Source organism: Sceloporus occidentalis, unplaced genomic scaffold (genome assembly GCF_023333645.1).
Source record: "Sceloporus occidentalis isolate IW3139 unplaced genomic scaffold, rSceOcc1.0.p SCAF_8, whole genome shotgun sequence".
NCBI classification, from domain to species: Eukaryota; Metazoa; Chordata; class Lepidosauria; order Squamata; family Phrynosomatidae; genus Sceloporus; species Sceloporus occidentalis.
Genome location: NW_028316988.1, coordinates 41,720,218 through 41,830,579, shown reverse-complemented (window position 1 = coordinate 41,830,579; position 110,362 = coordinate 41,720,218). Strand labels below are relative to the sequence as shown.

At 46.1% G+C, this 110,362-nt stretch overlaps 3 protein-coding genes across 4 annotated transcripts; 1 reads left to right on the top strand and 2 right to left on the bottom strand.

Annotated features, from left to right (window-relative positions):
- The first annotated feature begins 8,137 nt into the window (after window positions 1-8,137).
- LOC149308744 (rho GTPase-activating protein 20-like) lies at window positions 8,138-44,305 on the top strand. Of its 2 annotated transcripts, none has more exons than XM_089536391.1 (15): window positions 8,138-8,272; window positions 23,579-23,661; window positions 26,874-27,047; window positions 28,757-28,894; window positions 29,424-29,465; window positions 30,191-30,275; window positions 31,087-31,164; window positions 31,682-31,748; window positions 32,542-32,730; window positions 34,423-34,598; window positions 35,363-35,524; window positions 38,307-38,416; window positions 38,643-38,832; window positions 39,361-39,478; window positions 39,796-44,305. In XM_089536391.1, the coding sequence occupies exons 1-15, from the start codon at window positions 8,219-8,221 to the stop codon at window positions 41,478-41,480; spliced, it is 3,351 nt and encodes a 1,116-aa protein (XP_089392517.1). In that variant the 5' UTR covers window positions 8,138-8,218; the 3' UTR covers window positions 41,481-44,305. The 2 variants fall into 2 exon arrangements, with proteins under 2 accessions (XP_089392517.1, XP_089392516.1); XM_089536390.1 differs by having other exon boundaries at window positions 28,745-28,894.
- On the bottom strand, window positions 44,288-53,825 carry LOC149308743 (adrenodoxin-like). The gene is made up of 4 exons (XM_089536395.1): window positions 50,333-53,825; window positions 47,685-47,836; window positions 46,307-46,436; window positions 44,288-45,687 (listed from the first exon to the last, which is right to left on the bottom strand). Exons 1-4 carry the CDS (start codon window positions 50,491-50,493, stop codon window positions 45,567-45,569), a joined length of 564 nt encoding a protein of 187 aa, XP_089392521.1. The 5' UTR covers window positions 50,494-53,825; the 3' UTR covers window positions 44,288-45,566.
- A 774-nt stretch (window positions 53,826-54,599) lies between these two features.
- MSN (moesin) lies at window positions 54,600-96,963 on the bottom strand. The gene is made up of 13 exons (XM_089536392.1): window positions 96,880-96,963; window positions 73,183-73,266; window positions 67,538-67,633; window positions 66,051-66,325; window positions 65,210-65,293; window positions 64,890-65,036; window positions 64,641-64,737; window positions 64,023-64,186; window positions 63,013-63,143; window positions 61,808-61,968; window positions 60,999-61,091; window positions 58,805-59,038; window positions 54,600-57,829 (listed from the first exon to the last, which is right to left on the bottom strand). Exons 1-13 carry the CDS (start codon window positions 96,889-96,891, stop codon window positions 57,665-57,667), a joined length of 1,743 nt encoding a protein of 580 aa, XP_089392518.1. The 5' UTR covers window positions 96,892-96,963; the 3' UTR covers window positions 54,600-57,664.
- Between the last annotated feature and the right edge of the window lie 13,399 nt (window positions 96,964-110,362).

Genomic DNA, 110,362 nt, shown 5'->3' with positions numbered 1-110,362 from the left:
GACAGATGTGACTCGCTGCTGCAGTTAAACTCCATAAAAACAAGGCTTTAGTAAATGATTAGGCTTTTACTATTTGCGTCTGCATTTATATGTTCAGTATCTTATAGTCTTTATGATTTATATTGACATTTATATTCATATTATATTGATGTCCGTAGGTGTATGTATCCTTACAAATGTTCATAGTATGTCTCTATTCTGATATCCATATTAGCATTCATATTCATAGTATTCATATGGATTTGGGGATACAGTCATTTAAGATGCTCACTGATCGATGGAAGGGCAAATGTTGCATCCATTTGAGCAGCAAAGGAGGCCTCAGTTTAAGGTCAGAAAAAGGGGTGACTAAATGATACCCCGAATTTTCAAGAGCTAGTTTCATTCTTAAACGGACCCCCGATAGGTTTGGTGATCCAGTGAGGAATTGGATTGGATCTAAAGTTCATAATATCTGCATGAGTCTTTACTGGAATCAAGGAGACTTCAGCAAGTAATTTAATTCTTATTGACTCCCAGTGTTTCCGCTTTAAAAGTCCACACTTCATAGATATAGCATTGTGGTTGCACTTGGCAACATCTTATGGAATCCTGGGATTTGCAGTGCAAAGAGGGGGCACTTAGAGAACTCTTTCCAAACTACAAATCCCAGGATTCCATAGCATGCAATCATGACAGTTGAAGTGGATCCGTAGTGCTATAATGGTGTTGTGTGTCAGAACAGTCCCGTTTTCAACTGGGTTGCATTTGTGAGTATATTTGCATTGTTGATAATGATGCCTGGATTACATCATGCAAAATAAATTGGTCCTCAGCTTACTTCCATTGCTGCAAACTAGGTTTAATGGGCAAACGTAGTTTCTACTGAATTAGCATCATAGAAAGAGAGGAAGGGGCGAAATCGTGGCCTTCTTCCCAGTTGGCGCAGGCAAAAGCAAACTGCGGCATCCTCTCCAAATTTGTGTGCTCTTCCTCATTAATAACTTTTGCCAGTTTGGTCATTTGGATTCCTTGGAGCTGGAAGTTCCCGATTCCTGCATTACAATTCCCACCTTGTTCCCCTTTGAACGTACAAATAGGTGTATGTCATGAAACAGGAACGGACCCCAGATTTGGAGAGCAAAGGGTCTTCCATGGAGCTGCCATCGAGTTGAATCAACAAACCCCAAGATTGAGGTGTGAAGGTTGCAGCGGAGACATCGCCGCCAAGACACTTCTCTTTTGACGAAACGCGGGGCGAAAGGAGCACAGTCGCCTCCCTTTAAATGGCCTTAGCAGGTAATTCCAATACGTAGCCCTCGCGTCTGACTTTTTCCCCGTACAGATGGAAAATGTTATTTTGCGCGATTTGCTGCCAATAGTTACTTAGAGGCCCAGGAATTTCCAAAGCGGAGGGAGACACCCATCATGTTAACTCACTCCTCCCAAGCGATGCCTCGGAGGAAGAATGGAGGCCTTCTTCTCGCTCCATGCTTTGGCTTTGGAAGCGTTGGGCTAAACCCAGCGATTACCTGACTTTTGAGATTAACGCTTGGGAAGCCTGAGATTGCATTTGGAAGGATTTCTTTTCTGGCAGGAGCAGCAAGAGGCGGTTGGTTGGAGGCTTTTCATGCCTTCTTTCCATCCTTTGGACATTCATATACTGCAGGGTTTGAATTTAAAGGTTCGTGCAGAATGCTCTGACCCTCTCCAAAACCTTCCTGGTGCTTGCATAGAGTAAATCTACTCTCCTGCTTACTTACAGAGCCACCTTTCTGCTGAGTACTAACATTGTACAATTGATAATGTACTTGCTTTTGGGGATTGCTTTTCATTCCCTTGAATAATACACAGGAGAGAAAAGGAGAACCCTAACTAAATACACAGAGAGTCTTTGTAAATTGCAGCAGCAAAGCAAATACGGTCCACATTTCCACATTTTCAGCTTTGACGTTTGTGGTTTTATTTGCGGATTTGATTAACATGTCCTCTCTAGGAATCCCTGGTTCCTCCGGCGCGACTCTGCCAGAAGTTGACCATAGAGTCACAATGGAGGACCTAGAGATTCCTAGACAAAACGCTTTCCTAGGCATTTGTAGGTCCTCCAACACTATTCTATGGCCAACCTCTGTTGACTACAGAGCTGCACCAGAGGACCTAGAGGTTCCTAGAGAGGTGTTCTCTCAGATAAGAAATAATGATAATATGGTTTTTTGGGTGGCGTTTCCACTTCCGTAGGGGTCTTGCACCCCTAACCCCAGTGAACGCGGAAGGCCCACTGCGGTCTTTGCAAACTGTAGCAAGAGATATCCACACATTCCTTTGCTATTTGAAACATTAAATAGGATAAATATACAGCAGGAAGATTCATAAGACCTGAAAGATCTTGACTGGAGTGTCTTGGTTTTGATTTCCAGCTGGAAATCAATGGAGATGCGGTTCCTTTCCGAAGTCTGAGGAAACCCAACCCAATTCCTGGGTGTGATGGTGGTTGTGGGTCACCGCTGTTGCATACTTCTCTCATAGAAACATTTCCTGAAGCCCTCCGCTGCCGTTGTGTGCTATCTCCATTGCATGCTATCTCCATTTCCGTCCCAGCGGGAGATACAAAAGGAAATGCCTGGAGGGAAGGGGCTCACAAAGCGCCATTGCTGTCGGATGGCCATACTTACTCTCTGACTCACATCGTGCAAGAAAAGGAGCAAGAGAGGAATAGTAGTTTCCCATAAGTGTGAGGAAAGCCATGCTTCCTGACCCTGGCTCTGTGCAAAGGTTTGTCACTATTTTAACACTGAGACGGTGGAACCGTTGTGACTCACGCTCTCCAAGTTCCCCATTTTGGCAGTTCTGATTCATTCATCCCTTTTTGTCCTCTTTTATTCATTTGCTTTTAAAATGTCCCGGTGCCTCTCCTCTCCTCCCACTTTCCCCATTTGTCCTCAGCTCACTTAAACTGGTGCAAACTGGAGTTGCATCTACACTGCACAGATGCAGCAGTTTTGTACCACTTTTACGACAAGTTTTACACTACTTCCTATGGGATTCTGGGGCTAGTAGGTTAATGGGACTCTAAGCATCCTTTTCTGTGCTTCCATTTTGAGAGGCACTGGAGCGAAAAACAGAAGGGATGCATGGTAATATAAGGTTCTGGTTTGCTTTTAAGGAATGGAGGTGGGGTATTTTCATGTATTTTGACACATTTTGGAAGCTTTGGAGTCAAAAATCATGCCAATCTCATTTTAAAAATGGGGTGTTGGAGGGTTTGGGACACACAAGATTTTGGGGTTCAAGGGCTACATGAGAACCATGGTCCACTCTATGTCCATCCTGGCCTTCTGACACTGGAGTGACCAGTCCTGTCTCAACATCAGGTCTTCCACCTTGACTGTGATGCTGACCATTGGCCCTCGGTGTGGATCCCATAAAATCCCCCTTTCTCTCCCCTAATTGAAACCGGCCCTTTTCCTCTGGCAAAGGAAATGGCAGATGCTCCCAAGATGTTCCCTGGCAAGATGGATGTTAACCAGCAGCACATGTGCGTCAAAAAAAGAGGGACAAAAAAGGAGGGATGAACAGGATGCAGTCCAACAACCCCTCAGCTTTGCACAAAATACCTATATGCAAAGAAATGTTTCAACATTGTACAATACACACCAGTGACCGGGAGCCTATATGCCACTCACAATGCAAAGCACAATGCACCAGAGCAATGCACAATATGCAACCGCATGGTGTTGCAGCATGCCCAACTCTGCTTTTGCTGCTGTTGTGTTATGGGGGAACCATTTGTCCCGCATGCACAATGTGACGTATACACTTCTATCGCACAGAAAGCCATCCATAATGTGATGAAGCCAAGATTTTAAAAATAATAACAACTTACTCAAGTGGCATGCATAGCAAAGAGGAATGTGCAATTCTCTCTGACTTGTTTTCCCTTCCACAAAGGGACTTCCTCAGAGATATGCGCCTGAGCAATCAGACTTGCAAAATCAAGCCTGCCTTTGCTTTCCAGTGACCAATCTCAGAATAAAGCCTGCTAAATGCAAGTTATACGGTTGAGGAAAAGCACCTGCTGTGATTATATGGGTTTACTATATTCCCTATGGTTACTCCATTTCTCTCCTACAATGCAATTTCCTCAGAGATGTATGACCCAGCGACCAGACTTGCAAACTGAGCCCATCTTTATTTTCCATGCTAAATGCAATATACGTAGGTGATGAAAGGCATGTGCTTAGGATTCAATAGGTTTATCCTGCATGAGGCTAGCAAGTAGATTTAAACTACGGCGTGCCCCTCAAGCCTGTCATCTCCTAATCCAAGGATCGCAAGGGGATGGAAAGGGGCTTGGTATTTTGGGAACTGTGCACCCTCCTTAACTGTTTTAAAAAAAACATCTGCATTGCATTAGGGATTGCTTGGAAACCTGAGCATGTTAGTTATTCTGGATCTGAGAAATACGTTGCATAAGTTTGAGGTCGTCTATGTGGCATTGAGGAATATGCATTGTGAGGTATGGATTAAGGATGACGCAGGGCTGGAGTAAAATCAATCTCGGCAACCCGGGGAGAAGGCGCTTGGCAGGCAAGCCTATAGGAAAGCAGGCACATTTCGGATGATCGAAAGCCTGGGTAATGCGAGGCAGATGTTAAATCCATCTTGCGTTGTGGGTGTGGGCAGGATGTGCTTCTTTGGAGTTATAAGCCTTTTGGGCTGGAGTCGCGGGTGGGGTCCTCCCCAAATCCTCCAAAACTGGATTTTAAAAATAAATGATTGGACATTGTAGCGTCTGGAAGCAGCAAAGGCATCGGAAAGGAGATCCAGAACTGTTTGGTGGCACCTCCCTGAACTGCGACCTTATTACCTTCCGGCTGGGTGCATCTGCACTGTAGAAATAATGCACTTTGACACCACTTTAACTACCAGGGTTCCTTAGTACAGAATCCAGTTGAGGCTAAAGATTTTATAAGACTACAAATCCCAGGATTCCATAGGACGGCGCTATAGCACTTAGTGGTATCAAACTGCGCTGTTTCTTTGGTGCAGACCAGTGGTTCCCAAACCTTCTTGTCTGCAGTCGCCGTTCTTATCAATGTTTGATCCAAAGCACAGGAACTCTTTTACTACTTCTATTTCCTCGTCGTCTAAGGACTTTATCACATGGGGTTTAAATAACAATCATCGCATGAAAAAACACGTAATCATGGATAACATTTTCACGCGACGTCGCAATTAAAGCGCCGTTATCCCAGGAACAAACAGGCAATAAACAGCAAGAAGTCATTCACGGGGAAATCATGTGAAAGATTTGTTGCTGTTTATTGCCTGTTTATTCCTGGGATAATGGCATCTTGTAATTGCAATGTGTGTGAAAATCTTTAACCATGGTTAAACATTTAACCAAATGTTTAACCATTAACCAATGTTAATTGCGCGATTTTCACGGGATAACCGCCATTTAAAGCCCCGACTTTCCTTGTGTGATAAATTTATGAATATCTTTTTGTTTTCTAACATTATTTTCTAACGCTGCAATAACTTAAAATTTCAACGGAGCGTTTGGAAATATATAGGAAAGGAAAAGGCAAGGGACCAAAAAGACGGCAAACACAGCAAAGGGAAGATTTCTAAATGGCAAATGCTTCCAGTGTTTTCCTTTTCTGCCATTTGGGAAATTTCCTTTTGGAGAGGCAGATTTTCTATTCTGGGTGGCAATGCCTTACTTTTCCTCTCTACTTTTAGTTTCAAGGGTCGGGATGAGTCCAAGTTTTGAGGACAAATCCTGGGTCGAAATGACCTCTCCGTCAAAGCACTGAAGGCCAAGGAGCCTCAAGGATGAGCGGGAACAATGTCTCCATTTATAACCACAACCTGTGGCTCAAATCCCCCCCAAAAACCAAGGGCTACCTTCCTCTTTCAAAAAGGAGAGCTATGCATGGAATGGAACAAGCCGAAAATAGTCACAGCCAACCATTTCTGAGTTATATCAGCTCTTCCCGGGGGAATCCAACCGGATTTCATAATGTGGAAATAAATCATATATGTATTTTTTCTTCTTCCCTTCTAAAAGGACTGCATAATATTTGGCACCGGCTGATAAAAGCGAAGCGAAGCAATGCAAAGGTGGTGAGAAAAGTTTCCTGGCGGGTGTCGCTTTGTGACTGTCTTTTTCCGATGTGACTTGTGCACCAAAATATTTACCAACAAACCATTGGTAAGAAAGGTTTTTCGGAGAGACATATGCCCTTCCCATCCGCAGTTGACCCTGATTCCTATGATGGGAACGGATGCAACAGACTTTGGTGATGTCTCAAGGACTTCCTCTGAGTCCATTTCTCCTTCTAATAATAATAATAATAATGATAATAATGGTATATTTTGGTAAGGTAATTTGGGTGTGAAGGCTACTCAGTGGCATTCCTAAAGTGGAGTCATCAACTGGGGCTGTTGTTAGGCACCTTGTCGTCTCAAAAGACTTAAAAGAGGAGAGGAAAAAGAAAGAGTAACTTCCAACTTGAAGGGGTCTTTGCTTCATATGCATTTCTTCTGACTATGTCCAGGGCCTTTTCCCTCTCGAATGCAAAGTCTTTTGAAGGAAAAGCCTGGAAAGGTTGCGTTTCTCCAAGTCTTTTGATTCTGTGAGATGAGGAAACGTTCCTGAAATCAAATTTTGGAATCTGGGACCCTCTCTTTTTGCAAGCCACAAGGCTGGGCTTTATGGGAATGGCTCTCCTATTGTAGGACTCCTTCCAGGAAGGGAGTTCATGCCACTCTCTCAGTCCTTTTTGCTTCCCATTTTCGGTGCATGCAGCAAAAGCCATAAATCACAGTCCTTAAGAGCAACCTTTCCAAAGTGGCATGCGCTTGAAGGGGTGCCATTCTCAGCATGGCATGGCTCTTGGTCTTAGATCATGCTTCAGAGGCTGAGCAGGAGACCTGAGAAGGAGAGGACCCAGGCCTCCAAAAGCACATACTTTCCCCATAAATGGCCACTCCTTGGGAAACATCTGAAGCGGATCGAGAGCCATGGAAGAGCTTCCCTGGCTGGACAAAAAAGAGAGGGCTGTGTGACCATCACAATTTGTGACCACAAAATTTGGGGATATTTTTATTGCTGCTCTGGGTTGCAAGAAGATGTGTCCTATGTGCCTTCAAGTCATTTCTGACTTATGGCAATTCCATCATGGGGTTTTCTTTCTCCTCTGAACAAATCTTACCAAGACTACCCCATAGGTTTTAGGGTGGCTTTAGGGCCTTCATAAGTTGGAAATGACTTGTAGGCACACAACAACAAAGACCCTGAAGAAGCGTGGAGATCGGAGGGCTCTGGAATGAGCAGCTCCATCGTCCACAGTGAGCAGCACTTGGGCAACAGGAGGCCTGGCCAGAAGTGGCTGCAGTCTTTCCCCAGATGGAGAGAGGCATTTCAACTCTCATGAAATCTATATCTGCCTACTCTGTCTAGCTATCTATCTTCTTAATCTGTCTCTATCTATTTAATTTGTCAATCTCTCTCTGTCTGTCCGTTTACTTAATCTGTCTGTCTATCTATTTATCTGCTTCATCTATCTGCTTCATCTATCTATCTATCTATCTATCTATCTATCTGCTTCATCTCTTCTGTGTCTGTCCTTTTAGGCTGACCCCTGCCCTCTCTTCTCCTTCTCCTTCTCCAGTCCTGTGCCACCATCAGTGGCCACCTTTTCTCTCTCTTTAGAGGAGACGTCTTTCCAGGAGCCCCCCCCCCCAAATGCAGAAGCTGGGCCATGGAAGCCCCCCTGGATGGGTGACCCTTGGGCGAGCCACACTCTCTCAGCCTCAGGGTGAAGAAGGCCATGGGCCAAACCTCCTCTGAACCAGTCTTGGCAAGAGAAGCCTAGCATTAGGGTTAGGGTCGACTTGAAGGCACCCCTCAGCATCCCCAAAGCCCTTCAAGAAGAGCATCAGAAGGGGAGCCCTAAAGTGGTCCTCTCCCTCAAAGCCCCCTGCATCCCTGCATCCCTGGAGGCTGGATGGAGGACCTGCTGCTTCCAGGCGGAGCCTCGGGTGCCTCGTTTTCCAGGAGGAGAAAGAGGAGGAGAGAGAGGCAGAGCAGCAGCAGCAGCAGGAGCAGGAGCAGCAGCAGCAGCAGCAGCAGGGCTCCGTCCGGAGTGACTCCGATCCTGGCTCCGGAGAGAAGCAGCCAGGGGAGCCTCCCTCCCGATGGTGGCCGGAGAGGAGCAGCAGGAAGAGGAGGATGACCCCCCAGCAGAAGGGGGCCTGGCCCCTGGCCTCCCCCGAGAGGAGCAAGGCAAGTCCCAGCTGGGGATGATGGGCCAGGCACTCCAAACCCAACCCAAACCCACCCTGGGGGCCCTGATAGTCCCCCCCCCCCAAACACCCCTCCTCCTTATGCTTGCAGAGGGCTTGCAACTAAGACTGGGGCAAGAGGGGCTCAGCAGCAGCCCTAGCCAGTACAGCCAGTGGCAAAGAGTGCTGCTGGGAGGGCCAGGGGCCTCTTCTCTCCTTGATCTGCTGCTGGGGATGGCATGTTGTTGTTGTTGTTGTTGTTGTCGTTGTTGTGTGCCTTCAAGCAAACTCCAGTTGGCGAGGAACCTCTCCTAGGGTTTCCTTGGCAAGGTTTGTTAAGCAGAAGCGGCCTGCTCCCATTGCCTTCTCCTGAGGCTGAGAGAGTGTGACTCAGCCCAAGGTCTCTCAGTGGGTTTCCATTGGCAGGGATTCGAACCCTGGTCTCCAGAGTTGTAGTCCGCTGCTCCAGTCATTGCACCACCAACAACAACTTCTTCTGCTGCTTGTTGTTGTTGTTGTGTTCCTACAGGTCATTTCTGACTTATGGCAACCCTAAGGTGGACTTAGCAGGAGTATTTTTATGGACAAGATTTGTTCAGAGAGGGTTTGCCTTCCTTTGAGGCTGAGAGAGTGTGTCCAAGGTCTGAGTGGGGATCCCTGGTCTCTGGGTTGCAATCCAATTCTCACTGAGCCTCTCAACTTGTTGTTGTGTTCCTTCGTTTCTGACTTACGCTGACCTTAACTTAAGGCAATCCTTTCATGGGGTTTTATCGAGAAGATTTGTGCAGAAGGGGTTTGCCATGGCCATCCTCTGAGGCTGAGAGAGTGTGACTTGGCCCAAGTCTCCCAGTGGGTTTTCAGGGCTGAGCAGGGATCCGAACCCTGGTCTTCAGAGTCATAGTCAATGCTCAGACCACTAGGCCATGACAGATGCAGCCTATCTCTATCCTGGCATGGGGATCTGGGGAGATGTAGTATAGAAACATATAAACTCTTCCAAACTGGTTCCCTCCCTAAGTTGACCACAGCCCCCAGAATGCTGGCAAGGGGATTCTGGAAGCTGCAGTACCCCAAAGAGTCCCTTTCCATGCTTCAATGACTTTTCCTTCCCTTCTGGTTTGTTACTCTGCTTCTCCTGAGTTGTTCAAACCCTTGTTTATTTTCATATGTACACAGCATATATATATATATATGTGTGTGTGTGTGTGTGTGTGTGTGTGTTTAATTGCTGAGTTTGCAGCTGCTTCCTGCCTTTCCTCGCCGTCTGATATTATTTTTTCCATTTGCCAGGTTTAACTTTCCGTGAGAGAGGCTGATTGCTGATAGTGGGACATTTCATTTCTAGGGACATATGGGCACCTCCGAGCATTTTCTATGTGCTCCCGGATCTAGTGTGTATCCTTCCAGATACCGTCAAACTGCAGCTCCCAGCGTTCCTTGCCATTGGCTGTACTGGGTTGGGGATGCTGGGAGTTGCAACCCAACAGCACTTGGTGCTAGATCTCACCAGCCAGCGCAGACAGGTCTTTGCTCTTCCATCTGTTGCATCTTCTTTGAGAGCTACTCAAAAGGAAGCATGTTTTTGCACGCTGGACATTGGGAGAGCAAGATACAAATCTCCATTGGACTTGGAAGGAGTCACACTCTCTCAGCCTCAGAGGAAGGCAATGGCCTCTGAAGAAATCTGGGAGAGGGTCACCATCAGTTGGGAGTGAGGCATACAAATGAAGCCAGTATGGTGCAATGTTTTGGGTTCTGGACTAGGATTCCTGGAGATCAGAGTCCAAATCCTTGCTCTGCCATCCCTAAGAAGGACCTATGAAAAGCAAAGCCTCCTATGAAGAAATCTCATTAATCCAATGTAGTCTGAGTGTCAGGCTCCAAAACAGACTGTAGAAATGCTGGATTGTTTCTGGAGTGTATTTTGGGCCCAGGATTCGAATGCTCCCTCGGTCTTGGGAACCCACCTTTTGGGCAAGTCACACTCTCTCTGCCTCTGAGGAGAGCAATGGCAAACCTCTGACTACTAAATCTTGCCCAGAAAACCCCATGAAAGATCATCATAGTTGACACAAAGGCCCATTGCACATGCCACATTTTGGTGCACTGATGAGCAATGGCGCTGAATAATGTGTCATCGTGGGTTGGTTCTTGATTTAAAATCTAAAGGCTTCTTCTCGCATTATCCAGGAATAAATCCAACGCTTTAGTTCAACCCACAGGCAAGGATCTATTCTGGGAAGATGTACATGTTACACATGTTCCCAAATGCCACTCTTTCTTTTTCTCTCCCTTCCCCCCCAAAAAAAAGAGTCACTTTTGAAAGTCTCACACCAACTCATCTCATTGTAAAGCATGCGCACGAAAGAGACCTTTACAACTGACAATAAACACACTTAAAGTGAGATTTTTGTGTGACTGAGTTGGATGGCAAGGCTGAGGAGTGCGACTGAGGCTGCGACACACAAACCAAGCATTTTGTGGCACTTTAAAGGCTTGCACATGTTTTATTTGGCTTCCGTTTTTCACTGTGGCATCTGTGCCAGAAAATGTTGTCGCTGTTGTGGTTGTGGTTGTTGCAAGGGGTTGAGCTAAATAAAATCTTACTATCCTAGATCCAGGATGAGGATTGGGTCACTCTCCAGATGTTGTCAGACTACTACTCCCAGCAGCCCTAGCCAATGGTACTGAATGCTGGGAGTTGCAGTCTGACAACATCTGGAGGGCCACACGGTTCTCTAATCTCAGTCCCAGAGAAGTGCGAAGCTGAGAACACAACTGTTTCGTGTCCATCTCTGGAGATCGTGTTCATATCCTGCATGGCATGGTGGTTGCGCTGCATGGCCCTTGCGGGGTCCCTTCCCATCCTATGATTCGGTTCAATAGGATTTTCTATGACGGCAAAAGGGGAAACCGGGTTCATGTTGGACTGTTGCACTTCGAACCCGCATCTCTAGGATGCAGAAAAGTCCCAAGCCCTTCCAGGAGAAACTTATCTTTGCAGATTTTCTCAGCTGTTTCTAGTAACAACGCCCAGTTTGTGTATAAATAAACCCTCTCCGCCGCTGGCAGCCGCTCGCAAGGCTTCCCTTTCGAAGGCCTCATGCGGGAAAGGTCTAGTTTGTCGGCATACAATTTTTGCAGGAAAGGGGCCTGATTTAAAACACGCCGCATTCATTCTTTCCTAAACCAAAGGCAGACAATGGTCTTGAAGGAAGCTGGAAGTGGGTTTCGGAGAGGGCTTCGCTTCCTATTTCCTTTCCTTTCTCTTCCTCCTGGTTCCTCTACTCCTCCAATGGGTTTCTCAGGAACCGGCACAGAAACCTACAGAACCTATTTGCAAAAGATTATAGGGTTCAGTGAGTGTTATTATTTTTTGCATAAGCAGAAATCTAGAAATTCAGCTGCTATACAAAGATCAGACAAGGCAAATATCATGCCAAGCGCAGTGTATAAATACAGAAGAGTTGCAATGGTTAACAAATCCTTATGTAATTAAATGACTAACAGGAAACTATAGATAAGAAGAGGGATTTATTATTGTAGAGGAATGACATGTCAGATTGGGAAATGAACAGGTAAGTAGAGGGAAGATATCGAGGACAGAAAAGAATACTTACAGGGATGAGTTAATATCAGCTCTCTGGAGGTTGGATGGACTGGATGTAAATTGAAACGTATTTTTTGTATTGTACATTTTTTAAAGTAAATAAAGATATATCAAGGAACCCATTTGCAAAAGAAAGATCAAGGTTGTTCCTGAGTACCAGTCACTCCTTAAAACCACTTTTAACTGATGCGGATCACCTCTCCCCAAACTTTGATTCAATATTGTTTCCCAAAAGGTGTAGATGCAAACTCTCCCGGTTCAGCAAGGAGTGAAGCATCATTTTGACATTGCCAAGAACCTGAACAGAAAATTCACTTGTGTCTCAGTAATTACCGCACTCCATCCCCAAAGCATCTCTTCCTTTCCTGCTGTTCCAAGTTGTGTTTGCACCAAATCCTGGTAAAATGCAAGATTGCCAAAGTGGCCATTCTGTTCTTAGCGGATGCTGCAGTGCGCTCCACAGAAACCAGCGCTTTCCACGCAGCTGTTATTTTGGGTACAACAAACCATCACCTTAGACCTCCATCTTAGAGCTTGACATACTTCTGTGTAGGATTCCTGACCTTTTTTCTTTATCCAGCTTTGCCTGTTAATCCAGTTTCTCTGTGCATTTGGCTCACAACCTGTGAAATCGCTGGACCAGTTTGTACTGCATGACGATAAACCAGAGCTCTGCAGGAACCTGGGCTTCTTATTGGCAACACCAGGACTTCTCAGACTCTCTGCCATGGTGGACCAGGAGGGCTTTCCCCCCAATGTGCCAAGCCCTGGCCCCATATGGCATATTATGGACATGTTGTCGTTTTGTGCCTTCAAGTCATTTCCAACCTATGGCAACCCTAAGGCGAAATGATCATGGTATCCGTGATTTCCTTCGTGCAAACGCACTGTGGACTGAAGTGAGCATGGCATAGTGGAGTGAGTGTTGGGCAAGGCCTCTGGGAGATGAGAATTCGAATCCGTTCCCAGCCATGGAAACCCACCGGGTTTGCCCAAACCCACTTGAGCAAGAACCAGGAAGGGTGATCTGTTTAAACCCGCCGATCTAGTTTAAAGTGAATGGAGGCAGGTAGGAGGTAGTGGGGCTTATTGCAAACTTTCAAGGGGTTATATCCAGGGGTAGCCATATTGGCCATACAGCAAAGTACAACAATGCCCCAAATCCCACAAACAGCAAATACCTTTATTGGCCAACCAAAATGCATGATGCAAGTTTTCGAAGCTGGCTTCTTCATCAGGCAGAAGTGTTAAAAATCAAACAGGAGAAAGGAAAGGAAAAAGACAGTGTTGGAGCCATAGGACTACATTTGGTCAAGATGTTGTTGTATTTGTTCTTCATTAAGAGGATAGGGAGGGCTATCTTGGATGCTTCAGGGTCAGACTGAATTTTACCATTGGGCAACTTGGTAGGCATTTGCAGATAGTGTGAATGGCCCACTCTTACTCTACTGAAGAATTGTGTTTCTTCTCAACTCAAGATGGGCGCATGGAGGTCTTTAGGGAATCTTAGAGTTGGGAAGGACCACAGGGACCTTCTAGTTCACCATCTAGCTAAAATACTCCTGAGAGATGGCCATCCAACCTTGGTTTGAAACCCTCCAAAGACAGAGAGTCTTTCACCCTCCAAGGTGGTCCAGTCCACAGTTGACCACTTCACACTGACCACACACTTCTCCCATCTGGATGTTCTTTTCCCTTGAAGGCCATTGATAGAATCATAGGATACTATGATGATATCCTCTTCCAGTTACAATTTTTGAATCCTGCAGTTATTTCCCCTCTTTTAAGCCTCTTTGTTGGAAATCATAAACAGGCTGGCAAGCTTCGGGGAAGTATCCGGGGAAGAAAAAAGATTTCCAAAACCAGCGGCCCCAAAATAAACAGTTCCTCCGAAAACAGAGCTCAGTGTCCCTCCAGAGACAAAATCCCAAGGAAAAAGAAAAGGATGTGATAAAATGTATTTTTGTGTTTTCCATTGAAGTCGGGCTGTTTTTGGGAGTTCCAGCAGCGTGATCAAAAAGAGGCAAACTGGGAAAATGGAGAATGTGGAGAGAAGCGAGAGGAGAAAACCTTTGGCTTCTTCCAACTCAATAAAGGGCTGTTTGTTTTAAGGATGATTATTTGGGGCTTCAGTTTGGGTTTTAGTTTAGAGGAGATGACTTTATGCCATTATTGGTATCCTTAAATGCCATCGGCTCTCCTTGAGTTGGAAATAACACAACGGCAGAATGGGGAAACCGGCCTAAGTTACCAAATAAAACAAACTCTGGACTGTTTATTTGCAGATGAGTGAGACACACGGAGGCCCCAAAAACCCATGAGATGAAGGCGTTGTAGGGTCTGCCTTCTGCCAAGCATTTATTGTCACCTTACATTGCAATACATATTTTGGGGGGGCAGGAACACAACTGATCATCCATTAAGCCAAATGGAAAATGCAAGGAAATAGACCTGATAGAAGTGGGTCAGGAGCGAAGGATTTCATGTATATCTAACGGATCACATATTTTACAAATCTCTCGCAATTGTTTCGTATAGAGGGGCTGGATCCCCTGGAAAATTTTGGACTCCAAAAGATTATTTGGGCATGCTCTCAATTGCTAGTTGAAACTGGAGTAACCTTTGAGTCAGTGGAACGTACCAAAGTGTGGATGTACCAAGTTCCCGTCTGTTCAGGAAATCGATCCTGGTTGGGACTAGCAACTGGATTTAGGTCATGCATCTCCATCTTTAAGGTCCCATTTTTGTCCAATCTGGCTTTTGCACAATTGTTAGACACTGAGAGACCTCCAAGTCCCTCTCTCCTGAAGCTCTTTGCTCAGGTCTTGCAGATCCAGGGCTTCCTTGACTGAGGCTGTGTCCACACTGGAGAGATAACCCGCTTTGGCACCGGTTTAACTGCCTTGTCTCCAGTCTATGAAATTCTGGGAGTTGGAGTTTGTTGTGGGCCCAGAGCAGAGCGGTTTCTTTTGGATGTGCAGCTCATGGAGAAGAGGCTCAGAGGGGGAAAGTAATGGCCACTGACCCCTCCTCATCCCTGTTTAAGGTGGCCATGCTGGTCCTGGGTACGAATGCTTGTAGTCTGTGATTGGATGTCACGAAAGAACCTTCCACTGTTGCTTTGGATGGATGTTCCAACTGAAATAGAAACATCTGTATATGTCTAGCAGCCTTACAAGGATTAGGCATGGCGTCCGGTGTACGCTACACAAGAAACCATAAATGTCAATAAACTCATAAAATCACATTAAAAATTCAACAGCACAAGACATTGATTTTAAGGTTTCCTGGACTTTTCCATATTGGGTCAAGAGTATTGTTATGGAAGGAAGGCAAGGGATCTGCATTTAGGAATCCATAGAAACAATACGTAAAAGAGATTTAGACCCCTGCACTCTTCATTAGCTGCGTAAATGCTATTGGCAGTGCCAACTAGAGTAGACCATTGAATCCATGGGATTTACTTGAGTGTTGACTCACCAACAATTGAATTCTGATCCATGAGTTGACTTCTATTAGTACCCTTCAACCAGAGTAGATCCATTGAAGCAATGGGTCAGGAGTCAACCCTGAAATTCAGGTTTGGAGCTTAGTAGACCCAAGAAGAGTAGACCTACTGTATCCATTGGGATTTAGCCAAGTGTTGACTGATCAATTGACCATTGATTCAGTGGGCCTAATGTATCTGGGACTAACCACTAGGCACCAAGCCTCCATCTTTCAGATTGGCATTTAGCAAATCGGAGCAGCGTCGGTTGTGTGATGCTGACGCTAGGCATAAAGGGATTCATGTTCTCCTCTAATGGAAAACAGATGTAGAAAGTTGTGCCTGGTCGAAAGCTCTTTTTCTCTTGCCAAGCTGTGAAGGAATGGTTTAATCGGGGCGAAGATGTTGCCAAATCGAAAACATTGACCTCGGGGGCTCTTTGGCCCAAAGACAGGAGGGCCACAGGCAGAGATGGGGGTCCGAGAGCAATCCCACCAAAAAGCATGGCTCCTAAAACCTTGACTTTGTCTCTCTGTTTGCTCTGTGGATTCTGCATGTTTGTGATTCATTCCTGAGATTTCTACTCAGAGAATGGATGGATGGCCTTAAAAAGCAAAATGTGGTCCATAGAAAATGCAGCGGTGGCAGTAAAAAGTTCCAAAATGAAAGGATCGCCATCATGAGAAAGCAACCCGAAGCATCCAGGAATGCTATGGCATCCTGGGATTTGTAGTTTGGTGAGGCACCAGAGCTTCTTTGACGGAGAAGGCTAAGCGTCCCACAAAACTACAAATCCCAGGATTCCATAGCATTCCTGGATGCTTGGGGTTGCTTTCTTGTGATTCTGATCCTTTCAGTTCAGTTTCAGGGAAGGTTTCTTTAATGCAGTTTGCAACCAGATAGACTTCTCTTGGTGCAACAGTTCCTCTTCTAGCAAATTGTCAAGACCTGATTGAAAGCTACGCAGTGCAACAATATAATGACAGCCAATTAGGACATATTTAACAGTATGAACACAATTCATGGCTGTAAAGAAACAGTTCACATGTAACTACAATTGCATTATAGTTACCAAATTCAGGGTATTCCTATATTTGTGTTCAGAGAAGGCTTCTTGTCAATGGCTCGATAGGCTAGACATTTCTCTACTCCATAAAGGAACTGCTTCTGGTCTCTGAAATTTCCTCGGTATCTTTTTCTTTTCAAGATGTTTTGGTGCCAAAGTGATAAGATGTAGGAGCTGTGTTTGGAAAAGGTTACTTTTTGGACTCCCAACACGATCCAGAAAAGGAACCTTTTTCCAAACCCTGGAAGAATGTTATCGGCTTAATCTGGTTATTGCACCCCTTTTGCAATAATAATGCAAAAGAGAACAAGTGCATACCCTTCAGCATTTCACAGATGAAAACCGGGACATGTCTAGCCAAATAATATCAGATTGAGGTCAAGAGGGCAAAAGTTATTTTTGGGGAAGGAAATGCTTGCAAGGAGAGTTTGCTTTTGCCTGAGCCTCCTGGAAAGAGCAGGATTCCACATCTTCCTATCCTTTCCTTCCTTCTTGCTTAGTTAATGGAGTGCAAACTCCTTTTGCACTTTGAATTCATTTTGCAGCTACTGAAGTAAGCTGAGGAAAATGGGAGGAAGAGAGAGAAACTCAGGAGATTTTAAAAGCAGCTGAGAAAGTGGGATGGCAGAGGAGTAATCCAGACTTTCCCTGCCACATTTGAAGGGTGAGCAAATGACCGGATCCAGTGCGGTTATCTTTTGGCATGGCTCCCCACTGGCCATGGTGAAAAAAGTTACTTTTCCAAGCTTGGAGCAGCATTTCCCTTCCATTCGCCTTGCTGCGTCCTGTGCCTTGTCCTTCCCAGTGGTCTGCCATTGCATGCAAGGCTTGGGCATGTTTTCCCAAAGCCTCTCCGGCTTTAAAGCCCAGCTTTAAAATGGCCGCCTTCGTGAAGGTTGTGCCGAAGAGGAAGGAACGGGGCTTACTCCAAAGGCCCCAAGGAATGCGCTACATTCTTCCATCCCTCAAGGTTGGCCGCTGCACAGAAATCTTCATTTTGCCAAATCTCCCTCCTACGAAATCCTTGTTTGCTTTCCTTTTTTTGAAACCCACCCACACACGCACCTCACATCACCATTTACCTTGGCTGGAAGAAGGGTTTTTATGCACAAAAATGCAGTTCATACACACAAAGTCTCCCTCGTTTTGCATTTCCTTCTGGGTCACTCATACGCTCGGCCTTACAGTGGTTACTTCTCTTCAATGTTAAATGGATGGTTTCTGTCTTGGGGAGGAACAGCCAGCTCCGCTCTTTCTTAACTCCTAACATAACTTCCTCACATTAAAGTACTTCAGCTAGTAAGGAAAAATGGTTAAAGCAGTCAAGTTAAAGCAGGTAACTTACTAAAAATTTACTTTTTGAGATCGCATGCCATGGGCAGGTTTTGTGTTGTTTTGATGCTCCTGTAAAGTGCCATGCAAAACGGCACTATATAAATACATATTAATAATATTAATAATAATATTAATAATACCCTCCTCCCTGCCTCATCTCAATTCTTAAAATTATGTACTTTCCTTGACTTAACCTACCTTCCTTAATGTACCATCCATAATATAATATTCTGAACTAAACGTAACTTGACTCTATCCTGCAAAACAGGATAAATGGTCTCAAACAGGATTATTTCTGTAGTGCGTTTTGGATCTATCTATCTATCTATCTATCTATCTATCTATCTATCTATCTATCTATCTAATTTCAAGGCCTTTGCCCTTTGGAAGGCATATCTTTGTAGCTCTTATCTGACTTCTTGTTTCTCCCAAACCCATTGACCCATAAGAAATCCAGAGGATAACCTTTCTGGCACAAATAGTTTTTGGGAAGCCAAGGGAAGAAACAGATCAGGATGGGTTAAAAACCCAACGTTGGCTGGGTTTCCCAGTAACTCCATCCCTTTACTGGAGTTCCCAGTAGGAAAGAAAAAAATAGTGGTCTTGTTGGTGGAGGAGAAGAACATGAAGAAAGAATAAAGGGAGACATTTGAAAAGAAACGATCCATCTCCCATTTCTTGGAAGGGAGAAGGAAGACTGTCTCTTAAAGCCATGTCTTTCCAAAATGATTTAGAGCTTTGGAACGCTGCATGTTTCCAGAAACATGGAGAAAAAGAATTAGCAAAAACGGCCAAGCGGAGAGGAATTAGTCTAAAGTAGCTGAGATAAATATTTACGGCTCCTCTCCTTCAGTTTAAGCTTCGGTTTGTGCCTCTGGATGAGAGTGCTCCTGCCATCCTCCTTTTGCAGCCAAGTTCCTTTTATAAGTGTTTTAGGGCTCAAAGAGAAGCCGAAGGAGGGCTTGAAATAAAACGAGTGCCTCTGCTTTTCTCACGGTTGCCAACTGGCCAGAAAGGACTGAGAGAAAGGAGTGCTTCTCCTCAGCAAGTCTTGGGAAGTGAGTTCTCAGGTTGGTGGTGATCAGATTTGCTAAAAGACAATTCTCAGCAATATTAAGGATAATACCAAAATGGAGGACCCATTGGTGTTGATGCTCTTGTCCCCTTGCACATTGGGGAAGCATGCACAGGGGATGTTCCTGCAACCTCAGGGGGTCAAGAGGTACATTGTAGGCATTGGTGCATCATTGTGCACCATCCAGACATGTGCGGCTGCAGGGCTGCAATCCTTGGGTTAACTCCAACTGGAGTAAACCCATTGGATCCATTGTTGAATGTTGAGTTGACACACTTAAGCAAATCCAATGGGTTCAGTGGCTAGTTGGGACTGAGGCCCATGTAAGACCATTACACTTCTGGAACTCCGCTTACAGACTATAATTAAATATCTTAAAGGCACGAGATCTCACCTGATCTTGGATGCTAAGGTGGGTGAGCCCTGGATAGAACTTGGGTGGGAGGCCAGGTGCTGGAGACTGTATTTCAGAGAAAGGCGAATGGCAAACCACCCCTGAATATTCCTGGTCTACGAAAACCTTATCAAATTCATGGGGCTGTCATACTTCAAGAGGCAACTTGAAGGGAATTGTGAGCTTAGATATTCCAAAGGTGGAAGATCCTGTTTGATCAAGCAAAACAAGGTCAGCCCTGGTTAGTATTTGGATGAGAGACCATCAGTGAATACCAGGTGCTGCCGGTTATATTTGAGAGGAAGGAAATGGCAAGTGAGGATTCCTTGCCTAAGAAAATGCTGTGAAAAAACCCATGGAGTCGCCATAAATTGCCATAAGAGAACTTGAAGATATGTACACATCATACACAAAGTTACACATTAGTCAGATTTTGGCCGTTGTAATGACCTATTTCAGTTGCTGTTGGATTTTTTTTCTTTAATGAAAAACATTTATTTTCTTGCCTTCAAATCCTGCCATGACTTCTTGGGAACTCTTTAAACAGAGACCTCAGTGATGGATGCAACCTCCTCCTCCTTGCAAACTCTGTGATCATTTTGCAAAGTTGCCTCAAACTACCCAGGAATGTGCTAATGCAACCCAGGTTTTGGGGAAGCCCTCATTTGACGTCTGTTTTGTCCCCATAATGTCCGAAAGGGAACACTTGTGCCGTCCTGAGCCGGCCAGGTGTGCTGGAGGCGTGGGTTTGTGTTTTGTGTATACAGTGTATGTGCTTGGGCTCTTTCCTTTTCAAGTGCTTGGTCTGGACAATAACAGAGGAGCGGGTGCCAAAGCCAGGGCAAAGAAGGAACCCTGCCCCCATTTTCTCGGGGCCGAGGGCCGATAGCGTCAGGCCATACATGGGTTTGGAATGAGGCCGTTTGGCTCTGGGTTTTCTCCCATGCCAAGAAACACAAAGCCCCGATTGGCAGCTTTAGGATGAGTAACGCACAAACACAGCGCAGGGTGTTGCAAGCCTTTGGAGGGCTTGGGAAGTCTGTTTGAGTAAACGTGGATCTGTCTCTGTGGCAACGGAGAAGGAAGGGGCACCGGCTCTCCATGTGAGAAGCTCCAGGGATGAGGAACAAGGGGAACTTTTCCCTACAGAACAGTTCCTTCGTGTCCCTGGGTCTGATGGGGATGGGAGCCATGAAGCGTGGAGATGCTTGGATGGATCGATGGATGGATGGATGGGCCTTGGAGTCCCCCTGGGTTCCCTTGACCTAAGCAGAGAGACAGGACGTTTCCGAGAAAGAGAGAGATAAACGCTTCCCAGATGGACAGCCATGCTTTCAGGGAACATTGCAGACCCTGGCGATGATTTATGATATTTTCTTAAACCAGGGCACGTCCTCCTCTTTGGTGCCAGTAGTGAGGCAAACAGGATGCTTTTGCACATATGACCCAAATAGGGGAAGAGGAGAAGGGAGCCTAGCCCTCTCCGGTTGCAAGCACCGGGCATCATTCAGAGAGCGAATATCCGAAGCCTGTGCTGAGCAACACAAGTGCACCAAGGGCCCTTTGCTTATTGACCACCTCCTGTACACATCTGAAGCTGAGCAGGGTCAGGGATGGAGAGTAGTTGGATGGGAGACCGCCAAGAGGGAAGACCAGGGATCTGCAGGTAAGGCTAGTAAGGGGTCCTGCATGAAACTCTGCACAGAGACTTGCTGCCAATAGTAACCTACAAGGTGACAATACTAACCCTACATAGAACAGTGATCTAACTCAGTATAAGTTTGCTTCTTCCTGTCTTCAATCTTGTCTGATTTTGGAAGCTAATTTATTTATTTACTGTGATCTATTCATGCTTGATTCGCAGGAGTTTAGGCTTTTTGTGCAGCCCCCCCAAAAACTCTTCAACTCCCTGGAAAAAGGCTTCCCAGTTTTTACCACTGTATCTGCAGAAATCCACACAAACGCACATTATCACACATGTGCTTTGCATGGATTTGCATGGCTGCACATTTTTGGCAGAGGGAGAGCAAACAGATACATATAGATGCAGTTTTGCACAGTAAAGTGAAGATCGTTGATGCAAATGTGCAAAAATGTGCACCAATCTGTATGATACACTTATGCGTTTATCTAGCCCCGAATCTGGAGTGTGTGACTTGCCCTAAGGTATCCATTGGGTTTACATGGCTGAGTCCTTTTCTCCCAGTGTCCTGGTCCAAACCCTCAAGCCACCATGCCATGCTGGTTTCTGACGCAGTTAGATCATTGGAAACAGGAGGAGGGGGAAATGGAAGAAAAGGGCATGGAAGAAGTCAGCATTTCCCTCTCAGTCCATGGGAGAATGACATCAGAACGGTTGACTCCCCCTATAAAGAAACCAGTGGTCAAAACGTGGCTCGGGGGTGTTTTAAAATGAGCTCCGCACCCAACTTGTTATTATAGGGAGGCAACCCAAAAAAGGTCCCATGATTTTATTGAACACATATGTAGAGAAATGTCTTTCCATGATCTTGCATGAGCAACCAGGCGGATGCATATTGAAAATGTGGGTGTTTTCGTCTGAGCGTAACCTGCCTTGTAGACTTTGCTTTTATGAATGCCTGCTGCACTTTATGATTCTCCACTTAAACGCTCGTCTTTCCCAGTGCAAATTGTTTCCCATGGGCTTGGACAGTGGTTGATTTCTCATCCTTTGGCACATAGGAGGGACGGGGACAAATCCCAGTCAGTGGAGAGCTATGGAAAGCCAGTGTTGGATTGCAAGGAGAGAGGATGGCACTTGGATGGGAAACACCCAGAAGGCCCTGGTGATCAGGTTTGGTCCTCAGGTTTGGAAGAGGTTCATGAAGCAAGCCTGATTTGTAGGCACAGGTCTCTGCAGATATACCCTTGTCGCTCCATATTCACTAGGGTTAAGGGCACAACACCCCTGTGAATATGGAAAAACTGACCATAGAGTTGCGCCAGAGGAGTTACAAATGTCTAGAGAAGTGTTCTCTCTGGGAATCTCTAGGTCTTTCAGTGCAACTTTTAGTTAAAGTTGACCATAGAGTTGCACTGGAGGACCTAGAGATTCCTAGAGAGAACATATTCATCAAATCCGCGAATAATCAAATCCAGAAATGGGTTCATTCAGGGAGACATGGTCCTTCAAAGAGTCTGAACACAAGCCATATAGGATTTTTATAGGTCAAAAACAACAGTTTGAACGGTGCTGGGAAATGGACCCTTTGGGCAATATTACAACAGCATATTCGTGCTTTCAAAGGACCTCTTATGATGTTTTTCCAATTCGGGGAGGGGGAATGTTTGCACACACAAACAAAATGGCACAACCAACGTTTTTGCACCATTTCTGTATAGAACCATGTTTGACGGTGGATCTGCTTCAGGTTTGAACTTTAAAGGAGACATCCAAGGTGTTGAGATAAGACCAGTACTTTGGATAGTTCCCCTAACGTTTATAGCTATCCAAGGTGTTCATTGCATAAGAAAATACTCTAAGATTCATAAGTCGACAGGTAACTTGAAGCCTCATACACAAACACACATATACACAGAAGGGTCAGATAAGTTCAGGACTTTGGATAGTTCTTCTAAAGTTTAGCGCTATCCAAGGATGCATTCCTACTTACAAATAAATCACTTTGCGATCCAAATCGATGGAGCGGTTTGGCAGCGGAAAACGTGGTTTACACTGCGTTCGCCCAGATTGCATTTTCTTGCTGCAAAATAAAATAAAGTAACCCATTTGTGGTTCACATTGACAAATGAATCGATTTAAAGTGGACCCGCTCCAGCTGGCCAAAGGGCAAATTTAAACTGATTCCGATCCGCATCTGGTTCACACTTGTGCAGAATCGATTTATCCAAAAAGATGCGGGAAAATATCAGCGTCAAAAAAGACGCACGTTAAATTGATCTAGCTTCAGCGATTTGGCTCAAGTGCAAACCAGGGTCATTTAAACCGGATCAAACCTATCCGGTTTAAAAGATAGTGGGAATGAGGCAGAAGATGTTCCTTGCCTAAGAAAACACCCTGAAATTCATGGGGTCGCCATAAGTCCGTAGGTGATTTGAAAGGACAAACACACACACAAAGGGTTCAGATAGGTTTGGCACCTTGGATGGTTCTTCTAAAGTTTAGTCCAAAGCCCAGAGCGGGTTCACCTTCCCATTGACATGGGAATCTCCATCAGCCACTGAATAGGACTTCTTACCAGCAGTCTTAGTCATAGTCTTAGCCCTGTGCCACATCCATCCCTTGCTAAGGTAACTTTGGCTCTGAGCAATGCGGAGGTGGATGTGTTGGTGACATATCTATCCCTTTTCTCATACAGAAAATGAAGCCCATCATCCAAAGGAGACGCTCCACTTCTGCCGCCATCAGTAGAGCCCTCAGCAAGTCCAAATATCATTCCAGGTAAGTGGGTTTCGGTCATAACCCTTGCTGCTTGCAGGGCAGGGGATGCATGGGTCAGAATAGGAAACGGGATTTATTTTTGGGTGGTGGGAACTTGAATTACTATCTTCCCTCCAAGTTTGGAGCTGAGAGGATGCCAGTGTTGAGTTTGGGGCCTGGCAACGAGAGTGTGGCAGTTACATTTCAAAAGCAACGTAATGCAGGGGAAGGAAATCAGTTTGTGAACACAATGATTGAGCCCTGCGCTATTCTTTTTATCACATTTTGAAAGTCTCATCTTGCCATTTCTGGGTTGCTATGCTGTAATCTTTAATATGGATTCAGATTTTGAATAGGAAACAACGTCCCCAATTAAACACACACACAAACACTGAGGGCAAATATCGGACCTCGTGTACGAGGCCAATTGCTTTTTATGGACGCAGAAGGATTGGAAATCATTTTTGTGTTGGCTTTTGAACCTCCAGGGAAGTGGGATTATGGGTCCTTATCGGAGAATGGGAGATGGGGAGAGTTTGTAGGATGCGCTGGAGAGGAAATTCAGTCGGAGGAGAGAAAGGAGGAAGTGTCAGGGGCTTCTCCTTCCTGTCCTGGAGACAACTTCTGGGTCCCAGGGAAGGAGGAAGAGGCCTTTCCTCTGTGGCAAAATGCCTTTCTCCTCAATCTGGGTCAGAGCGTCCGTCTGCTCCACCTTCCCCTATGGAGGCCTGCCAGAACCATGAATCATTTCCATGGCCTCTCTCACTGTCTTTAGTTGCAAAGTTCATCTGGTCCTACCTTTGCAAACTCCGCAGAAACAGCCCAGTTGTGGACAGTGGAAGCCCCCATATAAATGCGTGTGCCTTAACAAGAAAAAGAATCCACTCCGGGTTTTAGTCCAAACTTGAAAGAGCTGTCCAATGTGCTTGATCCCATTTGGGGGGGGATAGCTGTGGCACGTGATTCAGAGTGTATCTAACACCAAACAGTTGCAGCATTCATTCATCCCTTCCATTGTTCCATCATTTGTTCCTTTGTTCAGTGTAATCCCTGTTTTTTCTCTCTGCATTCATGCCACTTTGACTGCAAATGGTCCCATCCCAAGGGATCCTGGGATTTGTAGTTTGGTGCTTGGGATTCCCTAGGCTCTGCTTCAGGGGAAAGCATGCAATGCCTCTCTAGTGGGGAAGTCAAAGTCCCTCACCAAAACTCCAAATCCCAAGAGTTGATAAGGTGGAGCCGTGGCCTTTCAAGTGAAGTCAAACTGTTCTAACTGTGTACTGGAGGCTCATTCCAAACCTTAAGGCCTCACAATCAACGTAAATTTATAGTAGGGTTGCACCCTTAACTTACCTCTTTGCTGATTATGTTTGCACCACTTGGTTTTTCTCATACCATACCATTATAACACTTTGATACCACTTTAATTCTACAGAGTTAATGTTCAGTGCAGTTTGGGGAGGCATTAAATGCCCCTCCCTAAGTCCTAGGATTTCATAGGATGAAGCCAGGGAAGATGCCATCAAAGTGCTATAACCGCACCATGTGAAATTCAAAGATATAGCCATGTTAGTACATAGAATCATCTGCCCAAGTGCATCTGAGGAAGTAGGCTTAAGTCAAGGAAAGCTCATGCTTCTGACTTCTTTCTTTCAGTTAGTCTCAAAGGGGCTACAAGATCTCTTTGCACAGTGTATCATGTGAAAGCAGCCCTAGATTTTTCTGCCTTGGAATACCCTTCCAATGTCCCAGTTTGGCCAGGACAGTCCCCATTAACCCTCTGCCATCCCACTTTCCTGGCTGCTTTTGAAATGTCCTGGTTTCTCTCGTCTCCTCATCTCACTTTTTCCTTTGGGTCACAGCTTACTTCAGTTGCTGCAAACTGATTTCAAAGTGCAAACCTAGTTTGCACTCAGCATGAGAAGAAAAGAAGAAAGGAGAGGATACACAGTCTTGGCCATCCCAGGAAACTCCGGCAAAAGCAACCTGTTGCAGCCTCTCCAAATTTGTGTGTTCTTCCACATTAACAATTTTTTGCCACTTGGCCACACTCTGAAACATGTGTCCCAGTTTGAAATGTTGACACTGTGGTATCTTGGCTGGCATCTCATCGGTCTTTTGGATTTTGCATTAGAGCGTTACGTCCAACAACTTTGGCTCTTTCCTTTCCATCCCACTGTGAGATGATGCATAAAAGAAAGCCACACTCATACGCTCTTCGGGTCCAAAAAAACGTCCTCGTAAATAATATTTCTTGGCAGTTTGTTTAATTGAACTAAATATTTTGTGTGTTTCTTTAAAAAAATAATAATCCCAAGATAAAATTTAAATGATTTACACTTAGAACCAAACAAGTTTTTTTACAAGAGCACCGTTTTTCATTTATTGCTGTGTTTAATGGCTTTGCTTTTGGGGGAATGGTTTGAGCGGGTGCCAGGGATGTTAAATGGATGGAGAGATATTCTTGATGTTTAAAAAAGCCCCCCCCCCCCAAAAAAAAATCTCTTTCTTAGATTTACACTCTTTTTTCTCAAACAAGAGGAACAAATTCTTGGCTTTATTTGGATGCAGGGGAAAAATTGTTTGTCGGAGGGCGAGGAGGATCTTGAACATTTCCTATGTCAGAACAGCCCTTTGGGTTTGTTGTGGCATTGCTTGCGTTTCATTGTGGTGGTTTTTGCTTCCTCTTCTGTCAACTGAAGATCAAGAGCAAAACAGCATTAGAGAAGTCTGGGCTCCATCCGCACTGCAGAATAATCCAGTTTGACACCACTCTAACCGCCATGGCTCCATGCTAGGGAATCCTGGGATCTGTAGTTTGTTGTGGCACCAGAGCTCTCTGACAAGGAAGGCTAAATGTCTCTCAAAAACTACCATTCCAAAAATTGCATAACACTGAGCTATGGCTGTTGAAGCAGTGTCAAACTGGATTAATTCTGCAGTACAGATCAGACCAGTGGTTCCCAAACGTTGGCCCTCCACATGTTTTGGACTTCATCTCCCAGCATTCCTCAACGTGGGCCATGGTGGCTAGGACTTCTGGGAAATAAAGACCAAAAAGACCTGGAGGACCAAAGTTTGGGAACCACTGGATTAGAACCAAGGCTGTTCTGGAAGGACTGTTCAAAAACAACTGCTTAGAAGATGCTCTCCCACAAGTTTAGAGCAAAGTGATTAATTCAAAGACTTTCTTGGCCAAAGGAATTGATCTGACTGCTTCTCTTTTCCCGCAGCAGAGAGATTACTCTTTCCGCTTCCCAGCCTGACAATGGCTTATCCGCCGGTGCCTTTGGGAACCCAAACTCCGTCTTCATTTTGGACGAACGCGTCCAGCTCACCTTGGGACTGCAGACGCAAGAACGGCATTTGCTCCTCTTCAGCGACATGCTTGTTGTGGCCAAGTCCAAGTAAGTGCCTATGTGCCCATTTGTGCCCATAACTGTGCACCAGTGTGCAGCCCTTGCAATTCTCAACCCTCTATTTGGATTCAGAGAAAGAAGCATTGGGAAAGAAGCATTACTCATGTTCTTATGTGCCTTCAAGTCCAAATCTAGCGCTGGATTCTTGCACGGGGTTTGTCCGGTTCTTCCTTGGGGTCCCATTGAATTTTCTGATTCTCTGATCCCATGAATCTAGAAAGAGACAGCATGGTGCAGTGGTTTGAGTGTTGGAATAGGAGCCTAGGAGACCATGGTTCAAATCCTCGCTTAGCCCTTGAAACCTTAGGAGGCTCTTTCCTAAGAGGGAAGGCATGGCTAACCCCACCTGAATAAATCTTACCAGGAAAACCCTATAACAGCAGTGCTCTAAGCAGAGATTTATTCAAAGCCAGTGGAATATAGTGGTTTAAGTCCTGGACTAGGACTCTAGGAGACCAGGGTTCAAATCCCTGCTCAGTCCTGGGTTACTTTGGGCAAGTCACACTCTCTCAGCCTCAGAGGAAGGTGGTAGTAAACCCTCCCTGAATAAATCTCAAAAGCCAATCTGGTGTTTAATTGTTTGACTAGGACTCCAGGAGACTAGGAGGATAATGACAAACCTCCATTGAATCTGGCCAGGAAAACCTTAGGAGAGGGTCACCATTGGTCTGCGTCGGCTCGAAGGCACTTAACAACAACAACAATGATTCTCCGTTGTGTTTACTTTAGAAATGGTTTTCTAATGTCCTGTCATCTGCCCCAGGCTCTTCCCAAAGAGGAACGGAATGATTAACAACAACAAGAAGAAGTTACAATAAATAAATAGAAATGAATGAATTTGCACACATTCCAATTTCTTAATGAGAGATGTTTACAGTGCAGTAAACACTCCGATGGAACGAGAGCAAAAAGGACGCAAGAGAGAGCGGAGGGAAAGACGTCCACAATATTTATCTAAGTGAAATTTGCTGGTCTGGGATAAAACCATAGCAAGGTTGGCGCCTCTTTCGTAAAGCACCAGACCTCTCTGGGGGACTCTCATGTGTCACAATATCCCATGGTCCTTGTGCAAAATGCCAGGGCTGGCGTTCTGCTTGGGACTTTTGCCTTTGTTGTTGCATGCCTTCAAATCATTTCCAATTTATGACGACCCTAAGGCAAACCTATCATAGGTTTTTCTTGGCAAGTTTCTTTAGATGGTGTTTGCTATTGCCATCTGAGGCTGAGAGTGTGTGAATTGTCCAAGATCATCTAGTGATGACCCAGTGAGTTTACGTGGCTGAGCTGGGACTTGAACCCTGGACTCCCAGTGCCTTAGTCCAGCACCCAAACCATTGCACCACGCTGGCCTTCTAAATGGTCTTATGTATGTGCAAAATTGAACTGAGTAGGTTTGCAATGTCCGTATTCACTTAGGGGCTACTGAGACCTTACAATGTAGGGCACCTGTTGCACAATGGCGGCCAATGAAATGACCTATTTGCCATAGCCTGATGCTCAATGGGGCAACAATGTGCATTGGGGCTCTCTGGAGCACAACAGGTGTGCTGGATATGCATCAGATGCTGTGGCTGAGCGCACGAAAAGGATGGAATACGGAGGTGCAGAGTTGAACCCCTGATGCCTCATTTTCCTGCTCAAATGCCTGCCTTAAAACAAGCCATCTCTGGTTTATTGACCCCCAGGTCTTCTTCTAGCTTGAAACTCAAGAAGCAAGTCCCCCTGAGTGAGGTGTGGATCAGCTCCTGCCTCGGAGACGTTTCAGAGAAAAAGATGAACCCAGAGACGTCCTTTGTCATTGGCTGGCCCACCACCAACTACGTGGTCACTTGCAGGTAATGACCATTGGCTGTGAGCGGCCATTGGGCTACATCGAATTCAGCGCTGACCATTGTCCATCACACACTCCAGGATGCAAAGCATCCTAGCCACAGACCTTTGCCTTTCCAGCCGATGGCTGTTTATGCAAACCTTGGCGCGGGTACCGTTTCCTGGACATCGCATTTAGGTTACCCCCGGGCAAATGGTTTCTAGGAACCGTAAGGCCAGGAAAGTGCAGCGGAGGAAACGTTGCATAAAGGTCTGTCCCAGATGTAGAAAATATTCTTAGAATACCAAAACTTCAGAGCAGCGGGAGAACAGCTTATCGGAGCCTCTCTCAGCCTTTCCAGGAAACCTCAAGGCTCAGTGATGACGCTAAGAGCATTTCCCCTAAAATAGCACAGGAGCCAGGAAGGGGCTCTGCCTTTCATTCAAGGACTTGGCTGGAAGTAACCGTGATTGATAGTACAATAACTAGGCTATCTGTGATGGCGTTTCCATTTTATATTGCCCTACCTTTACTGTTGCATTTCTCATTTTCAGCTCTCCTGAAGTGAAGGAAAAATGGCTGTCAACTCTGCAATGGTAAGAGATGGTTTCTTTTGTCTGTCCGGTTTTCAAAGGGTCCGTTGCGTTACTCATTTCCCCCAAAGCAACAAATTTGTAGCATCCTTTTTGGGGAATGAAGGAATGTTAAGGGAGAACTTGAGCAGAAGATATCTGAACTGGGATGCATTGACAAATCCTGCTTAGGTTTTTACAGTCTGACTTACTCAAGATCACCAAGTAGATTTCCATGGCTAATCTTTTAAATGGGATTTTAGTATTGAATTTGTTTCAATTATTATAGCCATTTAATTCCAGCACAACACCAGGAGGGTTGTCTGGCTATGTGTGCCTTCTTTGAGTCTCCCATTGACTTATGGCGACCCCATTAAGTTCATGCTTTCTTAGGCAAGGAATCCTCAAAGGTGGTTTTGCCAGTTCCTTCCTCTGAAATATTGCCTACAACTCCTGGTATTCTTTGACAATCCCCAATTCAAGTATTAACCAGGCCTGACCTAGCTTAGCTTAAACAATCTGACAGATCTGGTGCCTTTAGGGTATCATATACTTATTAATAATAAGTTATATAGCTAATATTTATGTGTTATTGTGTCATGTGCCTCCAAGTCATTTCCAACTTACTGCAACCCTAAGGTGAAATATATAAGCGCTATTAAAATGCATCTCTTCAACTCATCCCAATGATATTTGCCACTCTCTATACTCCAGAATTTCTTATCCTAAAACAAGCTTCTCAATTGCAGGCACATTGAAGAAGCGAAGCAGACGGAGTATCCCAAAACTCTGCCCATGCAGGTCTTCTTGATGGACAGCGAAAACAGCTCCTCTGTGAGTAAAGGGTGCGGAGAACAGCTGGATAGGGACATTATGGTTATGGTTGTTTTATTTATTTATACCCCACCTTCCTTCCAAAAGTCAAAGCCACAAATGTGGAGGGCCAACTGCATATCTATCTACCCATCATTTATCTATCTAAACTATCTATAGTGGGCCCTTGGTATCCTCTGGGGCTTGGTTCCAGGTCCTTCCATGGATACTAAAATTTGTGGATGTCCCATTATATAGTAAAGTAAAATGGTGTCCCTTATATAAAATGGTAAAATCAAGGTTTGCTTTTTCGTTCTATATTTAAAAAACAACAACATTTTCAAGCTGTGGATGCTTGAATCTGTAGATAAAGAATCCATAGCTAAGGAGGGTTGACTGTATATATTCCACAAATTTTGCCTTATTTTATATAAGGGACACAATTTTACTAAGCTGTTATATATAATGGGACTTGAGCATCTGTGGATTTTGGAACCAAACCACAAAGGATACCTAGGACCCTCTGTAACATGCTCAGGTTTAACAAACTGAGGGCTGTGGCTTCCCTGACCGAACTCTCTCTCTCTCTCTCTCTCTCTCTCTCTCTCTGAATTAAGGAAAATAATTAAAAATAGAGTAAATTCATGGATGATCAGGCACTGTGTGTTACATTCTATGAACTCAACATACTCATAAGCAACCCTAGGGTTATCTTTTAAGAACCTTTATTGCATAAGTGTAATTTCTAAGGGGGACTGTTTGCAAGTTTTGCATGGTCAATGTCCATATCCCTCAGGCTTTAATACAAGTGTCTTGGACTCTTTGCGCCTAGAGTGCCCTCCTCAGTGTCTCCAACATGGAAGTCGCCGATGATGTCATCAAGAAGGCAGCGCAACAGCTGGGACTTCCTGTGAGTGGCTGCGCCAGATCAGCAGCAGTGCAACAAAACAAAAGAATGCGTCTGTGCATTTGCAAATTTTATGCAACATTTTTGTTTTCACATAAGAAGTGCTTGCTGAAAGCAAAAAGTTTGGGGTTCAGCTGAACAGAGGCTGTTGGTGAATAGCTGTTCTGTGTTAAAACAGATTGTGTGCCTTGAACGTGAGGGCTGTTGCTTGACCCAGATGCGTCTCTTCCCTTGGAGCCCTTTTCTGTGGCGGTTGTAAAGCTTTCGCTGTGATTTGTATCTCTCTAGCTTCCTTCCCTTCCCTTCTGCTGAACCTTTCCCCTTCCTCTGGATGCCAGAGAGGCCCGTCACTCCGTTGTTTTCGGGTGGATTTGCCGTCACCGGCTTCCTGAGCCCCGGTTCCCAACACGCGCACCCGCTTGCGCCGATGTCTTGCCATTGTTTTGCATGCTCCGTCCAGCTGTTTTGGCCTCTTTCCGCAATCTAATCTCCACCCGTCTTTGTGCTTCTCCATTCCCAGGGCAGAGCAAGTGACTACCATCTCTGGGTCCTCTCAGGGAGGGACAGCCCTGCCTACCCTCTTCTTGGTAAGAGCAATTCCTTCCTTGAAGAAATAGGAACAGTTCGGGATTAATCAACTTCAGGGGAAACGCTAGCAAAACCTATCAATGGATATTTGGGATGCTCTAGTTGGAGATCCCACTTTGAATTAGGAGTCGGATTCAATGGCCCATGTTGTTGTTGTTGTGTGCCTTCAAGGCATTTCTGACTTATGGCAACCCTAAGGCAAAACTATCATGGGGTTTTCTTGGTAGGATTTGTCCAAAGGGGGTTCGCCATTGCCTTCCCAAGAGGCCAAGAGAGTGTGACTTGGCCAAGGTCACCCAGTGGGTTTCATGGCTATGCTGGGAATCAAACCCTGGCCTCCAGGGTCATACTCCAACACTCAAGCCACAATGCCAATGGCGCATGAGACCCATTCCAACTCTATGGTTCTATGATTCGACTTAACATGGAATAGCTGTCGATTCAGGAGATCACAACATGAGGTGAAGTGGAATTACACCCCATGATTCCTCTTCTTGCACAACGTTGTCACTCATCTGTGGCTGATCCGTCGTTGTACCGTTATCATTGCACAATTTTGCATTGATGGGTATCTCTTGTTAATGCAAAAGTGCACGATAATAATGGCATAACAACAGATCTGCAATGGTTTGTGTGAGAAGAAGAGGAATCATAGACTGTAATGCCACTTCAATTCCATCACTAGGGCTTTGTGTGGTAATCTCCATAGATACTCGAGGCAGAGCATGCTTGATGAGTATTTTCAGGAGATGCATGCCCCAAACACGTTCTTCTTGTCTCTGGTTGCAACAGGCCATGAGTATCCCTTCAGCATTATCCTCGCTTGCCTCCGAGACTCCATGGACCAGCTCCAGGGAACCAACAACAACCTCCTTTTGGCTGCTGAATATGAAACCTTCCTCCTGGACCATCTCCCCAGGGACCGGCAATGCCAGTTCATCCTGAAGCCCAGGCCCTATGCTCCAGTCCAACTGCGGAGAGGTAAGCCCTGAGCGGATGGGTGGATTTGCAGGGATTTAAATTGGTGACCTCTTGCAAAACAGGGCTTCTTTCCTTGCTCTGCTAATAGTGGTGGCTGGCCAATGCACTGCTCATGCCAACTGAGTAGAGATGTTACGCCGTGGTCAAAAAAGCACAACCGCCTGTGCAAGGGAACCTAGGTGTGCATAAAACACAAAGAGGAAGTTAGCCATGTCTTTTTCTTAAATCATAAGTAGAACAGCAAGAGGAAATGTTTACACAAGGCCAAAACAGATGTGATGCAGGAGACCCACTTTGATCCTAGGGCTTTGTTTACTCAGGGCCAAAACAGGTCTCCCTAGGTTTGTTAAATCTTCCACTTTTAATGGAAAAGCAGCTGGGCAGGGATTTTATATTGGGATGATAATGATAGGGAAAGACATGTCCCCATTACAGAAAAAAAACCCAATTTTGCTGGCTGAAATAATGCCACTTCTGAAGTTTCTCGGGTTGGAGAAACACATTTCCAGTGAATGCAAATAACTGATTTGGAAGGAAGGAGTGGGGTGGAAGTGCGTCCCACTTTTCCAGTCTAAGATCTCTGTCACACCACACAATTAGAGATGTTTGATACCTCTTGAACTGCCATGGCTTCCTCCCGTGGAATCCTGGGACTTGTAGTTCCAGGAGGCATTTTAAATCCTCTGCCAGGGCACTCTCATGCCTCCCCAAACTGCAAATCCCAGGGTGCTATTGTGTGGTGTGATAGAGACCCAAGATGTCACCGCTTGCTTTGGCTGTGTTTTCGTTTGGTTGCAACTTGTGCATGACATCTGTTTTGCTTCATCTGTTTTTAATTTGCTTGAGGTCTTCTGGCACGCTTTTTTGGGGGGAGGGAGGACGCATGTCAAGGGCAGAAAGATGTAGATGGCTGGGTCAGGAACAACGGGGAGGACGAGGGCAAGGAGCCATGTGGAGGAGACCGAGAAGTTTGTAAGTGTTCGGAGGCCTTGCCTCCCAGTCACTTGGAGCACCTCCAAAGGCCTCCTTCCGTCTTCTGAAAGGCAGCAAGCTGAGGCTAGTGAGATAGTAGTGGATCTTTCAAGAAACTAATGCAACAGGCAGAACATGAACAACTCACCATTCCACCCCATCCCACCTCACACACACGATCCAGCAGAGAAAGTACTGTGGTATTGCAGCCACAAGTTGTGAGTTCAATTCCAGGGCTCCAAGCTTGACTCAGCCTTCCATCCTTTTGTGAGTTGGTAAAATGAGGACCCAGCTTGATGGGGGCAATTGGGTTACAGATTGTAAACCACTTCAAGAGTGCTGAGTTCATTAATAAGTGGTAATGTAAATGCTATGCTATGCTATGCTAAATATATTAAGGTCTTAGGCTGTGCCCACATGGCAGAACTAAACCAGTTTGGCACCACTTCAGCTTGCATGGCTCAGTGCTAGGGAGTTCTGGGAATTGTAGTTTGGTGTGGCACCAGAGCTCTCTGACAGAGAAGGCTAAATGGCTCCCCAAAACGACAATTCCCAGAATCCCATAGCATTCAGCCAATGGCAGTTAATAAATCCTTTGAAATGAATTTATATTTGTATGAGTGTTTTGAGCTTTTATTTGTCTGACATTTTTCTTGGATGGCCTACCTTTTGCGGTGCCTTGTCCTTTTTTGGGGTTCTGACATCCGCTCCCCATTTTAGAAACCCTGCAGAAGCACACCAAGAGGAAGAAGTCCCTGATCGACTGGGCTCTCCGGAGGAGTAGCAGCACTCCGACCAGCAGCCCAGCCTCCCAGTCCCCAACCAACCCCAGGAAGCTATTTGGCCTCTCCCTGACGTCTGTTTGTCCCGATGGAAGCCTTCCCAAACCAATTATGGTAAGACAGTCTTCTCGGCGAACAGATTTGGTGTCACATAGGCTTTCCTGTTTGCTTTCTGCCCTGATGCAGAGACTGATGGCTCACAAGGTTTCACATTGAAGTTGCACTGCATCTAACTCAGCGCATGGAGTTATGTGCTGCTGGTGCTTGTTTTGAATCAAGTCCTCTTTAACAAAAAATACATTCAGCCAGGGCACATGCAGTACATTTGTTTGGACAATTTTAATTCCTGATTTTGCATGGCAAGTAGATCCAATGTGGGACATTTGGCATGAATCCTACTGTTAGGTCCAACTAGATGTACCTAGACGTTGGCTTCCATTCTGCAACTGATTCATTCTGTTTCCTCTGCCTGGGAATAGTAGTAGATTCTGACTAATGTCTAAAATGGTGCTGCCACACTGCAGAAACAATACTGTTTGACATCACTAACTTCAGCAGCTCAATGCTATGGGATCCTGGGATTTGTAGTCTGGCAGGGAAGGTTTAAATATCACATAAAACTGCAAAAAGCCCAGAATTCCTTAGCATTGAGCCATGGAAGTTAAAGCTGTGTCAAAGGCTAAATTACAAATCCTAGGATTCCATAACATTGAGCCATGGAAGTTAAAGCGGTGTCAAATTGCATTATTTTTGCAGCGCGGCAGCAGCCATTGTTGTAAAGCGTCTCCTTTGCAGGTCTATGCGATGTTTATGCAACAGGTAGACACAAGGTGCGATTGACAGCATCTGAGAATTGTCTTTGCTTTCCCTCCTGGTAGGATATCCTGCAACTCCTGTACTACGAAGGCCCTTCGACGCGGGGGATCTTCAGGCGTTCAGCCAATGCCAAGATTTGCAAGGAACTGAAGGAGAAACTCAACTCTGGAGATGAAGTCCGGGTGGATGGCGAATCGGTCTTCGTGGCTGCGGCAGTCATCACGGTAAAGTAGTCCGTATGATAAGGACCCAATAAACTTTTCAATGGGAAAGACTAGGAGTATAAATTTGCAGTGCTTAAGGAACGGTGACCAGCGGGTCCCTTGTCTGAGTGCAACAAATCTGCATTTGGGTTTTTGGTCATTTTTCCTAGGGATGTTTCATGTTGTATGGCAACTTTCCCAGTGTTGAATCTCTGTTGGAAATAGAATTCAGTACCTGAATGACTCCCATACAACTAGAAGCATCTGCAGGAGCATCTGTTGTAAAGCTGAATGTGAATTCCCTTCTCCATAGCAGCCCTGGTTCAGAGTAGCAATGGATCCTGCCAAGACTGAGGAGTTTAGATGGCAGGCGACAGGGGATTTTGGAGCTAATGGAAAGATGGATCCTCTTGGTTGAGGGAGCTGAGTATGTTTAGCTTGCAGAAGACATGATAGCCATCTTTAAATATTTGAAGGGAGGCCATGTAGAAGATGGCGACAGCTTGTGTTCTGTTACTCCAGGGAGCAGAAAACAAACCAGTGGATTCAAATTCCAAGAAAAGAGATTCCACCTAAATATTAGGAAGAACCTCTTGACTTCAAGAGCCATTTGACAGTAGAATAAACTGCCCCGAAGGGTAGTGAACCCTCCATCTTTGGAGGTTTTTAAACAGAGGTTGGATGGACATCTCTCAAGAGTGCTTTGGTTTTCTGCTGCTCCAGAGACTAGAATACGTACAAGAAAAGATATTCCAACTAAACATTAGGAAGAACTTCTTGAGTTCAAGAGCTGTTTAAGAGTGGAATGAACTGCCTTGGAGGGCAAGGGACTCTCCATCTTTGGAGTTCTTTAAAAAAGAGGTTGGATGGCCATTTCTCAAGAGTACTTCAGTTGTCTATTCCTCCATGGCAGGGAGTTGTACTAGATGGGCCTTGGGTCCCTTCCAACGCTATGATTCTGAGAATACAAACTTAAATGTATAATAAATCTATCCTTATTCAAACAGTGTTTGTTTTCTGCTGCTCTGGTAGATAAGGACATGAACTGATGGGTCCATGTTACAAGAAAGGAGATCCCACTTAAACATTAGGAGGAACTTGTTGCGAGTAAGAGCTTTTTGACAGTGGCATGGCCTGGCTTGACCTCTCTTTTCTTGGGGAGAGAGTCAAGAAGGCCACCTCTTAAAGATGTTTTAGCTATGCATCTCTTGCATTGGTCCCAGAGAGTTACATTGGATGATCTTTGCCATCCCTCTCAACTCTGTGAGCTCCATAATGCTCTAGGCCTGTAACAACAGCAGTTCAGAGTCAGCCCACATTGACCTCCAGCTGTGTCAATTCATGGGAAGCTGATTCTGTGCAGAGTCAGTGAATTCTGATGAAAGCAAAATTTCAGGGCCACATTTGGACATGTTTCCCTGGGCAAAACATCTGGGGAATTTCAAGGAAAACAAGGAAAGAGCTGACTTGGCCCAAAGACAGTGAGGAAGGTGTTCCAAACATTCCTAGGTTGGCCACAGGCCTTCAGCTGAAAGGAAGAATTAAGGTGAATTTTTTAATGAGACCTCTGCAGAATTACTAGGAAGCAAAACACGTTTCCATATTATATGTGGGTTATCATGCAGCGCTCCAGAGGTTGTTGGCCAGTGACCCCCAGAAGTCTAAGCCAACATAGCCAGTGGTGAGTAGTGTTGGGAGGTGTAGTAAAGGGCTACATCATTCCTATTCCAATCTATGTGAATTTTTCATGGTTAGGGAGATACATTGCAATCCTGGATACCACCCTCTGAACTCAGCTCAGTCCAGCTTTTGGAAGGGGATACCTGAAATGCCACATTTGCACCAGTGTGCCAAAAGCAAGATGTACCGAGTTCAGTTCCTTCCAGCAGCTATTGTTTTGGCAGAGGAGGCTGGAAGAGCTGGAGATGATGCTGTGCGAGTTGCATACATCTTGTCTTGGCTTGGAAAGGGCAGAGAGAGGCTATGAAAATGGGGACGGGTGGATGGAGAGTCCCGGCAGGAGCCATGAAAAGATTTTGGAAGAGGTGAAGAAGCAGCGACAGGAAAGTGGGTGAGGAAGGGAGGAGAGAAGGGGAGAGATGCATTACCTCCCAGAATGACTGAAAATTATTCAGGCCAAGATAGTTGTGAGTCATCGGAGCCCACCCAACGTATATTTTATGTCGCCCACTCACTGTCTATTTTAGACTGATGGGCGCATGGAAAAACTTATTTGCTCCTTTCGGAGGTTAACAGGAAAGCAGCACAACAGATGGTTTATCACACTGCTGGTAGGCTGCCATGTGTGCCGTCCATGCTTTGATGCCTCACATGTTGCCCAGGCTTGAGATAGCTGGGCCTTTTATAGCAGCAAGGAAGTGTGAAAGAGGAGTGATTTTACATAGAAAGATTGGAGGCATTTGGCACGCCATTCCTGCAGAGGCTCTGCAAAAGTGTGACCTGTCCTTACAGAAGCATGCTGCTAAGTGTGCTTGGAAAGAGTCAGAGGCATCCCATACTTTGGAACACAACAACAACAACAACAACAACATCTCAAGGCTGACTGGCACACACAGTCCTGGAGAACAAAACTATAACTGATAAAGGTTGGGTCTCCCTTATCTGAAATGCTTGGGACCAGGATTGTTTGGGTATCATAAGTAACTGATGTAGAATACTGCCCAATGTTTTTAAAAGCACCCAGTGATGTATGCTTCATGATAAAAACAAGAACTCAGAATGGATTCTATTGCTTCTTTTCCCCGACTGACCAAATGACCGTGCCTATGTCTATTTAATTTAGGATTTCCTGCGAAATATACCCAACAGTGTCTTGTCCTCAGAGATGCATGGGCTCTGGATGGAAGCCATGGATAAGGAGAACCAAGCGCATAAGATCGAAGCCATCAAAAGGTTTGCGTCTGTCCCTCCTGGATTTTGCCTTGAGAGAGTGAGAAGCAGCTAATGCTGCTGGCTTTGCATTATAGGAAAGGATAAAAGGAAAGGATTTTTATAAAACCTTTAATAAATATTTAATGAAAACTTTCTAGGCATCTCATGGGTCGTTCTTGCATGAACCTTTGGGCAGAAGTGGAGCATTTCTGAGTGTTCACCTTTTGTTTCTCTTCTTTTCGGGCAGCCTAGTGAATCAGCTCCCAGAGGCCAACCGGATTTTGCTCCGACACCTCTTTGGTGTCTTACATCACATCGAGCAGAACGCCATCGAGAATCAGATGAATGCCTTCAACCTGGCCCTTTGCATCGCCCCCAACATGCTTTGGCTTCCCAGCCCAACGGGACCCGAAGAAGAGAGCAAGTCGACAAAGAAGGCAAGTCCTTTGGCTCCGGGGCCCATTCACACCATGCAATTGTGGCACCAGCATCCCACTTTAACTGCCATGGCTGCATCCTGTGGAATCCTGGGGTTTGTAGTTTGGTGAGACATTAGAGCTCCCTGCCTTCAAATGCCAAGCCCAAGATTCTTCAGGACATAACCATGGCGCCATCTGCCCAGCAGAAATAATCCAAATTGACCCCACTAGTTTGTCCTACAGTATCTGCAGATGTGAGACGGCACGACTCATTGGAAAAGACAGTAATGCCAGGGAATGCATTGTCACTGGAAAACACAACGATGCTAGGAAATGTAGCAGAAAGAGAGGATGACCACATATGAGATGGTTGGACTCTATCATGGAGGTCATGAGCATAAATTTGCAGGACCTGAGCAGAGAGTGGAGGACAGGGGGTCTTGGAGATGTCACCATGAATTGAGGCCCACTCAATGGCAACGAACATCTACAACATCCACAGATATGTTTTGAGTTCTAACATTGGCAACCTCTTCACTTCACTAGGTGGCCATGTTGGTACAATTCCTAATTGAGAATTCGGCTGAAATTTTCGGAGGGGACATTGCTTCGCTGTTCCAAAGGCCAGAAAGGAAGAAGTCCAAAAGTGTGGATGACATATTGGGTAAGGCCTCCACTGTGATTCCTTGAAATTATTTATAGGTTATTTTCCTAGGTTGCTCAAAACCAACTCAGAGGTTAAAGCAAGCAGCAAGCAGCAGTTCACTTGTTTCTAGTAAGCATAAACCAAACCAATGTATTTTTGCATGTGTTTCTCCCCAAACTGTGCATTTGATGTGCATTTAGTCCACTCTTGTCTTAAGGAGTTAGTTGGGTGAGGATTAGTTGTCTTAAGGCGTTAGTTACTTGAGGGTTTACTCCTCTGTAGAGTCAACATTATCTTCACTATCTTGACTTGGCTTTTCTCCTTCCCATACACAGTTCAACGCAATGATTCCTCGGATGAGATGGAATTTGCTGCTTCTTACGGGGAAAGACCAGAGCAGCATTACCTGCTTGAAGTGGAGGATGGCCTCTTCAGCCCTTCTGGGGAGTTGCTGCTGAGTGAGCACCGAGAGGACTGGGACTTGTTCAGCGAGATCGATGCTTGCTACCAAAGCAAGGCGAGGAAGAACGCCAGTGCGGATAGCTACGACCTCCTGGAGCAGGAGGAAGAGGGTGGCTCCTTCTGCTCCCTCGAATCCGCCTGTTCCCTGAGTCCGGCAAGGGACCGATGCTCTTCAGAGCCCAGCGTCTGCCTGAGCTCTCAGCTCCCCTCCCAGGACCATGAGCCGGTTGCACGGCAGTCCAGCTGTGATGCCACCATCATGCGCCATCATGGGGATTATATCCGCAGGCTCAAGCAGTTGCAGCTGGAGAGCCAGAAGCTCATAGACGAAGGCTTGAGCCCTGGGTTGAGCAGAGCCGCTCGGCCGAGCTTCTGGAGAGGCCCTCAGAGCAGTCATGTGGCCAAGACGTTCGGCCTTCAGAAGACCAGCCTCTCCAACCGGTCCAGTTTTTCTAGCCTTTCGTCAACCACCACCTCCCCTTCCGCCTCCTCCTTGAGCTCCCTGGACAGTGCTTTCTCCTATTGCTCCGAGTCGTCGGCCTTCAGCCCTGCAGATGTCTCCAGCTTGCCGTTCATGTTCGGCACGTCCACCAGGCTCCATGCTTTGTCCCCCAAAATGGCCAAGCAGTCCATGAAAGAGTGGCACAAGCCTTTAACTTCCCCGTTGCCTCTCAGCTTTTGCGACATGAACTTTTCCTTTGAGAAGCAGGAAGGTGACCAGGAGAGGAGCGGCAGAGAGGAAACGGCATTCTTTGTGCCCATCGTTGGCACTGGTGGAAGCCCACCTAACGGGATTGGTGAGAAGGAAGAGTGCCATGCCAAAAAACTTCCCCATCCTCTTGGAAGCTGTTCTGCTGTCAAGACAGAATATAGGACTCTCATCCCAAGCCCCGAAAGCAATTCTCTGACTGGAAGACAAGCACAGAAGGAGAAGTCGGTGAAGCACATTGAGATCAAATGTCCCAAAGATGCCCCTCACGCTCAAGGAAGCTTGAAGCGTACCAAGATAACTGTCTATATGGCCCCGAAAGAGAGGAGCCTGAGGGAGTCCTCAGAAGGACAAGAGGAGGGATATGTGGTCCCCAAGGAGAGTAATGCTATCTCCAGTGGTCTTTCCAAGAGCCTACAGACTGTAAGGGTTCACATCCCCCAGACAGTATTTTATGGGCAAAACACTCCTTTGGTTCTCCAGTCCGTTGCGCGGAGATACCACCACGAATCAATGAGCCACTTCTCCCAAGTGGCAGTGGCAGCTCCCCAAAGTAATCCCCTTGTAGAAGAACCAATCTCTCCAGCCCAGGAAGATGGGCACCATGGCAAGGTTGGCAGCAAGACCTTCAGCCACACGTTCCGCATTTTCCTCCCGGCATCCATCCGGAACACGGTCCGTGAATACTTCAGCCATGACGACGCCAAGGAGTGTTGTGCCGCAAGTGCAGAGACAGTGGAGAAGGAGCTCATCCGGAGCAGGGCAGAGTGGCTTAGGAGCCAGCCCTGCGCCGGAGCCAATGCTGACGAGCGCCAGGGCTTAATGATCGCCGAAGAGACTTTTGTCTAGGAGCACATGCCCTGTAATATATGAGATGTGAAGAATTTGACAGGCCTCCAATGGCGGCCAATGGCTTCGCTATCAAGGGAGTGCGGGATGGTGACTCCACTCTGGGTTTAAAAGGAGCTGTCTAAAGTGCTGCAGCTATTTTGGGGATTTGGGGTTCGAAGGCAAGCTAAAACCTGAAGTGGATTCACCATCCCAATGGCTGCCGCTGCTGCACAGGTGCAAAGCGACTTCCGCTGTCCTTTACAGCTTCTTAAAATTCATTTGTTTTACCTTCTGCTCAAAACAAAGAAGAGGAAGAGCTGTTTAAGAGGTTGAGGCTGACTTCTAGCCAGAGCTTCAAAACGTATTGCTTCTTGGAGCCTTTTCCCAGGTTCACCCATTGGAAGTTGCTCAGCCTACGGGAATGGCCAGCGTTTGTTCAGCTCCGTTCCAAAGTTATAACAAATACAAAAAACAAAGAAGCAGCTTAGCATTTTAAAAATCTTTGCTAATATTTTGCTTTCTTAACAGGCTTATTCTGAGGAATCTAAGACCTAAATCCAAAGGCTGATCCCTAGTAGAGGCCCTTTCTCGCTGCAGAGTTTTAGCACTAGGAATCCACTCGAAACTCCCTGGCTCCATCCCTAAATTATTTTGGGATTTTTAGTTTAGGGATTGGCATTGAGAAATCTCAGCCAGAGAGTTCTAGTGTCTCCCCCAGATTTCAAATCCCAGGATGCCATAGACATTGATGTTTAAAGTGGAATCATAGTGCTATAATAGTTTTGTAGTTTGGAAGGGCACCAGCGAACTCTGAATCAGTTCAATCAATGCATACATAAATCCCATGGACTCAGTGGATTTACTCTGGTTCTCGGTTAGGAATTGGATTTATTTAGGCTGATGATGGGCTTCTCTACAACTTGGCTTCAGGTTATTCTTCTTGACAATCAGCACCCCTTTTTCTTGTGTAGTTGTGTCTATTCACTGAAATGAGACATCCAGTTTTCTTCTCCCTTGGCTTTCCCCTCCTATAAATCCTAGTATTGGACTCAATGATAGAAAGTTGAAAAGAAGAACAGAGATGGGATGTTGGACCTTTCAGGGATGAGGTGAGGATTCGTATTAATTCTTCCTCACTTCTTTGGAGATGGAGATGGGCAGCGTTTTGGGTCTGCTGTGTTGCCCAAGTACAACAACATCCCAAATCCACAAAACAGTGATAAGTTTCCAACAAAAATGCATAAAAATACACATAATGCAAGCTTTCGAAGCTCCACTGGCTTCTTCACCAGGGAAAGGTGTCAAGAATCATACAGGGAAGGCAAAAGTCATGACAGTGTTATCACAGGCTTGCAATTTTTTCAAGGCATTGTTGAGAATGGAGAATTGAAATGTTATCTCCTGGACTTTGGAAAGCGTTGTCTTCCAGGGCCATATGGCCAGAAGGAAGAGGGACCGGTTTGCGTACATCTCCAAAGAACAACACACCAGCAACACCTTGAGTAGATGCAAGCCTGTGACTAACTTTGCCATTTTATAATGACGATGCAAGCATCTTGGCCAAATGAAGGTTAGCACTGTTTTGTGGGCTTTGGGTTGTTATTATACTTTGCTATATGGTCAACATGGCTACCCCTAGATAGGCTTCTTGTGTCGCATGTGGAAGTACTTTTGCAAAGTGGTTGGGAATGTGAGAAGGTAAGAGGTATGTTGGTGTGCCAACCTCAAAGCGGCCCATTTGTGGTGGCCATTTAGCAGCTTCCTAACAAGGGGAGGTCTGTGGAGGCTGTTTTGGGCACACTTGATCTGGTTGGCATCACTTGCTGAAGGATTTGTATAGTAGACACTGCAGCTCACCCTGAGATTGAGTTGCTTCATATGAATGTGCTAACCTTTATCACAATAAGTGTATCCACACTGCAGAATTAAAGCACTTTGACACCACTTTGGCTGGCATCACTCTATCCTATAGAATCCTGGGATTTGTAGTTTAGTGAAGCACCAGAGCTGACTGACAGACCAGGCTGAATACCTCACTAAACTACAAATCCCAGAGAATAGAGTGATGGCAGCTAGAGTGGCACCAAACTGCTTTCATTTTTCAGTGTGGATGCACCCAACGTTGGCTCATACCTACTTAGGGTGCGTCTATACTGTAGAAATAATGCATTTTGACACCACTTTTAAGTGCTGTGGCGCCATTCCATGGAATCTTGGGATTTGTAGTTTTATAGCCTTCTATGCCAAAGAGTGTCCATGTCTCATCAAATTGCAAATCCTAGGAGCCATGGCAGTTAAAGCGGTGTCAAACTGCATTAATTCTGCAGTGAGGCAGCAGCCTCAGTTTCGTTGAAAGAAAATGAAGGTGCTACAAACTGAGAAATGTGGAAAGGCAGAAAGGTTTAGAAGCAAGATTTTGTTCAATGGCTATGGAAGGTGTCTTTTATTTTTAGAGCTGGGCTATATATATAATAGAACAGGACCATTTTTTAAAAATCCTATTTATTTGATTTAATTATCCGCTTCGACAGCCATCTCTCAGCCTTGGGCCAAAATTCAAAGGGTAGATCTCTCTGTGCGTCAACCAAAAACACTCTATTTTTCTGTTTGATTTTAACTTGGAAGGAAAAAGACGATGCATGCCAAACGTCTTCTGTTCTTGGGTTTTTAAAAATGCAATCCCTGCTCCTTTTGATTTGGGGCTGTTTTGGGGCCAAGCACAAAGACCCCACAAAATCTTTTCTCTCTTGTAATTCTGTACATTGCTGAGGCAGCTTCTTCTCTCAAAGGTTTGTAAGCTTTTGGATGTAAATAATTCAATTAATAAAGAAAACACGGTTTTATTTCTCAGTGTGTTTCAGTTTGGGGGGGAATGAGTGGCTTGCAAGGTGGATTTGGGGGAGCTTTGGGACATTGGGGTGCAAAAGATTCCCAACCAATGTAATGGCCATACACCTTGCTGCCTCCTCAAAGGCACTATTCAAAGCATGCAAAACATTTTTTTATCCCATCGCCACTATCACAAATGACTGTAATTTGCACCATGCCAGCCATCCTCCTGTCTCGAAGGAGAGTTAGCAGGGCAGATATAGTCATGAATGGAATGGATCCCTGTGATCCTTCGAGAGGTTTAATCTCGGTTTCCACGCTCTGGACTGGTTTGCTTCAGGCGTTGACCAGTCGGCGTTGACAGTCCTTGGGGACGGATGGAGCTTTGAAGCTGCGAGGCAGAAATGCCAATTATGGAGCTGCGAGAAGCTCAATAGCCTAGTGACTATTCAAAGCGTGCAAAGGGTTTCGGAGAGCCTCGAGTTCCAGAATCGGAAACCGTTGCAGTCAGCCCTCTGCATTTGCAGCTTTAACTTTGGACTAGGAATCTTTAGGTCCTCCAGCGCAACTCTGCCAGACGTTGACCATAGAGTTGCACTGGAGGACCTGGAGATTCCTAGAGAGAACACTTCTCTAGGCATTTGTAGGTCCTCCAGCATGATTCTGCTCAATCTCTGGCAGATGTTTTCCACAGAGTTTCACTGGAGGACCTGGAGATTCCTAGAATCTAGTGAAAACAAGACTTACATGTGCACAACTGCAGATGACATCCAGGTTGTGTTATCAACAAGGTCTTGGCCTGGTTTTCCACCTTCCCTTGTTGATCCTTGTTTGGCCCTGAGTTGCTCTGAGGTCAGAAGAAGATGCCCAGCATCGGCAACATGGCTGCGCACCTTGTTGTGACCTCAGAGATGGCGCCATGCAAAGAAAGGGATTGTGTAGGAAGGCAGCCACCCGTCATCATTGCAGAGAGAGCACAGGTTATGGGGAGAATTTGGGGAGAATTCAGGACCCGAATCCTCCATAGGCAGCTTGGTGCATTCTGGCCAGTGAAGACAAACCCTCAGAGGAACAGAGGAGTAACAAGCCTGGTATTTCAAAGCCAGAGGTGAGCGTCACCGTTTGCAAAGAATTTCCTCCCAGATTTCAAATGGCTACAAGAATACAAGGTAAGATCTCAAACACAAAAGGGAGTCGCAAGAAAGATGACATGCAAGTTGGGAAAATCGCCACAGTAATGTCTGGATTCCAGGAACAGCATTCAGCAAAGGCCAGTTATTGCTTGTTTTGCTTCTCTACGTCCAGCTCTTTCCGGATGTCGGAGACCTCCCTGGGGACGTGGACAGTCAAGCCGTCCATCCACTTCTTCACGCTCACCTGGCAGCCGAGGCGGGACCTAAAAGCAGATCCAAAAGTTTGAATTAGTAGGGTAGGGTAGTCACACAAAGGGTTGTGCTGTTGCCGATTGTGACTATCGCACTTGTCTCCCCCAGCTTTTGCAATGGCCCCAATGGTGCATCTATGACAACGCTTGCCTCCTGGGAATACAAAGGATGTGCAATGCTGCAGGTCTGAACTCCACAATCAAAAGTTGGTTTATGACATTGTAAACCACCAACAACCTTTTCTGGGAATTGTAGTTTAAAACATTAAATAGACTTAAAAATTCGGAGCTCTTGATTAGGACTCAGAGAATATGCAAGGCCTAGACTGAATGAGATAGAGAGAGAGACGGAGGCCTCATCTGCAACGCAGAAATAATGCAGTTTGACACTGCTTTAACTTCCTTGGCTCAATGCTATGGAATTCTGTATTTTGTAGTTTTGAAATATATTTAAGCAAAAGGTTTATACGATCTGAAGAGAAACCAGAGTATCATTTATATTTAGAGCTCTGGTGCCGCAACAAACAACAAACCCTAGAATTCCATTAAGAGAAGTTAAAGCAGGGTTGAACTGCATTACTTTTGCAGTGCGGATGCGGCCTGAGAGGAGAAAACATCCCTGGACCCTTACGTATCTGTCAGTCCGAACGCCAGGTCCAGCATGTCCAGCTCTTCGTCGCTGACGGCCTCCAGTTTTCGGAAAGCGTCATCCTCAAAGATCAGGTGGCAGGTGGAGCAAGCCAGTGTGCCTTCGCACGCACCTTGGGGAGAAGAAGGGACACAACAGAGCTGAACGCATAAGCATTTGAAAGGAACAAAACTGCAAAGCAAAGCACATGGGAAAGTATTCAGTTATTTTTAAACCTCAAAATGTCCCTCCCAGAGAAACCAAAAGGGCTGTGAAAACTCCCCAAAGCAGTCAGCACACTTTGCTTTGCTGAACATGCGGAACATCCCCTGCAAAAATCACGAATTCATCTGCTGCCACCTTCTGGATCTGCAACACACTTGACTTTTGGGGCATCCCAGCAAAAGGCAAAAGGGCCGGACGCTCATTGATGAACTGCGTCCCAAAGGGCCAAAGCCTGGGAAAGTCTGTTTGAGGAACTACAGTTCCCAGAACCCACTGGATGTAGTTGCTGCTAATTGCCTTTATGCTGACTTCAACTTATAGCAACCCTTTGAATGAGAGACCTCCAAGTCCCACTATCCTCAAGTCTTGCAGACTCATTGTAGCTACAAGGTCCATGCCTCTGGAATGGGGTCTTCCTTTTCCTACTACCTTCTGCCTTACCAATCATTGTTGGTCTTTCTAGGGCATCTTTTCATGATATGTCCATATTATTATTATTATTATTATTATTATTATTATTATTATTATTATTTTATGACAGCCCTGGTTTAGTAATCTTGGCTTCTAGGGAGAGTTCAGGCTTGATCAGTCCAAGGACCCATTGGTTAGTCTTCTTGGCCATCCATCGTATCCTGAGAAATCTTCTCCAGTGTGACATCTTAAATGAATTTGTTTCCTTCTATCAGCTTTCTTCATTGTCCAGCTTTGACAAGTATACATAGAGATGGGGAATACTATGGCATGGACCATCCTAATTTTGGTATTCAATTATGTGTTTTTACGCTTTGGGATCTTGTCTGGTTCCTTCATAGCTTCCTTTCCAAGTCTTCTTCTGATTTCTTGACTGCAGTCTCCATTCCATTCTGAAAAATACTTGATCTTTTGACTATTTTAATGTTCTTGTTATCTAGGAGGAATTCTGGTAAATCTTCCGTGGTCATGATTTTTGTGTCCTTAATGTTCAGCTGTAAAACCTGCCTTTGCACTTTCTACGTTCACTTCCTTCAATAGTCCCATAGGATCCCAGGCATTGCAACTCCAAAGAGAGTTCGGAAACATCCCAAGACTAAGTGGCCAGACCCAAAACCTCCCCATCTTAAATCTGACCATTTAAATAAGGCCAAAGAAAGAGCAGAGGAAGGAGGACAACACTTACCAAAGCCATCAATGTTGAGGTTTTGATTCACCACCACCTCCAGCAAACTCTCTCCTTCTTTTGCTGCGACTGAGAATTTCTCTCCGTTCCGGTTGATAAAATGGAGCAGGACCTTATCTGGAGAACTGGAGGAGGAGGAGGAAGAGGAAGGTCTGGGGTGGCATCACAAGATACCAGGACAAGGGAGATACAAGAGGACCAGTCAAGTTCAATCTGAATGCAAGAAGAATACTAGAAAATACTTGAAAAAATGGACCAAAGCCATCTTTCCTTGAGCTTTGAGAAACTCTGGTGAAAATAATGCGAACTGATGTGAACTTTTGTAGTTTGACACTTTTTCTGCACAAAATCCTCACATTTTCTGCACCGAAAATACAGTATCTGGAATCCACTGTTTCCTTTCAACGCAGAGATGTAGCACAGTTTATGACAAACTAATCTACAGTATCTTCACAGTCCCTCCCTCTCTTCCATTTGCATTAAGGATATACAGATCCCAGGCTTTACATCTTCATCTGAGCTGTCATCATCTGCTGACTTTTTACATTCCTGGACTCTGTGTCTAAAATGATTTTACACTGCCATCTCTCTCGCCAGTCTTCTCTTTGCAAGGTTTACACTCAGTTTGCCTTGTTTACAGTTTGTGTTGCTCTTCGTTTTTTGCTTTTGCATTGACTGCCTCCCAGAGGCCTTGGCAGACAGGACCCAAAGGATGGAGTAACCAAAACAAAGAACAAGGAGGAAAATATCCAAGGCCTGCAATTAATTCAAGGTTCAGACATAAGGCACTCTCTCCAAGAGGGCAAGGAGGTTCAGTGGTTTCTACATCAATAGAGTTGGAAGGGACCCCAAGGGTCAACTAGTCCAACCCACTTCTGCCATGCAGGAATTCACAGCTAAAATACTCTGAAAGATGGCCATCCAGCCTCTGTTTAAAGACCTCCAAAGAAGGAGAGCCCACCATCCTCCAAGGATGTTTATTTCACTCTTGAACAGCAATTACAATTTTTAAATAGGTTCTTCCTAATATTTAGCTTGTGAAACTGTTCTCAGTTTAAATCAGGACTTTCTTGTCTTCTTCTTCTTCTTCTTCTTCTTCTTCTTCTTCTTCTTCTTCTTCTTCTTACTACTTTTTAAAGGATTTTTTTCTTTAAAACAATTATAAGCTGTGAGTAACCGTGAGACACAAACTCTTCCCAAACCCTGCTTCATGCCTTCTTTCCAAAGGAGATCCTGATGCCTCACTTTAAAGGGCAGCATTGCATTGCAAGGTTGGATTCATAATTAAAATCTGAACGTTTTCTTTCCTGGCTGCAAGTCACGGCCAAAACGGAGAGACTTTGGAGCAGGAGTCTTCCGAAACTTATCTTCTGTGTTGTCAAACATTGCAAAATTAAGCAAGAGCTAATCTTCTAGCCTTCCCGAAGATTGTGTTCTTCCAGATTTGGAAACAGCCTTGAGAGTGTTGCTGCAGAAATAGTCTGGTTTGACAGCCATGGCTCATTGCTATGGAATTCTGGGAACTGTGGTTTCCTCTGGTGCCACAGGAAATGACAATTCCCAGAATTTCATTGCTTTGAGCCATGGCAGTTAAAGCGGGGTCAAACTGGACTGTTTCTGCAATGTGGATGGACTCTAGATGTGGAAGAAGCATCCCATCTCCTGCTCACAAACCTTAATAGCATCGCCACCATCATCTCCATGCTATTCTTCTGTTTCTCTTCTCCTATAGCAGCCTTAATTTTAACTTATATTATATATAACTATATGGTGAAAGGCAGGAGTTTAATCTGCCCTGGAAGCACTGACCCCCTTCTACTCTCTCATCCATCCAGCCTTTAGTATATGCACTTATAGTTATACCTACTGGAATTTTGTAAGTTCTTTGGCACTGTTTTCCTTTGCTTCATCCTTTACATGCTTCATTACATGCGCCTAAGTTTTACCCTCGACGTACCCATGGGTCATATCCATAGCTTTGCCCCCCAAACCTGCCCTCAACTTACATATGAGGTCAACTTATAGTTGAATATATATTGTAATATATTTTCCCCTCATTGTGCCAGAGACTGGTGCTGTATTTGTGCTCACTGGCTGCAAAGGTTTCTTTCTAGGGATTGGCAGCCAATGGCTCAGGGACAACCACTTTGAGTAGATCTGGTGTAAAAAAGGCAAGGGCATCACTAAGGGGGTGCCAGGGGTGAGGAATGCATCAGGCGACACCTCCAAAATGGGTCTCACCTAGTGAACTGGTGGGACTGGGTCGCCTTCCAGGTCTGGCCAGGTTGCTGGCTGGTCAAGAAAGGGATTCCCCTCCATTTCCCACCCAGCCAGCATCTCCTCCAGACTCAGAAAAGGCTGTTGAAGAGACATAGGGGGGTATTAAAAAAATTATCCGCACCAGGTATCAAATATACTAGGTCCACCATTAGGAAGAGGGAATTTCAGTAGGTGCGGCTGGTCAGGTAATAAGGTTTCAAGCAAGCGCTTCTGAAATCCCCTCTGCTACCCAACTGCAAAAGGTACTGCCAAGTTGAAAACTCTCCAACAAGAAGTTGTAAAGCCGCACAGCTCCCAAAAGTAACTGATCCCTCCCTTTTCTCCTTGGCGAACCTCTAGACAACAAAGGAGTCCAATAAGATGCTTACTCTGTGTCTCCAGGGATGTCTTGAAGCGTCCTAGTGGAGCTGAAGCTTCTCCCCGAAGGAAGGCTGGATGGTATTCGGTGACCGATCCCAAAGGAGGAGAGGACTTGAACTCTGTGCACCGAGGGTGCCAGGCAGACCAGCCTGGCAAGGCGATGAGGCATTCTCGCTCTTCAAGGACTGCTGACTTGGAAGCAGCTGGCTTGGGAGATATAAGTACAGCTGGATGAGAGGAATGGGCTCGGAGGACAGCCCTCGGCCTTGGGAGGCTGGTGGGAGGGAGAGAGTGTCCATCCCAAGGAGGAAAGTTGTGGTTTGTGGGTTGGAAACACTGAAGGTCACTGGCAAGTGCAGGGCTCATGCTCCCTGGCATTTTCGAAGCATGCACCTCGGTTGGCTAGAGCATTTCTCCAGTAGGTAGCCTCTTTATGAAGACCTCCAGAGAAGAAGACCCCCACCAACTCTGTAGGTCATTGGATCCATTGCCTGAACACTCTTGTTGTGAACTTGAGTCAGTCCTGACGCATGGATAACCTATGGATGAGACTTCTCCCAAAACCCCTATCCCCCACTGCTCTGCTCAGGTCTTGTAGCACCCCAGACTGAGTCCATCGATCAAGTCTCTGGTCTTCCTCTCTTTCTACATCCCCCCGCCTTTACTAGCATTATTATCCTTTCCAGTGAGTCGTGCCTTCTCATGATGTGGTCAAAGTATGGCAACCTCAACTTTATCATCTTGGCTTCCGGGATGAGTGCAAGACCTGAGCAGGCATGGAAACCCACTCTCTCAGCCTCTGAGGAAGGCAATGGTAAAGTCTCCTGTGTAAAAGTCCTGTCCAGAGAACCCTCTAAGACGGTCACCATAATCCACACTCTTGCAAGGGCAAACCTCCTCTGAATACATCTTGCCAAGAAAAGTCTATGGTAGATTCATCTTGGGGTTGCCATAATTTGGAGGCACATGACACAAAACTGCAAATCCCAGAATTCCACAGGATGAGCCGTGGCAGTGGAAGTGGAAACAGTGCTAGAATTGAGTAGTGTAGGGCCTGTTGGATGTCTCTTTTGAAACTAAATTGATAACACAGAAGAACAACAGGGTCCCAAGTGTGGTATTGGTACACAAGTTTTTCTCGTGGACTTTTGCAAGTGATTAAGCAACTGGACCTGCATAGGCTGCATCTGCACTGCAGAAATAATGCAGTTTGACACCTCTTTAACTCCCATGGTCCGATGCTATGGCATTCTGAGATTTGTAGTTTTGTGAGATGTTTAGCCTTCTCTGGCAGAGCGCTCTGGTGCCACAAGAAACTACAAATCCCAGGATTTCATGGGACGGAACCATGGCAGTTAAAGCTGTGCCAAACTGTATTAATTCTGCAGTGCAGATGCCAACATAGATTTCACCGATGGGGTTTAAATAAATAGGCTTTCCCAAGTTTTACTGATGGAAAGTGGTTTCTGTGTCCATGAACGGAGCAATCGACCCGATTCTGAGTTTTAGTCCAAAGGAGCAATCCAAGATGCCAAACCATAATCCCCCCAAAATAGGTCCAGAGTATTGGCCAATTAAAGCACATTGTGGGCACCCCAGCTACCTTTCCTGGCTGGGTTTTTAGGGTCGCTTCCTACGTGAGGAGGCCTGGGAAATCCCAGCAGGGGATGCATCCTAGCAAGCATTTCCAAGAACATCTCCCAAGAGCCAAGAGGGCTTATCTCCCTGGAGAGCCTTGAACTGGCAGATCAGGGAGATGGATGTGCGCAGAGCAGGAATGCGGAGGCCAAGGGCACCCAGAGCGGGTCTGTCCCTGAAACTGGGAGGACGCTGACAGTGATGGATAGTCCCTCGGGAATGGTGGCCCCAGAGATGGAGGGTTTTGGCATGACCTGGCAAAGCAGAAGGACAGAGGACAAGGGGAGAGAAGGGGATGCGGGTGTTGCTGCCTTTCGTTTGTTGCATTTGCCTCGCTGTGGGAATTGGTGGAAATTTCCTGACTTAAGAGCCCTTGCAGCACCTTTGAGACTTTGAATGGCCAACTCCAGGGCACTCTCTAGTGGTTCAACCAAGCAAAGGAAACAGGTTTAATTCCTCCAGACAACACCATTTTACAATTCTCTGCCCAAAAGACATTGTGCTGTACCTAAAATCCCAGGAACAAAAACAACAGTTTAGGTTTTTTCCCCCCTCACACTCTGGAAACAAAAAATTCAGGCTGTATTTCAGAGGAAGGCAGTGGCAAACCACCTCCAAATATTCCTTGCTTAAGGAAAACCACTTGAAATCCATGGGGCTGCCATAAGTTGGCAGGAGACTCGAAGGAACACAAACACAACCAAGTAATGAGCAAGTCCTTTCCGGTGTTGCTGTATGATAAAGTGTGTGGTGCACAAAAGCCACTGTGGTTTGATTCTTGGACAACTCTGGGGACCAGGGTTTAATTCCCAGCTTGGCCATGTAAACCCATTGTGCAAGTCATACTCTCTCAGCCTCAAAGGAAGGCAATGGCAAACCTCCTCTGAACACATCTTGCCAAGGAAAACCCATGAGAGGTTCTCCTTGAGGTCTCCGTAAGTCAGAAATGACTTGAAGGCAAACAACGCACCACAACATGTATTCACAACTACGACTTTAAACATCCTCAATTGTGATGTAGTCCTGGACAGCAAGCCCATTCTACTTAACTAAAGTGGCCAAAATGGCCATTAAACCTTCATGTCCCAGGACTCAGTGACCTCAGTGTACTAACAAAGAGCTCTCTTTGTGAACTGCATGCAGATGGTTGCTTCCTAAATCTTTCTAACAACACTCCAGCCAAGTGTTTAGGAAAAGGTTGTGTTTTTGCTTTTAGAATTGCCGTGTAGTTTCCCCTTTATTTTCCTGAAAGCTTTTGACCATTATAGAAATAATAACCTTCATTATGAAAAAGTCACTTTCCAAGAATAGTAGCGGATATTTGCAGAGTTGAAGGTGAAATCCAGTTGAGGAATAAGAAGGAAATAACATTGGACTACTACTCTGGAGATCATGGTTCGAATGCAAGGAAACTGCTGTTTTAAAACTGGGTTCTAGGACTGTTTTTAGACTGCTTTTAGGAATTTTTAGAGAGTATTTTAATGCATTTTTTAAAAATGGTTTTATCTTCACATTGTTTTAAGTGGTCTTTATTTGTTCATCTTCATAGGAGCCCTTGTGGGCTGGAAGGCGATACAGAAATACTTTGGATAGCTAATAATAAATAGTGCTGGAGTGAGGCTCAAGCTGCTCTCCAGATGTTGGAACGCAACACCCAGCACTCCTCAACCCTTAAAACAGCCAATTCACTGCATTCGAACCATGATCTCCAGAGTTGGAATCCAATGCTCAAACCCCCACATCATGCTGGCTTTTCTTCTTGCATGATTTCCTGCTTATTCCTCTACCAAAATTCACCTTCAGCTTGGCCTCTTGCAAGTATCCGCTATTCTTGGAAAGTGACTTTTAGCATGAATGTGTGTGTGTGTGTGTGTGTGTGGGGGGGAATCATGGTTCAAATCCCCATTCAGCCATGGAAACCTACTGGGGGACCGTGAGAGAGTCACACACTCTCAGCCCCAGAAAACCCTGTGATAGGTTCACCGTGAAGGCACACAAAAGCAAGAACAATGCAAGAAAGAGGCACCAAGGAGTCAAACTGAAGGCACTCAACACAAAAGCAATGCAAGAAAAAGGTACCAAGGAGTTAACTTGAAGGTACTCAAAAGCAAGAATTAATGCAAGAAAGAGGCACCAAGGAGTCGACCTGAAGGCACTCAACAACAAGAACCATGCAAGAAAGAGGCACCAAGGCACACAAAAGCAAGAACCATGCAAGAAAGAGGCACCAAGGAGTCAAATTGAAGGCATTCAACAACAAGAATTAATGCAAGAAAGGGGCACCCAGGAGTCAACTTGAAGGCACTCAAAAGCAAGTATTAATGCAAGAAAGAGGCACCAAGGAATCAACTTGAAGGCACTCAACAGCAAAAACAATGCAAGAAAGAGGCACCAAGGAGTCAACTTGAAGGCACTCAACAGGAAGAATGCAAGAAAGAGGCACAAAGGGGTCAAATTGAAGGCACTCAGCAGCAATTAATGCAAGAAAGAGGTACCAAAGAGTCAACTTGAAGGCACACAACAAGCATAATGCAAGAAAAAGCACACCACATCAATTAACGCAAGTAAGAGGCACCAAGGAATCAACTTGAAGGCACTCAACAGCAATAATTAATGCAAGAAAGAGGCACCAAAGAGTCAACTGATCTAAACTTTATTGGCACTGGATGAAGAGGGAACAGGGGATGGACTTTTAACAAAACCCCTTTGAGCACGCAGCGTCCGAACAGCTGGAATCTCTGTGGCTGACCACATCGATACGCAGCCTGACTGACCTTGCAGTCCCTCCCGGGGGAAGGAACTGGTGTTTTTAATGTTAACATGTAAAAAGGTTGGTCAAAAGTTAAAGAGTAGACATAATTTACAGCATCTTTTTTTTCTCTCTTCCAAAACAGAAATATAAAGCCAGACCAAAACAAAACAAAACAAAAGTTTAATAGGCCGATTTCCCCTCCTCCTCCGGAGAGGAAAAAGTATGTTATCCAAGAAATAGCAGTAAACAAAATGGTGGAGGAGGGAATGGAGGAGGAGGAGGAACACCTCCAAGGATTCTAACTAATAATTAAAAAAAGTATCTAGAAATCTCATTGTAATACTGAGTGCTTCTTACATTACATTTCCTGCAAAATATCATCTCTTTACAATACAGTATACATATTTCTTTTTCCGTGGAGAAGGGAGGGAGCATTGCCTTTCCCTCCCTCCTCAACACTTCCAAGATTAACATTTTCTAATTGTGCATAGCTAGGAAAAACAAAAACAAAGAGAGGATGAAATCAATTATCATTAGATACCCACTGGAATACATAATACTGGTAAAAGATGAGGGGAAAGAGCTGAACCGACTACAGGAGGAGTTAAGACTCCCTGGCACCAGTTGGTTTTGTTCCTCTACTGGGAGCTAACTGGGAGTGAGCGGGAGAGGGAGTCCAATGGCTGGGATGAGCCACAAATTGCCCCGGACAACACAGCAAGGCCTGGACTGCTTTATTTAGTCCAATGCTGATCTTGCAAGCAAGGTATATTTGCTTGAAAAGTGGGTTTGCATCCAGAGCATGCCAGCAAAGAGCACAGTCCAAAGGAGAAAACTGGTAAGCCGTGGGCACTTCAATGGCAATTTGGTAATGAAAATGGAAAGAGCCACAGCCTCTTAGGCAGAGAAAATGCAAAGTGGTTCTTACAATCCTTTTTAAAGCAACAAGGTTGTATATTTTTCAAGGAGAAGAAGGAGAGAAAAGGCTGGCCGCATCTCCAACGCACCCTAAAAGGCACACTGTATCTGGAGGGGAAAGGAGTAAATTTACAAAATGCACACGACGGACGCTTAAAAAACAGTGATCTTTGGGGAGGAGTTGAAGAGTGGCTTTGAGGCACATCTCCCAGCAACTGGTGTTGCTTATGCCGCCAGTATCTTGCTACCCAAAGAGGTAAGATGGAGCCCTAAAAATGGGAAATGCTGCAAAATCTTTAGTGCCCTCGCAGATGTTAAGTTACGCGAACCTCTTTCCATCCTCTCCAAGCAGTTTTTAGCAACTATGTTCATCTGCCTCCATTTATTCCTGTTTTAAAAAATCATACCTTTTTTGGCATTAATACATCCTGAAAGTGGAATGTCAATGGTGGAAAAGAGGAGAGATTCAGGGAACGGAGGACTGGGGAGACTCTAAAGATAACTGGGTGCAGGAGATGGTTTAAAAAAGGATGCTAAATCAGAAGAGCAGAGGAGCGTCTCTTTGAATGGAATCCATGTTGGAGAGAGTAAAAGGAAGGCCATGTTCTCCTCCAAAAGGATTTTCCCTCCAGGCTCCAGCCTTTTGTAGCTACATTCCTTCCCCGGGTTCAATTTTCCCAATTATCGGAGATGGTTCGGGGTCGTTGCACAGGCAGGAATGAGCGCCCAACTCCCGCAGAAAAGGGAGCGCCAATGAATGCTTGGCAGCAAAGTGGCACCAAGCATCGCTGTCTGGATTTCAGACCATTAGTTAGATGGTTGCAAGTGCCCAAAAGCAAAGTCAGAGATTCTGGGTCTCTTTCTTTCTTCCTTTTTCTGAAATTGAAAGGGCAAAAGGCACTCCAAGGTGAGAGATCTTTTAAAAAGGGGGCAACCTGCTATCTCCCCATGTTTAAGGCAGCAGAAAGAGAAAGATTTCTCTCTCTTTATTCTTTTAAACTCAAAGGCAGACCTGACAAAAATACAAACAGTTGGTGGTGTGGAGAAGTGAGACATGGAAACAACACAGGTAGCATGATGGATATATAAGTGTTAAGAGGGAATCAATGTGTAATAAGGCACAAGGAGGCGACTGTGCTGGAGATCTGCCTTGATAAGGCTGAATGCATGGGTTTGCACCGCTTTTGCTGGGATTCATGGCTAATGCAAATCCTATTTCAAACACTTCAGGTTCAGGTTGGCAAGATAAAAGAAATGAAAAAAAAAAAAGGCACCAAAATGTCGTTCCTTGGGGATATGGCAAAAAGTTGTGCTTAGGAGAGAAATATTCTCAATGCAATCCATTAATCACGATTAAGGAATATGGACTCTTTCAAGCTTACCAGCTGGTGGCACATGCAAAATACTGTAAAGATCAGAGGCATCTGTTTGGTCTGCTAAATCTCAGGGAGTCATGAAAAGCTTTGGTCTTTGGGGGAAGAGTGCACACAATTTTTGACCCTCTTAACTTCTCCTTCCAGAGCAATTATCTCCTGGTCCCAAAGTGTTAAAACTAGTGGGGCTTGGAAAAACAGAGGGTCCCAATACTATGGCAAGCCTTTATGCATTAGGACTAGGCAAAGTGGGTCTCTCCAGGCGTTGGCGACCAAGGCTAGAGAGGTCCTTCCTGTTAAGCACCACCGCATGGGGCTTGTACCAGAAGCATTGCTGATACCATCGGAAGCATCCTAAAAAAGCCACACGGACTCTCGCTGCAGCCTCAATTAAGCAAAGGATGAGTCTTACATTTTCAATAAGGCACAACTGACTTGATTTTTTGACTTTCTTTTTTTGGTCCTGTAACAGAATGGCAGAGTCTGCACAGAATGCTAAAGACAGACTGTGGTCACTCTTCTGTAGTGGTTCCAGCACAACGCAGGTGAAGAAGAGAAAGGGGAAGGAGAGCAGGGAAAGAGGGACAGAGAGAAGGAAGGAAGGAGGGAAGGAAGGAAGGAAGGGTAGGAGAGTGCAGGTGGAGTGGAGGCAGGAATGATTACATGGATTCAAATTCATCTATACGCTGCTTGGTGTTGCCCTGTCGAATCTGGCGCAGGGTCTTATACTTGTCGCGGCCCTGCCTCATGTTCTCAGCATGGATCATGTCATTGGCTGTCTTCTTCGTCTCGTCTCGAGCGTTGGCCAGTTCAGATGTAAGCGCCTGGAGAGGACAGCAGAGGAAAAGGAAGAGGAAAAAAAAGAGGTTGGCCACTGGATACAAGCCAGGAGGAAACAAGTCACCCATTGCCCTGAGATGGCTCAGACTGGCGGTGGTTTCAAATATTCACACTGCCCACCACTAGTCAACCCACCGCACCAACTTACTGGAGCTCCAGAAAGGTTAGACAGGTACATGAGCCAATAGAGTCATGAAACCGTGGACAGAAACCATTAGATTCAAATTTCAAGGAAAGAGATTTCATCTAAAAATTAGGAAGAACTTTATTACTGCAAGAGCTATTTGACAGTGGAACTGACTGTCTTGGAGGACAGAGGAGTCTCCATCTTTGAAGGTCTTTAAAAAGAGGTTGGATGGCCATTTTTCAGGAGGTCTTTAGCTATCTATTCTTCCATGGTAGGGGGTTGGACTAGGTGGCCTTGTGCTCCCTTCCGACTCTTATGACTCAACAATTACGAAGAAATACTTATAGGCATGAGCTTTCCTGGATTTCAAGCTATTTCCTCATAACTGTTGAGTCCTAAGAGTTGGAAGGAAGCGCAAGGACCATTAGTCCAAGCCCCTGTCTTGGAGGAATGGACAGCTAAAGCACTCCTGACAAAGGGTCATCCAACCTCTGTTTAAAGACCTCCAAAGGTGGAGACTATGCTCCAAGACAGTCAATTCCACCGTGAGATAGCTCTTGCAGTAATAAAGTTCTTTACTGAATGGGTTGGATGGGCAATTCTCAGGAGAGTTTTAGCTGTGGATTCCCACATGGCATGTGGTTAGATTAGATGGCCATTGCAGTCCTTTCCAACTCTTGTGATTCTATAACCTCAGAGGGCTCCTGCCCTACATTTATTGGAAAGACACTAGTGGAGCTGCCATAACCAACAATAGATCCCCGAACCTCTTGTAAGATCAAGCCTCCTCCTGCTTTCCACCTCCTACAAAGTGGAACAAGTCCCACTTTACCTTCAAGTGTTTCTGAACCCGCTCGTTCTTCTCTGCCTCTGTGGTCCGTTGCTCCTCGCTGCGGTCCTTGATGGAGGCATGTGCCCTCAGCTCAGCGCTGGCCTCTGCGGCGTTCTCGTCCTGCTCATCGTCCTGCTCATTCTCTGACTGCATGGGCTCCGAGACGTGAGAGGTGCTTGTGGCTGACTTCAGCTCTTCTTTAGTCTTCTCTAAGTCTTCTTGGACCATCTGGGCCTGCAAGGATTGAAGAGGAAGACGTCAGGATCCCCACTAGTGGGTCAGGGATCAAGGAAGAGCCTCCAACGCGAGACAAGAACCCAACGTCAGCACTTCTTCTGCTCAGGCTTTGAGGATGGGGAACGGCTATCACCCATGCCATAGTATTTCTAGCTACTAAGCTGGACAATGAAGAAAGAAGTCTGGATGAAAATCATCTCAACTGAAATTTGATGCTGGAAGAGAGTTGTATAGATATTACGGACTTCCAGAAAGAGAAATGAATGGGACCAAGGTGCAAATCAAGCCTGAGCTCTTCAATACAGTCAGCCCTTCTTATAGGCGGATTTGCCATCCGCGGATTTGACAATACGCGGATGGCAAATCGGGAAGTTGTCCCCAATGGTGGCACGCGTGCACACGCGCTGCCATTAGGGACAACTTCCTTCTCCTCCCCTCCTCTCCTGCCTTCCATCCCTCGCTTCCCTCTTCCCTGCCTCCCTCCCTCCCTTCCCTCCCTCTTACTTACCTTGAAGGCCTCCGTTCGCCGCCGCCGCCGCCACCGCGGGAAAAGCCGGGTGGTGGCAGCGGCGGCAGCAGAGGCCAGGCCCAGGCCTCCTTGCCGCCGCCATAGAAGGGCCCGATGCTGGTGCTGGAGGCCTCTTGGCCCTGAACAGCACCGCAACTGGACCTTTTCTGTGGCGGCGGTGAGGAGGCAGAGCCGCTGCACCAGAGGCCTTCAAGGCCTCCAGCGTTGGCATCCGGCCTCCTCGAGGCCTCCGCCGCCGCAGAAGGGCCGGATACCGGTGTTGGAGGCCAAGAGGCCTCCTCTTTGCCACCTCTGCACTCTTCCTTTCGAAGAGGAGGCATGGAGGGCAGCAGCGCCAGAAGCCTTCAAGGCCTCCTGCACCGTCACCCGGCTTCCTTGTCACTGCCGCAGCCACGGAAAGGCCAGGTATCGGTGCTAGGGCCTCTTGGCCTCCAACACCGGTATCCGGCCCTTCTGCGGCAGCGGAGGCCTCAAGGAGGCCAGATGCCGGCGCTGGAGGCCTTTGGAGTGGTGGCTCTGCCTCCTCACCGCCGCCGCAGGAAAGGTCCGGTGGCGGTGCTGATCTGGGCCGAGGCCTCCAGCACCGCCATCGGTGCCTCCAGCACTGCCATCTACAGCGGTGGCGAGGAGGCTGGGGCTTGGCCTCTGCTGCCGCTGCCGCTGCCACCTGGCTTTTCCAGCAGTGGCGGCGGCAAACGGAGGCCTTCAAGGTAAGTAAGAAGGAGGGAAGGGAGGGAGGGAGGCAGGGAGGAGGGGAGGCCAGGGAACTTTTGTGCATGCGCGCCGCCATTGGGAACAAATGCGACTTGAGCATATGCGGATTTTGGTATACGCGGGGGGGTCCGGAATGGAACCCCCGCGTATACCGAGGGCCCACTGTACTAGCCAAATTGACTAATCCTAGGCTATTGTATTTTGGACACATTATGACAATGGTTCTTAACCTGTGGGTTGTGACCCCTTTGGGGGTCAAGCGACCCTTTCACAGGGGTCACCTAAGACCATTGGAAAACACATTTTTCCAATGGTCTTAGCAAAGTAATTTGATGGTTGGGGGGTCACCACAACATGAGGAACTGTAGTAAAAGGTTGCGGCATTAGGAAGGTTGAGAACCACTGCATTATGAGATGACATGATTCACTGGGAAGCTAATGGATGAATTGATCCTTCAATCTGAGAAGCCACAGCTGCCCTGAAGTACCAGACCTGAACATGACAGCTTATAACAGGGTTCTTTGGAGGTTTCTCATGCACAGGGTCTCCAGAAGCCAAAGCTAACTTGATGGCACATAATAATAACAACAACAACCAGAGGCTTACTAGGCTTTATGGAGAGACAACAAGGTTTGGAGAGAGGCTCCTTCTCTCCTCCAACAAGAAGGAATAAAAGGGTCCCCTTCAGAGGAGAGCAAAGAAGCCTTGCTCACCTTCTGCTGCCACTCCATGGCTTCGCTCTCCTTCTTCTGCCGAGCCATTTCCAGCTGCGAGATCCTGGTTGTCAGCTCCGTCATCTCAGCAGCCTGTAAAAATTAAGAGAACAACGTTACTGAAGAAGAAAAGGAGGTGGTCTTAAAATGCTAGCTTAACCAACTACTTTCTAATTTGGTCTTTTGTGTGTGTGTTGTTGTTGGTTCCCCCCCCCCCCCCCCAGCATTTCTGCTGCAAATACAGGGCGCAGCTGCACTACAAACCTGACAGTCTTGCAACAGTTTAACCTTGACCCAGTTGGGGGTAGTGTCATCTATAGATCGATCGATTGATTGAATTTCATTTCTGCTGGCAGAGGATCCAAGGCAGTTGGGCGAGAGAAACTTAACACGTGCGGTTTTTGCAAAACTAGTTTCCAGAGAACAGAAGTGTTTATAAAAGCAATTCAAGCCTTTACTACTCCAGGGATGGAACTCCTAGCTCTTCACCTTCTGTTAAGTTGGCTAGTATTGATGGAAGTTGTCATCCAAAAATCTCAAGCTGGCCACATGATCCTCACTGATGCATTTAAAGTTCTTAGTGTTCCTCATCCTGATTGGGGCTTATGGGAGTCGCAGCCCAACAACTCCAGGAGAGCCGCCTCTTCCCACATCCTTGCTTGGCATGTTCTAGTTCCTTGCTGAATGGTCCTGCCCTTCGTGTTTCTGTTGCTTCAGTTAATAGCGCAGCAGAGACAAGGCCTCCCAAAATAATACAGGGATGCAAAGCTTAAGATCTCAGGCTGAGCCTTCCAGAGAAGGGTCCTTACCAGCTGCTCTTGGGTCTTTTTCTGGTCGTGAGATGCCTTCAGCAAGGCCTCTTTGGCTTCCTCGGCCTCCCGCCGTTCCCGCGCCAGTTTCTCCGCTTCCTCCTGGGCGCGCTTCCTCTCCTGTTCCAGCTCCAGCGCCCGGCGGGTCTGTTCCTCCAGCTCTGAACAGGGGAACAACCATTATGTTTATTTATCTACTGACCCATTTCATTCCTTGAATGTATACCCCCCACCTTTCTCCTGAGATGGGATCCAAGGTGGCTTTTAAAAAGCCTCATAAAACAGGATAGATTTTGAGTCTCACTTATCCAAAATGCTTATGACCAGAAGTGGCTTTGGATTTCAGATTCCCCCCTCCCTGGATTTTTGGAATATTTGCATATACATAATGAGACACCTTGAAAATGGTACCCAAGTATAAACACAAAACTCATTTTATGTTCCATTACACCTTCAGCTTGTTCAAAGACACACCAAGCTTGCAAGAAGCACTAAAGAGAAGCCCCTCAAGGTGAGCAGAAGCACAAGCCAGGTGCAGAGCCAGCATAGATCATAAAATCATGGGCAACTGTGAGGAGGCCACATTACCTTCCCAGGTCTTAGATGACCACATCTCCCTTGCAAAAGAAACCCCCTCTTTGCCCCAAACAGCCTCTATGACCCATGGGGACTATTTTCACCCTTGACTTGCCACCTCTTAGCCATTTTAGGCCCAGGAGAGGCTTTTCATATGACAGGAAGAAGCTAGAGGTCACTTCTTGGTATCTAAAAAGGTCTCTCCTGGTCCTAAGATGACCAGGGCACTTGAAATGTGGCAAAAATGACCCTCACACCCTTCAGAGTGCATTGTTTTGTTTTACCCACAGGGCCACAAAAACAGCCTTGAGGGCCACATGTGGCCCGTGGGTCACACTTTGCACATCTCTGTTCAAATCCCACTAAAGCAGCGGTTCTCAGCCTTCCTAAAGGTTGAGAACCGCTGCACTAGAGTATTATAGATTATGGTGCCAACCATGGGTCTTAGGCGACCCCTTTGAAAGGGTCGTTCAAGCCCCAAAGGAGTCACGACCCACAGGTTGGGAACCACTGCACTAAAGGAAGCAGGAAATGGGTCCAAGCAAAGTCTTGCCACAACCGGTTGACCCGAAGTGGAGCTGCAAGATGCTCCAAACAAAGGTGAAGGTAGGAGACGTTCCCCCACTCACCTTGCTGTGCTTTCTTGGTCTGTTCCTCAATTTGCCTGAGCCGCTCCATCAGCTCCTCCTTCTCGCGCTCGATCTTTTCCTTCTCCTTCTCTGCTATCTCCCTCTTCTTCTTCTCGTTCTCCAACAAGGCTCTGAGTTAAGAAGAGGCAGGGGACAAATAGTAATAGAAAAGCGAAACCGAGCTGGTCAACAGATTTGCTTTTAACCGAGTTATGACCGCAATGGGGTGTTTTTAAAGTTGTGGATGGTTTTAATTCCAGTTTAATGCTGACCTGCTATGCAGTCAGCCCTCCACATTTGCAGCTTTGAATTTTGCAGATTATTTGCAGATCTGATTAATAGGTTCCCTCTAGGAATCTGTAACATGCTTTCACTATGGCACGTTTTAATGCGCTGCCACCAACCATGTTAGAAGGTAAATATAAAATCCATTTGACAAGCATAATTGCCCGTGTTTAAATCTAGAAATAGAGTCCATTGATCGTGTTTTATTATACTGTCCATTTTACCAAAGTATTTGTTTTAGACGAATCACTCCAATTTTACATAAGTTTCCAGGGAGAACAGAAAGGTTTTATCTCTCCTTCCTATTTGGGGACTCCGATGCTCAAATTACAGAGAAGGTTGCTAGGTTCTGTGCCTCTGCTATTACTGTTTGTAGACAAATTTTAACATTAGTCTTAGCTATGGAATTTTTAACACTTTACCTTTCTTTGCTTTTAATTGTAGGGATTTAGACGGAAACAGTTAGCCATCTGTATTTAGTGTTTTATGAATTTTAGTTGTATTTGTATGTATTTTTATGAATTTTATGCACTTTATTTTATATTTGGTCCATGACCGTAAATGAATGATTGATCGATTGGTTGCTTGATTGATAGGAATCTGTAGGTCCTCCAGCGCAACTCTGCTGGAAGTTGACCATAGAGTTGCACTGGCAACCTGAGATCCCTGCCAGCTTGGCAGTGCTCTTCTCCCCGCATGCTCCCCTTGAGCAATAGTAAACGCACCTCTCCATCTGTTTCTGATGCTTCTCTTCCCGGGCCTGCGCCTTCATCTGCTGCACCTCTATCGTGTCTGGCTTGCGCCGGCGCATGTAAAGCTCATGGTTCCCCATACAAAGAGCCAGGATGCGCTTGTTAATCCTTAGCCGAGGGGCATAGAATACAAAGTCCTGCAAAGGGATTTAAAAAAAGAACAAGCACTGGATTAAATACGTGAATATCTACATCACTTGCCCTTCTTTGTCTCAAAGAGTAGCTGCCTGTACCTAATGAGATCTTGTAGCACCTTTGAGACTCACTGAAATAAAGAGGTTGGCAGCATGAGCTTTCCTAGACGTCAGTCTACTTCCTCAGATGCATTATTTAAGTATGTTTATTCTATTCTGTTTGGCCAGACCTTATTTGAATTTGCAACATTGCCAATGGAGGCAGCTTCATGCTCTCCATCCTCATCCTCATCCCAAGTCTACCCAAAAAGCACAGCACTTTTACAGTAGAAGTTTGGCACCTTAACCCTAACCCATTACAACACACACATTCCTGAATTATTCTGAATTGCTGATTTTGGGCAAATGCGTGCAAGTACTAGACTAGAAACATCCATAGCCATTAAATATGCCTTACTGGTGCTTTCTTGTCAATCGGCTTGATTACAAACTTCTTATCGTTGAAGGAAATGTTCCTGATTTCACTCCAAGGGAATCCAATTTTGGGAGTTAACCTGCAAAGGAGGAAATCAACCATTTCAGAAGCCTGGCCAATTAAGGCAATAATAGCCCAAGTGTCTCCCTGCATTCAAACAGTATATGTTCATTATTTCTCACCAGCGAAGGACTTATGTTATGTTATAGATTAAGGAATAGTTTTCCTTACCGGTCATTCTGCTCATAGATGTTGAGCCCCAAGGCATCCACTCCCAGCCAAAGCTCTGAGCCCTTTTTATTCTTAATGCTGAAATAGTTCACGCCGTACATCTCCAGATCTTGTGCAATCTTCAGGTACTCCAAGATGGCATCTTCTCTAGAGGTACCATAAAAAAGGGAGGTGAGGGGGACAGAACAGATTTTAAACTTTCATCTCTGAATCATAATCTGTATGGTGTGAAATGGCAGGAGGAGGAGGTCAATGAAGGGGGTGACACCACAAACAACCAAGTGACCACACCGGGTCACTTGCCTGCGGTCAAGCTTTACCTGAGCATCCCCCGGTGTTCTTCATGCCACACCTGGATCCTTTCTTCCCACTGGTCCTTGTTGAGTTTGTGTTGTTCCAAAACTCTAGGAATCAAAGAGCAGCAAGACAAGTTAGTAAAAAGGGTAATACTATATAAATGCTGACTGAGGTGGAGTAAACATTTTGGCATAACACCTTGCAGGGAAAGTATTATTATGCAGAAGAACCAAAGGTATCCACTCCACTGCTCCATATTGCCCAGGCCTTACACCTTCCCTATTTTGCACATTTTTAAGGTCTCAGTGCCAACGAGATTTTATAAATCCCTTTAATGTAGAGGGATGAGTAATAGAGGGGTATTTTGGGGGTGGGGGTAGAGTTTCATTGTACAGTCAACCCCCTGGTTTTGTAGGAAATCCATTCCAGACCCCCCACCCCATGAAAACAGAATTTTGCACATATTCAAGCCCCATAGGTGTGAATGGGGGCATGTGCCCATGAGCGGCTGTGGGCATGCGCCTCGGGTGCGCACCCCATTTTAATGTCCTCCGTTTGCTCATTGCAAGTAAGCGAGGGTCGCAGATATGAAGTTTGTGCAAACGGAGGGGCAACTATATTTCAATTTTTTAAAAATTTTATAATTATTTTTAATTGAAATGGGTCTGGTGCATGCCCCCCCTCCAACCGAATCGCTTCAGCAAATCAATTTAAGTGGGAACCAGGGTCGTTGGAACCAATTCAATCTGAATTGCGATCTGGTTTAAAAGGTAGTGGGAATGAGGCCAAGGAAAGCAGCAACCTCTCTCACAGACATACAAAGAGGCATGCACAAAGACATTTAACTTGTCACATCTAAGGTACCTTTGGGGAAGAAGTTTGTCGCTGGCCAGGTAGCCGGGCTTATGGACCTCCTTGTTGTAGTCCCCGTATTTGGACTGGACGGCGTATGAGGCCAGAAGGACGGCGGTCTCCGGAGGGCAATAAATGTCGTCGTTCAAGATGCCCTCCTTGACCTGGAGGAAGAACAGGCGCTGGGTGATGTCCTGGATCAGCTCCTCCGCCACGTCCTCCGGGTAGAACTTGGCACGGAATTTGAAAAGCAGCGGGCTCTCTTTGCGCACGTCCTGCGCCGTCACCTGTGTGGAGAGAAGTGGGGATCCGGTTGAGAAAAATCGCAAGCCCCAGCCCTTTGGAGCATGCAAACCCCTTGCTTTGTAGTATTGGGAGCACATTAAGAAAGAGGGAGACAGTAAGGATGTAAAGAGTGGAGGGTTTGGTGTAACCAGGGATGCATCTACACGGTAGAAATAATGCAGTTGGACATCACTTTAAGTGCTGTAGCTCCATCCCATGCAATCCTGGGATTTGGAGTCTTTACAAGATCTTTAGCCTCTGTCAGAGCAATACTACTGCTGCTGCTGCTGCTGCTGCTAATAGTAATTCTGCATTTTGTATATGTGGGTGGTGGGGGTGAGGTTTCGTTGTGTTTCAATACTGTATTTTTTGTATTTTATGTTATTGGAATAGTTACAAATGTCTTTCCATGTTTGTTTTATAGATTTCAGATTTGTCAATATATGTTTAAGAATGGTGTTTAGAACAGATACAAATCTTTGTCTATGTAATGTGTTTTATTTTTATGTATATATACATATAGGAATAGTTACAAATGTTCTATTCTGCTACTGTAAATTGCCATGTACGTGGATGACACTATGTAAATAAACAACAACAACAATAATAATTGTGTTGGAGCCTACCAAACTACAAACCCCATGATTCTATAGGAAGAAGCCATGGCAGTGAAAGTGGTGTCACACCGCAATATTTCTATCTCTTTTCTTGCCATTTGAACCCACTGGCTTGTGTTTTGGTCTCAAATCCCAGAATTCCATAGCCTTGAGTCATGGCAGTTAAAGTGGGGCCAAACTGCTTTTATTTCTGCAGTGTAGACATACCAAGGAGCAGCAGTGGTCTTGCTGGGCTTTTTTTTAATCAAGGCCCACCAAAGATGAGCCTTACTTTTGCACTTTGTCCCTTTGTTTTCTTGCAGCTGCTGCTGTTATCTTCTACTAACCACAGAAGATTTTTAATGTCTTGTATCTTTTACTGAGCTTTTCCTACTTTTGACATTTATAGATACCTTATCTAACTGGCTAAAACACCCGGAAGCAGATCTAATATACACTTGCTTCCCAACTACTGTTGTGGGGTGCATAACACAATCTCGGGTGCATGCCCATATTGTGCAAAGCATGCAAATAATTGCTAAAAGCAGTGTTCCTTATTTTGGGGGGGAAGAGGGGCAACAGAGGAAAGGCGTGCCATACAAAAGCACACACCGGTACCTTTTTGTTTAACTTCAGCCATGTTGAGAAGCCTTTGGTGTCCTGGTACTGGAGTCCAAAGAACCAAACCTCCCTGAGACCGATGGTTTTCACAACCTGTTTGGAGGCAACAAACACAGGGGAGCATGTTGGTCAGCAGAAGCTTTACAAAGGGTTGTAGGAGAAAGGAGACCCACGGAGAAGTCACCCACCTTCAGGCCGATCAAAATGCCGAAGGAAGAGGAGGGACACCAATTTCGGCAGAAGCAACCGCAAAACATCAGCTTTGGGGGAGTGATTTTTTGGCAGAGACTGGGGCTTGGCTCCAAACCTGGTCTGCCCATCCCAGCAATTATTTATAATTACTAACTGAAGACGTATGAAATGTCGTTGCAAGAGCCAGTGCAGTGCAGTGGTTTGAATGTTGGAGTAGGACGCTGGGAGACCAGGGTTTGAATCCTTGCTCAGCCAAGGAAACCCATTGGGTGTATTTGGGCAAGTCACTATCTCTCAGCCTCAGGGGAAGGCAATGGGAGCAAACCTCTTCTGAGTAGCAAATCTTGCCAAGAAAACCCTAGGATAGGTTTGTCATGGAGTTTGCTTCAAGGTACACAACAACAACAACAACAACAACAACAACAACATGCCATCACCAGCAGCATCCCAAACAGCAGATCAGTGAGAGAAGAGGGATTTAGCCCTCCTGACATTTTTGGACTGCAGATCCCAGCATTCTTTGCCATTGGCTGTACTGGCTAGGGCTGCAGGGAGTAGCAGTACAACAGGATTCAGACCTATGTGTTTTTAACACTAGCTAAGCCCAGATATAGCAGGAGGTCAGTCTGGAAAGGATAATTCACCCTTGACTTTTGGTAAGGTTTTGTTTTTTTAAGCCATTACTCATGACCTTTTAAAACGTGAATGCAAAATATATTTATAGTGATGTAGAGCTATCTGTGTAGTCGATAAATGCTTTTATTTACAACTGGGAACACACCTACAGATTAAGCCTGGAAGAAAAAGGAAGGCCATGTGGCTTCATAGGAAACATCCGGACGCAGCGTCCAGCTGTCCATCCGCACAAAGGAGGTGTCTCTAGAAGGTGCTGAAAAGGCAGCCGCTGCCAAACGCTATCCAGAAACCTGATAAGGAGCGGGTCTGCATCCATGGGAGGAAGCAGGCAATAGCCTTCCATCTGGCTTCAGAACCAGGGCTCCAAGAAGGGATTGCAAGGTGACCTTCATTCCATCAAGCAATGTTTTATCTTCATTTCAAAAAGTCCACAAAAGTACCTCCATAGCATGATCTCATATCCTTGCAATTATTATTATTATTATTATTATTATTATTATTATTATTATTATGCTTTATGTATAAAGCGCTGTAAATTTACACAGCGCTGTACATACAATCAGTTAAAAATAGAATAAAATAAGCCTGCCTACGGCATGCATTGCAGTGGGCCCTCCAAGTTCACTGGGGTTTGGGGTGAAGGACCCCCATGAATGTGGAAAAACCCCAAATAAAAAACCACTATTATTTTTTGAACCCGAGAGAACATCTCTCTAGGAATCTCTAGGTTCTCTAGAGCGCAACTCTATGGTCAACATCTGCCAAAGGTTGACCCTAGAATCACACTGGAGGACCTACAACTGCCTAGAGAAGTGCTTCTAGGTCTTCCAGTGCAACTCTATGGTCAATATCTGCTGACCACAGAATCATGCTGGAGGACCTACAACTGTCTAGAGAAGTGCTTTCTCTTGTAACCTCTAGTCTAGATCCTCCAGCACAAGTCTATGGTCAGTTTACAGCAGAATTTCTCTGGAGGACCTAGAGATTCCTAGAGGGACCATGTCAACCAAATCTGCAAATACAGTGCGCCCTTGGCTTATGCGGGGGATCTGTTCCGGACCCCCCCCCCATGTAAGCCAAATATCGCGTATCCTTGAGCCACATTCAAGTGAATGGGGCTCGTGCACGTGGCAGCGCAACAATGGTCGCGCGCCCCATTCATTCAAATGGGATGTGCCACCCCTTACTCCCCGTGCGCTCCCGCATGGCTCTACACAGCTTTGCACATAAGCTCAAAGCTGCATATAATGCGGGCGCACTGTAATCAAAACCACAAAAGTCAAAGCCGTAAACGTGGAGGGCTGACTGCATTTGTCAATATCCGAACTGAACCGTGATATCAAGAACTGTACTAAATACATATCCTGTGTGCTTGTAACATCCCTTCCACTCTAAATACACCTGATTTAACCTAATTTCCGAAGCATCTGAGGAAGTAGACTGAAGGCTATGAAAGAAGCTCATGCTGCCAATTTCTTCCTTTAGTCTCAGAGGTGCTAAGAGATCTCTCTATGTACTTAGGGTTGCCATAACCCGGCTGCAACCGGGTTTTTCCCGGTTTTGGCGGCACCTGCCTGCTCCCGGCACGGATGCCATCCAAAAACCAGGCAAAGCCCGGTTGCAGCGGGGTTGCGGAGCAACCCGGGGGGCCTCGCTGCCCTCCTCCTCCTCCACCGCGCATGGCTGCGCGGAGGAAGAGGAGGGCAGCAAGGCCTGGGGCGGAGGAGGCTGCAGGGAGGTGGCGCCTCCTGCGCGCAGCCGCGCCAACCTCCCCGCCTCCCTGCAGCCTCCTCCCTCCTTCCTGGCCTCTGCAGAGGCCAGGAAGGAGGCGAGGCCCCGGCGATCACCTGCAGCCTCGCGCCTTCCTCCACGGCCTCTGCGGAGGCCGGGGAAGGAAGGGAGGCCTTGGCGATCGCCCGAGGCCTGGCCCTTCCTCCGCGGCCTCTGCGGAGGCCGGGGAAGGAAGGGAGGCCCTGGCGATCGCCCGCGGCCTGGCCCTTCCTCCGCGGCCTCTGATCATGGCGAGGCCCGGGGCCCAGGCGGGGAAGGAAAGCCTCCTTAAGTGGAGGCTTTCCCTCGCCACTTGGCCTCCACTCCCCTCCGCGGGAAAATGTAGGACAAAATTTTCAAATGTAGGACACATTTTCTGTGTCCTACATTTGAAAATTTTGTCCTACATTTTTCCCGTTTTGGAGGTCCGGAGTTATGGCAACCCTATATGTACTGATTCTACAGACTAACATGGCTATATCTTTGAATTCTGAATCTAAGCAAGCCATGGGAGCAGGGTTGGCAAGTGAAACCAGGTCCAATGAAAATTGATACCTTGCTCCCTTCTCTAATGCATGATTGTATTACTTCCCCATTTTGTGCAACGGTGGTCCACCTTTCTGCTTGGCACAGACCTCTAGCAGCTGACGGCATCTTTGATTCACAGCCGCGGTGGCTACTAGCCAAATAACTCAAGCTCAGCCCTGCATTACATTAGCAGCTAAGTTCAACCGCTTGGTGTGCCCCGTTGCAGATTCACCCTCCCTTCCCAAAGATATCAGGGAGAGGGAAAGAGACACAGAGTAAGTTAGCCAGGCTGTTTCCTGCTCCAAACCCCGCCATCTGTAACCGAGAACATTCGGCCAGGCAGCAAAATAATAACAATAAGGGTCTGGAACAATCGGTTTTATTTCCCATTGTGGCCAGGGCTGAATGGGGCATTTCCTTTGCAAAGCAACTTCCTCCTCTTGAAATTGTCCAGAGACAGTTGCTAAATTCCAGGGCAGCATTGGAAAAAGAGCAGATTACGGCCTTTATCAGGACCCTGGAATAGGAGCAGCGGCAGCTCCCAAATTCCTGACCTCTCTTACAAAACAAGCCAACATAAAACCCATCATTGTGAGTCTGTACCCTCCGTCACCGGAGCAAAGGTCCAGGCAAAACCTTCTCTGGATCACTTCAGGCCCTCTTTATGTATTTGAGCCTCCTGCCAGATTTATAGCAAACCCATGAACTTTGTAGGGTTTTCTTGGGCAAAGGATCATCAGAGGTGGCTTTGCCAGTTCCTTCCTCTGAAATATATCCTATAGCACCTGGTATTCACTGGTGGTCTCCCATCCAAGTACTAACCAGTGCTGACCTAGCCTAACTTCCAAGTTCAGATGGGATCTGGGGCCTTGTCTGCATGTGTTTGAGCCTTCAATTTGCCTATTAGCTCATGGTGACACCATGCATTTCACTGAGTTTTCTTAGGCAAGGAATACCCAGAGGTCATTTTGCCAGGTCCTTCCTCTGAAATAGAGTCTACAGCACCTGGGGACTGGTTGGTGGGCTCCCATCCAAGGACCAACCAGGGCTGACCCTGCTGAGCTCACATAGGATCTAATGTTGCCTTCTGGATATTTAGGTTAACAGGTGCCCTCAAGTTGTCTATCACTTTATGGTGACCTCACAAATTTTTTCACAGGGTTTTTTTTAGGCAGAGGTGGTTTTGCCAGTTCCTTCATCTGAAACAGAACCTCCAGCGCCTGGTATTCCTTGCTGGTTTCCCATCCAAGCAATAACCAGGGCTGACCCTGCCTAGCTTCCAAGATCAGATGGGATCTGGTTCCTTGTGCCTTCAAGTCACCTGTCCACTTATGGTGACCCCATTAATTTTACATGGTTTTCCTAGACAAAGAATATTCTGACTTGGTTTTGCCTGTTTCTTTCCATAACTCCCCTGTCCCCATGGAAGAGAGGGGCAGCTTTAAGGGAAGGCAAAATATGGCCAAACTATCCTCACCTTACATGAACAAACTGAATCCGATTCCCATAGACACCATTATTGCTTCAGACCACTGAAAATACTGAACCTCAAGTTTGGGCAAAACGCAGCACGTTGGGATTTTTTTAATAACACTTGGCCTTCCCCCCAAAAGGGGCATTTTGGGCAATCTGCATGGCCTCCAGAACTCAAACAAAGCCCCCTTAATCTTTTGCAAAGTGCCCAGCCTTGCTGCATGTGAAAGCAAGCCACCGTTTAGTAGAGACGCAAAGAGAGCGCACTAGGGAGGAGGCCATGTTGGTCCAGCTGCCTGTAAACAGGACATTAAAAGGGCAGAAAAATAAAAATCCAGAATAAACATTTCTGCACAGGAAGATCCGATGTTTATTTTTGAACGCTGAGTTTATTCGGACACTGAAAACATGAGGCCCAAGGTGTGGAAAGGTTCTGTCCATGATTAGCAACAGACCAGCAAAACGTTTCTGCTGGATCTCTCTCTCTCTGGCGGGTTACAGACCGCCATTTAGTATGTATTCTATACGTACTAGGGTTAGGAAGGGGCGGTGCTTCCGCACCCCCCTAACCCTAGTACGTATAGAATACGTACAAGATGGCGGCGCCCTGTTCATACGGGCGCCGCCATCTTTACGTATCGGACGCTGTGCGTCCGAACGTGTCGCGGCGCTAATGACATCATGAATGCGCCCCTGGCGCCTCGCGACATCATTAGGGTGCCGCAAGAAGAAGCTCCATTTTGGAGCTTCTTTTTTGCTCCATAACGGAGCCGTGTGGTTTGGCTGCGACGGCTCCCTTATGGAGCAAACGGCAGCGGCGGCAGACCACCTCAAAGCGGCGGTCTATAACCCACCTCTCTTTTGAATGTTGTTGTATTTAAGTTATAACCAGCCTTTCTCACAATATGGAAACCAAGGTCGGCTTATAGTCTCATAAGGGAGAACATGCGCTTCTGAGTATTAGACTCCCCAACTCTTGATTTAATCCTGACATCCAACATCAACTCAACCTACACTGTTTCAGAGGCTTGACTCTATCTCACCTGGTCAAACAGCTGTTTCCCAGTTGTGTTCGGCTGGATGGCGAACTCCAGCTCGGCGTCCATGGTGGTAACTCGCACGCTGATCTGGAATAAGGAAGAGAATGAAATTAACCCTTAATGACAGTATACAAAATCCAGAATAGTCTTAGACCAGTGATTTCTTCTTGCAAAGCCTGGAAACCATCATCCCCATCTCAAGGGTTCAAACCAAAGACATATCAGTTTGGACTTCCCAAATGAGATCTGCTGGGATGGTTGCATCCATGCTTTGAACCTGTGGGCCTGCTGTCCAGCAACGTTCCCATAGCAGCTACAGCAATCCCATCCTCTCCTGGGACTTCGGAGGACCACTTGGAGGTCATGGAGGAAGCCTGACACTGAACATCCATTTAGAGCAGAGCCTCTCAAACCAGGATTCCCTGGTTGAGGTTCCACAAGAGATCATCATCAAAAACCATTTATTCGTTTATATGAGCTATATAGATACACAAGTTGAATGTCCCTTATCTAGAATTTCCAAAACACTCCAAAATCCTAAATTGTCCGACAGTGACCCCTTTGCTTTCTGACGGTTCAACGTACACAAAGCTTGTTTCATGCACAAAATTATTTTAAAATGTTTGTTTTCATAAAACTGCTTTGGGGCAATGTGCGTAAGGTGTATAATGAAACATAAATGAATTTTGTGTTTAGACTTGGCTTCCATCTCTTTATGGATATGCCAATGTTACAACATCTGAACATATCTGCGATCCCTAACACTTCTTAGTCCTGAGCATTTTGGACACGGGAGACTCTGTAACTTTTTAATGCAGGTATGTCCCTGAGAATTATTTTAAGGGTTCCTCTAGGGTGCAAAGGTGGAGAAAGGCTGAGCTAAAGGAACACACCTGGCTGCCTTTGTGGCACTATCCTTGCCATGCTCTTTACCAGCAGCTTATAAAGTGAGATTTTTTGAAGGGGAGATGTGTCACCGTTCTCCCTATGTGACATTGTATGATTACTTCTCCTGATCCAGAGCCATGGTGGTGTTTTAATCTGAAAGAGCCTGCAATGTGCAACTCAGATGCCTAAGATTTAAGCACACCAGACTGGAGCCAGAAATGCTGGCCTCTTTACCTGGAAACCTTCCTTGGAAATCCTTCTCCACCTTGCCATCATTGCTTTACCTGGTCATAAAGGTGGAGAGAGGCATTCCACCTTAACATTCAGCCTTGCAAAGTGTAGTAAGGAAGGATTCCCACCTCCTGCCTTCCTTTCTGCTGCTCCAGCCACAATATCTGGCCGGAGGGAAAGAGACATGAGAGACAGGGCTGCCCGGTGCCTGGTACTACTATCTGCTAAGCCTCCTTGTGACAGGACCTTTCAAAAGGTTTCCCATTCCCTGCGCACTGTCCAAATCCACCTCCTCCGCACACCTACACACACACACACACACACACACACACACTTACACACACAGAGCCCCTGCTCACAAGCGGAGGTCAGACAAGAAACAACAAGTATAGTTGGTTTCATACTATCTGGAGGTGCCATCCAAGCTTGGGATTTCCCTCTTTCAGAAAACCTATTGTGCTTTATGTAAGCGTTGTTTGCCTTCAAGTCCTTTCCGACTTATGGAGACCCTCATGGGGTTTTCTTGGCAAGATTCTTCAGAGAGAGTTTGCTATTATTATTATTATTATTAAATTTTATTTACAGAGTGCCATAGATTTGCACTGCGCCATACAATATTAGTAGCCAGAATACAGATGAAAGCCTTCCTATGGCAGTACAGTCTAAAAATAGAAGGGGAAAGTTAATAAAATACTAACATAGTTAATATCCTAAGATGGGACGCCAATGGGAACCTAATGGGTTTACATGTCTGAGTGGGAAATTGAACCCTCATCTCCAGAATCATAGAAAAGACTATGTGCACAGCATCAAACACCACTCTGCATCATTACAAGCCCAGGACATTCAGTTTCTAAAAGCCTGGTGGCACAGGAATGCTTTAATTTTGCCAGCCAAAAGAGAGCAAGGATGGGCCCAGCCTGGCCTCTCCAAGGAGGGAGCTCCAAAGTCTGGGAGCAGCCACCAAGAAGTACCAAAAAATACCTCCCTTGTCCCCAACAACTGAGCTTGAGAAGGTGCTGAGACCAGAGAGAAGCGATGCTCCAGAAGATCCCAGAGATCTACCCTTTGTAAGTCTCCAGGCAGCCCTAGAAGGATCTTGCCTTCAAATCTGTCCAGAGAGTACAGCTGCTGCTGACGATTCAAGTGGATAAGACTTAGTGAGTTGGACCAAAGGGTCTGGATCTGTATATGGGCAGCTTCCTCCATTCCTCAAGAATGGGGCAAATGCCTCCAACAACTGATTGCCACACAGTTGGCTGGGTCTCCATCATCCAGGCATCTGCCCATCAGAACCCCTGCCAAGACAATCCGCCCAGTTGGATGCCAACTGTTGCAACCAACATGCAACCAAGGGCCACAGCTCTTGGTCTGACACTTCATTGGGGATTTTTCCTTTGTCCCTCTGCTATGGAGCATCACCATTTATTACACCAGAAGGCAGGTTTGCAAGGTATCGGTTTTGGAAAATAGTTGGATGGAGAAGACAGAAGCTTTTATGAAAATGGGAAGAGGAGCACTGATTTTCTCCCCCCCCCCCCTTTAATTCTAGATCTCTGTTCAGTGGATGCAACAAAAGAGATTGTAGTTTCAGCACAGATTAACACTGCAAGATTGATGGGATCTTCAAAGAGGCTTAGATTCATCTTAGAGCATCCAAGGCTTATGGAGAACGCTTAAGTAGGAGTGAATCTCCATCATGTTGTATGTGGCTTGGGATGATGGGACTTGAAGTCTAACACAACTGGAAGAAGGCTGGAGAAACTGGCATCATAACTAATTTGCAAAGCCACAGAAATATGTAGCCACCATTGACTAAAGTACCCCAGCAGGACTCTCTTTGTCCCCAGCCAAAATTCATATTTGCATACCAAAGTCTCCTAGGCAGGAGCCCCCCCCCCCTCCAAAGCCAAAAATACAACCCTTCATTTATCATCAAGGAAACAAAACCTGCCAGGAACCAACTCCAGCTAGTAGGATCCCCACAGACTTTCCAGCCTGACTTCCCACGGGCTTGTAAGGAGTCGAAGGGAGAAAGACATGTCCCATGGTCATCTGGAACTCCAGAAATACTTACGGACATCTGGCCCTTGTTTCTTTTCCCACAATGACACCCTTTCCTTTGCCGTCTCTGCAATGTCCCCCCTTGTTTTGTGTGTATGTGTGTCAAAGGAGAAACCCTGGCGCTGGGTCATATGAGAGTGCTTGCAATTGCTGAAGGGATTACGGTTTAATTAAAGCAAACCTTCCTCTGAAGGAGGGCTTTTCATAGTGGTAATCCCATCAGGAAAGAGAAGGCCGAGCAGAAGGCAGCCCCAAAGTGCCCACCTTTCCTGCAAAACGGAAAGCAAGAGGCAGGAAGAAGTCTCCATCTGGGCAAACCCTTTCCAGGAGTCCAGCTTCGGAGGCCTGGGGTTTCCTCCATTTCTGTTCCTAGATGCTCAGAAGCAACAAGACTGATCAAGTTGTTGTTCTCCTTTATTGCATCGCAGTAACTTAAAAGCTTCAGTGGAGACATCCAAAGAAAAGGTGACCAAGAGAAGAGAACACAGCAAATGCAGGAGGTTTAAATGGACAGGTCACACTCTCTCAGCCTCACGGGAAGGCAATGGCAAACCTCCTCTGAACAAATCTTGCCCTGGAAACACCACGATAAGTTTGTCTTAGGGTCACCATAAGTCAGAAATGACTCGAAGGAACACAGCAACAAAAATCCTAAAGGTAACAGATCCCTTCTGATCTTGGAAACTAAGTAGGGTTAGCCCTGGTTAGCACTTGGATGGAAGGCTGCCAACAAATACCAGAGGAAGGAACTGGCAAAACTATGTCTGGGGATTCCTTTCCTAAGAAAACCCTGTGAAATTCATGGGGTCGCCATAGGTTGACAGGTGACCTGAAGGCACATATAGACACACACACACAGGTCTGGATGGTTTTCAATGTCTCATTTTCTTCAATGTGAGAAATTTGGGGACTGGAGGAAAAACTCATTTTGGGGGGGAGGGGGTAGGCAGAATTTTTATTTGGGGGCATCAATGCCTTCATTTTGCCTTCCAGCTCCATAGGGACCCTCTTGAACAATGTCTCATCATCGAGACTTTCTGTGCTCCTGCACAGGCATGCCTTGCTAATGCACTAATCTCCCAACAACGGAATCGGTTGATCATGTCTCTCTGTCCTCTCTGGTTATGGTTGCCACACATTTTTGTGGCTACTGCCCCATAACAACTGTTGCTAAGTCCCTCTTTAAGTGTACTTCAAATTCTTTCCAAGGAAGGGTGTGCAGCCTCCATTAATCCACTGAACGAAGGGAGATTTCAGGTGTGGAATTCAGGCTTTTTCGCTGAGAAGACGCCCACTCCAGGAATGCCTCTGCAAGCTTGGCTCCTTGCCTTGAATGGAGAAGGAGCCACAACACAGGAGTGGATTCTTGCAGAGGACACAAGCAAAGATGCCCGAACTGGAGCTTCATTCCAGGACTTGGACTTGGACAATATGGTCCACTAGCAGCATCAGCAATGAGACCGAGAATGTTTTCAGGTGTACTTTTATTTCATACCTTTGACTCATCTCTTGCATGGAATCCACAGCCCCTGTTTCCAATAGAAGAAGCCTCGGTCCCACACAAAGTTTTTAATGTTGCAAAGAGTGACCGTGAAAATTGTTCCTACCTAGAACTCTTCTCTTTGCTGCATTTCCATTCCTCTAGTCCAGTGGTTCTCAACCTTTGGTCCTCTAGATTTTTGAGACTTCAACTCCCAGAGTTCCTGAACAATGAGTCTATATTGACTGGGACTTCTGGGAATTGAAGTCCAAAACATCTGGAGGCCCAAAGGTTGAGAACCACTGCCCTGGTCTCTTTGCCTGCCCCCTTTTCTCTGGACGTTCTGAATGCTCCACCAAAGTCTTAAGTTACGGGAATGATAGGATAAGAAATAATTAAGGATAAGAAGAAAATAAACTCGAGATGCAGTGCTGGAAAAGAGTGCTGAAGATAGGGAACAGCCAAAAAGGCAAACCAATGGATCCCTGAACAGATCAAGCTTGAAACCTCCCTGAAAGCCAAGATGCTTAAGCTGAGGCTGTCATACTTTGGCCACATCATGAAAAGGCATGAATCATTGGAAAAGACAATAGTGATAGGGAAGATGGAGGGAAGCAGAAAGAGAGGAGGACCAAAGGCCAGATGGAAGGACTCTATTATGGGTATTAATTTGCAGGACCTGAGCAGAGCAGTGGCTTGGAGATGTTTCATCCACAGTGTTGCCATGAGCCAAAGTCTATTCGAGGGCAGTTAACAACAACAATGGTAGAAACATGGGGACTGGAGGAACATTTCATTGGGTCATGCAAAATACTTTTAAAGATGTGGGCAATGACCTTATATTGCCCCTCTCCATAGCCACACCTTCGATGGACAGAATGATAATGTGGAGCCAGAGGTCATCTTGCAGACTTACCATCTTGGGCCACAGTTACTCTCTTGGCACTTGAGCGCCATGTCTCCATTCCACCGTCCATTACAACATTTAGGGCTGGGTTTCTGCAAGGCTCCAATTCCTCTATTTTGGCCATTTCCTCATTTGATTTGATTTTCTACCAAACAGAAGCTTTGGGCATCCCCTCCCTCCCTCCCTCCCTCTGGGCTTTCCTGTCACTGCTTCAAGAGAGAACAAAGCTGCTTACGAATGCTTTGGGCTTGGAGGGAAGAAAGGTCAGATATTGAGACGAACGATCGGAAGACATGAACTTGGTGGTGATGGCATCTGGGTGGGGATGTTTCGAAAAAGGAACAAAGGCCGCTCTTCCGACTGACCGGCGAGTGACTGACCGTTGTCCGAAACCATGTAAGAAGAGTTGGAAATTCCCAGGTTGAAAAGACAGAACATTTTGAGAGCCAAGGGGTTAGTTTAGTAGTATCTTCGCTGCCTTGGGTACAAATGTGTTATCTCTCCAAAGAAAGGCCATTTCTAAGAAATTGGGTCTTCCAGGAGCTGCTAACTAACTAAGGTTCATTCGTCCTTTCTTTCTTTTTCTCTATCATGCACAAACATACACACCTCCTTTTCAACCTTCGGAGCCTTTGTTTTTAAATCCTTCTCTGTTCCTTTCCTAAAAATATGTTCTCTGACTCTTCTAAGAGGTTTGCCCCTTCTTGCATGGTGCAAGGATGAACAAGGTAAGCCAACATTCCTGCGCTCCTTCAAGCAGGCCACTCTTTCGGACGTCTTCTTGTGCAACTCGCTGGTATGCGCAACAACGCGCATGTAAGGCAACAAGTCAAACAAACTCACATGACAAGCAAGGACTGGGGTCTGGTTGTGACTTTCTTTCCCACAACTCACCAAAACAAATGATGAAAAGGCCAGGCAAGAAAGGTTTGTTTTTGCAAGGAAAAATGGTGTTCTTCAACAGCAACAACAACAACAATAACAACACGCTGCTTGTTTCCTCATTACTGATTAATTTACTAATTTAAAATTTTAATTTTGGGGGGGCTACAATGCTCCATTGGGTCGGCTGAGGAATTTCTAGGAGTTTTATAGTCCAAAAGCAGATCGTTTTTCCAAATTCTGTATAAAGCAAAACCTCTGTATAGAATGTAGTGAGAATTCTGGCTGTCTCAGGTCCATTTTCCAAAGGCTAAACTAAAGGAAAAGTCTTCAAGGGTGCAGCTCTCTTTCTTTGTCATAATAATTTTTATTAACACATTAATTTTAATCACAGAAGACAACTTATAAGGCGAAGCTCCACACAAGCAACTACAAACCTTAAAACGAAGCACTTCTACAAACTATGTGCTAACCAACTACACAAAAAAACAACATAACAACATGTTTCCACATGGCAGGAGGTTGGAGTAGCATGGACCTTGAGATCCATCCAGCTCTAGCAATGTAAATGGTTACATGGCATGGGCAAAGAACCCCAATCCATAAGGACCAATAGAGGCCAGCAACTGAACTTCAAGACATCCACATCAACAGGACCAACCTGCAAGAACATTTTCTGCTTTTTATCAACACAAAGACCTGGCTGTAAGGTCGTGCCTACAATTGAAAGCCACGCTACTCACAACGCAACGCTGCGCCCAGTTTTGCCAAAGCAAGAGGTGACAAGTGTGCAAAGCCATTCCCCTGATTCCTTCCAAGCTGCCTTTCAGCCTTAACAATGCCCTGCAAGCCAGCCAGAGTCAGAAGTCTGATGGTATCTCTGATGTTTTCGTGTTCCCATAAAAATGCAGCAATACATGCCCCGCACTGAATAGTCCCACAGAATTTACTCCAGTCCTTCCTACACAGTCTGGATATTCTGGATATTCCCCGCTCTTCCCTAGTATACAATCTCTGTCTAAAACATGTTCCATCAATCTGGAAATATTCAGCACTGCTATGGAGTTGTCACAACCTGGAGGAGAAAACCCCTATCTTTCTGCCGCATTGAAACAGAAGGGCTCAGAACCTGGTTATGTGAATGACCTATTCTCCCTTACAAGCCTGTCTATGTTTTGGCTGTATCCACACTGCAGAAATAATCCAGTTTGATGTCATTTTACCTGCCATGGTTCATTGCTAGGGAATTTTTTTGGGAGGGGGGACTGCAGTTTTGTCAGAGCGTTGGACTAGGACTCTAAGGGGCCAGGGTTCGAATCCCAAATTGGCCATGGAAACCCATTGGACCAAGTCATACCAAGTCAAATTTTGCCAAGAAAAGCCCATGGTAGGGTCACCTTAGGGTTGCCATATGTCAGAAATGCCTGGAAGGCACACAATAAGAACAAGAAGAAGGTACTGTAAGTCCTAAACTGGGGATAAAGATGGAAATGACGATGACAATGACAACGACGATGATATACTTGCACCATTGCTTCCTTTTGTTCCTTTCCTTTGCTCTAACCTGAATATAATGCCTTCAATCCAAGCTGTCTGATCAAACCTAAGACTTTTTAGCCGGTCAGGCAGAATAGTGGAAGAATAGCTCCCAGGACAGGATTAAAAATATCCCACCCGGAGGGCCATCGCCTGGGTGGGGCACAGCCAAGTCCTTGGACGGCTCATCGCTTTGATGAATAACTGCCCAGAACCACAGATTACTTGGAAATGGCTCAGAGTTACTCACCAGGGCTGCCCAGACTATGAGGTCTATCTCCAAATATATCTTTTAGCCAGAAATGGTTAGAGCGGAGAAACCCAGTTCCCCAACCATTCAAGCATATTTCATATACACACACACATATATACATATACATATATCCTTTTCCAAGGGATGTTCACATAGAATGCCCCACATTAAGTGAGGAAGAGGAAGCAGCCCACAGGGTCGCCTCTGCAATTGTAAGCCATTTGCAACCTGGAGAAGCATTTTAGGGCAAATCAGGGGAAAGGCATGGAGGAAAAGCAGATCCTCTTTTGGCTGTTGTATTTATACTCTGCTCTTTAGAAATGCTCTCAGAACGGCTTAAAAATGGTTAATTAGACAATTGTTCATTACTTTATGAACAGCAGCTCAAGCCCCAAGACTGCAATTAACCACAGAGATCTTGGATGATACAATCTGATTCTCAAGTGGCGTCAAACTGGGTTATTTCTGTAGTGCGGATGCAACCATAACCATGCAAGCCAGATACATATATCTAGTGGTGATCATCCTGGAAACTGATCCCCAAAGAAGAAAATTAGTGGCTGAAAACCCAACTGGACTGGAGAGGAAGGCGCACATAATATTTCCCCAAAAATGTGTATTTTTGGCAGGGATGGGGAGATAAAGGAGGAGCTGTCAACACAGGTTACTAGACCTGGATCACATACAATACGCTTTAAAATCAAGATGCTGTCTTCAGAAGTATTACTTTTGTAGAAGTGTGTAAGAAGGAAGCCCTTTGCTCAGCTGCACTTAACAGAAACAAAAGTCACATAACGGCAAGGCTGCAGCCTGACCCAACTCTGGAGGCTTAATCCCAAAGAACAGGGGCTTTGCGGGATTTATTAGCTCTTGTGTTGCTCTTTCTTTTAAAGTCCACAGCAAACAACACTAATAAATGAGTTGCAAGGCTCTGCGTTGGGCCGTCGCAGGTGAAAATGAAAGTTTGGGTGAACCTCTGCCTTGTTCTCCAGAATCCACAAAGGTGGGAAGGGAAAAGAACATCTTCCTGGCCATCTTCACATGAACAGGGATGAGACCACAACCTCCCACACAAAAGCACACTACAAAAACATCTCCATACGTCCATATCAAATGGTTTGTTCTGTTAAATCCCTTTGCAAAGCGCATGCACCACGAAGAGCTTGGGAGAGGTTACATTTGGGGGTTGCAACTCCCAGAATCCTCACGCTAGTTGGGGGGATTTTGCAATCCAAAAGAGTAGCCTTTCCAAGGCTTTGGTAGGATTTCCCAGCTTCATTCTGCACTCTCTCAAACCAGTGACATCAACGAGAACAAGCTCATGTTCTAAATCCAAAACTGTCATCCTTCAGTTGATTTCCCACAGGCCTTCTGCTCTCTTTTGAGAGAAGAACCCATAATAAGGAATGCTGGGAGCTGCATTCCAAGAGTATCTAGGACTCTGCATCATTCCCATTAGGAACTGTGGGGCGGTCACTTCCCTCCTCGGACATCGCTGGACATCAACTCCTGGCACTGCCACATTGTCAGTCTCTTCCAAGTGTTGCTGTTGGATCATCAATGAGTCAGATCCTCTCCAAGAACCTAGGAATCAGCGAAGGATCGCCCAACAATGTCACAAATTACAAGCCGTACCACGTTTTGTAACTGTGCTACTTTGATCCTATCCACGGCAAATTCATCCAGATTTGGAGTTGATCCCAGAGCACTTCTCACTCCTGGAAACGCCACTGTTTTCTTTCCCCAGAGTTGCTGAATCTGCACTTGTGGTTCTCAGTATTTCGTAACTATTTTCGCTTTCTTTGGCTGCATCCACACACTGCGGGAATAATCCAGTCCGACTCCACTTTAATTGCCATGGCTTCGTGTGATGAAATTCTGGGAATTGTAGTTTGTGGTGGCACCAGGGAGCTCTGATGGGAACATGGCATCACCAGCAACAGAAACCAGAAAACTCTTTTCTTTTAAAATATTGCTTGCATTTGGTTCAAAAACACCCCACAAAGCCCATCATGAACATAGACACACAACCCCAACACACCAAGGGTCCACATGCGAAGAATTGCTGCCCCAGAAGCAACCAGGAGGAAAAGCAAGGCATTGATAGAAGTTGCTCACTTCCAGAAGAAGGGTTGCCATTTTATCATTTAATAATAGTTTTTGCTTTTGTGGGCAAACTGCACCTTAACTCTCCAAACAGTCATCTCAGCCTCTTGGCTCTTTGCTTCTAGTCTTTATGGAGGAAGAAAATGGCAGCAAACAGGAGGAAGAGAAGGAGGAGGAAGCCTGAAGACAACACAGAAGCGTGTCTGCCTTGAAACGCCACAGACCTCTCCATCCGGTGCTACAGCTATAAAGACATTCATGTTTTTTGCCATTTCCTACATCAGCGGATGTTGCAAATATACCAGATAAAGAGTCTTTCCAAAAAAGAAATAAAATCTGCTTAGGAGGTTTAAAGACTAAAGATACAGAGCACTAGAGTTAGAAACGTCCAAGCCATTGTATTCCCTTTCTCCAATGAAGGAGGCTAGGAATGGGAAGGGCAGCTATGAAAGAACTAGGCAAAGTGCAAAGATATAATATTGAACACTAAAGTTAGGTCCATTCAAGCCATTATATTCCCATCACTATGGATGGATGTGAGAGCTGGACAGTGAAGAAAGTGGACAGGAGGAAAATAAACTCTTTTGTGGAGTGCTAAGGATACCAAAAAGACAAACAAATGGCTCCAGGAAGAGATCGAGCCTGAAATCTCCCTGGAAGCCAAGATGTTGAAATTGAAGCCGTCGTACTTTGGCCATATCATGATAAGGAATGACTCACTTGAAAAGACATTAATGCTTGGAGAAGTGAAGGGTAGCAGAAAGAGAGGAAGGCCATAGATGGAAATCTAGTGTGAACTTTCCCTAGAAGCCAAAATGATCAGGAGGCTTAGAAATTATTTAATTCTTGGGCGCACCAAGTTCTTAGTAAATTCCACAGCAGTTAAAGCAATGTCAGACTGCATTAAGTTTGCAGTGTAGATCCAAGCCCAAGGGATGGGAAGCGGTGTCAAACTGCATTATTTTTACAGTGTAGATGCACCTTGTGATGCTCCAGAACTGCAAATGGGTATTTTCTAACGCAGAAGAACACCTTTGTTTGGAGACTGGAGTTGCGCATGGTGCTCTCTTGCAAAACCTGCAGCTGCAAGAGAAAATGGTGAAGAGGTTTCACGGAGGCCAAGGCAAGACGAAGCAGGTTTTGAACACACCCTCAGACCCCAACCGGCACAAGTCACCTTCCTCAGGCAAAGTTAAGAATCGCCTCCAGGTAACCAGATGGGAAAGCGCAAGAAGAGATGCCTGGTTTTTTTCCTACCCTTGCTCATAAAAATTGAGACAAAAGGGCACATGTAGGAGGCACCTAGGCATGGAGAAAAAAGCATTGCCTGCTAGCAACTAGAATATTCACAGACATTCAAATCACAGATGGAAAAAGGATCCTGGTTGCAAAGAGTGTGCAAAAAAAACAACCCCCAAACAAACCCATGCACATTCAAGTGTGCAAATTAAGTCTCAAACTGCAACGAGATTAAGAAAAAAAGGGGATTTTCGTGCCTGCGAGCAACTTTTCACTTCGGCCTGAGGCCTATATCTTTTGCCGAAACTGCGGCTAGATTTTCGCACTCCTCCTCTCTCTGTGTTCAAAGCCACAGGAAACGAGAGTTTGTTTCATTAAGCAGCAAGAACAAAATGACAGCTCAGTAAACTCAAAAAAGGGGAAAGGAGTGTTGGAGTTTCTGGCACAAGGTACTTTTTAGCCACACTTTCAGAGATCTGACACCCCTCTCATTCTTAAGTTTTAGCTCAAGAGTTTAGCAAAGGTTTGCTTTTTTAAATTCTCTTGTCTTTTTATTAGCAAGAGGTTTTATCCGGGTTGTTATTGTTGCATGGCATCATGTAGTTTCTGACTTATGCAAACCTATTGCAGGTTTTCTTGGCACGTGTCTTCAGAGAGGGTTTGCCATTGCCATCCTCTGAGGCTGAGAGAGAGTGCCTTGCGCAAGGTCAGCCAATGGCTTTCCATGGCCCAGCAAGGACTCGAATCCTCATCCTCAGACTCACAGTCCAGAGCTCAAACCATTCTTACATGGCATTACATACATAACCATCACTGAATTAAATTTATCTAATGAACGCAACAACCCTGGTCTTCAGAGCTAGAAAAATTTGCACTTTTGTAAGGCACCAGCATTCTTTGGCAGAGAAAGCTAAAGGACTTGTAAAACTACAAGTCTCATTATTCCATAGGATGGAGTTACTACACTTCTGGAATTCTCTAGAAGATTGTTGTTGTTGTTATGTACTACTTTCTTGGTAAGAGTTGTTCAGAGGAGATTTGTATTGCCTTCCTCTAAGGCTGACAGAATGTTGCGTTGTGGTTTTGAGTGTCATAGTCCAACGTTCAAACCAAAACACAATATTTCACAGATTAACAAATAAGCTAGGAGAGCTTGCAGCAGTTTGCATTTGCCTGACCCTCCTGGGAAGGGCAAGGTGTCTTTCGGGCCCTAGAGTACAAACCAATGGATTACAAGAAATGGGATTCTACCTAAACATTAGGAACAACGGCTTTACTGTAAGAGTGGTTTGAGGGTGGAAGAGACTGCCTCAAAGGGATGGAGGTGGACTGTCCTTCCTTGGAGGCCTTCAATCTGGGGTTGGATGGGCATCGCTCAAGAGCTTCTTGCATGGCAGAAAGGGGTTGGATTAGAAAGCCCTTGAGGTCCCTTCCAGCAATATGACTCTATGGGGCAAAATGGATGGCATAAACTCCGAAGCAGTTCATCTTCCCCTTTTCCTCCTCCTCCTCCTCCTCCTCCTCCTCCTCTTCCTAGCAGTCCTAGCTGCTCCATCCAGCCTCCAGGGTTATGATTCAGCTCTGATAACAGCAGCTTTATTGTGCAAAAGCCAGGGAGGGCCTTCTAGAAGTTGAATGCGCGGAGAGCTCAAATCAGCCAAATAAGGCCTTTTTCTCTCTCTCTCAGTCTCTCTGAGTTGTACCAAGCAAGACAGGGAAGGGTCCAGGAGCTGACATCATTGAGAGGAAGCGTTTAGTCACCGGCTTCCTCCACATTTTGGAGAAAGGCCCAGAGAGAGAGAGAGACTGAGAAAGAGAGAGAAGGAGGGCGTCTCCAAAATGTCCGGGTCGCTTCCCAGTTTTTGCAGCAGTGTTGGGGACAAGGGTCCCCAGAACACAAACAACAAACCAGAGAAGAGGGAAAGAAGAGAAAGGACAAGGCACAAAAAGGGACTGAATAAGCATTTGGAAGTGCGCAAGGGTTTTTTTGGCGCAAAGAGCTTCACCCACTTCCTGCCAGGCGCATTGTGGCGGAGAAGGCGGCTGTTGCAAAGCTGCGCAAGTGGCAACTCAGGCCTTCCTCTGAGGCGGCCGCCTCGTTTCCTGCAAAAGGGGGGGGGGCAACAAAGTTGGCTACTCAGTGCTAAAGCATGGCTTGCCTCATTAGCAGGCCAACTTAATACTAGTACTACTAATAGTATTTATTTCTTACCCACCTCTCCCCATGGACTGAGGTGAGAGACAACAAGCAACAAACAACATCAGTTAAAACACATATCCATTTAAAAGGACAACTAAGGCTGCGTCTGCACCACAGAAATAATCCAGTTTGACACCACTTTAACTGCCATGGCTCAATGCTATGGGATTCTGGGAACTGTCGTTTTTTGTGGCACCAGGGAAGGCTAAATCTCTCGCAAAACTACAAATTCCAGAATTCAATTGCAATGAACCACGGCAGTTAAAGCGGTCTCAAACTGGGGTATTTCTGCAGTGTGTTTTGGACCCAAAATGTGCACATACTAAAAACAATCCGCATCTAAAATTCATCATTTAAAATTCACAATTTAAAGATCATTTGGATAAGCCTGCCAGAAGAGACTGGTGTCCAATGCTCTTTTTAAATTCAGGCAGCAAATTCCAGCTGGCACATCTCTTCCGGCAGGTCATAACCTCTGTGCAAGCATAACTTAAATTCTATGCGCAGACACATATGTGCGTACTGTATGTGTGGGTGTTAAGAGAGAGAGAGAGACTGAAGTCAAAGCTAATTTGCTGGAAAACGACAACCGCAACACAATGCTCAGGAGCACCGAATGCATTTGCTCATGTTACTCTGCAGTTCTGTATTATCCCAGAAGAGCAGATAGCAGGAGAGAGACAAGACACACACCACACCCAGCAACTTGCTTAAGAGACAGTAATGTGGGCATCCCAGAAAATTTTGAATGGCAACTTGAAGTACACACAGACACAGACACAGACACACACACACACACACACACACACACAGAGAGAGAGAGAGAGAGAGAGAGAGAGAGAGAGAGAGAGAGAGAGCGCACAGATGGTAGGAAGAAAGTTTAACCGAAAACCTCCTGGACTTAGATGCTTAGGGTGCATCCACACTGCAGAAGTAACGCACTTTGGCACCACTTTAACTGTCACGCCTCCGTCCTACAGAATATTGGGGTTTGTAGTTTTGTGGGCCGGAGAAAGTTAAACCCCTTGCAAAAAAAAATTACAAATCCCAATATTGCACAGGATAGAGCTATAGCGCCACAGCGAATGCTGCAAAAGAACAACAACCAGACTTTTTACTACTGCTTCCTTTGTAAGGGATTATGCTTTTAACAGGTTTCAATTCTTTGGCAAATTAATTACATGATAACTTTTGCATGTTGCAAAGTGTACAGCAACATTTTGTTTTGGCTGTTGCAAGTCACCTTGAGACCAGAACTAAGAAGATGGTGGTGGCGGCGGTGGCAGCAGCAACCTTATGTCGAGGTTAGCCATTCAATTTCATGGATTCATACCCCTTTGTACACTTAGTGGGATTTTATTCTTCCCTGAGCAAATGCGCATAGGATCAGACTTTGCAAGTCAGCGAAGTGCAAGAGGGTCTGCTGCTGCTGCTGCTTTAAGAGCACCAATTGAACAAAGGCAGCATTCAGACTTGGGAAGAAATGCCTCCCGCTAGTAGCTATGCTTAAGAGAGCACACACCCAGTTTTTTCCACCAAGTGAGACAGACAACCTCAGTGAAACTGTGCAGGAGGATCCCAAACTTCCCTTGGTCATATTTCCGCATGATTTCTTGTTTTCCAAATGTGTGCCCGACGCATGGTTATGTTTGCAGCTTTCCAGCGTGCCTCCAGCATCTGGAAGCCTAAGAAGGGAACTTAGCTAGAGAAGTTCCACCAAAAAGGAGAGGCAACCAGCCAGAAGCACCCTTAAAATAGGGCAATCCTTGTACAGTTGGCCCTCCACATTTGCTAAGGCTAGGGACACAGAAGCGCCACGGAAATGAAAACAGTGCAAATAAAAAACCACTATTTTATTTTCACTTGAGATACTGCACCACCTCTCTAGGAATTTCTAGGTCCTCCTGTGCAACTCTGTGGTCAATATCCACCAGAGGTTGGCCATAGAATTGCACTGGAGGACCTACAAATGCCTACAGAGGTGTTCTCTCTAGGTCCTTCCTGTGCAACCTCTGGCAACCATTGGCCATAGGGTCAGGCTGGAGGACCTAGAGATTCCTAGAGTGAACATATATATCAGCAAATAATCAAGTCTCCAAAAGTCAAAGCTGCAACTATGGAAGGGCTGGCTGCATTTATTAACAAGCCATTCGGTGAAATGTTTTTTGATACAAAATGTATGCCTATGACTCCAACACTCGCACTTTTCCTTCTCCTGTATGGTTATTTTAAACATCTTTGGCCTGATAAAGAAGCCGGTGGAGCTATGGAAGATTGCATGATGCGTTGGGTGCATTTTGTTTGGCCAATAAAGGTACAGGTTGGGTCTTCCATATCCAAAATGCTTAGGACCAGCAGTGTTTCGGATGTTGGAATATTTGCAGAGACGTCATGAGATATTATGGAGGCGGGACCCAAGTCTAAACATGAAATCCATTAATGTTTCATATACACCTTACACACATAGCCTGAAGGTAATTACAGATAGATAGATAGATAGATAGATAGATAGATAGATAGATAGATAGATAGATAGATAGGTAGGTCTGTGAGCTGGCTGCCTTGGGTCCCTTCTGGAAGAAAGGCGGCATGCAAATGAAATGAATAAATAATAGACAATATTTTTAAATATTTACATGCATGAAACACAGTTTGTGCACATGGGACCATCAGAAAGCAAACGTGTCGCCATCTTAGCCCAGTATGTGCACAATTTAGGAATATTTCAGATTTTGGAAATCTGGTTAAGGGAGACTCAACTTGTAATGTATTTTGTGGGCTTTGCATTGTTTTGATGTATGGCCAACACAGTTACCCCTGAATATGAAGCCATTCAGAATGAAGGCTGGAGATGTTCATTTGTAGCACAAATTGTGGCTGCAGTTGTTTAACAGAGCCATTAAAAGTAAAAACAGCATGAAAGCAATGTACAAGCGTAGCAAACTATTTTCATACTTAGACATGGCTGTTTGAGAGACCTCTTCTCTCTCCTCTATCACACAATGGCCTGTTCTCACTTCTTCCATGTTCCAAAGATAACTACAGTAGGTTAGCATTGTATGCGCACCAGTTTTTTGTTACAGGTAATTACAGACAACCAATTCACAAATCGCTGGACTGTTGTTCCAGATGGGATTTGACAGCGATACTTGCAGGTGACAATGAGCAACTACCTGCAGGACAAACCACAGTTGGCATCCAAGCCAAAAGGGATACAGGTGAGCCTCCAAGGAGTAACTAGCAGACCAAGCAAGGCTGGCTCTCATTGCAAGTAAAATGAAAGGGCCAAAGTGGAAAATCTGCCATTTTCAAGGTGGGGGAAAAGAAAAGAGAGGCAAGGTGACTGGCTCTGCTAAGTCGCCTTATCGTCTCCATCAGTTTTTACTATAGCAAGCATCTATTCCATTAGGAAATACGGAAGCTCAGCCGAGACCCTTTTGGCTTCTTTTTCTAAAGCGTTTCAGTTCCACTTGATCCTTATTACACTATTATTATTATTATTATTATTATTATTGGTTGTAGTAGTAGTATTAGGGTTTACTTTTCTCCCCATTCCTCTTTATCACTTTTCCTTTTGTGTTGACTCTTTTTCATAAAAGTCAGCATAGCTCTTGGGTTTTTAATTGTTATATAGGCTGGTTTGCAAGTTTTGCCAACTGATGTGAAGTCGAATTTGCCAACTATATATTTGCCAACTGGAATTGGCACGGTTGCCCCAACCCCAATTCTCAGTTGCTCTGCTCAGGTTCTGCCAATTCAGGTCCATGGCCTCCTTAATAAAATCCATCCATCTAGCATGCAGTCCTCCTCTCTTTCTACTTCATTCTACCTTCCCCAGCATTATTATCTTTTCTAATCAGTCATGCCTTCTCATGATGTGTCCAAAGTACATCTTGGCTTCCAGGGAGATCTCTGGCTTGATCTCTTCTAGGATCCACTTGTCTTTTTGGCTGTCCATGGGATCCTCAGCACTCTTCTCCAGCCCCACATCTCAAATGAGTTGATTTTCTTCCTATCTTCTTTCTCAACTGTCCAGCTTTGTATCTGTAAATGCTAATGGGGAATACAATGGCTTGGGTGATTCTAACTTTCGTGCTCAGGTGTATATCTTTACCCTTTAGGATCTGTTCTAGTTCTTTCATAGCTGCTCTTCCCAATCCTAGTCTTCCTCTGACTGGTCTTCCCTTCCTTTACCCGCTGCAAATTTCAGGCAAATGATGCTTGGATGCAGAAGTTTGCAAATCCTTCAAGCGGCCCAGAAGTCAAACCCACTCCTTCACCAATTCTTCTAATGGAAAGGACCAGTAAAACTCAGCCCCACCCCAAGGCAAGGAAAATCTAATCTCAGATCTAAAGCAAGCCTCTTGCAACTTCTTTCCAAAATGCAGCCCAACCCACAGCTCGACAAATGGCTTTTAGCTCCTGCCCTAAATGTTATGACCCTCATTCCCCAGATCAAGCTGCTGCTATTGTCTGCCTCCACCATCTTTGCCAGTTATCAGGGCTAGAAAACCAGCCCTACAAGCAGAGTTTCCTCTTTGGAAAGCATGACTAATGTGGTCTCTAGCGTGAGCTCTCCTGTTGTGATGCGTGTCACTGATGTGCATGACATTTTTTAACAAGGAGAACATAGAGAAAAGTACCCCGAAGGCCAAAAGCAAGCAAGTCTGGTTATGCCCAGATGAGGAACCAGCTGGAAGCACAATGCAAGATGCAGCCTCAAGATCCCTGGAGGAAAAGCAAGTCGTAATATATCAACCATAATACTGGGCTTTCCCCCTGTGACCAACCATAGAAACCAATTGCTTTGGGGTTCAGACATGTATCACTCAGACTGTTATTTTTCTTCTTCATCTCATGCACCGTTTCCAGCACAATGTGTTCTCAGTAAAAGTAAATTAAGGCCCAAAACACACTGCAGAAATAATCCAGTTTGAAACCACTTTAACTGCTAGGAAATCCTGGGTCTTGTAGTTTATCATGGCCCCACCAGAGCTCTCTGACAGGCAGCTTAATATCTCGCAAAACTACACTTCCCAGAATTCCTCAGCATTGAGCCAGGCTAAGAATAGCCCCTGATGTCCAAATACAGATATATTTCCCTTAAAATATAGTATGGAGGATAAGCGCAAGCTTGCACACCCAGGAGCACCTGCCATTGCATGCCTACTTCCATGATGAATGGCGCCATGGCAGAGAGATAAAACACATTTAAAACATTCACATCTCCACAGATGACAGTATTTTCAGCTTACAACTTCAGACCCCCGCCATCCAAAATCCTCACCAGAAGGTGCAAAATGGAGACACATTTTGGGATGCATGCAACCTACCACCCAAAAGCTGCTCCCACTGCTCCCAGCCTCTTTCCTTTCCTCCCAAATGACCATCAGGAGTAGTAAGTCCGATGCAGAGAAATCAAGTAATGCGCAAAGCCAGCACGGTGTAGCGGAGGGACTTCCTAACTGCGGTCCTCCAGATGTTTTGGACTTCAGCTCCCAGAATGCCTGTCTGCTGGCCAAGCTGCTTAGGGCTTCTGGGAGTTGAAGTCCAAAAGACCTGGAGGACCAAAGTTCAGTGCCTGAGTGTTGGACTCTGGAGACCAGCTCAGCCATGGATACCCATTAAGTGACTTTGGGTAAGTCACACTCTCTCAGCTTCAAGGCAAGGCTTTAGCCAGAGTACTGGTGCCTCACCAAACTACAAATCCCAGGATTCTCTAGGATGGAGCCACGGCAGCTGAAAGTGGCGATCAAACTGCATTATTTCTATTCTAGATGTGCCCCACGTCAGATCAGTCTGCAACAACTTTCCTACAAGCAACTGCACAAGATCGCTTGGAAATGCCACTATATTTGAGAGGCCAAAACGGATGAACCTCAAGCACCAAACCAACCGAGGAAAAGCTTGCAACTGGGTGTGCCAAAGAAGTGAAACAGTCAGGAGAGACCTTGTTGCAACACCCGTCTTAGCTGCTACTGAGTAGTCATACCAAGCAAAGGCAGTTCCTACAGAGCGATAATAGTTACTTGACCTATCTGATGCAATTCCCCCTAAGATGACTAACCGTTTAAAAAGAAACACACACACACATAGTATTTGATGATAAAATAAATACATACTTGCAAGAAATGGATTTTTTTCAAACTTAAGGTAAAGAATAGCTTATACGTTGATCTTATTTCAAAGGTCGGCATCGAATAGCAGTCCCTTTTAAAGAACCGATTGTACTTTCAAGGCAACATGGGAGGAAAGGATCAAAAAAGAGATCTTTGCAAGCAGTCAGGTGGGACAACTCACAATGCAGTCATTATTTTAAAAGAGATATATACACCATGCATTTTTTCTGGTTAGTACTGCTACTAAAAGGGGAAAAAAGAACTTTACTTTGCTGTTAAACTATCTATCTCCTGAGTGCCAACATTCCCCGTTTTGCATCCTGAAGTTCTTCTATTAGGAGTAACTTTAATTGGAAAACAGTGGAGCCATTCCAAAGAGAGGTGGCTTCTCTCTTTCTCTCTTTCCAGGGGCCCTTCCCTCCGAAAACCCAGACACCAGTCAAGTATGGACTTGAACAACTCGGCACTCGGAGCACCGTTGCTCTTCGTAGCCAAGAACAACTTCTCAAGTCAAGCTGAGACAAGGCCCCAGAGCGACCGAGAACTGAATGGGGAATTACCAAGGAGCAAGCCTTGCTCTCAGCACCTTCAAGCCCTGCATGAAAACTGAGCCACAAAGTCTCACTTCAGCAGCGCTTACAAAGATGCTCACATCTTACAGGAAAGGTTTCAGGAGCCAGAACTTCTGAAATGGTATTATCAAACATACACAGAAGTGTGTAAATAGTACACACAGCCAGCCTTCCATATTCACAGATTGAAAATATCCAAAATATATGCACATTTCCAAAAGCGAAGCATGATTTTGCCATTCTATAAAAGGGACACCATTTTACTATCCGCTCATTAGTAAGGGACTTGAGTATGTTTATAAGTACGATTTATGGTGTGGGGGGTGGTGGCTTTTGGAGACCTCACTTTATAGTATGTTTTAATGTTGTTAGCCGCCTCAATCTTAATGGGTGTAAATATTTATTATTATTATCATCATCATCATCATCATCATCCATGGATTTTGGCATCCATGATAGGTCCTGGAACCAAATCCCAGCGGATATGAAGGCCTACAATGTGTTCAACCCAAAACACCATTCCTTCCAACATAGTTGCCTTGAGTGTATTCACACTGCAGAAATAAATCAGTTTGACACCACTTTAATTGCCCATGGCTCCATTCTACAAAGTCCTGGGATTTGTAGTCTGTTGAGGCTGGCAGGGGGTATTTAAGGCTGACCTACGTATCTCCAGCCAATTATGTGGCCCTCCAAGTGCTGTTGGACTGCAACACCCAGAGTCTTCCTACAATGACTTGGGATACTACTGGGACCTGCAGTCCAACAAGATCTGGAGAGAGGCATAATTCAAGTTTAATGGGAAGGGTGACACCATGCGCAGCCCTGAACAGAAGCATTGGTGGCTAAGCACTGTGTCGCTCTGGTTTGGGCTGGGTCTGTCCTCCTCTGCAATCCTTCAACTGGATCCTGTTGGTGTCTTAGGCGTGGCTTAAGTCCCTCTCTGCAACAACTGGACATTTCTGCTAAACTCTGAATGTCCACAGTTCAGTTTAAGGTCACAGAGGCAAGGCTACAAACATGGTGCCTTTGTGCATTCACCTTCCATTGTGAAATAATGCCATTCAATGCCAGGGCGGCACACCACACCACACCAACAATGCTCCACATGCGGAGAATTATGCGCCACCATAAACCATTCCACCTTCATTCCCCCCTCACTTTTTGGACTTGAAACACCCCCCAAAGGCCCAGCCCAATTCTATCTGACAAAAGCCCTACACAGCGCCAACATCTGAGGCTGTCAGAAGGGCTTGAGTTCAAATGCTTCTCCTTGGACTCCATTGGCAACCCCCTTCTCCCATCGGTGCCTCTTAGTTAAGGAAGTCAAAACAAGGGGTGGCACCCTGCTATGTATATTTACACCATCATAATTTGACTTGGGAGCACATAAAGGGAAATTGTGAATGATGCCCATCATATGTATTCTCTGCCTTTAAGACTACCACACTCAACATGTCCAACACACATCTGATCCCGTTACACAATGGGTCCCATAGCACCATGGATCTCACTGCAAGGCAGGAAGGAAACTTTGTGAGATACTAATGCACACTGTCACAATTTACAAGAAGGATTGCATATCATGTCAGGGATGCCATCTTAGTCCAGTTCTTCTAGAGCAGTGGCTTTCAACCTTTGGGCCTCCAGATGTTTTGGACTTCAGTTCCCAGAAGTCCCAGTCAGTATAGGCTCATTGTTCAGGAATTCTGGGAGTTGAAGTCTCAAAAATCTAGAGGAGCAAAGGTTGCGAAGCACTGTTCTAGAGGAATGGAAATGCAGGCCCCTTCCTGGCCATGCGGGGACCAGGGACAAAGTTGAAATGCGGTTGTCCTTTGTCCCTGGGAGCTTTCGTCTGTGTACAGATCCCTCTAGAGACCATCTTAACCCACAACAGAAATAGCATCTGAGACAAAATGTAGGCCTGTGACTCAACCATCAGCACTTTTCTTTTGCTCAATGAAGAAGCTTCCAAGGCGTATCAGAGAATCTCAGAGACCCTGAGAGCCAGGCAGGACTTGGGCAAAGCAGGACTCTGGGCCTGGATGCGCCCGCAAGCATTGTGTTGCTTCCAGCCCAGGAGCCATGATGCTTCTTCCTCTCGGTCAGTTAGGTCACAAACCGCCAAAGCCTGGCTCACTGTTTGAGGCAGACATGCGGCCCTCCTTTCTGAGCCACAACCACAGACAAAGCAAAGAGCAGGGAAAAGCCCTGACCTCACGTTGGACAGTTTGCTCCATCCAAAACTTAATAGTGTCTACACTGACCGGAAAGATCTTGGGAAGTGAACCTGGGGCTTTGCCCAGTTTTAGCAGTGAAGCTGCTTTCAGGGCTGCCTGGCAAAGTCTGGATGACAGCTCTAGGAATCGGGCTGCTTTGGGAGAGGCCCAGAACTGCAATCCAGGAGAAGGAACTTTGCCCAAGCTCTGATGGACTGTAGTGCAATTCTACCCTGGCTAAGAAAGACCTTGGGTACCCTGGGCTCATCCCTTCCAACTGACCCTTGCTTAAGCCTCTGCCACCCCACTCTCCCAGCTGCTTTTCTCTTCCTTTGGCAAAAGCAGTCTGCCCCAACTAAGGCAGGCTGGAAGAGGAGGGCACCCTCGGCCAGCCATTGGCATCTATGGAGGCCCAGCAGTGGGTCCCAAATCTGCCTCCTCCTGGCCATTCTGGGAGGGGAAGCCGCTTGTCTTCCTTTCAGGGGCTGCCAGACTCTGCTTCTTCTCCGGCTGTTTGGGCCTTCTTCGTTTCCCAGCCTGGATGGCAGCTAGGAATTCTGGGATCCCTGGTGGTCCTCCCCAGCCTTGGCCTAAGCCTCCGGAGAGCAGGGTTGGGTGCCCCGGGGCAGGAGCTCAGGGGCAGTGCTGCCCAATGGGCAAAGCCGCCTCCCCAAGGCCCAAAGAGGAGGAGGAGGAGGAGGGCCAGGCCCGGCCCCTCCCGGCCCTGGAAAGAGAGAGAAGGGCAGGCCTGGGCGCCTCGGTCCCGGGGCAAGAGCTGGCCATTCGGGGAAGGAAGGGAGGCCGAGGGAAAAGCAGCCCCCTCCAAGGCCCAGAGTTGGGGGGAGAGGAGGGAGGCCCCCCAAAGGAAGACCGGGAAGGAGGAGGAGGAGGAGGAGGAGGAGGGAGGGAGGGAAGGAAGGAAGGCAGGGGGCTCCCGGGGGCTCTTGCCTCGAAGGGGGGACCCCCTCCCCCCAAAGAAAAAGGGATCCCGAGGCGCCACGTACCGTTTTGGGCATCTTGCCGGCGGCCGAAGGGAGGCTGAGGCTGCGAGCGACTCAGGGAGCGGAGGCTGCGGCTGAGGCTGAGGCTGAGGCGGGCGGGGTCTGGCTGCTGAGGCCGCCGGGCTCCTCCTCCTCCTCCTCCTCCTCCTCCGGCCGGGGCTGGGGCCAACCAGGGCAGGCTCTGGGCCGAAGAGGAGAAGGAGGAGGAGGCATGGATGGCGGGGCCGGAGACGAGGTGCCTGCTGGGCCCCCTCCCTCCCTCCCTCCCTCCCAGGGCTGGCCCTGAGGCCCCGGGGCCAGAGGAGGCTTTGTCGGATGAAGGGCCCTCCCTCCTCGGAGGCCCCCCGGCCCAGGCCTCAGGCCTCCTTGGCCCTTGCACCCCCCAAAAGCCCCCGCCTCCTGAGCCTCCTTCCATCCTCAGCGCCATTTAAGTCTTTCGTGTGGGAGAAGAAGACCCTCCTTTGGGAATGGAAATCCAGGGGCAAGCCCCCTGGGGAATGGGGATGGCTAAGGGAGTCACACTCTCTCAGCCACATCAGAGGAAGGCATGCCAAGCTCCTGAAGAAAGGGGGTCAATGGACAATGGCTGCAGCCGCCACACTCGAGAAATCACCCGCTTTGGCACCGCTTTTCAGCATCCTGGCTCAAGGCTGTGGAATTCTGGGAGCTGGAGTTTGTTGTGGGCCCAGAGCGGAGCAGAGCTTGAGGAAGGAAGGAAGGCCCCACAACACGCTCGCCAACTCCCAGAATTCCATAGCCCTGAGCCAGGAGGTGTGGATGGATGCAGCCCAAGACTCCAGATGAGAGGCTAGTACTGCGGAAGGGCTTCCTTGGGGCTTCGTTGTGGTTCTTGTTGCACACCTTCAAGTTGTTCCCGACTTATGGCAACCCTCAGGTGAAGCCATCGTGAGGTTTTCTTGGCAAGATGGGTTCGGAGGAGGTTCGCCATTGCCCTCCTCTGAGGCTGAGAGAGTGTGACTTGCCCTAAGGTCACCCAGTGGGTTTCATGGCCAAGTTGGGAATTCAACCCTGGTTTCCAGAGTCCTAGTCCAACACTCCAACCATTAGCCCTTGGCCTCCACATTTGCAGATTTGACGTTTGTGGATTTGATTATTCGTAGTTTTGATCAATAGGTCCTCTCTAGGAATCTCTAGGTCCTCCAGCACAACTCTGCCAGAAGCTGACCATAGAGTTGTGCTGGAGGACCTAACAAATTCCTAGAGAGAACACTTCTCCAGGCATTTGTAGGCCTCCCCAACATGATTCTATGATCAACGTCTGGCAGATGAGGACCATAGAGTTGCACTGGAGGACCTGGAGATTCCTAGAGAGGTAAAAAAGAATAATGTTTTTAAATTTTAACATTTTCAATATATGTGCATTCCCCCCCCCCCCCACATTCGCAAGGTCCCTCAGTGAATGTGAAGCGACCGCTGTATTATCTCTTCCCTTCAAGTAGACAGACAGCGTACACTGAATATGGTAAGTATGGCGATAATCACCTCCATCTTCACCATTAGGGCCTAATGGGGTCCAGTCATAAAACGGGGATGAACCAAACAGATGGCCTTCTCTTTATGGCCTCCAGGACACCATTAGGAAGCGATTAGAGCTGAGCCTCTCTTGCAGCATGCAACCTTCATCCATTATATATATACATACCCACCCTTGGGACAGTCTAAATGAGCCTCTTTATGGGAAAGGGGGAGTTAGGTCTGTTGCATGTCCTTTATAGCGTTCTCCCAAAGTCCTCTTGTTTCCTTCCCTGGATGAAGCGTTAAGCGGCAACTCCCAGTTTATTTTTAACAGTCTAAAAATAGACCCAAGCCTTTGAACAGAGCCAGATTTTGGATGGAAAGAAGCAATTAAAAATAAAACACATCACCAAACTGACCATTCAAAAATAAACCCTCCTTTTATATTATTATTATTATGGTTATTATTAGAAGTAATGGTCCTATTTGGTTCCCGCTTCAACTCTATTCCAATTCAGCAGATAGGCGGAATATGGCTGCAACCTCCTTCTGAGCAAAGACGCTACTTTTATGGCTTGGAAGGTTTTAATACGAAGCAGAAAACGTATTTAGAAGTAGAGTCTCAGGCCATGTAGGGCTGAGAGCAGAATGCTGTGTAAAAGGTCTAGGTTCAAGTTATCCAGATACAATGGTCACCTTATAGGCCAATAAGTGTCTTTCAGTCTGGCCTGAAGAGAGGAAAGAACCAGATGCTTCCCAACTATCCCAGATCCTTTATCGTCCCATTGCATTCAATTCATCATCATCATCTTGAAACTCTTGTCTATTATATTGTGTACAAAAATGCACACAAAAACAGCCCTGGGGCCACAGGCGTCCCATGGTTTGTCAGGGCCTACATTCTCTATAGAAGAGATCAAGTTCAGGGAGTCAGCCTTTGCATTGGATTTGCACCAGTTTGCACTAACTTGAAAAATCCCTGCCACAGAGAGAAAGAATATGTGTGTCTCTTTGGGATTCTTTTATTCCCCCCTTTCCCCCTCCTTCTCTGCTCTTTGGTTGCGGTTAAGGAAAACCAACAGAGTGGAGGAGCCAAAATCGCAGTCCATTATCCTTGGTTTGTTGACTCTCCTTCAGTCCCAGCACCGTTATGTATTTGCTCTAGATTATGCCCTAATCAGGGCTGGCGATAAGGCGGCAAGGGACAATGCCCTGCCCTGCGGCATTCTCCGGAGAGAGATAAGAGAAAGGGAGGTTTGCCAGGACTCTTGGGGAAAAAGAGAGATGGCACCAGGGCTGGCATTGGCGGAGCGGCGGAAGATGGAGGTGACCTACCCTCAGCTTAACCCCATAAACTTTGCCCTGACCTTTATCTCACTAAGAGAGTGAACCAGAGCCTGGGAAAGTTCCTTTGTTGGACTACACCTCCCAGAATCCCCCAGCTAATCCTATGTCCAGTTCTGGGCACCCCCAGTTCAAGATGGACGTTGGAACGTGTCCGAAGGAGGGCAACCAAAATGGTGAAAGGTGGAAGCCATTTGAAGAATGGTTTACGGAGCTGGGGATGTTTAGCTTGGAGAATGGAAGATGGAGAGGTGACACGATACTCACCTCAGAGGTTGCTTTAGCCTTATCCTATCCTATTCTGAGTATCCATGATACTCAGAAGGGAGTGGACACTCACCTGAAGGGCTGCCAGGTGGAAGGTGCATCCGGCTTCTTTATTGCTGGTCCCGAGACAAGAGCATTGGATGCAGACTGCAAGAAATGGGATTCCTCCTAAACATCAGGAAGAGCTTCTTGGATCCAAGACCTGTTTTGGCTGCTAAGTGGATTGCCTCCAAGTGTGGTGGGCTCTCCTTCTTTGGAGGTCTTTACACAGAATTGGATGGACATCTTTCAGGAGGGTTGGATTGCATGGCCTTTGGGGAGTCCCTTCCAGCTCTTCATTTCCACATTGCAATGCAGCTGTTAAGGATGAGCAGCAATATCACTTTTAATACCTCCAAAGTGCTGTTAGAAAAGTAACAGGACACGGTTACACATTATATACCCTGTAATTTAACAAGTTTGTTACTTATGGAGTGTAACATTATACCTTTGTTACCACTAAATATTGTGTCAGAAGTAACTGAGTTTATGCATAGCTTGTATTACTTCCATGTATTTAAAACTAAGCTTAAGAATTGTGTGTGTGTGTGTGTGTATATATATATATATATATTGAATTGAAGAAAATAAGTTTTAAATGACAAAAGGTATGTGCAAACTGGAGGAACGTGGGAAGTTGATTGTAAATACGTAGATCTGGAAAACAAAATTTGATGACTATTTTGTATGTTGTTATTTTGCATATTACTTGTTGCAAAATAAAAATTATATATATGTTGTTACTTCCAAAGTCTCAGCATTTCTGGTAAAAATGCATGGAAAGTGCTTTGAATGCTTCAAAACCCACCATAAAACAACCATTATTATTATGTGGACTATATTATTATTATTATTATTATTATTAACCATTATTATTAATGTGGATGACATTATTAATGTAGCTCAGGCTAATGTTGCAGGCTGTGTAGCCTTATCCAGATGTTGCTGGACTGCAACTCCCATCAGCCCCTAGACATAAGGGTGCATTTATGAGGCATGATGGGATTTATAGTCCTGGAGTGGAAAATGTTCCCGGACAACTCGATGCCGTAATGTGAGCCTTCTGATTTCGAGATGATTCCTTTGGTGTAAAAATAGCATTTGATTTGAGGTGTGTGGTGATGGTGTTGGTGATGGTGGTGTGTGTGTATTTTGGGCCTACAGTCTCTCTGTCCCTGGCAGCGGGTACATTGGCACAATAGGGATGCCTTACACGCCCTTTGCTCAGTCACCCTGACATAATTTCCTGCAGGGAAAAAGCAAAACCACTCTGACCTGGCCTGGAATTGATGCTGGAACAATTCCACACCTCCCCTTCGAAAGAAAATCACATGCAAAGAAATAGGAGTGAATAGGAGGGACAGTGTTTGCTCTTTTATCTCTGGACCATTGTTTCCCCTGGGGAAAATATTTATCCTCTTGGGTTGTAAGGCCATCCCTTCGGCCAGGCTGGAAACAGGGAAAAGCAAGGCTTGGAGGTCTCTGATGAAGTTTCACAGCAAAATGCATTGCAGCCGGGTCTAGCTGACCCCTGGATGGCCAAAGCCTTTTCCTGGAGCGGACGAAGGCAAGGGATTTCCATGCCAAAATGACACAGACCCTGCTCTCCCTTGGTATTTTGGACATTGGCTTTGGATGACCAGGTGTCCTAACTGCAAAATGTAGGGCCTTCAAGAAAAATGTAGGACACTACCAAATACAGTGGGCCCTTGGTATCTGCTGCAGTTTGGTTCCAGGACTTCATGGATACCAAAATAATAATAATAATAATAATAATAATAATAAAATTTTATTTCTATACCGCTATTCCAGCGATCACAGCGGTGTACATCAAAGAGTAAGACAATTGAAACATTAGCATGAAATAATACAAAGTTAATAATTAAGAACAGTTAAAAAAAAAAAGTTAAAAAAACCAAAAACCTAACAACACCCTATACAAGTGGTTGTGTAGAATGGAATACACAAAAACATTGCCACGGGGAAAAGAATGACCACAAGGCTCACGGGGGGAAAGCCTGGCGGAACAAAAAAGTCTTCAAGTTCTTCTTGAAAGCATCGAGGGAGGTGGAAGTACGGAGCTCATTGGGGAGGGAGTTCCAGAGCTGAGGGGCTGAAATAGAGAAAGCCCTCTGAGCATATCGAGCGTCTGGAACTCTTAAAAGATGTCTTTCACCTGACCTGAGAGTGCGGGGCGGATTGTATGGGGAGAGGCGGTCCTCCAAGTACCCTGGGCCCAAGCCATTTAGGGCTTTATAGGTGATAACCAACACCTTGTATTCGGCCCGGAAGCGAATAGGCAGCCAATGGAGATCTTTTAGGACTGATGTTATATGGTTGGCCCTGGAACATCCAGTAACCAGCCGAGCAGCCATATTCTGCACTAATTGAAGCTTCCGGGTTTGGTACAAGGGTTGCCCCATGTAAAGCGCATTACAGAAATCTAATTGAGAGGTTACCAGAGCATGTATAACGGTTTCAAGGTCCTCCCGGCCAAGGAAGGGTCGCAGTTGGCGTATCAGCCGAAGCTGATAACAGGTGCTCCTGACCGCTGCATCCACCTGAGCAGTAAGGTGAAGCAATGAGTCCAGAAGCACCCCCAAACTGCGAACAGAGTCCTTCACAGGAAGCGTGACCCCATTTAGGACAGGTGGAAAAATTTCCTTACCCAGACCAGGAGAGCCAATCACCAGTACTTCCGTTTTCTCTGGATTCAGGCTGAGTCTGTTTTCCCTCATCCAGCCCATTACCGACTCCAAGCAAGCATTAAGAGGAGAGATGCCATCTTTAGTTACTGCATCAGACGGAGACAAAGAGAAAACTATTTGGGTGTCATCAGCGTACTGATAACACCGCGCCCCGTGTCTCCGGATGATCTCTCCCAGCGGCTTCATGTAAATGTTAAAAAGCATAGGGGACAAAATCGCTCACTGAGGGACCCCAGATGTCAGGGCCTTCCTATCGGAGCGACAGTCCCCCAGCTCCACCATCTGGAATCTGCCCGAGAGGTAGGAACGGAACCACTGCAAAGCAGAGCCCCCAATACCCAACTCCCTCAGGTGACCCAGAAGGATACCATGGTCGATGGTATCGAAGGCCGCTGAAATGTCCAAGAGCACTAACAGGGACACGCTCCCCCTGTCCATACCCAGACGGAGATCATCAACTAAGGCGACCATAGCAGTCTCAACTCCATAGCCCGCCCGGAAGCCGGTTTGAAATGGGTCCAGATAATCCGTCTCATCCAAGATCCCTTGAAGCTGAAAGGCAACTGCCCTCTCGATCACCTTCCCTAAAAATGGCAGCAGCGAGACAGGCCGATAATTGTTCCGAATTAGGGGGTCAAGGGAGGGCTTTTTCAACAAAGGTTTAACAATGGCCGTCTTCAAAGTTGATGGAAACTGCCCATCCCTGAAGGATGTATTGATAATACGGTGCAACATATTAGTCACAACCGTTCCCCCTTGAGCTGTCAGCCATGAAGGACAGGGATCGAGAGAGCAAGTCGTCTTCCTAACACTTCGAAGAATCTTGTCCACATCCTCAGTACAGACAGACTCAAAGTGATCCAGTTTAACCAAGTCCACGGAGGCTCTGGACACCTCTACTCTAGATTCTGAACTAATAATGGAGTCAAGATCAACCCTTATCCGAGAGATTTTATCCGTAAAGAAGTTGTTAAACTCGTCGCAGCAGGCTTTCGATGGTTCCAAAATAGGGTTCAGGGGAGGAGGGAGTTGAGTAAGCTCCCTCACTACCCTGAACAGCTCTGCCGGACGCGACTCCGCGGACGCGATACGCGCAGAAAAGAAAGAGTTCTTCGCTGCGATTATCGCCACTCCGTAGTCCTTCAAAAGAGAGTCCAGGAGTGTCTTGTCGGCTAAGGTCTGATGTTTCCTCCATTTGCGCTCTAGTCGTCGCAAAACCCGCTTCCTGGCCCGAAGATCTTCCGTATACCAAGGCCGTTTTTTGGAAGCAGGTCTGAGAGGACGCTTGGGGGCGATACTGTATATAGCCCTGGAGAGATCAATATCCCAGATGTTAGTCAGGGCATCAACAGAATCAACGTCAGTTCCAACCATAAGCCCCTCTAGGGCTTCTTGGAACCTTTTGGGTTCCATCAGCCTTCGAGGGTGGACCATCCGAATAGGTCCGCCACCCCCAGGAGGGATCCGGGTAGAAGCCTTGATATTAGCCTCGACCAGGAAATGGTCCGTCCATGACAAGGGAGAGACATTAGAAACCTCTGCCCACGGCGTCTCCATATCCGTACAGAAGAGAACATCAAGTGTATTACCAGCCGAATGCGTAGGTCCTGAGACTAATTGGGACAGGCCCATGGCTGTCATGGTAGCCATGAACTCCCGAGCCGCACCAGTTGGATCACGACTGGTCTCGAAAGGGATGTTGAGGTCCCCCAAGACTAAAAGTCTAGGGGACTCCAACAACAGTTCCGAGACCAGCTGTGTCAGCTCGGTCAGGGAGTCTGTTAGCGCACGGGGTGGCCGGTAGACCAACAAAATCCCCAAACTGTCCCTGTTCTTCAGGGTCAGGTAAATACACTCGATGTAATCTGTCTGACGTAAATGGTTCCTGGTCAAGGAAAGGGTGTTCTTATGGATCAAAGCAACACCTCCCCCCCACCCACCTAACCTGCATTGGTCCTTAACTGAGTACCCAGGTGGGAGGGCCTGAGCCCACACCGCTTCGCTTTCAGGCCCAAGCCAGGTCTCAGTAATGCATGCCAGGTCACAACACTTTTCCTCCAACAAATCATACAAGACATGGGTCTTGTTCTTTACAGACCTGGCATTGCACAGGAGCAGAGACAGGGTTTGTGGTACAGTTGGACTGACCCACAGATCTTTTTGGCTAGGAGAGAGGATGGAAGGAGGGATAGATATTACGCATCGATCCCGCCTTCCTTTCCGAAACGACTCCACTCTCCTACCACTATATCTCCCCCTGCCCCACACTACTCTAATAGGAGCTCCATACAACACAGAACAATCCACCATCCCCTCGCCCAGCTGTCCATCATCCATGGCCCAATAATACCCAACAAAGTCCGTTGGCTGCCAAGTTCCTGGACAAATGCGCAGCTGTGCAAGTTCTTCGCTGCCCAAGGAGCAGCCCGGCAACAGCAGCAAACAAAAGCCATGGATGCTCAAGTTCCATTAAATACAATGGAATTATTTTAATAATAATAATAATAATAAATAGTGGGGCCTTGGTATCCGCTGGGGCTTGGTTCTAGGACCTCCCCATGGATACCAAAGACCATGGAAGCTCATGTCCCATTAAATGCAATAGCACAGTGTATTTTTATGTAACCTTTCTATTTTATATGGTTTTAAGTTATATGTAATCTTTCCTATTTTATACGGTTTTAAGTCATAGCATGTATCGCCGGGTCGATTGACTGTTGAACAGCATAGTGAAATTGTGTCGTTTATATAAAAATGGCAAAATCAAGGTTTGCTTATTGGGATGTATTTAGTTTTAAATAGGCTTGAAATCCATGGGTAGGAAACCTGTGGATACTAAGGGCAGGCTGCAAAAGCTAAAAACGCTAATATAAATGTGAATCCATGCTTCTGTATAGTCATGCTCAAAATGGAGGACATTTTGAAATTCCTCCTGGACAGAAGGTTGGAATGGAGGACATGTCCTGGTAAAGGAGGACGTCTGGTCAGCCTGCCTTTGCACCATGCGCTTGGCTGCTTGCACCCATGTGCCTCTCCCATCTCTTGCAGCCTTCAGCCCCTTAAGGCTAAGAAAATGGCCATTTGGGCAGCCTAGAAACTCCAGTATCTGAGATGGGAAATCTCAACTAATCTCCTTTGGTCACAGCCCCTGGGGAAATGCTAATGGCCAACCCTCCTGGAACTGGGGCATTTCAATGGGAATTCCTCCCTAGAAAGTCTGGGGCACTTCATTCCTCCAAGGGAAGAAGTGACTCAAGGCTTAGGAGGGGATTCTGCTCCTCTCCAGATGGACTGCAACTTCCATTGTTCCTCAGCATTGGAACAGAGACTGCTGGGAGTTATCATCCGATTCTAGGAAGAGAGAGAAATTGGATCATTGCCTGTATCATGGGAAACTGCTATTGTGGGTTTGTTTTACTTTTTCAGCCTCTGGCTCAAACTCCAGAACCCAAGTGGGCTTGCAGAGTCGGAGGAGGAGGCAGGCTGGCCACTTTCTTTCCCCCTCTTTTCCTCCAGTTCATCCCCTTTTTCCTTTCCAGCTGTTTGGTGCCAGCTGCCAAACCTTTCGCTGCCCACATCACCCGTCTCCTTTTAGGAACAGCCAACCCAAGCTCTGTCCTTTTTCAAAGTTTAACTCAGACATGCCAAGGACCAGAAATCTTGCCTTTCTTTCTTTCTCTCTCTTGATTTCTGGGGGGTTTACCCAGCCCCTCGGCTGCCATATAGGGCTGACATTTTCCCAGTGTCTCCCTGTGCCTTTCCTCCTCTCTTCCTCCTGGAAGGCCTTGTGAAGTGATGTCATGGCACCATTTGAGCTGCAATAACAGGAAACCATCAAGTGTTTACACGGAGAGGCAGGCAGGGGCCGTGGCCGGACCCTGGCCCTCCCCTCTGGCTCGGTTTCCTTGGTAGATCTGTTTCCGCAGATTAAAATACTACTGAGTGGTAGTGAGGCAGCGGCGCTGAAGGAAGAGAGAGGAAAGGAAGTCAGGAGATGGACATGATGTGCTGCGGTGATGCGTCCCAGCTGCCTGTCTCACATGGTCTGTGTGCCTTCAAGTCACTTGCAGACTATTACGACTACTACTACTATTAGAATCATAGAGTTGGAAGAGACCCATGGGGCCATGCAGGAACACACAATCAAAACGTCTGCAATAGATGGCCATCTTGCCTCTGTTAAAAAATATCCAAAGAAGAAAACTCTTTCTTCTTATTCTCCGCCTCCGTCTTCTTTTTATTTACATCCATGGCCATCTGTCAGGGATGCTTTGATTTGGATTTCCTGCATGGCAGGGGGTTGGACTGGATGGCCCTAGTGGTCTCTTCCAACTCTACGATTCTATGATTCTATGATTCTATGACCCCACCTTTGACTTTAAACAGAGGCCATCTTTTTGGGGTGCCTTGATGGTGAGTTCCTGCATGGCAGAATGAGATAGGACTGGATGGCCCTATTGGGAGTCTCTTCCCAACTCTATGATTCATAAGAAGACTAAGAATGGGGGGGGGGGGGGGGACAGAAAAGATCCTAAAATGTAAAGATCTACAACTGAGCACAGAAGTTAGACTCATCCAAGGCATTGTATTCCCCATCAGCATGCATTGATGCAAACGCTGGACAGTTAAGAAGACAGAAAGGGGGGAAACCAACCCATTTGGGAAGTGGGGCTGGAGAAGAGGGCCTCTCTTTCTGCTTCCCTCCACCTTTCCTAGCACTGTTGTTTGTTCCAATAAGCCTTTCCTGGCCAAAGTATGACAGCCTCATTCGAGTCGTGTTAGCTTCCAGAGAGACTTGATCTGTTTTAGGACCCATTTGTTTGTCTGTTTTACTGTCCATGGGATCCTCAGCTTTGTTAACCGTCCTCGAGTAGATCTCAACTCATGGTGACCCTGTGAAAGAGATATCTCCAAGACCCCTTACCCACCACTTGTCTCATAAGCTCTTGCAGATTCATACCTGTGACCTCCTCCTTAATTGAGTCCTACAATGATGAAAAAGGTCATAGTCCAATACTCAGACCATTACTACAACCCCATGCCCTCTAATGAGTTGCTTTTATGCTTGGCCGAGGCATAGATGGTGTCGTGCCATTTTGCACCATGAAACTGTTGGGTTAAATGTCCCTTTAAGGAAACAGGAAAATAATGATATGGGTGTAAATGGGAGAAAACCCCAGGTGCCAGTCCTTTATAATTAGTCAAGTATGTAAGGACTCTGAAACCCAGAGCAGTTGAGGAGAGTGGATTTGTGTGTTGGTTTGGTGAGCTTGGAAAGTGTGGACTGTAAATATAACCAGCAGTATATGTCAGAGCTTTTGTTGTATGTATTGCACCTGGAAGATCAGCCTCCAAGGACTTTGGAAGAAGTTGACCATGTCTGTGACTTATTTCAGGTTGGTCAGTGCCTGGTTGCCAAATACTGCACACTATGAGTTGTGCATCTGCACTCTGCTGTTTGGGAGCTGCGGTTGAGGCCAAGCGCCTCAGACAGCACTGAATGTTGGCACTTCTGTTTGGGCCTGGTTTGTTTTAGTCACTGCACACCTGTGGGACACAGAAACCACCACTCCTTGAAGACCCTGCTACTTCAGAGGATGATTTCTGGCTGCATCCACACTGGGGAAATAACCCAGTTTGGCAACACTTTGTCTGGCTCAAGGCTATGGAATTCTGGGAGTTGGAGTTTGTTGTGGGCCTGGAGAGAGTGTGATGTATTAGTCTGAGTGTTTGACTGGGACCCCAGGGGACCAGGATTCAAATCCCTGCTCAACCATGGAAAACTGCTGGGTGACCCTGGGCAAGTCACATTCTCTCAGCTTCAGAGGATGGCAATGGCAAACCCCCTCTGAAGAAACGTGCCAAGAAAACCCCGTGATAGGTTCACTTTGGGGTTGCCGAAAGTCGGAAATGATTAATGCACATAACAACAACAACAAGGTACAGAACAACAGCCACAAACCTAGGATAAGAGTTGACCATACAGAGCTGGATGGAGCAAGTGTCTGAGCCGGTGTAAAGCAGACTCCTCTGTTCCCATAACAATAGCTGGGAGAGACCTGGATTCGGAGGGCTAGTGGGCCAGTAGTTGACCAGAAGATGGCATTGACATTTATGGCGACAGAAGTCCCAGTTGGTCGATTGCATGAGTTTTAATGACTTGACCTATTCTATTTGCATACATTTCCTAGTAGCGCAGCATGTATCTGCTGATGGTGCATAATGCACCTGTTGTCACAGCCAAGAACTTCCCAGGTGAGCCAATGCTGCCTCAATGGGAAAAGGGGGGAATTCCTTCTTCAAGATGGCCCTGGCCACCTGCACCTTTGAGCAATCCTTGGATCCACAAGAGGAGACTTGTTGAATCTGATGCTCTGTTAAGCAGATATACAACTTTGGGCCTGGTTAGAAATCTCATTTAAATCCATGTGCCTAATTAGGAAACACAACGAAGCATTGCAAACCCCTTCCATCCCACTTAAACCTTTCCTTTCCATTTATTCATTTTGCATATCCCCCCATTGCCTCAAGAATGGGACTCTGTTGGCAAATGGTTAAGAATAGTATGGATTTTAAAAAACGATACGTCATATATGTATATCTCTCTGTGTGTGTAAATGTTATGTTTGTAAACTGCTGGCATTTCCTAGCATTTTCTTGGCTAGAAAATTAATGAAGCTCCGCAACGCTTCAATCGGAGAACTGGATGCAATTTGGCCCTGAGCGCATGAGTGTCATCTCTGACTCAAAATGCAATTTATCAGTTGTACCTGGCGGCTAAAACCTGCCCAGACTTCTGCCTTTTCTTGCTGTAGTGTTGTTTCCACTTGAGTATCTTTCCTAGTCCTTTGGGGTAAGGATTCCTCTGCTTCATCCACTTTGAGATTGACAGCAATATATATAGAGAGGGTGCATTGCTGCCAGATCAGAGGTAATGCACAGGGCAAACACACATTCATTGCAGCTGGGAGCCCTTCAGTTGCCATAGATCTGTCCTGTGGATTCCTGGGATTTGTAGTCTGGAGTTGTTGCTCTTACATGACTTCCAAGTTGCTTCTGACTTATGGTGGTCCTAAGGCAAACCTGTCATGGGGTTTTCTTTAGAGAGGGTTTGCCATTGCTTTCCCCTGAGGCTGAGAGAGTGCAACTTGCCCAATGGCACCCAGTGGGTTTCCATGGCTGAGCCAGGATTCAAACCTCTTAACTGCCATTGACTTTGGCCTATGGCAACCTTATGAACGAGAGACCTCCAATGACCCCATCCTGCAAAACCCTGGGATTTGCAGTTTCTTCCTTTCTTTTATGACGTGGCCAAAGTATGAAAACCTCAATTTAGTTGTTTTTGCATCTAGGATGAGTTTGGCCCTAATTTGCTCTAGGAGCAGAATACGCGGATAGAGTATCCTTTACCAGAGAGGTTCTGTCATCCTTTCCTTAACTACAGCTCTTGGATTGTGTGTGTATGTCTGCATTGCAAAACTACAAGTCACAGGATGCCATAGGATAGAACCGTGGCCTTTAAAGTGGTATCAAAACACTATAACTACATAATGTGCCTTGGGGCCCTTCTACACAATACAACTGCAGCATTATGACTGCAGAGCTGCAGAACGACGCAAACCATCAGGTTGTTTTTGGACTACAGTTCCCAA

Bases quoted from the DNA above. Each gene is read 5' to 3' on its own strand.
- LOC149308743 (XM_089536395.1), bottom strand. From the start codon at position 50,493: ATGCCTCATCGCCTTGCCAGGCTGGTCTGCCTGGCACCCTCGGTGCAC. The intron at 47,837-50,332 runs GTAAGCATCTTA...ATGCCACCCCAG, and splicing joins GACATCCCTGGAGACACAGA to ACCTTCCTCTTCCTCCTCCT. The intron at 46,437-47,684 runs GTAAGTGTTGTC...CTTCTCCCCAAG, and splicing joins CCTCAACATTGATGGCTTTG to GTGCGTGCGAAGGCACACTG.
- LOC149308744 (XM_089536390.1), top strand. From the start codon at position 8,219: ATGACCCCCCAGCAGAAGGGGGCCTGGCCCCTGGCCTCCCCCGAGAGG. The intron at 30,276-31,086 runs GTGAGTAAAGGG...CTTTGCGCCTAG, and splicing joins ACAGCGAAAACAGCTCCTCT to AGTGCCCTCCTCAGTGTCTC. The intron at 38,833-39,360 runs GCAAGTCCTTTG...TCACTTCACTAG, and splicing joins AGAGCAAGTCGACAAAGAAG to GTGGCCATGTTGGTACAATT.
- MSN (XM_089536392.1), bottom strand. The intron at 65,037-65,209 runs GTAAAGCTTGAC...TGGTACCTCTAG, and splicing joins GAACACCGGGGGATGCTCAG to AGAAGATGCCATCTTGGAGT. The intron at 61,092-61,807 runs GTAAGGACCCTT...TAATTTTTACAG, and splicing joins AAAAGACCCAAGAGCAGCTG to GCTGCTGAGATGACGGAGCT.